At 36.8% G+C, this 116804-nt stretch overlaps 1 protein-coding gene across 3 annotated transcripts; it reads left to right on the forward strand.

Moving 5' to 3' along the window:
- The first annotated feature begins 29450 nt into the window (after positions 1-29450).
- Acvr1c (activin A receptor type 1C) lies at positions 29451-116574 on the forward strand. Of its 3 annotated transcripts, none has more exons than XM_070022883.1 (9): positions 29451-29614; positions 73878-74108; positions 97233-97472; positions 102918-103148; positions 105764-105931; positions 107898-108054; positions 109803-109927; positions 113014-113144; positions 114232-116574. In XM_070022883.1, exons 1-9 carry the CDS (start codon positions 29542-29544, stop codon positions 114355-114357), a joined length of 1482 nt encoding a protein of 493 aa, XP_069878984.1. In that variant the 5' UTR covers positions 29451-29541; the 3' UTR covers positions 114358-116574. The 3 variants fall into 3 exon arrangements, with proteins under 3 accessions (XP_069878984.1, XP_069878995.1, XP_069879001.1); XM_070022894.1 differs by having other exon boundaries at positions 97311-97472; XM_070022900.1 differs by lacking the exons at positions 29451-29614; positions 73878-74108 and adding an exon at positions 74708-74924 and having other exon boundaries at positions 97311-97472.
- The last annotated feature ends 230 nt before the right edge of the window (positions 116575-116804 follow it).

Raw genomic sequence — 116804 nt, forward strand, 5'->3', positions numbered from 1 at the left:
TTGGGGAAAAAATAGGAAGTACAAAAGAATAATGGAAAGGTTTCATTTTGATGAATTGTAACTTACTTGTTCTATGTGCTAGTCTCAAGTATTTGTTACTCATCTGAATGAGTAGCCCACTCATTCAAAAGTTAACATTTTCAGACCAAATAACTAAGAAACATTCCTGTCTAGGCCATGTCTCTGAGGATTAGCTCTTAAAAGCTCTCTTTTTTATGGTCTGAGATCTGTTAAGACCTTAGGGCAATTTTAACGTTAGTCTATGTTTTGTAAAATGAGAGACTAAGGTTCATGGAAACGAACTGACTTTCTCTTGGCACTCAGCCAGTATTTGACAGAGCTCTGACTAGAACTCTTGTTTTCTGGCTTTTAGCCTAGTCATCTAATAGGCTACTTTGTTCCTTGTTTTTTCAGGAATATACTTTTCATGAGAGAGACTATCTACTTCATGACTGTCTACTTCATAGTGGAAAACAGTTGAGAAATTAGAGATTTTCTTTTTCCCTCTCTTAGGAGTGGGGCTGTAGCCTAAAATTGGAACATAAAAACTGGAATATTTTTATATTAATTGCAACCTGAGAAATCCTGTCAGGTCAGCAATTTTTTTTAGGTGGCATAAGGAAATCACCTATCACTTACTTTCTAGGAAAGACATTTTATACTCCAGCATCCTGAAACTTGAAGAAATACTTTATAATATTCTTTTGCCTATTTTCTTAGTATCATTCATAAATGAGTTTCTTTGCATTATATTGCAAATACATAACTTGTATTCCTAATATACAATATAATATAATGAAGTTAAATATCAACATCCATGGACCACAGCTGACTAATGCTTGACTTTTCTTCATTGGTCCTGGGAAGATTCCATTTCTATCTGTGACTAGATTCTTAGCCATATGTAAGGTAAGTCAGTGACTCCTTTTGAAAATTAAAAATTCAGTTATTGGTTAGTATGTGTCCATTACAACTTTTACCTGTGTACACAAGAATATATATGGAAGCATATGTTTGATGGGTTTTCTGACCATTAAAATAATTTGCATCTTTGGGGAAAATTCTGGAGGGAGGTCTTCTAGTATTTTAGAGTGATCAGTGATAATTCAATTGTGAAACTGTAGAATTTTGTCCTGCCTATAAACTCTGAACTAGAGACTATAGTGTGAATAAGTTATGAATTAGTTATAATTTCTCTCTATGGTGAGGAATGTAGATTATGAAGTACCCAAAGGACTTCATTAGGAGATGGTTTCACTTATAAGCAAACTATCAATCTACCTATTTTGCTCTTGAGCAAGATTCACACTTATGGGTAAAATATTCCCTTGTGTTCAGGCAGATGCCTTGAGAAAGTTTCATTAATACCTATTTCGAGCAACTATTTATGATTCATGAGCTAAGCAGGATTATTTTCCTATGTCTTACCCGACCATCTGTAAACTGGCCTGACAGAGGGCTTCCAAAGAATTAATACATAGGAAAAAATTGGAGTTAGAATTCTGTTTTCTTAAGTTGAAATCCCTGTTGTTTAAACCCAATCAAGTGCCTTTTATTTTAAGCTTTTGATCAAATATTCATTTTTATTGAGGTCTAAATGTTGCCTGTAGGTTAATTTCCACATATAAATTTTAACATATGGTAAAAAGTAAATATTTCTCAGTTACTTCATGCAATTCCTAATGTTTGAATATATTGACTATTTTAAGTTCAAAATATGCATCTCTTGGAAACTAAGACAAAGTAATAAAGTGATGTTATATAACTACCAGGTCACTACCTTCTCAATGAAGCCCTCAGTGACTTCTATTATCAGCAATGTGTTTTCACTCATGATTGTATAAAAACTGGAAGAACACAGAAGTGAATACAAATGATGACTTCACTCTACTGCATTGAATAGAGTAATACTACTTCTCAGGTATCCATAGTGTATACAATCCAAGGAATGCTACAACAACCATACCTACTATAGGCAGCACCTTTTGATTTATAAACGCCAGAATCAAATGATACATATTGTATGGTAACCTGTGTGTGTGTGTGTGTGTGTGTGTGTGTGTGTGTGTGTGTGTGTGTGTGTGTGTGTGTGTGTGTGTGTGTACTAGGGCTTTAAATCAGGATTTTACACTCTTGCTTGACTTTATTTTTTTTTTTATCATGGCTGATGTTCTACCACTGACTCTACCTCCAGTTCAACATTTTGCTGATTAATTGGAGGTAAAGTCTTAAGGACTTTCCTGCCCAGGCTGGCTTAAAAACTTGACCTTCCTGGTCCCAATCTCTGGAGTAGCTAGGACCACAGGCATAAGCCACTAGCTCCTTTATAGCCAGTATTTTTAAAAAATTTTTTCTTCTCTCTATTTTTTATTGTAAAAATACTGTACAGAGGGGTTACAGTTACATGAGTAAGGTAATGAGTACATTTCCTATGGAGCATTGTTACCTCCACCTTTCCCCTACCATCCCTTTCCTCCTCATCTCCCCAACTCCTCCCTCCCCCCACCCCCGAAATTGTAAAGTTCCTTTTCAACATAGTGTTTTGTACATCTCATTGTTACAATAGGTCAACCTGTATCCTTATTTAAGAATTTTGTTATATATATAGGTCAAAAGCTATGTACATATGACCATATAAGATGATGTTAAGTGAAATGAACACCAAGACAGGGACACAGGTGTTTTTTCTTTCTTTCTTTCTTTCTTTCTTTCTTTCTTTCTTTCTTTCTTTCTTTCTTTCTTTCTTCCTTCCTTCCTTCCTTCCTTCCTTCCTTCCTTCCTTCCTTCCTTCCTTCCTTTCTTTCTTTCTTTCTTTCTTTCTTTCTTTCTTTCTTTCTTTCTTTCTTTCTTTCTTTCTTTCTTCTTTCCTTTCTTTCTTTCTTTCTTTCTTTCTTTCTTTCTTTCTTTCTTTCTTTCTTTCTTTCTTTCTTTCTTTCTTTCTTTCTTTCTTTCTTTCTTTCTTTCTTTCTTTCTTTCTTGCTACTGTTTTTAACATATTTATAATTCACGATGTGATTCTTTTGTTTCTTTTGTATGTTCTTCCCCCATGGCATAACCCCCCATTTTCACTGTATCTGATTCCAGTGTCGTGCATCTTTTATATACATTTTTATAATTTGGGGAGGGGAAGGGAAATAACAAAAAGCCTCTATTTTTCCCCAGTTCTGGGGGCTTAAACTCAGGACCTGGTACTATCCCTGAGCTGCTGCTGCTGCTGCTTCTTCATCCTGCCTGGGTTGGCTTTGAACTGAGATCCTCAGATCTTAGTCTCCTGAGTAGCTAGGATTACAAGCGTGAGCCACCAGCACCCGGCAGTTTCCTTCTTTTAAGAAGAAACTTTCCAGAGATTTTTGTGTGTGAACAGAAATATTCCTTCTTACATGTTGCTATAATACCTCCATTCCTTTGACCCTTGCTCTTTAATATAATAATTAACCAGTCCATTTAAGCTGTCTGTTTCTTTCTCCTGAGTATATTCATTCATTTGTAAATAATGTGACATTATTTTTCAGTGCTGGGTGTTAAAATCAAAGTTTTGTGCATGCTAAATAAGTGCTCTACCACAATTTGTGCTATCAGTCTATAATGTAATTTATTTAACCTATTAAATATTACATGTTCTTTATTGTTTCTGAACTTTTCTGGGTCCCCTTGACTTTTTGAGAATCTTGAAGACTTCTATTCATCTAATCATACGATTCAAATCAACACCAGCAGGCTTGAATGGTAACTGATAGAGAAAATAAAAGAGTATATTATCCTGGGGAAGTAGGCAAAACATCCTAGGAATTTATAACATCTAAAAGTTTTAACAGAAAGCCTCTATGGATTATATTATTTACAATTTCATAATCTTCGTGTCAGAAAGGGACAGATGAAAAACATAGCTAGAATACTCAAGGTACATAGTGATAAAGGAAGTGGGAAAAATGAAATAAGTCTGAGGGGAAGAATCAGAAGGTGAGAGAGAATGATGGAAGAGTTGACTCTGAACAGCAAGGGTGGGACATGCAGGTGGATATATCAAATTTTAGTCCCCTTGTTAGTCTCTTGTCCAGAAAAATTAAATTAAGTTAAAATATGAAGTTAAAAGATAATTGTCAACTGGCCAAAAATTTTTATATCATAATACATAAAATGATAACAACTTACCTATATCTTTAATTTTCATAAAAATTAAAGATGAAAGAATAACTTGATAGAAATGAAGAGTTGTGAATAGGTAGCAAAATGTAAAAAAAAGTTCAACTAAAATTTAGAATAGACATATGTTTGGGGCCATTAGAGAGGGAAACAGTGTATACTTATAACAGCCGTGAGAATGGAAATTCAAGTGTTCATACATTGCAGGTTGCATGCAATTTGGAAGTACCTAAAAAAAACTGCGTAATACATACAGTCTGAACCAGCAAATGCCAGAGGTATATATCTTTTTTACATACTGGCAGGTGTGTACTGAGATATAATTTTTTAATCAATTTAAGAAATTTATTTTACTCAGTAAGGTTTTAAAAGAAATGTAACCTAATATTGGTCCATGAGAATAATAAATATTCAAATCTGAGTTTATATTATATGAGAATTAGATTCTTCCATACGAAGAATGTTCTAAGTGAAGAAATAAGATTGTGCCCATTCATAAAGAGTTAAGAAATACAACTGAATATTTTTTAAATCTTACCACTCATTCTAAGCAAACTACTCCAACTCTCTATGTAAAATATCAGTCAAAATTAGTTTGTTTAAATGTGCATGCAAATGCTTATGTCAGAAACAGAGAGAGGCAGAGAGAGAGAGAAAGACAGAGAGATACAGAGAACTGGACATTGCCACCAGAGGACAATAAACATCATTGAGAAGACAATCCAGTGCCAAGGGCATGAGACCAACACATATGTCAATCACACATGGGTGAAAGAAGTATATTTCATGATATTTAAGCTCAGGTATATGATAAAGGGCATTAATTGCAGCATTATTAAAGGGAGGAGAATGCAGTTAGACATTAAATGTATATCCTACAAAATTAAAAGTGATGGAAGGGCTGAATATGTTGAAAAGAGGTGACATTGATCAAGGTGTATTGTATTCCCAAACTGCTTTGTTGAATAGCAATCCCTTTGTACAATGACTTAAAGACAATAAGATATTTATAAAATACTGAAAAACATTAAAAAATTAAACAGTAGAAACAATATCAGTATACATCAGTGGAGAAATGGCTGATATGGCAAATTCTGACATCAGAGTTTTCTTAAACATATTGCAATGCAAAAAAGCAAGTGTCAAATTCCTTAGTGTGTTTCTATAAATGATGAGAGATCCTCTATCCAAAAGTATGTATCATTTATATGTTTATATATACATGTGTATGATAATATGTGTACACCACATACTTTTTAGAAAAGAGCTTCCTTACATGTTGCTGATAGGTGCAGGAAATCTGTGGGTAAAGGGAGAAGGCAATGGGGTGGGAGTGAAAGCTAGCATGGAAGATTTTCTCTTAGATTCTCTGTAGTTCTTTGCTGTTGAACAAGTTTGTAACCAGAATGCATTCATGTGTACTTCTTCAACTTTTTAAACCCCACAGTAATATAGCTATCTTTATATCATAGTCCTTGCTGGGAAGCATAAGGAGAGTGTTTACTCCTAAAATCTTGCCTAAGATCATTTGTTTTTGAGAGCACAGTTTAAGAGCCTAATTATGAGACTAAAAATACTCAGGGCATGTAATGATATTGTCCATCACCACTACACATAAGACTTGCCCTTGCACTGCACATGTTTTAAGATGATGCCTAACTCCTCATTAGAGTGGGAGAACTGAGTTATAACTGGGTTATAATGAGCTGATTTTGCTGACAAAGTGTACTTAAGCCCGTCATACTAAATTCTGCACTGCAACAACTACTGTTACATTCTGGGATGGACTTTCTCTACTGAAATCCTACTGAACTTTTGCTTTTTAATATGTAAAGAAAATAGTTGCAGAAGGCTGGCTTCCTGGTATCACTAATTGTGAAACTGACTTTAGATTGTTTGGCAAAGCTCGTGTATAGAGGAATTGTCAATTTATTTTCCTGAAAGTTCATGAGAAAGAGATTGATAACCTAATACCACTAAGTATTTCCCCATGCAGAATGGCCTTTTTGGTCTACCATCGGTGTTTCTGTTTTTAACAACTATCTGTTCAAGCAAAGCAACACTAAAACCACCTTGTCAATACTAGTGTAATGTGTCTCCTGTAGCATAGAGGTACTTAGAGGGCCAAGAGACATCAAGGAACTAAGAAGACAGGGACAAAGGATCCTGTCTATTCTGGTGGATCCACTATCTATTCTACATGTCATATTCAGGATCCTCTCTTATATATCTAGTGAAGAATGCTGGGCACATTGCAACTAACAAGACAAAAACAAGAGTGTAATGAGTGATAGAAAAGCACTAACAATGCATGCTCCTTAATATCTCAAAATTAGTTCAAAGAACAGGCTCCGGTGCTAGGATGATGGGTGTCATCTCACACCAAGGACAGCTTTGCCAAGCATCAGAGATTCATGCTTATGAACTACTTGGAGGTTAGCAGTAGTGTGAATGAGCTAATGATAGCTATTAACTTAGTTGTAATGAAGAAGATGCATTTTATTAAAGACTATGCTACTAGGTGTTCACAAATGAAATATAGTTTGGAAAGTTTCATTATTTCATAATTATTATTTCTAACTGGTAACAGATAATAAAGAAGTTTTGGTTAAATAAGTAGGAAACGAAGTCTGGTTTTTATCAAACCTGTGAATGTCAATCAGGTAGCGTTAGAAATTCCAAAGGGCTTTTGGCAGATTAACAATATCAGTGTGGAATATTATTATTATCTAGAATATTATCTAGAATATTTCCAATTTGAACAATAAAAAGCTTAGGGAAAGTTTGAGGTGCTACAGAGCCTAGAGTTACATAAAATCACCATGCCTTCCAGGAGCACACTCATTTTCTTACATGGGATGAGAGATATAGTCAAGTAAGCAGAAAGTTTGATGCTTAAAAAGTGGAGCAAAGCAACTTTTGCTTGCTTTTATCTAGTGGTTTTTAACCTTCTGGGCTTAAGGGCCTCATTGAGAATCTGCACAATGCTTCCCAGAGGGTATATTTGCATATTCAAATGATGTTTTGAATATTAATAACCTATACACTAATGTTCTTGTTCCTATTAGAAAAACTAAAGGAGCATAACTAATAGTTAACAATAGACATCATTAATTGAGTTTTTCCAGTTTTCCAGTTTTCACTGAGATCTACTGATTTCAGAATTTCAAGGGCTCAAAAGTACATAATTTTCAAGTTTATTCATTGTTCCTGATGAAAGTAATTGGATCCTTATTGACTGATCAGAGAAGCAAGGACTTTAATATCAGTTTAACTTGAGTTGACCCTACCAAATAAGCAGTAACAAATCATTTCAACATCCTAAGCCTTAGTTTACATCATCTGTGAAGTTGGAGGGCTAAATAGCCTTCATAAGAGAATGATAAAAACAAAAGGAGATAACATATGACACATAACTACAACACATATGCTCCAAACATGTAGTATGCATTTTAAATATGTATCCTTAATTATAGGCACTCATAGAAACTGACTAGTTAGTGGCAAAAAATATTATCCAACTACGAAATAATTACTTTAATTAAGAAACTTGTGCCTGTCAATGTATATGTACTTCCATGTGAAAGTCTTGCAAATTTGTAAGGGAAGTTTCAATAGTATTGTATAAAATAAGTAAACAAGTTTAAAAATGTACAAGTGAGGGGGCTGGGAAGGTGGCTCAGTGGTAGTGTTTGCCTTGCATGCCTGAGGCCCTGGGTTCGAGTCCTTAGCACCACATAAGCAAAAAGAAAAAAACTGGAAGTGGCACTGTGGCTCAAGTGGTAGAGCACTAGCCTTGAGCTGAAGAGCTGAGGGACAGTGCCCAGGCCCAGAGTTCAGGCCCCATGACCGGACCCCCCCCCCCAAAAATATATATATAGATATACAAGTGAGGGAGGGAATGAGATGGAAAGAGGGAACAGTTTACACTAAACAAAAGGAAAGAAATGTACATATCACCTGATGTGGAAGAAATAGTTGTATTGTCAAAGCTCATAGAATTCACAAACTTTATAGACCAGGAGATTGATAATTTGCCTCATGAATGTTCAAATGTGTTTGTGACTTTGACTAAGTATCAATATCTCACAATACTGTGAAATTTGTGAAATTTATGTAATCACAACAAAAATTATAAAAAATATACAAATGATGTTTGAACAATTGGAAAAAAGTAGTTTTGTTTTGTATAAAAAATTTTGACTTCATGCAACATGTTTCAGTGCTTTATTTCCTTAACCTTCCTTTTATCGGAAAAATATCCTTCAATAAATGTCATATTTTAAAAGTACTTTGCATATGAAAAACAGAAATTTGACCCCCAGATAAAGAGCAAATAGCAATGGCATGAGCTGAAAATGGGTTTTATGTCAGTCATACGATGCACAAATATATCTCCAAGGGAAAGCGTACTGACCCATAGATCTACAAGTCTCCTCTTCACTCTAACCCTAATTTTGCAAGAATTTGGCAAGGCTCCCATTTCCTATTGCTTTTAAGTTTTCTTGTCAATAAACTAAACTTCTCATTGTGGGGAAAGAGATTCTATGAAGAGTCTAAAGTGCTTCTGAAGTGGGAAAAGGTTTTTAAAAAAGTGTTCAATTCAGGAACAAACAAAGGATTAAAATAGAAAGGAATATCTGAATATGGTGTAGTCAACACTAGGGAAAAGTAAAGCTTTGAAGATTTTTGAAGATTTACTTTGACTAGTTGTTTGGTTGACAAAAAGAATATCAGTGTTGCAAATGTCAGCTTTTAGACAAATGTGGGAAGTTAGAGTTAGGAAAAAGAGATAATAGTAAATATATAGTAGGAAGTAAAAACTCAGAGAACTGAGAAGGAGAGCAGCCCAAAGTAGGGGAATGGTGGGAATTTGAGCATATTTTTGTCATTTCTAGTGTCAGCACATCTTTGAGGCAACCAAGGACCTGTGGAGTGAGTCAGTAGCTAGCATTAAAGTTAACAATGAGCTGCCCAGAAATGTAATCAGGGACTTTTAAATAACCCATTAGGTCACTTTTTTTTCAGAAACAACAGAGAAAATAAATATGTGTTCTGAGTTCTGAAGAGTGAGGAACAGTGGTTATGATTTGGTACTTTCTTAAAGTACAGTGCCAACTTATGTTTGCCCCATCCAATGGTTCTTTTTTTTTTTTTTTTTTTGGAAGTCTGCCTATTGCTTTTGCACTATCCCTTTCCTCCCTTCCCTCCCCACTCCAGCTCCCCACCCCCAAAGTTGTAAGGTTCATTTTCAACATAGTGTCTTGTGAGTCTCATTTTTACAATGTGTCCTTGTTTCAGCATTTTGTTATTCCCCTTCTCCCCAAATTAGAGAAATGTATATACAAGATGCAAGGTACCAAAATCAAATACAGTGACAAGAGAGATATACCATAGGAGGAAGAACATACAAAAGAAACAAAAAAATCACATAGTAAATTAAAAACAACAAAGAAAAACCTCTTGTGTCCATATCTTGGAGTACAATTCTCTTAGTATCATCTTATATGGTTGTATGTACATAGCTTTTTGACCTTTTCTGTTCATCTGCTAAGATTATCCTAGATATATACTATTTATTGTAAATAAAGGAAGTCACGGGACCTATTATTTCTTTGGGTCTGGCTTACTTCACTTTTATTTTTAGTCAGAGAAGTGATTTCTTTAAAGGAATAGCTTGCATTTACATATAAACGCAGTGCTTTGTGGATTTGCTTTCTCCTTTCTAAAGTGCTTGGTAAAGCCCAAAGAAACATAGGTCCATGGTTTCCCTTATTTGCAATATCTAGTATATGTATGAGTCAAGCAGAAAAGATCAGATAAGATGATGTTAGGAAAATGAACCCTAAGATATGTATTCAAATGTTTTTTTTCTTTCATGCATTTGTTTCTAATGCATTTATAAGATTATTTCTTTGTTGCTTTGTATGTCCCTCCCCCACATTATAATCCCTGCTTTCACTGTATTTGATGTTGGTATAATTTGTGGAGGGGAAGGGGAAAAACAAGTCGTTTAAATAAGGATACAGGTGGACCGTTGCAACAATGAGAAGTACAAGTCGTTATGTCGAAAACTTTACAACTTTAGTGGGGCGGGGGAGGAGGATTGGGTGGGGGGCAGGGGTAGGATGGGAAGGGATGGGAAGGGGAAACAAAGGAGGAGGCTACAATGCTTGATAAGAAATGTACTCATTATCTTGCCCATCTAATTGTAACCCCTCTGTACAGTATTTTCACAATTAAAAATAAATAAAAATTTAAAAAAATAAAGTGCTTGGTCAGATAAGAAAATGCAAACAACCACATAACTATGTTTCAGTTAATTGTGATAATAAATAATAGTATTAATTATCATGATGTTTTAAACATGATAATAAATATTAATATTAATAAATATAATAATAATTATCATGTTTAAAATGTCATAATAAGTCCTTTATTTACATTCACATGTTCATTCTTAACTTCTATCCTAGGACATTAACACTTACATTGATCCCATTTTTATAGACAAGAAAACTGAGGCTTTGTGAAGTTAAATATGTTGTTTATGGTTCCAGAGCTAACAATTTCTGGCAGGGCCAGAAATCAAACAGGTCGGTTTGATGCCAGAAGTTATCTCTAAATTTGAATAGACACAAAATTTCACATTTCAACCTGGAATCAAAAAGATTTGTGAATCATCTGCATTTACACGGCTGCTACAATGTGTGTGTGTGTGTGTGTGTGTGTGTGTGTGTGTGTGTGTGTGTGTGTGTGTGAATGCCAAAGCACATGTGTAGGCACAATGTTTGATTTTTACGGATCAATAGCTTTGATCAGATTCCCTTGGAAGTTTTCTTGTATGACAGTAAACAGCTTCTCCATGTTTAGCTCTGGATTGTGTTAAGCTGTCACAGAGCTACATCCTTGGGTCACAGTGACCATCTTCCTTCTACTTCACTCACTCACAGAGTTGCTGTTATTAAGTTAGTTTTTGGAATTCAGTTTAGAGATTGAATTAAGGAACGCCATTAGAAATACTTTTACAAAGTCTACAGTGTTGGTTTTACTGTACTTTCTAATCTTGCAAACTTGTAAAGAAGGTTCTAAAAAATGAATTACTTTTGGATCTAGACAGCATTTTTCTTGTGTATGTGTAATAAAAACAGTAATGGTTTTCCTTTATTGGAAAGCCAAAATGTGAGAGTTAAATCCAACTTTAGTACCTTTGTAGGAATCTGTGCCCTGCATTTTCATATCTTCACTTCCTCTCAGCCACAGAACACCTACTCACTCTCCTATATTCCTTTGTTTTCATACATATTAGCATATCGTATTACAAGTAAGACATTATATTGTAAGAAATCTCAAATTCTTTGTGAAACAAAAAAGAATATAAATTAAAATTTTAGTTTATTTTCCATTTTGACTCTACTACCCCATGCTTGAAAAGGGGCACAGCCTTGAAATCTTGTAAAACTTGTTCTTTTTATATCTTGATTTTCAAACATATACGTGAGTGGTCCTCAGTTGTGGCAGAGTAAAATAATACAAAAAAATTTAGTGGCGAACACTTTTAGTTATCCTCTTATTATTTCCTCCTCATAAATACTTATTTTAAGCAAAAAAAGCATTTCTTTCAACCATCTTGGCTGCTTCTTCTGGCCACTAGGACAATTATCCAATGTTTTCTCCAAGCCAAATCTGATCTTTGAAGTCCTAGACCTATGTATATCACTACCAACACCTCAGCTCTCCTTGTGTGTCCAACAGAAATTGCAATCTGTAGGTCCAAAGTACAATTAACACAGATCCAACTTAACTTCTCAGCTTCCTCAGTGAATGACATCTTTGTCCATCCATTGTAGACATCAGAATGCTGGGAAATATCTTATTCACTCCACTCCCTTCCCATCTCCACTTCCATCAATACAATTCTTTTTCCCATCTCCCTCGCCAAAATGGATCCCTGCCAGTATCCTTTTTACTCAAATGGCTGCATAATCAGCCCTGCCAGTGTCCCAGATTTCACTCCTGTCTAGACACAGCCCATTCTCCACACTGCAAGCTACAGTGACACTAGCATTTCTGTCTAATTATAACATTGCCTTGCTTGAAATTCTTCAATGACTTCCCATTTAACAACAGGACCCGAATTCTTAATGTAGTTAAAAAAAATAAGGTACCTAGATGATCTAAATTCTACTTTGGATTTTTCTTCATACTTTCTATACCTTATCTCATGGGCTTTAGTCACATTCCTGTATTTTCCTCTTGTAATGAATCTTATAATTCTGTTATTTGTGTAATAGTTTAAGATCTTTCTCTTTGGTTTGGCATAAAATCCATGAGCAGTGAATGGGCACCTTTCTTTCACAAAGTTGCCAGACACTGGGAATATTGATCTCAACAATTTCACATAATGAAATACATAGTAGGTATTGAATGAATTAATTAGTGATAAGCCACATGAACAGGTTAAAAACTCCCACTCTAAATCATTATATAATTTTTACCTTGTAGAAAATATTGAAAGTTAATTTTGCTTTCTATGCCTTTATTTTGATAAAATTCTAGATATTAAAATTTAGTTAAAAATTAGGAAAGACTGGGCAGTTAAATTTATTGAATTCTACAGTGCACAAAATATTTAAATAACTTAAGTGATATGCATTCTCTTGTAATCCTTACAATTTCTCAGTGAGAATTCATGGGAAAGGAAGAGAAACCAAGAGTAACATGACCAAAGCAATATAGTTACTGCATAGCAGAGATAGCAACTCAATGGCTGTGGAAAAATACATCTTTTCTTTTATAACAAAGGCCAATATTTATCTTCTTGTATGTCATAAAGCTACATTGACATCATCCATGTGGATTTAACAAATATTTCTGGAAAATTATGTCAATTTATTCAAATTTTGTTACCCAAAGAGGATGTTGGGATTTAGATCTGTTTACTCCACCATAAGAAACTATCCTCACCACACAGTAATGTCTCTGTTTATGGAATGAGTGTAGAAAGACAGGCATTAGCAGCAGGGTTTGATATACTGTCAAGATGAATTAATGTCCCTGAAAACTTATAATCCAGCTAAGACATTGGGGCTTGGTGCAATAGTCTTAATCAAAATGAGATAGGAGGGGCTGGGAAGGTGGCTCAGTGGTGGAGTTCTTGCCTTACATGCATGAGGCCCTGGGTTCGATTCCTCAGCACCACATAAGAAGAAAACGCCGGAAGTGGGGCTAACGCTCAAGTGGTAGAGTGCTAGCCTTCAGTTGAAGAGCTGAGGGACAGCACCCAGACCCAGCTTTGATGCCCCACGACCGACCAAAAAAAATGAGATAGGAAATAGCTTTTCATCTGCTTCTGTGCTATGAACTATTTGGTACGTGAATCACTAAGATTTATGAAATCCTATAAAGAACTCGTATTTCCCATTCCTTTGTTCTTAAAGATGTATGAACTAGTTGGCTATTTCTGTCCTATAGCATGACATGTTTAAGGACTTCAATGAAGCAGGTGACAATTAGGTTTACATTTCTGATTCTACCTTAATTTCTGGGCTTGGCCTGTTAAGAAACAGCTTGCTGCAACAGCATAATGAAACAATTCTTTTCAGGAGAAACTCATTTTGGAGCTTTTGATGACAAATTTCATTGTCATTATAAAGAGATAAATCTGGTACTATAGTATGTCAGGGGTTTCTGTGGGAGTTTGGGGGGTATAAACGTGTGCCTTTTCTGGTGTTTTAGGTGGGAAAGGGTCGCAATCTCACTGGAGAGTCACAAAATTCTGGAATTATCACATGGTTAAGGGGGAGATTCTTTGAGGAGAATGAACATATAGAAGATGGGCTTAGAAAAGCAGAGAGGCTGCCCACTGTTCTCCCAAGTCAGCCTTGTCCTGGTGGAAAAGAGGTCTCTGCAACAAGGGCCAAAGAAAAATGAGCCTGGACTAAAAAGCAAGACTCTAAAAGAACACAAGACAAAACATGAGGAAATGATGTTTTATGACCTCTATTGCCTGGCTGTATGTCCCTAGCTTGTTTTGTTTTCCTCGTTGTTATCTGTGAGATTGAAGTGTTGTTTGTTGCAATGTTCCCTTCCTGAACCAACTCTAGTACTGAGAACTGAGGAAACAGTTGTGTTCCACATTTGAGCTGTGTAACTAGAGGCGAACATTTTCTTCTGCTTCTGGTCCCCCATGTCCCCACTCTCTGGGCCCGTGTATTTGTAGGAAACTTAATCATAGAGATTTATCACCACTTCAAAACAATATTCTGTCCATTAAAACTTTGGAAGATACTAGATTTGATTAAGGTAGATTCTGGTCTCTATTTACAAATGTTTTAGAGAAGTTTTTTATTTTTTGAAATGATATATCAATTGTCTTTACAGCCTTCAGATTTCCCCTAATAAGATATGCAGTTTTCTGAAATTCTCAGAACATATTTGTTTAAATACTCACTGACTTCTGAGTTTAGGGACAATTTGATTTCCATGGAAGAGATAACTGTTTTGATGGCAATTATCATTTGTAATCTTTTTCTCTGTTTTTTTTTTTAACAAGGTGTTTTGAAAAATGTAGAGAATCAAATTCTTACCAACTCTCCCAGCTAAAAAAGGTGGTGAGAAAGGGGAGAAAAAAAGCAGAAGACTACATTCAATACATTCAATCCTGCTATATAGAGTCGACTCAGAAACAAGTAGTTGTACACATTCACTTATCATGGGCTATCATTGCATATATATCCTAAGTTCAAAAAGGTATATATTAATGGCATTTGGAAACTGAGACCTTTAGCAAGTGATTGGGTTATAGGACTCTGCTCTTGAAAATGGAATGGCCTATTCAGGGACTAATGAATGAAGAGTTACCAAGGGAGTGACTTTGTTATAAAAATGAGTTCTTGCTGTAAGGTTCCTTTCTGTCCACATCCCCTCCAGCATCTGTTGTTGTTAGAGTTCTTGATTTTTGCTGTTCTAACTGGAGTGAGGTGATATCTCAATGTTGTTTTGATTTGCATTTCTTTTATGGCTAGGGATGTTGAACATTTCTTCATGTGTCTATTGGCCATCCTTCTTTCCTCTTCAGAGAAGTTTCTCTTTAAGTCTTTCGCCCACTTATTTATTGGGCAGTTGTTTCTTTGAGGATTTGTTGTTGGGTGGTTTAATTTTTTGAGTTCCAAGTATATTTTAGATATGAGACCCTTGTCCGTTGTATGGCTAGTAAAGATCTTCTCCCAATTGGTGGGCTTTCTATTGATCTTGCTAGCTATGTCATTTGCCCTGCAGAAGCTCTGCAACCTTATGCAATCCCATTTGTCCAACCTTTCTTTGATTTGTTGTGTTTCCGGGTCTCTATTCAGAAAATTTCGGCCTGAGCCAAGGAGACCTAGGTATGGAGGTTCCTCAAAAGACTTCATATAGATCTCCCCTATGATCCAGCAATCGCACTTTTGGGCATTTACCCAAATGTATACAAACAAGACCACACTAAAGCTACCAGCACAACTATGTTTATTGCAGCATTATTTACCATAGCTAAGATATGGAACCAACCCAGAAGCCCCTCAGTAGATGAATGGATCAAGAAAATGTGGTATATATACACAATGGAATTCTATGCCTCCATCAGAAAGAATGACATTTCCCCATTTGTTAGGAAATGGAAAGGCTTGGAAAAAATTATATTAAGTGAAGTAAGCCAGGCCCAAAGAAACATAGGTCCCATGGTTTCCCTTATTTGCAATATCTAGTATAGGTATGAGTCAAGCGGAAAAGGTCAGATAATGTGATGTTAGGAAAACGAACCCTTAAATATGTATTTTAATGTTTTCGTTTCTTTCATGCATGTGTTTCTAACGCATTTATAAGATTATTTCTTTGTTGCTTTGTATATCCCTCCCCCACAGTGTAACCCCCGCTTTCACTTTATTTGATGTCAGTATAACATGTGGAGGAGATGGGGACAAACAAGTCGTTTAAGGATTCAGGTGGACCTGTTGCAACAAGGAGAATTACAAAATGTCATGTCAAAGCAAGCTTTACAATGTTGGTGTGGGGGGGAGGTGGGTATGATTGGGTGGGGGGAGGGGGGAGGCTGGGAAGGGAGGTGAAGGGTAAACAAAGGAGGAGGCTGCAATGCTTGGTAAGAAATGTATGCATTATCCTGCCAATGTAATTGTAACCCCTCTGTACAGTATGTTCTCAAATAAAATAAAATAAAATTTAAATTTAAAAAAAAAGAAAAAAAATGAGTTCTTGCTGGACATTAGCTCTGCTGTCTATCATTTTTAATATATATTTTTCTTGTAAAAATATTGTATAGAAGGGTTACAGTTACATGAGTAAGGTAATGAGTGCATTTTCTATTGATCATTGTTACCCCTTCCATTGTTTTCCCCTACCATCCCTTTCCACACCTCCCCAACTCCCCCTTTGCACCCCCCACCAAGTTGTAAAGTTAGTTTTCAACATAGTGTGTTGTACATCTCATTGCTACAATGGGTCAACTTGTATCCTTATTTCACCATTTTGTTATTTCCCTTCCCCTCCACAAATTAGAAAAATGTATATACAAGATGCAGGGCACTGGAATCAAATACACTGAAAACAGGAGTTATATCATGGGTGAAGAACATACAAAAGAAACAAAAACAATCACATAATACATTATAAGTACCAGAGCAGTAAAGATAAAAACCTCTTGTGTCCCTATCTTGGGGTTGATTTCACTTCTCATCATCTTATATGGTCATATGTACGTAGCTTTTGACCTTTACTGCTTGTCCTAGACGTATACTAGTTATTGAAAATAAGGGAAACCATGGGACCTGTTTTTTTGGGCCTGGCTTAGTTCACTTAATATAATTTTTCCAAGTCTTTTCATTTCCTAACAAACGGGGCAGTGACATTCTTTCTTATAGAGGCATAAAATTCCAGTGTGTGTGTGTGTGTGTGTGTGTGTGTGTGTGTGTGTGTGTGTGTGTGTGTGTGTGTGTGTGTGTGTGTGTGTGTGTGTGTGTATAACATTTTATTATCCATTCATCTACTGTGGGGCATCTGGGTTGGTTCCATATCTTAGCTATGGTAAATAATGTTGCAATAAACATAGTTGTGCTGGTAGCTTTAGTCTTGTTTGTGATCATTTGGGCAAATGCCCAAAAGTGGGATTGCTGTGTCATAGGGGAGCTCTATGTAGAGTCTTTTGAAGAACCTCCATACCACTTTCCAAAGTGGTTGAACAAGTTTACGTTCCCATCAACAATGCAGTAGGGTTCCCTTCTGGCCACATCCCTTCCAGCATCTGTTGTTATTAGAGTTCTTGATTATAGCCATTCTAACTGGGGTGAGGTGGTATCTCAATGTTGTTTTGATTTGCATTTCTTTTTTGGCTAGGGAGGTTGAGCATTTCTTCATGTGTCTATTGGCCATCCTTCTTTCCTCTTCAGAGAAGTTTCTCTTTAAGTCTTTAGCCCACTTATTTATTGGGCAGTTGTTTCTTTGAGGATTTGTTGTTGGGGGATTTAATTTTTGAGTTCCAGGTATATTTTAGATATGAGACCCTTGTCCGTTGTACGGCTAGTGAAGATCTTCTCCCAAACTGTGGGCATTCTTTTGATCTTTGCCATGCAGAAGCTCTGCAATTTCATGCAATCCTATTTGTCCAAACTTTCTTTGATTTGGTGTGTTACTGGGTCTCTATTAAGAAAATTTCAGGCTATGCTAAGGAAACCTAGGGTTTCTCCTATTCCATTCTGTAATGTTTTCAGAATATCTGCTTTGACTCTGAGGTCTTTGATACATTTAGAGTTGATTCTGGTGCAGGGTGATATATAAGGATCTAGCTTTAGTTTTCTACAAGCAGTTAACTAGTTTTGCCAGCACCATTTACTGAAGAGGCTGTCTTTCTTCCATTCTATTTTTTTTAGCTCCCTTATCAAAGATTAGATGGCTATACGTCTGTAGGTTCATTTCTGGGTTTTCAATTCTATTCCATAGGTCCTGAGGTCTGTTCTTTTGCCAGTACCAAGCTGTTTTGATTACTATGGCTTTATTGTAGAGTTTGAAATTTGGTATTGATATTCCTCCAGCACCGTTTATTCTGTTAATGATTGTTTTGCTATTCAGGGTCTTTTATTGTTCCATATGAATTTTTGGATTGCCTCTCCTATTTCCTTGAAGAATGAGGTTGTTATATTGATAGGTATTGCATTGAATTTGTAGATAGCTTGGGAAGTATTGCCATTTTCACGATGTTGAGCCTTCCAATCCAGGAGCATGGGAGGTTTTTGCCACTTTCTAAGTTCTGTTTTGATATCCTTTTTCAGGTTTTTAATGTTTTCATCACAGAGGTCCTTCACTTCTTTGGTTAAGTTAATTCCTAGGTATTTTATTTTTTGTGGGGCTATTATGAATGGAGTTGCTTTCCTGATTTCAGCCATGCTTTTCTCATTTTTGGCATACAGAAAAGGCATTGATTTTTTAGGGTAAATTTTATACCCTGCTACTTAACCAAAGTTTCGAATCAGCTCCAATAATTTGGGAGTGGAGTAGGTGAGACTTTTTTAAATACAAGATCATGTAATCTTCAAAGGAGAGTTTTACTTCATCGTTCCCTATATGGATCCCTTTATGTTTGTATCTTGTCTTATTGCTGTAGCTAGGTATTCTAATAATAGATTGAAGAGAAGTAGAGAGAGTGGACATCCTTGTCTCATTCCTGATTTAAGAGGAAATGGCTTTAGTTTTTGACCATTAAGTGACTGCTGGCTGTAGGTTTGTCATATTCAGCCTTTATTGTATTGAGGAATGTTCCCTGGATTCCTAGTTTTTCCAGAACCTTCATCATAAGGGGTGTTGGATCATATCAAATGCTTTTTTTTGCATCTACTGAGATAACCATGTGGTTCTTATCCTTGCTCTTGTTGATGTGATGAATTATATTAATTGATTTGAGAATATTGAACCAGCTTTGCATCCCTGAAATGAATCCTGTTTGATCATGCTATATGATTTTTTGGATGAATTGTTGAAGTCAATTGGCCAAAATTTTGTTGAGAAGTTTTGCATCAATGTTCATGAAAGAAATGGGTCTATATTCCTCTTTCTTTTATGAGTCCCTGCCTGGTTTGGGGATGAGGGTTTTGATGGCTTCATAGAATGAGTCCGGTAGTGAACTTTCTCTTTCAATTTCATTGAAGAGTTCAAGGAGCATTGGTATGAGCTCTGCTTTGAAGGCCTTGTAAAATTCAGCTGTAAACCCATCTGGTTCTGGGCTTTTCTTAGATGGGAAGTCTCTTATTGCTGTTTCTATTCCATTGCTTGATATCAGCCTGTTAAGATGGTTTAACTCATCTTGGTTTAGTTTCAGCATGTTGATATTTGCTAGGTAAAGGTCTGTAGAGTCTTTTGAGGAACCTCCATATTGCTTTCCAAAGTGGTTGAACAAGTTTACACTCCCACAAACAATGCAGTATGGTTCCCTTCTGTCCACATCATCTCCAGCATCTGTTGTTATTAGATTTTCTTGATTATAGCCATTCTAACTGGGGTGAGGTGGAATCTCAATGTTGTTTTGATTTGCATTTCTTTTATGGCTAGAGAAGTTGAGCATTTCTTTATGCTATTGACCATTCTTATTTCCTCTTCAGAGAAGTCTCTCTTTAAATATTTAGCCCATTTATTAATGGGACAGTTTTTTTTTTAGGATTTGTTGTTGGGGGATTTAATTTTTTGAGTTCTAAGTATATTTTAGATATAACACCCTTGTTTGTTCTTTGGCTAGTGAAGATCTCCCGATCTGTGGGCTTTTTACTGATCTTGCTAGCTATACCCTTTGCCATGCAGAAGCTCTGCAGCTGCATGCAATCCCATTTGTCCAACTTTTCTTTGATTTGCTGTGTTTCTAGGTCTTTATTAAGAAAATTTCAGCCTGTGCCAAGGAGCCCTAGAGATTCTTCAATTCCTTCCTGTAATGTTTTCAGGGTGTCTGCTTTGACTTCGAGGTCTTTGATCCATTTGAAATGGATTCTGGTACAGGGTAATATAAAAGGATCTAGCTTTAGTTTTCTACAGGTGTTTAACCAGTTTTGCCAGCACCATGTACTAAAGAGGCTGTCCTTCTTCCATTCTATTTTTTTAGCTTCCTTATCGAAGATTAGGTGGGTATAAGTCTGTGGGTTCATTTCAGGGTCCTCAGTTTTATTCCATTGGTCCTGAGGTCATTTTTTGTGCTAGTACCAAGCTGTTTTGATTACTATGGCTTTGTAGTAGAGTTTGAAATTTGGTATTGATATTTCTCCAGCACTGTTCTTTGTGCTAAGGATGTTTTTGCTATTTGGGGTCTTTTATTGTTCCAAATGAATTTTTGAGTTGCTTTTTCTATTTCATTGAAGAATAAGGTTGGGATATTGATGGGTGTTGCATTGAATTTGTAGATAGCTTTTTGTTTTCTACCATTTGATGATGCAGGTGTTCTTACTCTGCTCTTGGTTTCCCAGACCCCAGAACTTTGAGCTAAATAAGCTTCTGTTTTCATATCATCTCAACTGTGATATGCAGTGACAGCCACAGAAAATGGTCAAAGATACCATGGAACCAAAAGGAAAACAACTATCTAGTGCTATTAAAGGACTTTTATAACAACACAAACAGGCACTTGAATTTTTATTGTTCAAATGTTCTTTTTCACCTAAGTTATCAAGTTATTTTATATTTGCCTATTTTACTCACCCCAGAGACTTAAGAAATATAAAATATTGGGCTGGGAAGGTGGCTCAGTGGTAGAGCGCTTGCCTTGCATGCTCGAGGCCCTGGGTTCGATTCCTCAGCACCACGTAAGCAAAAAGAAAAAATCCAAAAGTGGTGCTGTGACTCAAGTGGTAGAGCACTAGCCTTGAGCTGAAGAGCTGAGGGATAACGCCCAGGCCCAGAGTTCAGGCCCCATGACCGGACCAAAAAAAAAAAAAAAAGGAAAGAAATATAAAATATGGTAAAAATCATGGTTCAATTGGCTCATAAAAAGTCTCAAACTTCTATTTCTAATTGTAACTTGGAAAGGTTAAATAATTTGCTTCAATTCTAGAAAAATGAGATGAAAAGCTTGAGTCTCTGGATTCTATTTATTCCTTCGGGATGCCCAGAACCTTTGTCAGGAAGATTTTTTTTTCTATAGATCCCTACCTTTCTTGGAGGATCCCTAAAAAAGCTTGAAATTCAGTGTCGAGAACCCCTTTGAGTTATACTGGAGGATAAAGAAAGCCAAATCTACTGAGTCTGCTGTCTAAGGTTTAGCAATGTGTACACAAACAGGAAAAATTACTAGTTATCATGCTGCCGTTATTTAGCTGAATCATTTATTCAACACATATAGCACTGGTGTGTAGTGAAGTAAAGATGTAAAGGTGATAAAGAGCTAAAGATATAAAGAGGTAAAGATGAAAATATAGTTGGAAAAGCAGGTATGGGGCTCTATAGATGAGGGTCCTAAGTGTCATTTATTAATTCATTCAATAAATTATTAATATAATATATTGTTAATATAAAATACCTGATGTGGAGCAATTCATAAAGTGTTTAATTTATCTCACTATTTGGAGGATACAGTCAAGATCAGACAATTCCATTGATTCAGATTAATAATGATTAGTCCATTAATTCAGCCTGAAGAGGGCCTAGTGGTGATGGTACCAAAATGTCCTGAGTGCATTAGAAGTAGTGATCAATGGTAAGAAGGCATATCAGGCTAGTGCTCTCTCTCTCCTTCCTTCTCTCCCTCCTCCCTCCCTCTCTCTCCCTCCCTCTTTCCCTCCCTCCCTCCCTTCTCCCCCCTCTCTTTTTCTCCCCCATAGAAAGAAATGTCTCATCTCCCACCATGAACTAGCTCAGAGTTCCATGAGAACTAATCTCTTCTGGAGGTGGTGTCTGAAGTGATATATTACCTCACACTTCATCCTATCCCTTAAGGGTTCCACCAACTCATAAAATTGCCAAGCTTCTAACAAGTAAAATTTTGGAGGGGAGAGGGTAAAGTTTATCTTTGAGCCATAGCTTGTGGTGCCGAGCTGATTTCATATGCCAAGAACAGAACAGTAAAGAAGATAGAATTCCTCACCTGGGATGCTATAGGCTAAAGTCCTGGAGAGGTGGAGAACGGTAGTTGTAATATGCTGATATGTGACATAAAATCAGTATTGTGGTAGCAATCTGGAAATAGCACCTAACTTAAAATGTTAAAATGCTATTATGAAAGTTGAAATGGGGGAAATTTTTACTGATAGTGACCCCTTATGCTAAGAAATGAAAAGGAATAGAATTTAGTTATAAAAAAGAGGATGTGGTAGGAAGTCTCTTCTGTATAGAAAATTAAGGTTAATATATTACAAAAATAAAAATATATGTGACAGTTTGAAGGGAAGGCCAAAGAAGTGAATGAGGTTAGATGGCTAAGCAGTAGTTGGAACTTTAAGGGCCATTAAGCTAAAGAGTGTGGAATATAGCCTGAAGGTAATGCTAAGTCATGGAAGGTTTTTAAATTGGTGTGTCATGGCTTACAGGTCATAAATATCATCATGATGATCTGACAGAAAGTTATCAATGCTTGTTACATGTCAGACACTCCTTGGTACTTCCTTGCTTGTGGCATTTAATACTAACAGCAACGGGTGGAGGTAGTGGAGATTAGAAACTTAAATAATAAATAATACCAGTATATAAATCATGCCAGGTAACTTTAGGTGATGTGTCACATTTATGCTATGAAAAATACCTCTTTGGCTGATGGAGTGTAATGTGTGTTACTGCAAAGGGCTGAAGAAAAGGAGACCAGTTAGGAATTGTTTATGATCCTTCAGGTAGGAAAAGGTCATGATCTGAATGAATATTACTGAAAGAAATGAAAAACAAAGTTTTTTTAAAATAAGTTAGAATTTGTAGAAACTACTGGTTACTTATGTGAAAGACGAGGAAGCAGGAAGACGTAAAGAGAAAGGTAATGTACCTAGTTTGAGCAATGACAATTACTGAGCTAAAAGCGGAGGAACAGGTTGGAGAGAAATGTTCTTTTTTATTATTTTTAAAAATTATCTGCAAATAATAGTACTAGAAGGGTTTCAAAAAAATTTAACATGTCTATGTGTACAATTCGTCTTGATCAGATGTTCTGTTTTAGATATGGTGCTTGCTTTGGGCTACATTTAGGTTATTTGTGTAGAGCTCATATTAGGATATACAGCTTTGGAGTTTGGTAGCAAGATGAAGGTTAGAGACAGGGATTGGGGGACACTCTAACAAAGACTAGAAACAAACGTTGCAATTATGGGAAAGGGAAAGCATCTGAAGTTTGGCAAAGGTGCCCCTGGATGTGTTCAGGATCTTTTGGGGGTCCACAAAGTGGAAGCTACTTCTACTAGTCATACTTGTATTATTTTCCATTCTCTTCTCATTCTCACATGAGTGTATACTGAAGCTTTTCAGGGGCTTAAAGACATGTAAGGATGTCCTTGCTTTGAAAACCAATGAGCTATGCCCTTGCATATTCCTTTGTCTTAAGTATTTCTCAATTTTTATTTCCAGTGTCGTAAATATTAATAAAGCTTTTCAGGGTCCTCAAAAAACCTGACTGTGAAGAGGTCATGATAACAAGAAGTTTGAGACCCAGTGTGCTAGAATTTAATCGATTCCATAGGCAATGTAGTCCTGAGACTGCTAATGAAAAGTCATTCTGATAATGACCTTGAGGGTACATTAAAATCGGGATAACACAAAGTTATAAGGATAATTTAGTCAGTCATTATGAGAACTCAGGTATGAAATTACTAGGGCTTTTGACTGGAAACAACTGGAATGACAATAGAAAACCACAAAAGAAACATAAATGTGACTTGGGTATTGACTGAATGTGTTACTGTTGAAGAATTGAAATGAGTTACAGATCACTGGCCTTGGAGCTATGGGATTGGAAGGAAGGTCTTTCTGTTTCTACGTTTCAAGCACTGGAAAGAAGTGATTTGTGGTATGAAATAAGGATTCATTAGATAAACATTATCCAGTTGAAATATAATGACAACTGCAAATATCGAATTTTTGTTCCTTGTAGTAGGAAAACAGTAAAATTAATTTTTAATAATGTGTTTTATTTCAATACACAATGAAAATTATTAGTGAGATGCTTTAAAATCCTCTTTTTTGATGTTAGGTCTTTGAAATTGGGTGGACATTTTACATACGTGGTATACATCAAATCAGACTCGTTCCATTTCAAGTGCTCAGTGGCCACTAGTGGCTTTGGCTACTACATCCAGACAGCTTTGCACTACTGTTTACTTGAATCAAACCCTCAGAGCCCTGGTGGTGTTTCTATGTGCCCTTTTGGAGCTTTTTTCCTCAGAAAGTGATGGATTTGAACTGAGTCATCTTCCTCTCCCACTTACTTGTGACCTTGCTTGTGTATGGTATCATTATGGGTCCATTCTAAGGCAACAGTCTAAATGGCAGTAGCTTGTGTATCTGGAATTGAGTTTCTGCCTAGCCTTTTTTAGGGCCTGTACTAAATGTACCCAATCAGTGCATCACTGATACGTTGGTCAGAGGAAGGGATAGCTGTTTGGATTTTGTGGAAAGACCACATTCAAAATATTAAAGGCTGTGAAAATCAGTAGGGGTGTATCCATGTTAGAAGGTGGGAAGACAGAAGCTATAAGGGCAGAAAACAGACAAAGCGTTTGAGCTAAGAAAACATTTTTTTAAATTTTAATATATTTTTAATTGTAAAAATACTGCACAGAGGGTTTACAGTTACATAAGCAAGGTAATGAGTACATTTCTTATTAAGCATTGTTGCCTCCTCCTTTGTTTTTCCCCTACCATACCTTCCCTCCCACCTCCTCAACTACATTCCACCCCCCCCCTCCTCAAAGTTCATTTTTCAACTTAGTGTCTTGTACATCTCATTGTTACAATGGGTCAACCTGTATCAAAAGCTATGTACACATGACCAGATAAGATGATGTTAAGTAAAACGAACTTAGGGATACAAGTGGTTTTTTTCTTTCTTGCTATTGTTTCTAACGTATTTATAAGGTACCATGTGATTTTTTTGTTTCTTTGTATGTTCCTCCCCCATGGTATAACCCCGGTATAACCCCTGTTTTCACTGTATTTGATGTCGGTGCCCTGCATCTTGAATATACACTTCTTTAATTTGGGGAGGGGAAGGGAAAAGAAAACATTTTTAAGCAAAATATTTATTAGGAAATTTGCAAGTATGAGTAAGTAGGAGAAATAAGAGGTTTATTATGATGGCACTTAAGGGAAAATGTCAGGGATGCAAATACTTAAGAAACTTTGATAACCCCTCATTGTCTATGTCCCCCAAAAGGGTTTGTTATTGTGAAACTTGAGCCATGAGATAGGCTCATTGTGGGTGCTGGTTGCAAAATCTCACTGTCAGCTAATTAGAAAAGAAGTGAAACCAATTTTCCCATTGGCAAGATTTGTGGGATTAAAGCATGAGATGAATGGGAATGATGGTGCCATGAATTTCCATAGGGCGATGGAAGTTTGAGGAAGGAAAACTGCAGAAAATGAGAAAAGAAGAGACGTTGACAGAGCATTGCAAACTACTGTAGGGGCCTCCTCTCCATGGTTTCACTCATGTTCCAAGACAAGTTGAAACATTTAGATGCAAAACAATGAAGTTTCTGGAAAGGATAATAATAAAAGAAACTTTAAGAAACAAAAGTCTAAACAACTGGGTGCTGATGTCTCATGCCTGTCATCCTAGCTACTCAGGAGGCTGAGATCTGAGGACCACAATTGGAAACTAAGCTGGATAAGAAAGTCCGTGGAACGCTTATCTTCAATTAAACACCAGAAAGCTGGAAGTGGAGCATCTGGCTTCCACTGCTCTGGCCCTGAGTTCAAACCCTAGTTCACATACAAAAAAATGCTTAAAACTAAACCCAATAAGTAGTCTTTTTTGAAGTTTAGATACACACACAAGACACACACACACATATGTCTGCTTTATTAATCAGTGATATTCTGCAAATATTTCATCTCCTTACAGTTCAGAGTTCTTATATTTGCCTCTCTTGCTTATACAAGATTTACTCACACAAAGTCTGTTTTGCTGAAGGGTTATGAACCCTTCGCTTACGTCGTTGTTTTCTTCTGGGTATAAGAATACAGAAATCATGATGTCATGTTGCTATGGCAATAGATACATACAACTAGATGGTTAAGAGAAGGGGAATGTTAAATCTTTAGAAACATATTTGCATGTAAATTTCTTCCTGATGAAATGGAAAAATCTTGCAGATTTTTTGATTGTGTACAAAAATATGAAAGACGTGCTATATTACATCTTGAATGATATTAAATAACAGGAGGAGCTTAGTACATTACAAGGAGTGTTTTCTTTTCTTTCCTTTTTACAAGAGTATTTTCTTAACAAAAGTTTATTTTTAAAAGCTGTTGGAGTAAGAGTGGATTAATATTGGAAAGATGTCCATATGTCTGTAAAAAATATAATTAAGATCCTTTTCTTGTTTTCTATGAAGATGATATTAGGTTGTACCATATTATAAGTATTCATAATTACAAGATTTATAATTTACCAGATTTGGGAATTCAGTATACCGAAAGTAGTTAACACTAAAACATTCACAGGACTAACTTTGGAAGATGCACAAAAGGATGAAGAATATGACATTAAAAGATCTATTCAAAATTACTCATAAATAGATAACTTAATGTTGATATATATATACCTCTGTATTGTGTCCCAGAACTTTGCACTAAGAATTCAGAATATCCTAACATCTTCATTGGCTGAAGTAATTGTTCTTCATTGGTGACTAGCAAGACAAGACAGCTACTCCTTTCTTAACAAAATTAAAATAATTGTCAAGAAAAAAATCATCTTTGCTATCTAATAGGAATTTTTTAGAACAGTAGTGTCAAATTACTTATGTGAGGGACATATGTAATTTGAAATTTTCTAGTAGTACATAATGTACTATAGCATATATATATTATACCATTAGATATATAACATTTTAAAATATTGAACTTATATATTTAATATATATTAGTATATATTTAATATGCATTATGTATTTATAAGATGTTATATACAAATATAATATGTATTTAATTTTAGAGCTATGATATATTAATATACATATTAATAAACATACATAACATATAGTATAATATATTACAGTACAGCCAAAGACAATTTTCCATCACTACAACAAATACAACAGCACCTTCTTTTAAAATCTCTGTGGAAGGACCTGCTAGAAGTAGTTACAATTAACTTTCATCTATATATAGATATGCATAAGTAGGAGTATATTTTAAAGATAAAAAGAGTAGTAGTAGACTACATAATTGTACATGTTATACTTTTATGTGGCTGGTAGTGTATATGGCTGGTAGCTAGCATCGTATCAAAAGTGCTATAATATTGTGATATGATATTATTAGCTAATAGGATTTTTCAGTTCCGTTATAATCTTCAGGGACCACTGCCATGAGGTCCATCATTGACTGAAATGCTGTTATGATAAATGCAAGTGAATGAAATTTAACCCAATCTGTCAATTATATCATTTTGACTTGTAATGATGTATTTCACATTCTCATTTTTGTACTGAGTCTTTGAACTCTAGCATGTAATTTACACTTGCAGCATGTGTTGCCAAATTGGTGTCGACACATTTGCAAGTGTGTACTGTCCACATGTGGCTAGTGGATACCATAATGACAATGCACCACTAGACTAAGTGGAGATCACAGAGTTTGTTCAGAATATTGTGGTTATTCAACACTAGATTTCCTGGGATAATAATCTTGCTTTCTTGGAAAATAAGAGCTTCCTTACCTGCAAGAGATATTGCTTTCTATATTCAGGACAAAATAAACACGGGAGTGGCAGATACATGCCCTTAGTTTAATGCCTATGATTTTAATAGTACTCTCACATACTGTACCTTTTTGATTTGGTCATAGTTCTGAGAAATTAGAATGAAGTTCTATTTTGCAGAAAAAGACTCAGACGTGCACTGTTTGCTCAAGTCCTAAGTCTCATGATCCAATTGCAGATTATAATCTAGGATATAGTTACCAAGAGCAAGCCAAGAGAGCCAAAGTATAATATGGCCTGGCCCTTTCCTGACTTGTTCAAAAAGGCTCCGGGAATGTTTTGATTCATTCGAGGTATTGGAGGGAGATTTTTGCTTCAAAGGCTTATGACCATCTTGCTAGAGCAGTTTGTCTGTGTGTGTGTGTGTTGCTTAGGTGACAATTCCAATTATGGTTAGGCATCATGGGTGAATGGAGTTTAGTTTAATTTCTATTCATTGGGGATGATGTCCTTATGTTAGAGTCATAGTCTAGGCAGGATTTGACAGTCAATCTCTAGTAATATGAACAGTACTCCAACAAGTGTCGATGACTTTAACAGTTCTTCCCCTCCGTTCAAGCATGCCTATGATCCCTTCCCCCTTCTCTCCATTTTTCAACTGCTGCGATAGTAGCTGTGGAGCTATTTCCCGTCCTTTATCCCCTTTACACTTTGCAGATAGTCACATCACCTGGTGGTTCGACTTTGTTTAGAGGGGATGGTAAAGCAAACCATTCAGGGATGAAGTTTGTTAAGGCAAAGGCGAAGGTGGCAAAAAGGTCTTGGGACACTTGGTCGTTCCCAGAGATGGACAGAGAGGGCGCGCGTTCGCAGAAGTAGGAAGGGCCAGAATGTTGAGGTGGGACCGCCCGCCCTACAGGAATACCACAGGACACAATCAGAACTAGGAGCACTTGAGGGGCTAATGTCCAGTGAGCTAGAAGGATGGGTCATTCGCTGGAAGCTATAGGGTAGATTGCCAGCAGGCCGCTGCTGCCGTTTTAAGTTTCCCGAAAGTCTCCTGTCGCGCTTCTAGTCTTGGGGGCTCCGTGCCACGCCCCCTGTCACTTCTTTCCGTCTTCACGCCCCCCCCTTTCCCTCCCCGCTCTGGGCCCTGTCACAGCCCCGCCATCGGGCCGCCTCGGCCCGCCTGCCCCGCCGCCCGAGGCTGGGTGGCTGGCAGCGGGCGTAGGGGTGGAGGCGCGGCAGGGGCGGGCTCTGTCCCCCTTCCACCCCTCCCAGCCTGCTGCCGGGGCCAGTGGCAGGAGCGCAGCGCACCGCCCGCCGCGGGGGGCGTGGGATGGGGGCCTCAGGAGTGCGGAGTGCCCGGAGCGCCCGCGCCGCCTAGAGCCGAGGGCACACTTGGAGAGGGTGTCGGGTCTGCGCTCTCCTCCGGCGCCCCGGGAACTTCCAGGCGGGTCTGCACTGCCCTGGCTGCCCCGCTGCTGCTGCGCTCGGGGGGGGGCCTCGCCAAGCCCCGGCGCGGCTGCCTGGTGGCCATGAACCCGGCACTCCGCTCCGCGCTACGCCACGCTTTCCTGCTGTTTGCCTTGGCCGCCAAGCTCTCGGCAGGTAGAGTGGGTGTTTCTCCACCTGCGCTCTGGAGGGTGGGAGTTGGCGATTGTCTGCGGGTGAGCCCAGGGGAGGACGGGGCGGGGGAGGGGGGACGGGAAGAGGGCGAGGGAAAGAAGGTGCTCCGAAGACACTGACCGTCCGCGAGGCGGAGGGGGGCCGCGCCAGTTGGGTTGAAGGGGCGCGGGACAGCGCGCAGCGCGGCGTGGGCACCTGACGTCTGGCAGCTGTAGGGCTAGACAGGTGTGTTGGGGACGCAAACACCGGGAGGAAGGGGGAAAGAGACAGGATCCGTGGGGATATGGATGGCAGGGCGGAGGTGGGTGAGTAATTTAGGGCAGTTTTGACGCAGAGGGAGAATTTGTAGGTGCGTGCTTGGCTGGCAACGGGGCGGCTCCGCGAGTTCACCTTGCAGAGACTTGGAGAACTTCCGGTGCACTTTGGGTCGTCCTGTGCTAAGCCCCCAAGACCTGCTCAAGGAGGAGGCATGGTGGGGGGGGGGGGGAAGTGGCGAGTTAGTATGAGTTTTAGAAGGTTCAGGTGATCTCAGAGGCCTATTGATGGTGTCAACCTAGCCACGCACGAATGGAAAGCTTAAATTTGCGTGTTTTGCCACGCACATTGCTTTCGAGGTACGATCTTTACTCTGAGTTTCAGGAAAAGTAATCCTGGCAAGTGCTCCAGAGTTTATAACAGGTCTGTGCCTTGATAAGCTAAATAGACCCCTCAACCCAAGCTAGAATACACAAGTTCTTTACAATGTTTACTAGAAATTGAGGCCAATGTGCCTTTGGCAAAATCATATTCGGCTCTGAGTAAAGACCTGTAGCTCTGAAACTGTTTTCATTACATGGCTCTGGATTTCATAAACCAGGAACAGCCTCCTAGCTCACTCGTTCCTTAAACATTTCAAGCAGACGTCGAAGACATTTGCTCATAAAACCTGGTGTTTTTCCATAGAGCTGTACTTTGTCCGAAGCTGATTTTGATGCATTTTTATTTTCCCAGATGACAATCTGTTTGACATTAATAGGCGTACTCAGGGTGGGTAGTTTTCCTCCCTGGTGACATGTGCAGGAGACTGTTTTGAATAGTATGATTGCTGGCATGTACAGATATCTGTGTTTCAGATGGCCTCTGAGAGTCACTAAGTAAATATTCAAGGGAAAATTGATCACTGAAAAGGATTAGTGAATAAAATCTGATGATTAAAGCATTGCTATTGTTTTTTTAAGAAAAGCAATTATCCGGAGATTGTAAAAAAAAAAAGATGTGGGAAAGTGACATATGTGCATTTAGCATGAGAGAATTCATCAATAGAAAGAAAACCAACTGTGGCAAAGTCTTTATAACAAATGGTGAAGATCCCACCAACTTTATATAGTGAAAGTGCTCCTGTCCAAATGACAACCCCCGGAATGCAGTCTTCCAGACTGCCTTCTATGTATTGACTGTGGAACCCTATTTATTTGGGGGAGCTGAAGACATTGTTGAAAACAGGCTTGAAAGGTATATTTTTCTTTGTGACAGAATCTTTAGAAACTTCTAGAGGCCCTGAGCATACCAACATAATAAAACACATACCATTATGTTCATTATGTTCATGACACTAAAATGTGAAAATAAGAGAAACACACACACACACACACACACACACACACACACACTTTTCAAATTTGGAGTCTAAGAAAAATGCATGATATGGAAACAGTGTGTCAACACAGCAGATAAGTAGTTATTACAGTTAAACTTGTACAATGAACTTTTCTGTTATTAATTATTCTCAAATTTCCTTAGGATATTTGGACCCTCTGGGTGCCCCACATAAATAATGTCTATTACCAGCTAAATTATTTGTTCTCAATTTTTTAGTGGCTTTTAAATTTTATTTTATTGTAAAGATGCTGTACAGAAGGGTTACAGTTACATGAGTAAGGTAATCAATGCATGTTTTTCAAATTTTGTACAATTTTTTTGTTAACTAGTAAAGGTATTCAAGGTAGCCTTACTCTCCATCTTTTGTTTTCTCTTGTGCTTATCTGTCTAAGTCAGGTTAGCTGACCTGGCTATTTTTGTAAATCGTATCATTAAACATTGGTCACTTATGAATACGTACTTGCCATTGTTGGAGTGGTATATGTGAAATTAATGCTGTCATGATGACAGTCAGTGAACTGCATGACAGAAAGCATGGCCTCCCATTTGGCTCTCAAGTAAGTAAGTACAAGGGCCAGGACCTTCAAGGAGTGAACAATGATGCTAAGTCAATCAATCAATGCTTTTATGTTTGGTTGCTCTCCTTCAGCCTCTCTCACCTTCCAGGTATTATACATTAACCATGGAGCAGAGATCATTGCTCCTAGATGAGATTCTCAGAGAGTAACAGCTGGTGGAAACTTGGAAAGGTTATTTATTGGTCTGAAATGGCTTCTTGCTCTGAGTGGCTCTAATATCTAGGTTTTGGATTTCTTGAAGAAAACCTGGAATTTTCTACTCTGAAATTGTGCTTTGAATATTATATGGATTTACATATTGTGAATTCTTTTATAATTTCATGGTACTCCTTTGTCAGGTCAGGAAAGATTTATTGAGTCTAGAGAGTGATATGCTTTTACTCTAAAAGTGGAAATAGAGGGGTTTCCTTTGATAAAGAGTGGGAGCAAGGGTTTTTAGCAACAATTAGCAGTTCTCAAGAAGAGTTTCAGATGCTCTTCAATTGGAAGTGAAAGTACAAGACTGGGGCTAACTGGAAGAGATATTGTCACTTTTGTCCTTCTATAAACACAGTCAGTTATTGGTTGATTGGTAGAAATGGGCCATGATCCTCTATGTCTACAATGAAGAGACTCTTTTAGCACTGGAGTAACTGTGTTGACACTCCTGGGGCCTTATTCATTGACTGTACTGCCCAAGCCCACGATTCAGCTGAAAATCTACAGGCACATATAATGGAGAGTTCTTCTGAATCAACAAACTCATAGAGAAAAATTTACAAGTGTGGGTTGGGAGAGAAAGTGAGTAACTACATATGACATTAAAGTTTTGATCTTAGCAATGGATGAATGAACCCTTAACTAGAGTAACACAGACTGAAGGAGGTGATGTTCTGGGAGACGAAAGGGCTGGTAGAAAATAGAACTCAGTTGGGCATTGAGTTAAATCAGATGAGTTGAAAATGCCCATAAGTCACAAATGAAGTTCTCAAAAAAGCAATTGATTTTATGGGTCTGGTGTTCATAGGCAATGTCTAGGCTGAAGGTTAAGGAAAGGAACAACAACAACAAAATGGAACCAAGAACATTTACAGATGATTTTGAAAGATGCAACAAATCACCACTCAGATTTAGCAAGTAAAGCACAGAATGTTTATTTACATTGAATTACAGATAAATAGTGATCTTTTTTAGTGTGTGTCCCAAATATGACAAGGAAGGGACACAGACACAGACAGACAGACAGACAGACAGACAGACAGACAGACACACACACACACACACACACACACACACACACACACACACACACACACACACACTCACACCTGCTGGTTAATTTAATTTAATTCCATGAGTTATAACGCTATTTGGCTACCCAATGTGAAGAAAACACTATGGTGTAATGAACTTTTCCTGATGCAGTACACATTCATGGCTTTCATTGAAGAAAAGAGAGCAGGCCTATTTTTCACCTCATATCTATCAGAACTTCTGCTCTAGCTCTGCTGCTGTTGCCACATGTGATTTATTCCCAGCTTTTTTTTTGGGGGGGAGTCCAGTCGTGGGGCCTGAACTCTGGGCCTGGGCTCTGTCCCTCAGCTCTTCAGCTCAAGGGTAGTGCTCTACCACTTGAGCTACAGCGCCACTTCCGGCTTTTTGCTTATGTGGTGCTGAGGAATCGAACCCAGGGCCTCATGCATGCAAGGCAAGCACTCTACCACTGAGCCACCTTCCCAGCCCTATTCCCAGCTTTTTGAACAGGAAACCTCACTGTGTCAGAGGCTACTTAGTTGTTCTCAACACAACATGAAAGTTATCTAGGGCTATGAAGGGCGCAATAACTTTTTCTGTATCCTGGAAGCCGTTGTTATATGAAATCTAGTGTTTTCCCCCTTAAATTGGTGAAGTGATTTTTATTTACAGATACATGTTGAGAGTATTTTCCTTTTGAATAAAATTTCACATGTTCCCCTTTTAGGGGAAATACTTTCAGGTAATAAGGACCCCCTTTTATTTTTCTCAGTAGTACTTTCAGGTAAGCAGAGAGGAAAATGAGTAGTCATGGTTGGGTGGCTATTCGTTCCTACAAGATCTTTTTAACTAGGGATACAGGTGGACCCATTGCAACAATGAGATGTACAAGTCGTTATGTGGAAAAACGAAATTTACAACTTTGGTGTGTATGAGGGAGGGAGGATCGGGGTGGGGGGGAGGTAGGGGGAGTATGGGAAGGGATGGGAAGGGGAAACAAAGAGGAGGCAACAATGCTTGATAAGAAATGAACTCATGGGGCTGGGAAGGTGGCTCAGTGGTAGAGCGCTTGCCTTGCATGCATGAGGCCCTGGGTTCGATTCCTCAGCACCACATAAGCAAAAAGAAAAAAGCCGGAAGTGGTGCTGTGACTCAAGTGAGCTGAAGAGCTGAGGGACAGGGTCCAGGCCTAGAGTTCAGGCCCCATGACCGGACCCCCCCCCAAAAAAAGAAAGAAATGAACCCGTTATCTTGTCCATGTAATTGTAAGTCCTCTGTATGGTATTTTCACAATAAAAAATAAATAAGTAAAAATAAAAGATCTGCTAATCGGACACAATTTCTTGCTTTGGAGCATGATATCAAGAAAGTGATTGCAAGTCTCTTGGGAAAGGGGCTGACATGCACAAATATCTGCCAAAGGCTATGCAGTCCCTGCCCTAGTTTAGTCTTCTTGAATTTGCTGCCACCAGCTACTTAGTATCATATTCATTTTGAGGCTTCAAGGGGAAAGTGTGATATAAATGGACATCGGTAACCATAGATCTTTATAAAGCTCTAAGAGATTTGTTCACAGGTACCTATGTAGTAAGTTGTAACAGATAATCAAATGACAGAACTAATTTTCAAGTTTTCAAAATTAAGCAGGAGAGTCAATATTTCTAAGCACAACGAGTGTGCAATGCTCTTTATTATTTTTTATTTTTTACGTACTTAATTTCTTTTACATCTGAAATTTTATTCTGGGTTTTCCATTACTTTGGTTTTCTCTAACTTAAAAACTTCAGTCAGTAGAGAATATTTCAAGGTTTATCCTTACATTGTTTATGAAGTTGGGGGGGTATATATTTAAGGAATTGAGATATGTTTATAATGATACATAATGGAACTTTACCACAGGGACTTGAACATACCTAAATATTGTCTTGGCTCAGTCATGATTAAGAGATATCTAGAGGGCTGGGAAAATGGCTCAGTGGTAGAGTGCTTGCTTTGCATGCATGAGGCCCTGGGTTCGATTTCACCACATAAGCAGAAAAAGCTAGAAGTGACACTGTGGCTCAAATGGCAGAGCACTAGCCTTGAGCTGAAGCGCTCAGGGACAGCGCCCAGGCCCAGAGTTTATTCCCCATGACTAGCAGAGAGAGAGAGGTGGGGGGGGAAGGTAGAAAGAGAGAGAGAGAGAGAGAGAGAGAGAGAGAGAGAGAGAGAGAGAGAGAGAGAGAGAGAGAGAGAGAGAGAGAGAGATCTAGAAAAAGGAGGTGAAGCAAGGCAAAGTGATTTCTTGTTAATTGGTATTTTGCTCCTCAATTACATAGCAGGATTCCAATACACTTCACTCCCCTAAACCCTTAGCAGCAGCAAAGTAGCCACAGATAAATCAAAGAGTAGTTCTGATAAGTCAAAATTCTGATTCTGTTCCATTGAAAAACCATTACATGTCTGACAGAATGGAGCCAGAGAGACAGCAGAACATGGAACCTTTCCCCTCTATATCCTACATTAGTATACCTCTCATGGAAATCTCTGGCAAGATTCCAGGCAGTAATTTTATGGGTGTCTGCTAAGTGTGTGAAACACAGAGAAGGTGTGGAAAGACGTGGCTAGATCTTCTCTGAGGAAGATCTTGCCATCCCATATGTTATGGAAAAGAGGTAGAAGATAAGGCCCAAATCATGAACTCTGTACCTTTCTCCTTTGAAAGTTGGATTTCTGATTTGTGGGCCTAGGTCACTAACATCTGCACAATACAAATCACTACTCTCACACCTAGGGATCCAAGAAAAACTCAAGGTGAAAGGCAGTGAATGTGAATGTGAAGCAGACAAGGAAGATTCCATAAAAGCCCACACTGCTTCTTTCTATCATTCTCTTCTTCAGTTCACCTGCTCTGATTGGCCAGCTACACTATAAAGGTTCTACACTACCCTCATTCCTCATTTTTTTATCCTCTATAATAGCTTCCTTTTTCTGTTGTTTTCTTCTGTCTTTTGGAGAGTAGGCATGTGAAGATATTGTTTCTTTAGAGCTGTTTTAAATTAATCCCCTCAAGAATTCAGGGTGAATCATTCAGTATGACTCAAAAGCTTGCTTATTATTTTTTTAAACAATTTAAATTTGCAGTGTCTTAAATATCCCAAATTAGATCAATCCGCTTTTTTATTAAACTTTTCACATCAAGAAAATCATTAGGATGCTCAAATTTTTGAAAGTGAAGCACCATTTTCCCCTTCAATCTGTTTTGTCATCTTTAACTCAAGGTAAGGTACAAGGGTTGTATGTTGGTTAAATGTCATATAATTATTTTGTGCAACTCCATGATTGACTAAAATAAAGGCTACATAGACAAAAAAAACACCCCTAGGATTAGAAAACATCCAATATATCAGGACTGGAACAATTATTATTTTAATGTAAAATGTTAAGTTTCATAAACACTTGCATGTCCTAGAGCTGTTAACACAGAGTGTTAATCTAGATTAACACAGTCTTTAAGAAAGCAGCTTGTTTTAAAACAGAGCCAGAATATATTAAAGAGTATTAACTCATCACATCTCACAATTTTATCAGATGACATTTTCCTGGCCTGCTCCCTTAGAAATGTAAGGGTTTTTTCTCTTTTCTTTTTTACCATCTCCCTTATCACTCTCCATGAGTAAATATTCTACTCTGTGAACATTTGCCTGCTTTGATAGTCATAGTGTGATTGAGCTCTCACTTAAATTCCACTTACAATCTGTAGTGTGTATTTCCAGAAAGTAGACAATACACTTATCTTGAGAGACTGAAAGAATAGTTACATAATTGGAAGATTTCTTAGGATAATAATGTGTAATTGAATGGAACTCTTCAAAAAAATCTTTTTTTCCCCCTGTAGCTGATCTCTAGCTATATTATATGAATAGGCATTACCTTTTGTAGAGTGTAGAAAGTTGGCTTAAATAGACAACTGGACCCTTTAAAAGGTTTGCAATTTGTGCCAGTTCAAGATAAAGATGCTCTTAACATGAATCCTTCTACCACAATATGTGTGTATTATTGCCACTACTACAGAGTTTTTCATAGCATTCCCTTACTTTTGTTTTTTAATTTATAGGGTGTGTAAGGTTGTCCTTTTTTAGTGCTAACATCAGAAATTTGAATGTATTCTCTTTTACTTATGGGTCATTGATCAGTCCAAATTTTCTTAAAGGGTCAGATAGTATATTTCATATTTGAGGAGCAGAGAGTATCTTTTACATTTAAGTAATTCCTACTTTGTCTTATAAACATAGTTAGATAATACAGAAGCAATAGGTGCTGCAAAATTCAAATAAAATTTTAGTTACAAATGGTCCAGCCATATGCTATAATTTGCTGACCACTTTCTAAATCAATGAACACATTCATTCTTTTCTAAAATATAAAAATTCAAAGTTTTAATTTCCCCACAGGCAGTGGGGAACTAATGGGATATTTAGATGTTTGTTATTTAGCTTCTAAATATTTTAGGAATTTCAAACTTCTTGTTATTGAATTCTAATTTTAATCCATTATTAGTATAATAAATTTGTATAATTTCTGTTCTTTCCAATTATTTATTCTTATTTGTTTTATAGTTCAGCATATGTCTAGATTGAAAGTATGTTTGAAAATAATGTATATTATGGTTTTGATAGGTACAGTGTTCCATTTTTTAAAACTTGTTATTGTAAAGTTGAAATATAGAGGGGTTACAGTTACACTAACCAGGTAATCAGTACAATTCTTTTTGAAGCATGTCTCCTGTTCTCTTGCTCCAATTTTTTCCTCCTGTCCCCACCCACAAGATATACAGTTCATTTCCCACATAGTGTCTAGGGAGTACCACTGTGATATTTGTTCGCAGTTTGTCCCATCTTTTCTGTGCCCCCCCTTTATCCTCCCAAATACAAATAAACAAACAAACAAGGAATCTGTGTTGATTCCATATCTTGGCTATGATAAACAATGCTACAATGTACATGGGTGTGCTGGTAGCTTTAGTGTGGTATTGTTTGTGTTCTATTGGATAAATGTCCAGAAGTGTGTTGCTGGGTCATAGGGGAGCTCTATTGGAGTCTTTTGAGAAACCTCCATACTGCTTTCCAAAGTGATTGAACAAGTTTACATTCCCATCAACAATGCAGTAGGGTTCCTTTCTGGCCACATCCTCTCCAACATCTCTTGTTATTAGAGTTCTTGATTATAGCCATTCTAAGTGGAGTGAGGTAGAATCTCAATGTTGTTTTGATTTACATTTCTTTTGTGGCTAGAGAGGTTGAGCATTTCTTCAAATGTCTATTGGCCATTCTTATTTCCTCTTCAGAGAAGTTTCTCTTTAAGTCTTTAGCTCACTTCTTTATTGGGCAGTTGTTTCTTTGAAGATTTGTTGTTGGGAGATTTAATTTTTTGAGTGCCAGGTATATTTTAGATATGAAACCCTTATCCATTGTATGGCTAGTGAAGGTCTTCTCCCAAACTGTGGGCTATCTGTTGATCTTGCTAGCTATGTCCTTTGCCATGCAGAAGCTCTGCAATTTCATGCAATCCCATTTTTCCAACCTTTCTTTGATTTGTTGTGTTTCTGGGTCTCTATTAAGAAAAGTTCAGCCTGTACCAAAGAGACCTAAAGTTTCTCTCATTCCTTCCTGTAATGTTTTCAGACTCCAAGGTCTTTGATCCATTTGAAGTTGATTCTGGTGCAGGGTGATATATAAGGATCTAGCTTTAGTTTACTACAGGTGATTAGCAAATTTTGCCAGCAGCATTTACTGAAGAGGCTGTCTTTCTTCCATTCTATTTTTTTAGCTCCCTTATTGAAGATTAGGTGGCTATAGGTCTGTGGGTTCATTTTTGGGTTTTCAGTTCTATTCCATTGGTCCTGAGGTCTGTTCTTATGCCAGTACCAAGCTGTTTTGATTACTATGACTTTGTAGTAGTTTGAAATTTTGTATTCCTCCAGCACTATTCTTTCTGTTAAGGAATCGTTTTTGTTATTCAGGGTCTTTTATTGTTCCATATGAAGTTTTGGATTGCTTCTTCTATTTCATTGAAAAATGAGGTTGGAATATTGATAGGTGTCTCATTGAAATTGTAGATAGCCTTGGGAAGTATTGCCATTTTCACGATGTTGATCCTTCAAATCCAGGAGCATGGGAGGTTTTTCACTTCCTTAGTTCTGTTTTGATTTCCTTTTTCAGGTTTTTAAAGTTTTCGTCATAGAGGTACTTCACTTCTTTAGTTAATTACTAGGTATTTTATTTTTTGTGGGGTTATTACGAATGGAGTTGCTTTCCTGATTTCAGCCACGCTTTTCTCATTGTTGAGATACAGAAGAGCCATTGATTTTTGAGAGTTAATTTTATACCCTGCTACTTTGCCAAAGTTTTGAATTAGCTTGAGTAATTTGGGAGTGGAGTCCATGGGATTCTTTAAATACAAGATCATATCGTCTGCAAAGGAGAGTTTTACTTCATCTTTCCCTATGTGGATCCCCTTTATGTTTGTATCTTGTCTTATTGCTATAACTAGGCATTCTAATACTAAATTGAAGAGAAGTGCAGAGAGTAGACATCCTTTCTCGTTCCTGAATTTAGAAGAAATAGCTTTAGTTTTTTTTGCCATTAAGTATAATGCTGGCTGTAGGTTTGTCATACACAGCCTTTATTGTATTAAGGAATGTTCCATGCATTCTTAATTTTTCCAGAGCCTTCATCATAGAGGGGTGTTGGATCTTGTCAAATGCTTTTTCTGCATCTATTGAGATAATCATGTGGTTCTTATCCTTGCTCTTGTTGATGTGATGAATTATATTAATTAATTTTGCATATATTGAACCAGCTTTGCATCCCTGAAATGAATCCTGTTTGATTGTAGTGTATGATTTTTTGGATGAATTGTTGAAGTCAGTTGGCCAAAATTTTGTTGAGAAGTTTTGTATCGATGTTCATCAAAGAAATGGATCTATAGTTCTTTTTCTTTGATGAGTCCCTGCCTGGTTTTGGGATGAGGGTTTCGATAGCTTCATAGAAAGAGTTCGGCAGTGAACTTTCTCTTTCAATTTCATTGAAGAGTTGGAGGACTATTGAGTTGGAGGAGTTCTGCTTTGAAGGCTTGGTAGAATTCCACTGTAAATCCATCTGGTCCTGGGCTTTTCTTAGATGGGAGGTCTCTTATTGCTGTTTGTATTTCGATATTTGATATGGGTCTATTAATTTGGTTTAACTCATCTTGGTTTAGTTTCAGCATTTTCTAGGAAATCGTCCATTTCCTCCAGGTTCTCAAACTTATTAGCATAAAGGTTTGAGAAGTATTCCCTTATAATGTTCTGTGATGATGTTTCCATTCTCATCTCTGAGTTTTTTTTTTTTTTTAGTTTGTTTATTTGTGTATGTTCTCTTCTTTTTCTGAGAAGATTTACTGTAAGGGTCTGTCAATTTTTGTTAATTTATTTGAAGAACCAACTCCTTGTTTTGTTGATTCTTTGAAGAACCAACTCTTTGTTTTGTGGATTCTTTCTATGTTTTTTTTTTAATTCTAATTCATTTAATTCTGATTTAATGTTAATTATTTGTTTCCATCAACTGGATTGGGGTTTAGCTTGCTGCTATTTTTCAAGGAGGTTCAGATGTCTCATTAAATTGTTGGTTTCAGATATCTCTAATTTGTTGATGTAGGAACTCAGAGCAATAAACTTGCCTCTGAGTACTGCCTTTGCTGTGTCCCAAAGGAGCTGTTAATTTGTGTGTTCATTTTTGTTGAATATCATGAACATTTGAATTTCCTCTCTAATCTCTTCCATGACCAACTGGTGATTCAACAGTGTGCTGTTCAGCCTCCATGTGATACCGGACTTTCTTTGGTGGCTTTGGTGTTGAGTTCTAATTTTATTCCCTTGTGGTCTGAGAGAATGCAGGGCATAATTTCAACGTTTCTGAATTTGGACAAGTTTGCTTTGTGACTTAAAATGTGGTCTATTTTAGAAAATATTCCATGTGCTGCTGAGAAGAATGTGTATTCTGATGCTGCTGGGTGAAATATTCGGTAGATGTCTATTAAATCTAGTTGTTCTATGCAATTGTTTAGATCTGCAGTATCTCTGTTGAGTTTTTGCCAGGTTAATCTATCTAGTGGGGATAATGGTGCATTAAAGTCCCCAACAATTAATGTGTTTGGATCTATGTGAGATTTGAGGCAAAGTAATGTTTCTTGGATAAATTTGGGTGTGCCGTTGTTTGCTGAATAGATATTTAGGATTGTAATATCCTCCTGAAGGGGAGATCCCTTAATTAGCATGTAGCTACCTTCTTTATCTCTTCTCACTAATTTTAATTTGAAGTCTATTTTATCTGATATTAGGATTGCAACTCCTGCTTGTATATGGGGGCTGTTTGTTTGGTGAATTTTATTCCAGCGTTTCACTTTCAGAATGGTTGTTCCTATGGGCAAGGTGTGTCTCTTGAAGGCAGTAGATAGAAGGATCTTGCTTTTTAATCCAACTAGACAGTCTGTCGCTTAATTGGAGGGTTTAGTCCATTATTGTTGAAAGTTAGGACTGAGAGATGTTTGGTAGTTCCTGCCATGTTATCTAACTTCTTGGGGGCTGTGGAAACTGGGTTCTTCCTATGGTTCTTAGATTCTTCATTTGGGTGTGGTTTCTTGTCTTTTATTGTGGTCTTGTTGGTTTTCTATGTGTAGGACATCTTTAAGTATCTTTTGTAGGGCTGGTTTGGTGGAGATATATTGTTTCAGTTTTTCTTTGCTATGGAAGGTTTTTATTCGACCTTCAGTTATGAAGGAGAGTTTAGCTGGGTACAGTATTCTTGATTGATAGTTGTTGGTCTTTAGGGCATGGTATACATCTTCTTGCTTTAATTGTCTCTGCTGAGAAATCTGAGGTGACTTTAATTGGTTTCCCTTTATAGGTGATTGATCTTTTCTCCTTGACAGCTTTAAGGATCCTTTCTTTGGTCTGATTTGATCCTGTGTGGATTATAATGTGATGGTGTGATGTCCTGTTCTGGTCTTGTCTATTTGGGGTTCTAAAAACTTCTTGTATCTGAATAGGCCTATCTTTTTGCATGTTTGGGAAGTTCTCTGCTAGCATCCTGTTAAATAAATTTCCTAGACCATTACCTTCTGTCTCTATGTGCTCCTCTATACCCATTATCCTCAGATTAAGCCTTCTGATGGTGTGTGCTAAATGTTGAATAGATCTATCATATTTCTTGGATTTGTCTTGGATAATTGTCTGTTCTTTCTCTATAACATCTAGGCTGTCTTCAATCCCTGATATTTGATCTTCTGCATGGTCTAACCTGCTGTCAAAACTTTCTACTTTGTTTTTTATTTCCTTTCCTTCTAATTAGTCAGCTTCGATGGCTTCAAATTCTTTATTGGAGCTTTGTTATAGATCTTGTATGGACTTCTTTACTTCCTTAATTTGGTGATCAGTGTTTATTCTCCAATCCCTTAGTTGATTGGTTATAGTTTCATTGGACTCCCTTTTCTTCTGATGGGCTTCATTCAGCATTCTCTTTGTGGTCTCCCTGGATTCCTTCAGCTGTCTGTTAATGGATTCCATGAATGCCTCTATTGATCTTTGTCTATTCTCATCCTGCTCATGCAATTCCTGTAGTCTTTTAAAGAATCTCCATACCACTTTCCAGAGCAGTTGAACAAGTTTACATTCCCACCAACAGTGTAATACAGTTCCCTTTTGACCACATCCTGGCCAGCATTTGTTATCACTCGTTTTCTTGAAAATGGCTGTTCTAACTGGGGTGAGGTAGAATCCCCATGCTGTTTTCATTTGCATTTCTTTAATGGCCAGCGATGTTGACATTTCTTCATGTGTCTATTGGCCATTCCTCTTCCTCTGAGAAATCCCTAAGTCTTTAACCAATTTATTCATTGGGTTGTTGAGTTTTGAGGGTTTATTTTTGAGAGTTTAACTTTTTGAGCTCTAAGTATATTTTAGATATGAGGTCCTTGTCTGATGCATAACTAGTTAAGATCTGTCATTCTGTGGGATTTAATTTAACTTGTTAGCTATGTCCTTTGCCATGCAGAAGCTCTTCACTTTGATGCAATTCACTTTATCCAGTCTTTCTTTGATTTGTTGTGATTCTGAATCTTTACTTAGGAAGTTTCATCCTGTGCTTAGAAGACCTAGTGTTTCCCTTATCCATTCCAGTAATGTTTTCATGATATCTGGTCTTATTTTGAGCTCTTTGATCCATTTAGAATTGATTCTGGTACAGGGTGATTTATATGAGTATCTATCTTAAGTTCTCTATATCTGGATAGCCAATTTTGCCGTTTCTGTTTGTTGAAAGGGCTGTCTTTCTTCCAACCTGTGTTTTGGGCCCCCTTATCAAATATTAGGTGTCTGGCTTTATCTCTGTGGGTTAATTTCTGGGTCTTCTAATTCTGTTCTATTGGTCTTCAGGTTTGTTCTTATTCAAGTACCCAGCTTTTTGGTTTTTTTTTAACTATACCTCTGTAACAAAGTTCAAAGTTGGTATTGACAGTCCTCTGGCACCTCTTCTATTCATATTCCATATGAATATTTGGATTGATTTCTCTATTTGTTTGAAGAAAGTTGTTGGGATTTTGATGGGTATTGAATTGAATTTGTATATTGCTCTGAGCAGTATTTCCATTTGTTCAATATTCTTCCTATCAGGAGCATGGGGGGGGGGGCGTTCCATTTCTTTAAATCTGCCTCAATTTCTTTTTTTCAGAATTTTAACGTTTTCAGTTAATTCCTAGGGTTTTTTTTTTAATGCTATTACAAATGGAGTTGCTTTCCTGATTTCTACTCTTCTCATATTTGGCATACAGGGAAGCTAAAGTACAGTGTTCTATAAAAATCAAATCAGCTGGGCACTAGAGGCTCACGTCTGTAATCTTAGCTACTCAGGAGGCTGATATCTGAGGTTTGAGGTTAAAGCCAGCCCAGGAAGGAAAGGCTGTGAAACTCATCTCCAATAAAACCACCAGGAAACCGGAAGTGGTTCTGTGGCTCAAGTGGTAGAGCACTAACCTTGAGCTGAAAAGCTGAGGGACAGCACTCAGGCCCAGACTTCAAGCCCCATGACCTACTCCCCCTCCTTCCACACACAAAATCACTTAGAGAAGTAGGCACCGAAGGGTCACACCTGTAATTCTAGATATTCGGAGGTTGAGATCTGAGTATGAACATTTGAAGCCAGCTCAGACAGGAAAGTTCACAAAACTCTTATGTCCAATTAACCACCCAAAAGCCAGAACTGGAGCTGTAGTTCAAGTGGTAGAACAATATCCTTGAGTAAAAAAACTCAAGGCACTGAGTTTAAGCCCCCGTATTGTCACCCACTCCCCAAATCAGTTAGATCAAGTGCATTGACTATGTTATTTAAATTGTTTATATCTCTTCCAATTTTCTGTTTTTTTTTAATCAATTACTGAAGAAGAGTTGATATCTTCAATTTTACTTGTCAGTTTGTTTACTTACATTTTTGCTTTACAATTTTGCTTTACAATTTTGCTTTATGGATTTGAGAATTTTTTTTTTTTTTTGGTCGGTCATGGGGCTTGAACTCTGGGCTTGGACGCTGGCCCTCAGCTCTTCAGCTCAAGGCGAGCGCTCTACCACTTGAGCTACAGCGCCACTTCGGGATTTGAGAATTTTCTTATTGGAGGCATATACATAGTTTTTGTTTTTTTTCGATCAGTATTTGCCGTCAGGAAATGTACCGTTTTATCCATTGTATTAAATAATTATGACATCTCTCTTTTTTACTGGTAAAAATATTTTTTAACCAGTAAAAATATTATTTGCTGCTGGGAACTGGTGGCTCACAACTGTAATCCTAGCTACTCAGTAGACTGAGATCTGAGGATCATGGTTCAAAGCCAGCCTAGGCAGGGAAGTCCGTGGCTCAAAGTGGTAGAGTGCTAGCCTTGAGCTAAAAAGCTCAATGACAGCACCCAGGCCCTGAGTGCAAGCCCTATGACCACTACCACCACCACCAACAACAACTATACACACACACACACACATATAAACAGAGTATGTTGTATATTATATATAAATATATATACACACACATATTATTTGCCTTTATCTTTACTCTGTCAATATAAATGTATTAATCCTAGTTTTCTCATGCTTCATATTTTTATATTTACTTTGAAGCATATTAAAATAGCTATTCCACTTTTTTTGGTATAAATGTTAACATTTTATTGATTTTTTTCCCAACCTCTTAGTTTTAACTTCATGTATATATTTGTGTTAAAAAATTGTTTTTGGTACCCTGAATCTTGTATATACATTTATCTAATTTGAGGAAGGGAAGGGGAATAACAAAATGCTGAATGAGACTCACACGACACTATGTTGGAAATGAACTTTACAACTTCAGGGTATGGGGGCGGGAGTGGGAGAGGTCCGGGAGGAAAGGGACAGTAGGAGAAAAACAAAGGAGGGGGTAACAATGCTCAGTGAGAGATGTATTCATTACCTTACTGATGTAACTGTAACCTCTCTGTACAGCATCTTTATAATAAAATTTTAAAAATTGTTTTTGGAGAGAGTATATGGTTTTGTTCTGCTTTCTCACTGTCTAATATGCTGTTTTTTTATTGTGAAAATACTGTACAGAGGGGTTACAATTACATGGGCAAGATAATGAGTACATTTCTTATCAAGCATTTTAGCGTCCTCCTTTGTTTCCCTTTTCCATCCCTTCCCATCCTACCCCTGCCCCCCCAATACTCCTCCCTCCCCTCCTCCAAAGTTGTAAAGTTCGTTTTCGACATAACGACTTGTACATCTCATTGTTGCAGTGGGTCAACCTGTATCCCTACTTAAATGATTTGTTTTTTCCCTTCCCCTCCACAAATTATACCAACATCAAATACAGTGAAAGCAGGGGTTATACCGTGGGGGAAGGACATACAAAGCAACAAAGAAATAATCTTACAAATGTGTTAGAAACAATGGCATGAAAGAAAAAAAAACATTTGAATGCATATCTTAGGGTTTACTTACCTAACATCACCTTACCTGACCTTTTCTGCTTGACACTGAGTCTAATATTCTTAACCTTTAACTAGTATCTTTAAACCATACATTTATTTTATTTAAGAACATGGTTATATTTGAATCTGTCTTCTTGTTTCTTTTATAGGTTATAGTTCAAAAACCACCTTAAACTTTCAGTTACTTCTTTTTATACTTTGTGCAATTAATCTGACCCATTTTTACTTTAACTATTTTAGAAACCTTGAAATACATTGCTCTTAATTTGGCTTCAACAATTTGATTATATTAATTTTTTTTCAAAATGAACATAATATTTTTCATTTACTCACCTAATGTATTCACTCTAATTCATTTTTGTTTCTAGAAAGTTTTAATTTTACTTTTGCTTTTCTCCATAGTTTACTTTTAACTTTGTAACATCTATTAGAATTGAAAGAACTTTTTGGTTACCACTATATATCTACTAGTACAATTTATTTACATTTCCCTTATCAAATATGCATCCATTTATCCCTCTGTCCTTTTAAATATATTAATTATTTAGTTATTTTTTTAAAATTATCATTAAGTAGTGTACAAAGAAAGTACCATTTAACAAAGCAATTTATGAATACAATGTATATTGACCAGTGCCACTCCCTTCAGCATTCTCATCTCCCTTCAACCCACCCTTAATACATATTTTTTAGTAAATTTCTTTTCTTTTCTTTTTGTTCTCTCTTTCTTTCTTTCTTTCTCTCTCTCTCTCTCTTTTTTTTTTTTTTGGTTGGTCGTGGGGCTTGAACTCTGGGCCTGGGCACTGTCCCTCAACTCTTCAGTTCAAGGCAAGCACTCTACCGCTTGAGCCACAGTGCCACTTTGGTTTTCTAGTGGTTTATTGGAGATAGAGTCTCACAGACTTTCCTGCCAGGGCTGGCTTTGAACCGTGACCCTCAGATCTCAGCCTCTTGAGTAGCCTCTTTCTCTCTCTTTCTTTCATTTCTTTGTCTCTTTCTTTGTCTCTTTCTTTCTTTCTCCCTTTCTCTCTCCCTTTCTCTTTCTTTTTCTCTTTCTCTCTCTTTCTTTCTCTTTCATTTCTTTCTTTGTCTCTTTCTCTCTCCCTTTCTCTCTTGTTCTCTCTTTCTCTTTCTGCCTGCCTGCCTGCCTGCCTGCCTTCCTTCCTTCCTTCCTTCCTTCCTTCCTTCCTTCCTTCCTTCCTTCCTTCCTTCCTTCCTTCCTTCCTTCCTTCTTTCTCTCTTTCTTCCTGGCTTGCTTGCTTGCTTCCTTGCTTGTTAGCCATGAGGCTTGAACTCAGGGCCTGCTTACTGTCCCTGAGCCTTTTTTGCTCAAGGCTAATGCTCTACCACTTTAGCCATACCTCCACTTCTGGCTTTTTTCTTAGTTTATTGGACATAAGAGTCTCACAGACTTTCTTTCCCAGGCTAGCTTTGAACCATGACCCACAGATTTCAGCCTCTGCAGTAGAGGGGATTATAGGTGTGAGCCACTGGCACCTGGCTACTTTTAATAAAGTTCTAAGTAAATTACAGATCACAATATACATACTAAATATATCAGCAAGTCTATTATTCAGAGTTCAATATTTGCTAACATTTTTCTCTGTTGATCAAATACTTATATATAACATTTAAAAGTCTTGCCTGTTTATTCATGAGATTTTGAGAAATGCACGCTTCTAAATTTTGCCTCATGTTAAAGATTAACATCATCATGATGAGCTCCCTCCTGTCTCTTCCCATTATTTTTCAGTTTTGACTATTTGTGTGTACAGTTTTGTAAATGTCAATTTGGTGAAGTTTGAGCATTGTGCTACTCAGATTGTATTTTACTAAGGGGTCATGTTAAAATCTCCAACTTTTCTTGTGGATGTGTCTGTATTTTTCCTTATATATTTTGAAATTCTTTTAAATAGAGGCATACACATTCATAGTTGTAATGTGCTCTTTACACAATGGACATTTTATTATTATGTCATTTTAATCTAAATTATGGTCATTAACATGTATTTTCTTAAGGTCTAACATTACTAAAGTTCTATTAACTTTGTAATACTTAATGTTTTTTGTGATTTTTTTTATTGTGAAAAAACTGTACAGAGGGGTTACAATTACATAGGCAAGATAATGAGTACATTTCTTTTTTTATTATTGTGAAAATACTGTACAGGGGGTTACAATTACATGGGCAAGTTAGTGAGTACATTTCTTATCAAGCATTGTAGACTCCTTCTTTGTTTACCCTTCCCATCCCTTCCAAGCCTCCCCCTGCCCCCTCACCCAATTCTCCCCCAACCCCCACCAAAGTTGTAAAGTTCGTTTTTGACATGACAACTTGTACTTCTCATTGTTGCAACGGGTCCACCTGTATCCTTATTTAAACGACCTGTTTTTCCCCTTCCCCTCCACAAATTATACCGACATCAAATACAGTGAAAGCAGGGGTTGTACTGTGGGGGAAGGACATACAAAGCAACAAAGAAATAATCTTATAAATGCTTTAGAAACAAATGCATGAAAGAAAAAACCATTTAAATACATATCTCAGGGTTGATTTTCCTAACATCACCTTATCTGACCTTTTCTGCTTGACTCATACATATACTAACTATTGCAAATAAGGGAAACCATGGGACCTATGTTTCTTTGGGCTTGGCTTACTTCACTTAATATAATTTTTTCCAAGTCTTTCCATTTCCTAACAAATGGGGCAATGTCATTCTTTCTGATGGAGGCATAGAATTCCATTGTGTATATATACCACATTTTCTTGATCCATTCATCATCTATTGAGGGGCATCTGGGTTGGTTCCATATCTTACCTATAGTAAATAATGCTGCAATAAACATAGTCGTGCTGGTAGTTTTAGTGTGGCCTTGTTTGTAAACATGTGGGTAAATACCCAAAAGTGGGATTGCTGGCTCATAGGGGAGCTCTATGTGAAGTCTTTTCAGGAACCTCCATACTGCTTTCCAAAGTGGTTGAACAAGTTTACACTCCACCAACAATGCAGTAAGGTTCCCTTCTGTCCACATCCCCTCCAGCATCTGTTGCTATTAGAGTTCTTGATTTTAGCCATTCTAACAGGAGTGAGGTGGTATCTCAATGTTGTTTTGATTTGCATTTCTTTTATGGCTAGGGAGGTTGAGCATTTCTTCATGTGTCTATTGGCCATCCTTCTTTCCTATTCAGAGAAGTTTCTCTTTAAGTCTTCAGCCCACTTATTTATTGGGTAGTTGTTTCTTTGAAGATTTGTTTTTGGGGGATTTAATTTTTTGAGTTCCAATTATATTTTAGATATGAAATCCTTGTCTGTTGTATGGCTAGTGAAGATCTTCTCCCAATCTGTGGGCTTTCTATTGACCTTGCTAGCTATGTCCTTTGCCATGCAGAAGCTCTGCAATTTCATGCAATCCCATTTGTCCAACCTTTCTTTGATTTGTTGTGTTTCTGGGTCTCTATTAAGAAAATTTCGGCCTGCACCAAGGAGACCTAGGATTTCTCCCCTTCCATCCTAATACTTAATGTTTTAATCTATGTTTTCTCCATCTTTTTATTTACAACCTGTGAATTTTTATTAGAATTATATCTTTTGTACATAGCATATAGTTGACTCATTGTTTTTGTCATTTAGTAGTATATCTGTATTTGCCTTTAATCACTATAATTTGCTGAATTTTATTCAGTCTAATAATTGACATGTTTTTAAACCTATCTTGTTTGTCTGTCTTATTTTTGCTCAGTTTCTTTTTTGTCTTTCCTTTGGCTAGTCATTTCTTACTTTCTTAATTTCTTTCTTATATTTCTTTCTTAATCTACTATTTAGTTTTTTTTAATGGTTGTTTTCAGCCTAGCTCTATTTTTTCTTAATGTTTATTTTGGGTCAATATTGTGCTATTTCATGCCTTATTCTTTACATTGAACATCTTCATCTTTAAATGTAAAAACCTTTGATAGTATAATTCATTTATAAGCTGCTTATTTATATCAGACAAAAATGATAAGACACACAAATAAGAAAGTGACTGTCACTTTTAAGAGACTAGATACTTACCTGATTTAAATATGATTAATGTTATGAATATTATAGCTACTAACAAAATACATGATGGTGGAATAGATGGACAATATGCATGAACAGATGTCATATCTCAGACAAAAAATACAAAGCATAAGAAATGGAGAAATAGAAATACTAAATCTGAAAAATATGAAAAAATACCTCTGATGTGTTTACCAGTAGATTTGACAAACAAAGATGCATGAATTTGAAGAATGATCAGTAGAAATATCTTAGCATAGTGATTGTGTGATACTATCACACAATCACTATGCTAAAACAAGAGATGTCAGGACATAATAGAGAAAGCACAAATAGAAGTAAAACAGAACATTCAAGATATGTGGAACAATATCAAGTGGTATATTTGTGTAAATGGAATTTGATATGGAAAAGAATGGGAGGAAAGAAATATTTGAGGAAATACTGGTTAATAATTTTCCAGTTGTAATAATAGTCTTCAAATGATCAGAGGAACAATATAATAGAATTACAGTATATTATAGTCAGAAATCATCCAAAACAGAAAACAATGAAATGATAGCTTTAAAAAGCAGCAATTAAAACTCTGTCAACCAAATGTTCTTTTTTTTTTTTTTTTTTTTTGGATCCGGTCATGGGGCCTGAACTCTGGGCCTGGGTGCTGTCCCTCAGCTCTTCAGCTCAAGGTTAGCGCTCTACCACTTGAGCCACAGCGCCACTTCCAGCTTTTTTCTTTTGTGCTTATGTGGTGCTGAGGAATCGAACCCAGGGCCTCATGCATGCAAGGCAAGCACTCTACCACTGAGCCACCTTCCCAGCCCTCAACCAAATGTTCTATACCACATGTATTAGTCTTTTCAAATGAAGGAAAATAACAAATTTTTAGATTATTAACAAGTAGACTTAGACTGAATGAAAATTTCAAGGTACTTTTTCTTTTTTGGTCAGTCGTGGGGCTTGAACTCTGGGGCTGGGTGCTGTCCCTGTGCTCTTCAGCTCAAGGTGAGGACTGTACCATTTGAGCCACAGCACCATGTACGGTTTGCTGGTGGTTAATTGGAGATAAGAGTCTCACTGAAATTCCTGCCTGGGCTGTCTTTGAACTACAATCCTCAGCCTCCTGAGTAGCTAGGATTACATGCATGAGCCACTTGTGCCAGGCTCAAGGAACTTCGAAAGACAAAATAAATAGAAGGGCTGGGAAGGCGGCTGAGTGGTTCGATTCCTCAGCACCACATAAGCAGAAAAAGCCAGAAGTGGCATTCTGGCCTAAGTGGTAGAGATCCAGCCTTGAGTTGAAGAGCTGAGGGACAGCACCCAGGCCTCAGTTCAGGCCCCATGACTGACCCAAAATAAATAAATAAATAAATAAACAAATAAGTAAGTAAGTAAATAAATAAATAAATACAATATCAGATAGATCCTTGAATCTACCTAGGGAAATAAAGATATTTGGAAATGGCTAACATTAAGATAAAATACATGTTTTCTTTAGCTTTAATTATTGTCAAAGGCCATTGATTCTCTATCATAAAAATAATAGAAAAGTTAGGTGAATTTACAACATAAATACAGTTAAAACTCTGAAGCCTTAAGCACTAAGGATGGGAAGGTGGAGATTGGAGCATACAAATTTAGGTTTTTTGTATCACATGTGAAATACTATAATGTTATCTGAAGGCATGTTGAGTATACTGTCATTCATTGAAGAAGTGTATTTTATTCACCAGTACAACCTAACATATTTCAAAAGGGATCCGACCAGTAATGTACATAAATAGAATAAAAATTATTGATGACAAAATGGCAAAAGCACCTAAAACTCCTGGAAAAGATAGAAAAAAGCTACAAATGTCCAGCCACACTAACAACTATTAAATATAAATAGTTTAAATGTGACAATTGAATAATCAAGATTGTCAGATTGGGTTAAAACAAAAACTCAAATATATATTGTCTGTAAGAACTCCACTTTCAGTATAAGAAATTTATTATCTGTATAAGTGTATGAAATATTTATTTATTTATTTTGTATTGTAAAGGTGATCTACAGAGGGGTTACAGTTACATAAGTAAGGTAATAAGTACATTTCTTGTCAAATGTGTTACCTCTTTCCTCATTTTTCTCCCTCCCCCCATAACCCTCCCCCCAGTTTACAGAATATTTCCAACATATCGTCTTGTGAATATTACTGTTGCATTGTTTTCCCTCCACCTTATTCTTTGTTGAAATATTGTTTTAGACAAACAATTATAAAAAAAAGTTGGAGCTGGACACAATTAGCTCACTCCTGTAATCCTACTTACAAAGGAAGTTGAGATTTGAGGATCTCAGTTTGAAGCCAGACCAGACAGAAAAGTCCGTGAGATTCTTATCTCCAATAAACTATTCAGAAAATGCCAGCTCAAGCAGTAGAGCCTTAGCCTTGAGTAAAGAACTTAGGGACAGAGCACATGCCCTAAGTTCAAGCCTCAGGACTGGCAAAAAAAAAAAGTTGGAGTAAGTTTGTTAGGAACTAACAAGTTAGACTTCACAAAATATGATATTACAAGGGGTACATCCAGAGTAATGAAGGGGTCACTTCATCAAGAAGATACTGATCTGAAGTATGGATGTACATAGCTATAGGATCCTCAAAATACATGAAACAAAAATACCAGAACCAATAGAGGAAACACAAAAATCTATAATTATATTGCATATAAGTATAATCATATCAAGTGTTCGAGAAATCTTAACAATATGGACATCAGCCGGGTGCTGGTAGCTCTCGCCTGTAATCCTAGCTACTCAGGAGGCTGAGATCTGAGGATCATGGTTCAAAGCCAGCCCAGGCAGCAAAGTCTGTGAGACTCTGATCTCCAATAAGCCATTAGAAAACTGGAAGTGGCACTGTGGCTCAAGAGGTAGAGCACTCGCCTTGAGCTGAAGAGCACAGGGACAGTGGCCAGGCCCAGAGTTCAAGCCCCACAACTGACAAAAAACAAAAACAAAAACAAAAAAACAAGATGGACATTAATGCAAATAATTACCATCAATATGATATTCCAAACAACAGTAACATGCACAATTATAGCATTATTTTAATGTGCAAGTGGAAGGTTAACAGATAGACCATATTGAGCCCTAGAGAAAGCAAACACATTTAAAAGAATTTGAAGTATACAGAGATGTGCTTTGAATAGAGTGGAAATAAGCTAGAAATCAACACTAGTAGTTTAACTGAAAAATCCTTAGTGAGAAGGAAACTTCTAAATACTTGTAAGTTAAAAAAGAAGCAAAAATTTCAGAAAAACAGTTGCGTTCAAGGCCTTGTGACTGCTACCAAAGCACTCTCCTTCCCAAGCTGTGCCTCCAGCTTCTATTGCTTTATGTTTGGGACAGCCTCAGACCAGGATCTTCCTAACAATTCCTCCCACGTAGCTCGTTTATAAGTTTTCCACACATCTGGTTTATTCTTTGAAATACGAACTCAGTAACTTTTTTTTTTGATCTGGGCTGGCCTCAGTCTTGATACTTATATCTCTACCTGCCAAATGGCTGCTGTAACAGGCATGAGTAAATGTACCTGACCTCAGAATCAAATGAAAGCAGTATGTAGAATGGAGTTTGTGTAACCATCAAATAAACTCAAAGCATGCAAAAGAAGGAAAAAATAAAGGCAAGAGAAGATATCAATGAAGTTGAGAATAGAAAGTATTTTTTAATAAGGAAACTAGTGGGGTATAATGGTACATATCTATAATCATAACCTTTAGAGGATTGAAATAGTATGATGATGAGCTTAGAACCAACCTGGAATACAGGGTGAGGTCCTATTTTATGGAAAAAAAAATCAAGAAATCTAAGAGCTGTTTCATACCTTAAAAAGTTAAGTTGATAAATTTGTAGCTAGAGATACCTAAGCAAAAGCGGAAATATGGAAATTTCCAGCCAAAAATTACATAAGAACCATCACCACATGTGCTATAGATACAAAGATTAAAAATGAGAGAATTTTTAAAAATATTTAATTCCCACATAAATATGTGAGACAGAAAATTTCCCTTAAAGATAAATGATCAAATGCTACTCAAGAAGTAACATATCAAGTGAATAGTCTTATAGAAAATACATTTATTACATACTACAAAAACTTCAAATAAAAAGACTTTAATCAAGTATTGCTTTACTGGGAAATTCAATTAAAAATAGGGGGTAGATGGCTATAGCTCTGTAGCTCATTTCTGGGTTTTCAATTCTATTCCATTGATCCTGAGGTCTGTTCATGTGCCAGTACCAAGCTGTTTTGATTACTATGGCTTTATAGTAGAGTTTGAAATTTGGTATTAATATTTCTCCAGCAGTGTTCTTTCTGTTGAGGATCGTTTTTGCTATTCGGGGTCTTTTATTGTTCCATATGAATTTTTGGATTGCCTCTTCTATTTCCTTGAAGAATGAGGTTGGAATTTTGATAGGTATCACATTGAATTTGTAGATAGCCTTGGGAAGTATTGCCATTTTCACAATGTTGATCTTTCCAATCCAGGAGCATGGGAGTTTTTGCCACTTTATGAGTTCTGTTTTGATTTCCTTTTTAAGTTTTTAAACTTTTCATTGTAGAGGTCCTTCACTTCTTTGGTTAAGTTAATTCCTAGGTATTTTATTTTTTGTGGGGCTATTACGAATGGAGTTGCTTTCCTAATTTCAGCCACACTTTTCACATTGTTGTCATACAGAAAAGCCATTGATTTTTGAGAGTTAATTTTATACCCTGCTACTTTGCCAAAGTTTTGAATCAGCTTGAGTAATTTGGGAGTGGAGTTTATGGGATTCTTTAAATACAAGATCATGTCATCTGCAAAGAGTGAGCGTTTTACTTCTTCTTTCCCTATTTGGATCCCCTAGAATGGAAGACAGACAGCCTCTTCAGTAAATGGTGCTGGCAAAATTTTTTAACTACTTGTAGAAAACTAAAGCTAGATCCTTATATATCACTCTGCACCAGAATCAACTCCAAATGGATCAAAGACCTCAGCGTCAAAGCAGACACTCTGAAAACATTACAGGATGGAATAGGAGAAACCCTAGGTCTCCTTGGCGCAGGCTGAAATTTTCTTAATAGAGACCCAGAAACACAACAAATCAAAGAAAGGTTGGACAAATGGGATTGCATGAAATTGCAGAGCTTCTGCATGGCAAAGGACATAGCTAGCAAGATCAATAGAAGGCCCACGAATTGGAAGAAGAGCTTCACTAACCATATAATGGACAAGAGTCTCATATCTAAAATATAATTGGAACTCAAAAAATTAAATCCCCCAACAACAAATCTTCAAAGAAACAACTACCCAATAAATAAGTGGGCTGAAGACTTAAAGAGAAACTTCTCTGAATAGGAAAGAAGGATGGCCAATAGACACATGAAGAAATGCTCAACCTCCCTAGCCATAAAAGAAATGCAAATCAAAACAACATTGAGATACCACCTCACTCCTGTTAGAATGGCTAAAATCAAGAACTCTAATAGCAACAGATGCTGGAGGGGATGTGGACAGAAGGGAACCTTACTGCATTGTTGGTGGAGTGTAAACTTGTTCAACCACTTTGGAAAGCAGTATGGAGGTTCCTGAAAAGACTTCACATAGAGCTCCCCTATGAGCCAGCAATCCCACTTTTGGGTATTTACCCACATGTTTACAAACAAGGCCACACTAAAACTACCAGCACGACTATGTTTATTGCAGCATTATTTACTATAGGTAAGATATGGAACCAACCCAGATGCCCCTTAGTAGATGATGAATGGATCAAGAAAATGTGATATATATACACAATGGAATTCTATGCCTCCATCAGAAAGAATGACATTGCCTCATTTGTTAGGAAATGGAAAGGCTTGGAAAAAATTATATTAAGTGAAGTAAGCCAGGCCCAAAGAAACATAGGTCCCATGGTTTCCCTTATTTGCAATATCTTGTATATGTCTGAGTCAAGCAGAAAAGGTCAGGTAAAGTGATGTTAGGGAAATGAACCCTAAGATATGTACTCAAATTTTTTTTTTTCTTTCATGGGATTGTTTCTAACACATTTATAAGATTATTTTTTTGTTGCTATGTATTTCCCTCCCCCATGGTATAACCCTTGCTTTCACTGTATTTGATGTCGGTATAATTTGTGGAGGGGAAGGGGAAAAACAAATCATTTAAATAAGGATACAGGTGGACCCATTGCAACAATGATATGTACAAGTCGTTATGTCGAAAACGAACTTTACAACTTTGGTGCTGGGGGTGGGTGGGAGAGGGAGGTGGGGAGAATTGGGTGAGGGGGCGGGGGGAGGATGGGATGGGATGAGAAGGGGAAACAAAGGAGGAGGCTACAATGCTTAATAAGAAATGTACTCATTATCTTGCCCATGTAATTGTAACCCTTCTGTACAGTATTTTCACAATAAAAAAATATATAGGGGGTAGACATATGTCTGTTCCACACAAACTTTGGCAGAAAGATCTTTCTGTTTGTGTTAAAGACCAATATTATCCAGGAACCAAAATTAAGTAAACATACCATAATAAAAGGAAACAGTAGACTAATATCTTTCATAAAAATTCGAAGTTTTTTAGCAAGATATTATGCAATTAGAACATCAACATAAAAATAATTCATCATCAGTAGTTTACCCTGGAAATTCAAGACTGTCTCAACATTCAAAAGTCTTATATTTAAATTCACCATTGCAATAGGCCAAAGAAGAAAAACTACATGACAATATCAATAAATATATAAAAATACATAAGATCAGATCACATTCAGCTACAAAACACAGTTGAAAGAATTCAAAGATCTAAATAAAGAAGTTATTATACTTGTGGAACTGAAAGTTCAATTAGTTTTGCATGTTTGAGATAGAGTCTCACTAGCTCAGGCTGACTTTGAACTCACTGTGTAGTCCAGATTAACTTTCAACTCTTTGTTTTCCTACCTCAATCTTAATAGTGAGAATACAGGCATACACCATCATTTGTGTTGGTACTTTGTTAATTAGTTCCCAAATGACTTCAAAGCTTAATGTACTTATAAAGTCTTAAATAAATTCCCAACAGAAATTTTTGCTGAATTTGACAAAATGATTCTAAAACTTATATAGAAAGGCAAAGGATTTAGGATCATTATATTCTGAAAAAAAAGAAGAAGGAAGGCAGTATATTCACAGTGATTCTATTTCAAGACCTTTAATTTTAAAGTAATGGTTGAGGATGCAGTTCAGTGATAGAGCATTTGCCTTATATGCACAAGGAACAAATAAACTAAACCCAAATAAGCAAAAAGCTACTGTAAATAAAACATTTTGGTGTTGGCCAAAGGAAAGGTACACTGGTTAGTGGACTAGAAGAGAAGCCTGACAAAGAACCACAAATACATATCAATTGCATTTTCATATATATATATATTATATGTTATATATAATATATTATATATATATAATTTAATGGAGAATGGTTAGCTTTGCAACAAAGAATTGTGGAAAATTGGATATTATTAAGCAATCAAAATGAAATAAAACAAATTCTTCAAAGAAGACATTGCTTGCCTGTAATTGTTAACTCAGGATAGATAATGGACCACAAAATAAAATCTAAAAGTACAAATAAAAACAAAAACAAATCTCCAAAGGCAATCTTTTGTTTTTAAAGGAGGCATTATTTCTTGAATGAAAGCTCACCATTCACTACTTTGTCAAATGGCACCTCCTTTGTGCAACTACTTAAAGATAATTAAAAAATAACAATAAATTAGACTTCATCAAAATTAAAGTTTTATTCTCTGAATGATACTGTTCAGAGAAGGAAGGAGCCATCACAGAACTATGCGTCTGATAAGCCACGTACATATAAAATGTATAGAGATCTCTCCGAACTCAAAGAAATTAAGACCTGAATAAGAATTTACAAAGGATAAAAGTAACTGGAACTCTCATGCATGTCTGGTGAGAATATAAAACAGTTTGGCAATCTGATCTAAGGCTGAACACACACCTTCTATACAACATATTAATTCTACTTTTAGATACTTGGCAAAGAGAAATGAAACTTATTTCACATAAATATTTGCATACTAATATATATTATTGTTGTGTAAAAACTTGGGAAAAAACAAGAGTCCTTTAATTGACTAATGGATGGATAGTTGCATGTTCATTCAAAAAACAACTGAGGTAGGAAGTAGGAAGTAGGAGGTATGAGGTAGGAAGTAGGAAGTATGAATTTAATGTAAACCAAATGAAATAAAGCTGGACTTTAAGCCTGCATTTATTTGACTTTCTGGAAAGGTAAAATTGTAGAAACAGAAAATACCAGTGCTTGCCTGCAGCCGGGGCGGAGAGGAGTTGCATGAAATTTTGTCAATAGATTGGTCTAGCCTGATGATCTTTCTATAACATTGCTATAACATTTCTTCTCAACATTTAGTTGCCTTGAGAGAGGGACACGGCAACTTTCCCTAAGTAGAGAAGATTGTCAAGGGATCATTGGAGGGAGTCTGTGGGAAGGAACGATTGAACAGTGGTAGGCAAACCCTATGCAAGTCGACAGTAAAAATTGTTCAACCACTTTGGAAAGCAATATGGAGGTTCCTCAAAAGACTCCACATGACCCAGCAATCCTGCTTTTGGGCACTTATCCGAAGGATCACAAACAAGGCCATACTAAAGCTACCAGCACAGCTATGTTTATTGCAGCATTAGTCGCCAGAGCTAAGATACGGAACCAACCCAGATTCCCCTCAGTAGATGAATGGATCAAGAAAATGTTATCTATCTATCTATCTATCTATCTATCTATCTATCTATCTATCTATCTATCTATCTATCTATCTGTCTGTCTGTCTGTCTGTCTGTCTGTCTGTCTGTCTGTCTGTCTGTCTGTCTGTCTGTCTGTCTGTCTATCATGGAATTCTATGCCTCCATCAAAAAGAATGACACTGCCTCATTTGTTAGGATATGGAAAGACTTGGAAAAAATTATATTAAGTGAAGTAAGCCAGGCCCAAAGAAATATAGGTCCCATCGTTTCCCTTATTCTTCAATAACTAGTATTTGTCTAGACAAAAAGTCAAAAGCTATGTACATATGACCATATAAGATGATGGGAAGTGAAAACCCCCAACTAGGGACACAAGAGGTTTTTATCTTTGTTGCTGTTGTTTTTAATGTACTTAAAATGTAATATGTGATTTTTTTTGTTTGTTTTGTATGTTCTTCCCCCATGGTATAACCTCAGTTTTTACTATATTTGATTCTAGTTCCCTGCATCTTGTATATACATTTTTCTAATTTCGGGAGGGGAAGGGAAATAACAAAATGCTGAAATAAGGATACAGGTTGACTCATTGTTTAACAATGAGATGTACAACACACTTTGTTGAAAACAAACTTTACAACTTGGGAAGGGGGAGGGAGGAGTTTGAAGGTGGAAAGGAAAGGAGGGTAGGGAAAAAACAAAGGAGGAGGTAACAATGCTTGATAGGAAATGTACTCATTACCTTACTCATGTAATTGTAACCCCTCTGTACAATATCTTTACAATAAAAAAATTAAAAAGTGGGCAGTAAAAGGGATGTTTCAAATGTAAATTTGATCTCAATAAACTTGACTCTCCTCTCCCAATTGAAGTGTATGTTAACTTTAAAATCTTATATAAGTAAGAAAATTTGCAGATATTGTTCCAAATTGGTTAATCAAGGAAAGTTGTATATATTCATTTTTCTTATCCCAAGATAATATCCCAAAAAATGACAACAAAAATAAGTAAATGTGAGTGCCTTTGGGAAAGGAGACTGGGAAAATAGTGATCATGAGAGAGATGCTTTATATTTTAATTTCTCCTATCTTAATCCTATACTATTTTGTATGATATACACATTTATGAGAATGATTAAACAAAATATTAAAAATTATAAATAATTGATTTGCCTTTTTAGAAAACATTTTCAGTAAGGAATTTTTACACATGTTAAAAGATTTCTGTGTGTACCATCTTCATTTTGTAATACTGCATGAAACAAAAATAAAATCAGAGTATGTAGGTTATGTTTAATTTGTTAGTATGGCATAGTTCCCTTAGCAAAGAAAATTGCAACTCAGGGACATTACCTATATACATCGATAAAGCTCATTGTAAATGCAACATTGCTCACCGGCTCATTTGAAGGTGAAAGCATTTGCCTCAACTTGAAAGGCCATTTGTCACCTACCAGGGAGCACTTATGAGCTATTTAGGTTCCTTTGCTGTAGCATTAAGCTTGCTATGAATGATTTTGCTTGTGTCTGCAGTCTCTCCACTGGCTCATTAATGCCCTTAACAAACCTCATTTTGCTGAGTCAGACTAGAGGGGCTCCTTGTTTGGTGTAGGACCATCACATAGTGGGTAGTCAGCAATTTTATACCTATCTTCTACAGACAGGGCAACTTATTAGGTCTGTTCTCACCCACTTCCAAGGTAATTCAAAGATGCAAGGGACTATACAGATCAGGTAGGCAAAGCCAGTGGTTAATTTAATCAGATAAGTTTCTGTATACAATGGGAGTTACTTGTGATAGTCATAGATCTGGATTTTAAAGGACAGTCTCACTTTTCAATACATGTCTATTTGCAGACTACTAACTCCAGCTTTGGCCCTTGAACACAGGGCTGGCATGACTGGGAGACAGTCCTGTGGGGGTTCTAGACTTGCCACCAGTTAGCTCAGAGGACTTCACAAAATGGTGGGCTGAAGATATTCCCATGAATCTGGGTTCACTTCCTGTGAATTAAAGGCTTTGACATAACAAGAAATGACTAACAAACTAATGTTCACACCTTATTATACCATTTATATATATATATATTCATTGCAGGAAATAACAATAGTGCTCAAAATATAAAAACCATCTCAAGCTGTGAATTTCAGGACTATTCTTTTGATGCATTTCATTCTAGTCTTAAAAAAATATACATATATACACTGAAATTATATTATGTGTTTTATTACTATACTTTTCATTTAACACTTATAGTGAGCAATATCCACTCAATTAAATGCTACTAAAGAGTGAGATTATACAACAATATAGAGACAAATTTATTTAAATATTATGATATTGAGATGCCTAACCATTTTCCATTTTTTTACTTTGGTAAATAATAAGTAGAATAGGAATTTTAAACTAATTGTGTGTGTGTGTGTGTGTAATGATAGGAGAAGAGGCATACTGGTAAAAAGATAAATATTTTTAGGAATCTTGAGACAAATATTTCAGATTGCTTTTCTAAAAGATTGTGCTTACTAATTGACACTCAACTGTGTGTTAGGATGAAATTTGATTGACCATTGGGAGAATTTTCCCAATTTCTGAGTGTTGTAATTTTAAAGTAGTTTCTAATTTGTCAAATGATTATTGTGAATTTATATTTTTTCCCTTTGAAATATTAGTGAGAGTAAACCTTTTTATATTTATTGGTAGTTTTTCTTTCTGAGGTTTTGTTTGCTTCTTTGTTATAGTTGTTCATTTTGTTTTACTTTTACTTATCACAATAGATGCAGCAAAACACTGGACAGGCTACCTCAGACTCTTTCCTTTTATTCTGGCTAATGCTTTGACACCTCTCAGAGCTTCAGTTACTTTTTTATATTTCTCACTTCGATTTTGACATATATTTGTATAGCTGTAAAAGAGGCAACTACTCTGTATAATAATGTTTTGATAGAAAAGAACCAGTAGAGTTGACGTAACTTGTCTTTGAAAGGAGCTACAATAATCCCTAGAAGTCAGGAATTATAGTTTTCAAAGTATTTTTTTAATGATGGATTTGAGAAATTTATCATTCACTCATCATTTGCTCCTTGGAAGAGAGAGACAGGTGATTCTTCCCTCTTCTTTTGCAAAAACAAATTACTCATATTATCTAGACTAAGTCTTTGATCCATAGGGTCAATGCTAGACAAAGGCACAGTTATTATCAGTCTTATCACACATGTAGATGTGTGTGCACATGTACACACATACAGGCACGCGTGCACACACACTTTTCCAAATCACTTGTCATCTTTCTAACACTTCATTTGCCACTCTATTTTTAGATAGATAAGTTTCTTACTTTGGATAGCCCCCTTTTATTTCTAGATTGAGAATAGTCTATTCTTTACTAGATCTGATCATATAAACGTGTGATGGTGAATTGTGATGAAAACTTCTGACAAGTGAGCTCCTGTGAACTCTCGAGGACTTTAACTTTACAATTTACTTTGCTACTAAGCTTGAGACAATTTTTCCTATGTGTCCTATTATCCCTATGGTTTGGATATTTTATTATGTATGACTTACTTTTTTTTAACTTGTTTTAAAGAAGATACAACTTCTTTGTTTCTTGCAAAGTTACTTTTTTTTTGCAATTAACTGTCAGTGTTTGATGCCATCTTTCCTAAACAGTTTGAATTCATCATGAACAATATTCTTCTTCTACCACCAAACTCTCTATGATATTCTTCCATTTTGTGTCTTTTCTGGACTTCAGTGGAGATTAGAAAACACAACAATGTAGTTCTATGACTTAAAAGACCTCCAAACATTATGAGCTCTGATTATTAGCTTCAGGCTGTATTAAAGTTAGTTGTCTGGAACATTTCTTCCTGAACTGTGCTTCAGGATAACAGTGTCCTGTCTCTCTGGCTAGTCAATCACTCACACAGCTCTTATTTCATAGCTCTTATTTCCCCTGATACCTTCATCTGTTAGGGTTGTAGAACTTGGATTTGAACTAGAGATTGTCTAATTGAATTATTTCTGGGGCAGATCAGTTGAAGGCCATGCGCCAAGAACAAAGGTTAGAACCAAAGATCTCATAATCTTTTGCCCTTAAATGTCCTGGATAAGTCAGGATTCCAGCAATGCTTTTCTTTTATTAACCTAATTTTAATTCTCCATGCAAAAGAAGTAGCAGTTGTTTCTTATAAAAAGATACTGCTGCTGAATATTGTATCCTTCAGAAGTTGGTTACAGTGACTAATTGTTCTCTGGAAACAATGTTAAAATTGTATCATTAATGAAATCAGATATGATAACATATAGACTGTTCAGATACACTGTTAAGATAGGTGCTCCAGGGTTGATGTTGGCTTTGAATATCTGAATTTCGGGCAATTGACCATATGCATAGAACAAGGTCATTGATCCAGGAAGGCCCAGCAACTTCCCCTGACCAAGGAAGTTCCTGATATCCAGTCAGGCACTACTAGCTTTCTTTGTAGCTTAGGTAGATGGTCATTATTATTCATCATTATTAGTGCCATAATCAATTGCTACTTCAATTTGAGATAACATTTTTATATAGAGTGTGCCATTGAATGTGAACCAAACACTTCTTAGGATACTGAAGCTGCATTTTCTGACACATTAAACCTAAGACTTACCATTTATACTAGAGAAGTATATACTTCAAAAGAGAAATAAAAGCTGAGCACCGATGGTTCATGCCTGTAATCCTAACTGCTGAGAAGGCTGAGATCTGGCAATTCAAAGCCAACCTAGGCAGGAAACTCTATGAGACTCTTATCTCCAATTAACCACCAGAAAACCAGAGTGGTGCTGTGGTTCAAGTGGTAGAGCACTTGCCTTGCCGAAGGCCCAGAGTTTAAGCCATACAACTGACAAAAGAGAGAGAGAGAGAGAGAGAGAGAAGTGAAATGTTAAAATACAATTTTTAATAACATTTGCCTTAAAAAGATAGTCTTGATTTTGGAAAAATCAGTTCTTAATTCAAAGTCCCATTGGTATTACAATAATTGCTCTTTGTTTCTCTTTCTTCTTCTTTCTCCCCCCCCTTCCCACTGCTTCTTTTTTTCTCTCTCTTCCTTCTTTTGTTCTTTCCTCTCTCCCTCTATTATTTCCTGTCTTCCTTCTTTTCCTCCTTCCTTCTTCCCCTCCTTTCTCTCTTCTCCCTTCTTTTCCTTTGAACTCTTCTATTTATAAATCCATATTATTTTAAATTAATAAATCATTATAATCTTTCATGGGATGCAATGTAATGCTTTAATATATGTATATAGTGTAGATTGATTAAAGCAAATTAAATAATCATTTTTATGGTACTGGGGATTGAACTTAGGGCCTCACACTTGTTAGGAACATGTGTTACTGACTGAGCTATGCCTCCAACCCACTCTTAACATTGGTTATTTTTGAGATAGGTCTCTCTTCATGCCCAGGCCAATCTAGGCCGTGATGTTTCTATGTGTGTTTTCTCTGTCCCTGAGGATGACAAACATGTATGTACCAGTGTAACTCAGATATTACACATGCACATAGCTGGAATAAGAAGTATGAGCCACTCAGCCCCACCATTGGTTGAGATGAAGCTTCCTGTGACCTTTTATGCCTTCAACCAGGAACTCCTTTTCTCTGTGTCCTCAGGCGCTGAGATTTGAAGTATGAACCAGTGCCATCAGGTATCATTTTATGTGAGCAAAACTTTAACAGGTATATATGGAATCTAAATGAATACATAAACTACAGCAAGTATTAAATTTTAAATATTCATATAAATTTGCAAAGACTTCATTAGCAATATTTGCATAGCTGGATTTTTTTTATACTATCAAGAAATCTCACTTTCTTAAATATCTATCCAGCAAGGAAGGCAAGGAAGCTTTCAAAGCATCTTTTCTAGGAGCACACAGGGATCTGCAAGAACAGTAGAGGGTGTCTGGGGGGGGAGGGGCCGGGTGGAGTTCTTTTCCAATTGGAAAAGCATATTCAAGTCATGGCTGTATTGATTTAATAGGCTTCTAGATGAGGCATTTGATTTTTAAATTTCAGATAACAGAAAGCTAAAGGTATGAGACGATTATTTTCTTTGAGGAGACATGGAAATGCCTGCTTCCTGCCTCTGCTGCCACTGGATGCACCTAAATGCACCTGGAATCCTTCAGAGGAGCCATAAAGTCACTCCAGCCAAAGCTAGGTTTGAATTCGAGCATTATTGGAAGGTCTGGAACTCAACCAGGAAGCGGAAGCCTGGATCTGTGGTTGGGCCGTGAGCCCCAGCCTTAAAGTACAAAGATGATGGAATGGTCTGACCACTGTGCATAGTCCACGGCCTCGCAGGGCTGGGGCGGGGATGATGAGGTGCTTGTGGGGGTGGGCAGCGGGCTGGGTGCTGGGATTGGAGTTCCAGCTGGAAGGTAGGTGTGACAGACGCTGTTGGCAAAGTGGGGGCAGGTTAGTCCCATACAGCAGCAGGAGCTGTATTCAGCCTCCCTACAGGAGATATTTCCACACTGCCTAGTAGGCAAGGATTGCCATGGATTCTCCATGTACTAGGTGCCGGTTGCTGTGTGTAGGGATTGCTGAGAGCGAGCTCTGGACTGGCTGGCCATGGTAACCCAGAATTTGCTGGATGGGGAGAACAAATGTTTACAACAGGACGCCTCTCATAGAAGCCTGGGGCCCTGCCCTTGCCCTGGCTGGACGAAGCTGTGCTCTGCAGAGTGTCCGGAAGTCCCGTGTTTTCCCATACTCCTTTAACATCCTTTAACCTACTGGACAAAGTCCCGCAAACCTGTTTTTCCTCTCTTCCTTTTCTTTCTTAACTCAGGGGTGAGAATATGGTTGAGTAAAATACTCTGAATAATAAATTTAAAACATTTTTTAAAGCATCTAAGGACTTAGGTAAAGTATTTCTTTCGTAATCTGTAAAGAGATTTGTGTTTTACTCTTAATATGAATAATCTAAATCCCATTTTCATGCAAATTGAAGATATAGTTACCAGAGCTAATGATAAACCAGGGGGAAAGAGCATCAAATATTTAGAAAATATCTGGACGGAGGATTTGCTAGGCTTTAAAGAAAAGTAAGAATTTGCATAGTACAAGATTGAAAGAGTTGATTTTTATAGTATTAGTAGGATTTTAGTTAGCATCTCACTATGTGGATTTATATGTTAAAATTCCATAGAGAAAAATTTGGAGAGACTATTCATAGTAATAATTTAGGGGATATATGTGAATAAGAGCAATTTATTTTCTTTTGCTTCATGTTGTGTTTTACTTGACTTTTATTTTGACAAGTGGAAATATCTTAAAAAAAATCAAAACCAATTAGAGCACTTGCCTAGCATTTGAAAAGTTGTGATTCCATCTCCAACACTGAGACAACAAACAAACTGAAGATAATATACTCAGAGGAAGCAGAATAATATAAAAGCTTTACCAAGAGTTCTTTCATACTGAGAAGAAACCTTAATATTAACCACAAAATAACTTCAACAAGGCTGGGATGGTGGCTAAGTGGAGAGTGCTTGCCTTTCATGCATGAGGCCCTGGGTTCGATTCCTCAGCACCGCATAAGCAGAAAAAACTGGAAGTGGCACTGTGGCTCAAGTGGTAGAGCACTTGGCTTGAGCTGAAATGTTGAGGGATAGCGCCCAGGCCATGACTGACAATAATAATAATAATAATAATAATAATAATAATAATAATAATAATAATAATAATAACAATAACAATAATAATAATAATAACTTTGACCCAAAATAAATTAACCCAGAAGGAAAGCAAAAGAAATAGTTGAGGAAAAAAGTTGAATTCCTTTAGTATGGAAGTAAAAATTAATATAAGATACAATATCTAGCCCAGCACCAGTCGTTCATGCCTGTAATCCTAGCTACTCAGGAGGCTGATATTTGAGGACTGCGGCTCAAAGCCAGCCCAGGCAGGAAAGTCTGTGAAACTCTTATCTCCAATAAACCACCAGAAAACCAGAAGTGGTACTGTACTTAAATGGTAGAGCGCTAGCCTTGAGCTGAAGAGCTGAGGCATAGCACCCAAGCCCAGAGTTCAAGCCCCATGACCGACAAAAAAAGAAAAAGATAAATCTGCCTATTATATTATTAAGGTTTTATTGAGCCTACCTAATGCTAACAAATGTACTATAAAACCAGTGCTTTAATATAAAACCAATGGAAATCTTAATTGATGCAAGTTCTCTGGGAAGCTATCTGACAATAGCTAAGAGGAATGTGTTAGGTACTTCTAATTCTGGGACTCTAACTTTGGAAATGAAATTTAGACAAAAAATATCCAATATGATGTTATTTAATTGCAAAATAAATACCTAAATATAAGGAAATTCTATATGCTGTCAATTTCCCATAATGGTAGACATATGTACATTATTAGATGGTCAGAAAGAAGGCATTTAAAGCCCAGAATACAACACTGAAAGAATATTTCAAAAAACACTGTGCTTACAATTGTGTTTAAGAGTTTAATTTTACTGTAATAAATAGAAAAAAACATGATGATAAGAATAATTGTGGGGTTGTGGACTTCTTTGTAATTTTCAATTTAAAAATATCTTTATGGGATTTTTACCCTACTGTTGGACTTTGTTCTAGGCATTGGGAATATGATCTCTTCTACACAGAAAAGGATAAAAGAATGCAGAGGGAAGGGATTGAGATGTGGATGAGGGGAGAGCAGATAATAGGGGGAAAGGCATAGGTTTAAAGTATTTTTGATGAAAAAAACCTGAAAAGACAGCTAGTGTATGTAGTGGATCAGTGGGGGAGAATAATGATTATTGAGTTTTTCATTAAATTCCTACAATTTCTTTAAAGAAAGGAAAATAGCAGGAAGTTCTTGCCTTCACAAAGTTTATACTGTTATGGGGCTAATAAAATAAATGAGCTAATTACCAACTGTGTCAAGATAGCTCAAGAGAAGGCAGGAAAGATTTCTCTGAAGTGGTGACATTTGCTCCAAGACCTGGAGGATTTTCAAAGAAGAGAAAAGAGCAGTGGCAAAGTGAACAAGAGGAGAGGCAAAGATAGGAAAAATTATTATGATGGAACTATGAAGAGAAAACCTGCGGTCTGAAGGTCAAGATAAAGAGATGAAATTCAAAAAGCAACATGCGCTGAGCCTCTAGCCTATTAGGTTGTAATAACAGTGGTGAAGTTGCTTTAAGTATGATTGGGACCTATAAAGCTTTACTATTCTTCTAAATGGAAGATAATAGCTTTCAAAAACCCAAGCTGAAGGACCGGTTTTCTGAGAAAATATTTAGACTGTTTATGTAAGAAAATGACCTATTTTATTAAGTGAAAGCTCTATGTATAAAGAGTGGCCAAGGGATTGTGTCTATGACTAGACATGCCCTTTGCTTTGATATGATGCTTTCAGATGGGAAGCCTCAAACAACGTCCTTTTCTTTCTTATGTTACCACAAGGCCTGAATGTGGTCATGGCCCTTGGATAGTCCATGTCCTCCCTAAGGGAACAAGGATTTAGATTTCTCTTCCCTGTACAGTTATCACATATACTCACCCCGTCACGTGTTGCCCGCTGATGCCTGACATCCTAAGGTAGGAAGAAGTTTGTCATCCCCTGACCTAAGAGTTCTTTTCTTGCATTTTCATCTGTTCTAGGGGATAGTCAAAGAGACAGATCATTTTGTCATACCTCATTGATTAGTTTGCACTCTTTTATGCTTGACTTTTATTTGCAGCATACTCTATTAGCTAATATTATTAATAGTAATTTTTTAAAAGGCCTTTTTTGGGAATTTTTCAGTTAATAACTATGATGATAAGCAAAATGTCCAAATGGTTATTTTACTCTGTTACATAGTTTTAAAAATTGCGCTAAAACCATTATGATATTGTGCCATCATATTCTCCATTCTGTACTTAGTAAAATATGGAGGCTATGTATAAATCCCAGTCAGTTTTCAGCTCTATTTTTGTTATCCACTTGTGTTACTTGCGAACACTTTTATTTCTACATAATAGACTGTGGGGTAATCAATCAAATTGCTATAGTATGCAACCCCTTTGGACCACTTTTGGTTTTGCATGTTGACTCTGTGACTGTGTATATACTATGATTAAAGGATTAGGCAACAGTCTCTGGATGTTTAACATAATTCACAGGAATGATGGGTGTTTTCAGGCTCTCATCATTTTTCCTCCTGTTTCCCTCCAAATTGTATGATGTTGGAAAGAACATTAGATTTTCATATGATAAATAAATATTGAACAAGATAAATATTCTTTATATTAACTGGAGAAGTTTTGCTGGAGTATAAACTAGAAGGATTTTCTCTTCACCTGTGTGTGAATTTGAGAGTTCAAACCTGTCCTGTGGACACTCATATTTCCAAATCTGCTCCTTTCTTCTTAGCTAATACAGATAAAGTAATACATAAGCTACTTATACTGAAAATCTTACTCTTGGAGAGAGGAAGTTCTAAGTGGTTAAAATTAATCCACAGGGCGCTGGGAAGGTGGCTCAGAGGTAGAGTGCTTGCCTTTCATGCATGAGGCCCTGGGTTCAATTCCTCAGCACCACATAAGCAGAACAAAAAGCTGGAAGTGGCTCTGTGGCTCAAGGGGTAGAGTGCTAGCCTTGAGCTGAAGAGCTGAGGGACAGTGCCCAGGCCCAGAGTTCAGGCCCCACGACCGGACCCCCCCCCCAAAAAAAAAAATTAATCCACAGTGCATTGTATTCTTCCTAAATTGAACTGGAAGTTAGGACTTTTCTCTATGTCTATCCAGGCAGGGTGGTTCCATTTCTTCTCAGCTATAAAGAGGCAGTCAAAAAATTCAATGGATATCCTACAAAATTAAGAAAAGCTAGGGAAGGTGTGGGTAGGAGAAGGACAAGTGAAAATGTTGAAAGGGGTGACATTGATTAAGATGCATTATATTCATAAACTGCTTTGTTGAATGACAACTCCTTTATAAAAGTACTTAAAGATAATAAAATAAAATAAATATAGTTTTTAAAAGAGGAAGCCTTCTGAAAAAGGAGCATAACTCCCATTTGGCACAAAAGGACAATTTCCCTTTGTGCTGAGTGTATTCTCATAATATTGGATGTATTGTCCATATTTCACTAACATTTTTTTCTTCATTCCTCTTTTCTTTACAATTAAGAGAAACAAAGCCAAGCATGGTGTCATGTGTCTGTAGTCTCAGTATATGGGAAGCTGAGATAGGACAATCACCTGAGTGAGCCCAGCAGTTAGACAATAGGCTCGGCAACATAGCCTCCATCTCCAAAGGACTAAAAGGGAAAAAAAAGAAAATAAAAGCAGAAAATTTGAAATAGAGTATATGTCAACAAAAAAGTGTTATTTCGGGATAGAGTACATTTTAGATACTCAATCTAGATCAATTATCTAAATAAATTGACTATGGTTTATTTCAAACAAAACCAAAAAATAAACAACAAAAAGTCCAGAAGATAAAAAAGAAAGGCAAGGGCTGGGAAGGTGGCCCAGTGGTAGAGTGCTTGCCTTGCATGCATGAGGCCCTGGGTTCGATTCCTCAGCACCACATAAGCAAAAAAAAAAAAAAAGCCGGAAGTGGCACTGTGGCTCAAGTGGTAGAGCGCTAGTCTTGAGCTGAAGAGCTGAGGGACAGCGCCCAGGCCCAGAGTTCGGGCCCCACAACCGGACCCCAAAAAAAAAAAAAAAAAGAAAGGCAAGTGTTTGTTTTAAATTGTGTGGCTTTTGACATGACATTTTGTACTTCTCATTGTTGCAACAGGTCCACCTGAATCCTTAAACGACTTGTTTGTCCCCATCTCCTCCACATGTTATACTGACATCAAATATAGTGAAAAGGTGTGGGGGGGGAGGGGGGTATGATTGGGTAGGGGGGAGGGGGGAGGCTGGGAAGGGAGGTGAAGGGTAAACAAAGGAGGAGGCTGCAATGCTTGGTAAGAAATGTATGCATTATCCTGCCCATGTAATTGTAACCCCTCTGTACAGTATGTTCTCAAATAAAATAAAATAAAATTATTAAAAAAAATTGTGTGGCTTTCCTTCAGATTCACTAGTGCTAGTGGTCCTGGCTTCTTTCCTGCTCATATTCCAAAAAAATGACAAGCTCGAATGGCTCCCTTTGTTCATTCAAAAGCCTGTAAGTGATGGAAAGGTTATATATGCAGTGTCAGACCTGTCACACTCTTTATAAATTAAAATAAAGCCATTCATGTTTGATAGCCTGGTCTAAAATTAGAGATGTTGATTGAAAATATCTGTATATCTAACATCTGGAAAAGAGGAAGGAGTGTGAGTAAGGCATTTACATGAAGGTTGGTTAATGGATACTGTAGCATTAAGTCTAAAAATATAGGAAAAAGGTAATAGGAAATCAACTTAATGAACATAGTATCCAGTCAAAAATAACTACTATTTGCTAAGAAAGTATTTGACTTTTAAAATGCAAATAAAGTTTTTTTCTCTCTCTCTCTTTTATACTTCTGTACACCAGGGTGTGCTAGTCCTTTCATGTAAATATGGATGAAACTTTATTTCCTGGTTGATTAGGAATGTGCACATCCTTTGGTGGATGTGGGTGACAGATGTCTTGTGGATAACAGATGTCTTGGCTTTTATAGACTAATTGGCAAAAAGGGAGAGATGGGGAGCTAATTAAAGGAGTGGGAGGAGACACAAGAAAAGTATAGTCTTCCTTGTGGGGAAGGATCTAATAGACCTCCTTATTGTGGGTAATTGCCTCATTCTTCATCCTCATTTACAACTCTTTCTATATGACTCAAGTATATTGTAATGAGAAGAGTAAGATAAAGACTCAGAAGGCAGAATAACCAGATTTATGCTGTCATGGAATAGTCTCGTATAATTGACTCAATTAAACATCAAGTTTTGAAAACCAAGTAGGAAAGTGTAAGTCTAATCATTAATAGCAACTTACATTTTAATTGGCAGCACTAAGGTTCTATGTTGAGGGTGGCTGCTATAAATACACTTTAATTATATGCCAAATGTTACTTTCTAGTGGACTGGTGAGAAATGAAAAATGTGAGACTGAATATGTCATATGCTACTCACTCATGGTAGTCAAGGTAATATCAACTGGCCTGGAATAAATGGGCATATTTGGCAGATGTTTAGACCCATTATCATTAACAAATCCTCAATTTTGTCAGTGTTTTCCATCATGCAAGATGTAAATTCAGCTGTCATTTTTTTGTACTATCACCTAAGTCTGCATTATTTTTGTTGGTACCTTTGATTTAAAACTGAAGGAAATATTTGTAACTTGTTAAATATACATTCAAATGATTCCTTGATAAGAAATATTATGTCATCATCTTTTGAAGGATACAGTAGTGCTTAGAAGAAAGAGAATGAGAGTAGGTCGCTGGAAGCTTATTTAATATAGAATGTAGATAAGCTGAAAAGTGAGATCATTTGTTTTAGGTAAAAAGAATATGATATTGCTTTTTATCTGGCCATCTGTAGGTAATGCTTGTTCAAAAATAATTTTTTAAAAGTTACTAAGACAATACAGAACAAAATCTGAATTGTCAATTATTAATTATCTGCTAATTTTTTTGTTACAATATTAGAGAATTACACTTTATTTTCAGTTTTTAGGAACTAGTGTGGTGGGTAAATGCTTTTTGGAAAATTGGCAGCTTTAGTGAGATAAAAAAGATATTGCTGATGTAGTCTAGAGACTGTTACATTAAGCTGATTAGTTGATATTTTTGAGCCTCATTTCATATCTACAAAATGGAAATAGTGACAATTGAGTCCCACAATTACAATGGGATTTTTATATGTCATGATGAATACACATGAAATGAACACATATTTAATTATTGAGTTCATTATGGTATTTTATGAGTATAAAATTAGCTGTAATTTGAGTGATTAGCCAATCATTTATTAGTAATGGTTCCATGATGAAACTTTGGACGCTCAGATAATTATAGGGACATTTATAATTCGACATAGGTTTATGAATAATATGAAACATTATTTAGAATTGTACTATATAGTAATAACATATTTCTAAAATATGAATAAATTACAAGCTCTAGATTCTTCATACTGACAGGCGTTTCACATAGAAATACTGCACCATTTTGTGTGTGAAGTAGTGAGGATTATTGGGGGTGGGATGTGGTAGGCAGGAATGTTGAGATATGAGCCAGACAACTAATTAATTTAACAGAACCGAAACTTCACAAGTTTTACTTTTGTAGGTGCATTCAGTTCTGTTATTGATGTGGGTTGCTTTATGGAAAAGTTGTGTGAAGTGGAGAACATAACATCAAGGTCCTGATCTATGTTTGAGTGACTGTCATTCTGGGATAAATTCCTTAGTGAAAGGGGCAGTGTCATAGCTCATTAATATCTTCAACATTACCACACCAATAATAATTATGTTAAAATGTCTGAATCTTTAAATATTAAGAGTGCCAACTATTTTTAAAGCTATACATTTCTACAGATAGTGTTTAGCATGCTCCTCTAAGTCAAAAGGAAAATGGGTGAGTGAGCAGGGCACACTGATGTTGCTCAGTTGCACAGCTGCTGTTACCACAGTTGAATGTTCTGCAAATGATGCTAGACAGCATCTCTTGGTGGTTGAGATGATGCTGTTTCCTAGCATTTCCCAGGAGCTATTGATTTAGGAGTAAATTAATTGAGCTCATGAAGGATCTAGAGTACAATATAGAGGAAAACATTAAAAATCACAAAGATAGTAGCAATGTCAAATGATTGTTGAGTAGCCTCTTTAATGAAACTTTAATTGTTTGTTTAAACCCTTAAGATTTAAACCTTAAGGTTTCCCTTAAGGTTGAATTTATGTTTTCAACTATGTTGGAAACATTGAATGATACCTTTTCCATTCTAAAAAGCATTTTGCCTTATTCTTTCCAGGATTGAAGTGTGTGTGCCTTTTGTGTGACTCCTCAAACTTCACCTGCCAAACAGAAGGAGCATGTTGGGCCTCAGTCATGCTAACCAATGGGAAGGAGCAGGTGATCAAATCTTGTGTGTCGCTCCCAGAGTTAAATGCACAAGTCTTCTGTCATAGTTCCAACAATGTTACCAAAACTGAATGCTGCTTCACAGATTTTTGCAACAACATAACACTACACCTTCCAACAGGTAAAGAGTTTATCTTTATTCATTCCTAATGTAGTGTTATTCTTGCAAAACTATAAACATGGTAGAAATTAAACTGTATTACATTTCTTTAAATAAGAAAATCTGTTTTATAGTTTTTCTCTCCTTTTTCTTTTAAGGCTGGTAAAACTCTGTAGATTATCGCTGAGCTTGATTTTTCTTTCTTTTTACATTGCACTCAGTGTCAAAACATTGACAATAGCATGACAATTTGAGAGAAATTTGTCCACATGAATAGTATTTTTTGATGTGATTAATAAACCTAAAGTAAAATGTGTTTTGTGGATTTTTAAATTTGTTTTTATTATTTTTAAATAGTTGTACAAAGGAGTTTTCCATTTAATGAAGCAGTTTATGAATACAGTGTGCATCTTGATCAGTGTTACCCCTTTCAACATTACCCATCCTGCCTCTAACTACCCTTCTCATACTTTTCTTAATTTGGGGGGATATGTTCTCACACTTTTCTTAATTTTGTAGGATATGCATTGGATTCTTTTTTGGGGGGTCAGTCTTGGGGCTTAGACTCAAACCTGGGCACTGTCCCTGAGCCCTTTGCTCAAAGCTAGTGTTCTACCACTTTAAGCCATAGTGCCACTTCCAGTGTTCTGGTGGTTACTAGGAGATAAGAGTCTCAAGAAATGGACTCATTACCTTACGTATGTACCTGCAACCCCTCTGTACAATACCTTGACAATGAAATTAATTTTTTAAAAAAGAGTCTCGTGGACTTTCCTACATGGGATGACCTTGAACTACAGTTCTTGGATCTCAGCCCCTGAGAAGCTAGGATTACAGGTATGAACCACTGGTGCCTGACTACATTGGATTCTTGACTGTATTGTTTCTTGCTTCTCTTCATTTGTTTACCCCGCTCCACTTGACCCCTTTGTTCCTCTTGCAAGTATTCATTTCCTGGTGTTTACTGGTGGGATTTGATTTTGCTTTTCTAAGTAATTACTCTATTTAGATTAGCCTCGAATCTGCCATATTTGTCACCACTTGCATACTACCAAAGTATGTACTTACAGATTTATAGGCTAATTCTAGCTCACAAATGAGGGAACTCATTCAACTTTTGTCTCTGTGGGTCTGACTTATGATGTATGCAAAAAACAAATTTAAAGAACAAGAAAAAAGAAATAAATGAACAAAAATCAAATGTATAGTGATTTAAAAAAATATATCATCAGTACCCCTGGAATGAACTGAGAATATTGAGGTGATAGAAATGCAATGTTGGCCTCCTGTTCGTAAGTGTGCACCAAATGTACCCAATTTTCTTGATATGGTGTCTTGCATACTTACTTTCTAGGCCTCAAAACTCCAATCCTCCTGATTTCAGTCTCCTGCTTATATCAGCAAGGCATAATTTAACATCCTGATCTTTACAGGATATTTTTGGAAGATAATTTTTTTATTTTGCTTTCTTGTGGTGCTTGAGGCAAACCTAAGGACTTTCACCTGCTGAGCAAGCATTCTACTACTTAGCTACATCTCCATGACTTGGAACAGTGTCTATAAAATATTGGGTTAGTTATCTTATAAGTATAAAAGTTTTTAGATATTTTGATAACAATCCACTACTAGATATATTTGTTTTGATTATTTCTCCTTTACTCTGCATTGACATTTTGAAGCTATTTTCATAGAGAGTAAACATTTGATAGACTGATTTGTTATTATTGTTATTATTATTATTATTATCTGTTTCTAGTCCTTTACCCAAAGTTTATACATATTTTCTTTAAGAAGTTTTAACATTTCAGATTGTATATCTAGGTCTATGTTCAGTTTTAATAAAAGAACTCAGCAAATATCAGTGAGGTAAAGGTGAAACTTCACTTTGACATTTTTTATGGAAAATAAAGTGACTTTGTGTGTGTGAGAGGGTGGGGGAGAGAGAATGTATCTGGTCTCCTTAGTTATTTAGTTGTTTTGTATGACTTAGGTCACTATTGAACTGTTCTGATTATTACATCTTAATAGTAATTATTGAAGATAGGTTGTGTGACACTCCAACATTGTTTTAAAACTGATTTAGTCATTATTATATTTAGTCATTATTTATACTTTACTTTAAATTTTGTAAGTACTTTGAATGTTTCTACAAAACACATGTTGGGATTTTGATTAGATTAGTTGAATCTATAATTTGGAGAAAATGGGCATGTTAACAGTGTTGATCCATGAGCATATTATGCTTCACACTTATTTAGTCCTTCAGTTACTCTTTGTGCTGTTCTAGAGTTATTAGAGAGCAGGCTATATACGTATTTCATAGAAGCTTTCCTGCTTGTGGATGCTGCTTTATATAGTATATTAACTTCTAAATATTAACTTCTACTATATAAAATAAATCAATTTTGTATATTGACCTTACATCCTAAAACAGAATTTATATTGTCCTAACATATTTTTTTTTCTTTTGGTGTTTGTGTGTGCGTGTGTGCGTGTGTGTGTGTGTGTGTGTGTGTGTGTGTGTGTGTGTGTGTGTGTGTGTGTGTGTGTGCACACATGCCCCAATATGGGGTCTTGAAATCAGCTTTCTTGATCAGGGCTGGCATTGTACCATTGTACTACTTAAGCCTCACTGCCTGCCTGGCATTTTGCTGGTTAATTGGAGATGATGGCATCTCCTAGACCTTTCTGCTTGTGCTGGCTTTGAACTGAAATTCTTCAGGTCTCAGCCTTCTGTGTAACTAAGATTACAGTTGGCCTAGTTCTAGCAATTAAAAAATACTTATTTGTGTGTTTGCTTTACCATTCAACAGGGCTACAATTTAACATGTCAATTCACATATCCACTGTAGTCATCTGTCACTCTTTCCCATCTCATCTACTTCTTCCTTCCTCAGTCATATTAATTTTCCCACTACCTTTTTCATTCTAGTACTTTCTTTAAAAAGGTTTCTTTGAAATTTTTGTTTTTTTAATTTTATTTTATTTGTGAACATACTGTACAGAGGGGTTACAATTACATGGGCAAGATAATGCATACATTTCTTACCAAGCATTGCAGCCTCCTCCTTTGTTTACCCTTCACCTCCCTTCCCAGCCTCCCCCCTTCCCCCCCTACCCAATCCTTCTCCCCCTGCTCCCCCCCCGACATTGTAAAGCTCCTTTTTGACATGACAATTTGTACTTCTCATTGTTGCAACAGGTCCACCTGAATCCTTAAATGACTTGTTATACTCTCCTCCATAAGTTATACTGACATCAAATATATTGAAAGCAGGGGTTATACTGTGGGGGAGGGACATACAAAGCAACAAAGAAATAATCTTATAAATGCATTAGAAACACATGCATGAAAGAAAAAAAACATTAAAATACCTATCTAAGGATTCATTTTCCTAACATCACATTATCTGACTTTTCTGCTTGACTCATACATATACTAGATATTCAAATAAGGGAAACCATAGGATCTGTGTTTCTTTGGGCCTGGCTTACTTCACTTAATATAATTTTTTCCAAGTTTTTCCATTTCCTAACAAATGGGGCAATGTCATTCTTTCTGATGGAGGCATAGAATTCCATTGTGTATATATACCACATTTTCTTGATCCATTCATCTACTGAAGGGCATCTGGGTTGGTTCCATATCTTAGCTATGGTAAATAATGCTGCAATAAACATAGTTGTGCTGGTAGCTTTAGTGTGGTCTTGTTTGTAAACATTTGGGTAAATGCCCAAAAGTGGGATTGTCTTTTGAGGAACCTCCATGCTTCTTTCCAAAGTGGTTGAACAAGTTTACATTCCCACCAACAATGAAGTAAGGTTCCCTTCTGTCCACATCCCCTCCAGCATCTGTTGTTGTTAGAGTTCTTGATTTTTGCCATTCTAACTGGAGTGAGGTGGTATCTCAATGTTGCTTTGGTTTGCATTTCTTTTATGGCTAGGGATGTTGAGCATTTCTTCATGTGTCTATCGGCCATCCTTCTTTCTCCTTCAGAGAAGTTTCTCTTTAAGTCTTTAGCCCACTTATTTATTGGGCAGTTGTTTCTTTGAGGATTTGTTGTTGGGGGATTTAATTTTTTGAGTTCCAAATATATTTTAGATATGAGACCCTTGTCCTTCGTATGGCTAATAAAGAACTTCTCCCAATCTGTGGGCTTTCTATTGATATTGCTAGCTATGTCCTTTGCCATGCAGAAGCTCTGCAACATTATGCAATCCCATTTGTGCAACCTTTCTTTGATTTGTTGTATTTCCGGGTCTCTATTCAGAAAATTTCGGCCTGAGCCATGGAGACCTAGGGTTTCTCCTGTTCCATCCTGTAATGTTTTCAGAGTGTCTGCTTTGACTTCCAGGTCTTTGATCCATTTGGAGTTGATTCTCGTGCAGGGTGATATATAAGGATCTAGCTTTAGTTTTCTACAAGTAGTTAGCCAATTTTGCCAGTACCATTTACTGAAGAGGCTGTCTTTCTTCCATTCTATTGTTTTAGCTCCCTTATTGAAGATTAGATGGCTATAGGTCTGTAGGTTCATTTCTGGGTTTTCAATTCTATTCCATTGGTCCTGAGGTCTGTTCTTATGCCAATACCAAGCTGTTTTGATTACTATGGCTTTATAGTAGAGTTTGAAATTTGGTATTGATATTCCTCCAGCAGTGTTCTTTCCGTTGAGGAGCGTTTTTGCTATTAGGGGTCTTTTGTTGTTCCATATGAATTTTTGGATTGCCTCTTCTATTTCCTTGAAGAATGAGGTTGGAATTTTGATAGGTATTGCGTTGAATTTGTAGATAGCCTTGGGAAGTATTGCCATTTTCACGATGTTAATCTTTCCAATCCAGGAGCATAGGAGGTTTTGCCATTTTTTAAGTTCTGTGTTGATTTCCTTTTTTAAGATTTTAAACTTTTCATCATAGAGGTCCTTCACTTCTTTGGTTAAGTTAATTCCTAGGTATTTTATTTTTTGTGGGACTATTACAAATGGAGTTGCTTTCCTAATTTCAGCCACACTTTTCTCATTGTTGGCATACAGAAAAGCCATTGATTTTTGGGGGTTAATTTTATACCCTGCTACTTTGCCAAAGTTTTGAATCAGCTTGAGTAATTTGGGAGTGGAGTCCATGGGATTCTTTAAATACAAGATCATGTCATCTGCAAAGAGGGAGAGTTTTATTTCTTCTTTTCCTATTTGGATCTCCTTTATGTCTGCATCTTGTCTTATTGCTGTAGCTAGACATTCTAATACTAGATTGAAGAGAAGTGGAGAGAGTGGACATCCTTGTCTTGTTCCTGAGTTCAGAGAAAATGGCTTTAGTTTTTCAACATTAAGTATAATGCTGGCTGTAGGTTTGTCATATACAGCCTTTATTGTATTGAGGAATGTTCCATGGATTCCTAATTTTTCCAAAACCTTCATCATAAAGGGGTGTTGGATCTTGTGGAATGCTTTTTCTGCATCTATTGAGATAACCATGTGGTTCTTATTCTTGCTCCTGTTCATGTGATGAATAATATTAATTGATTTGCATATATTGAACCAGCTTTGCATTCCTGAAATGAATCCTGTTTGATCGTGGTGTATGATTTTTTGGATGAATTGTTGAAGTCGATTGGCCAAAATTTTGTTGAGAAGTTTTGCATCAATGTTCATCAAAGAAATGGGTCTATAGTTTTCTTTGATGAGTCCCTGCCTGGTTTTGGGATGAGGGTTATGATGGCTTCATAGAATGTGTTTGGTAGTGAACTTTCTCTTTCAATTTCATTGAAGAGTTGGAGAAGTATTGGTGTAAGCTCTGCTTTGAAGGCCTTGTAAAATTCCGCTGTAAAACCATCTGGTCCTGGCCTTTTCTTAGCTGGGAGGTCTCTTATTGCTGTTTCTATTTCAATGCTTGATATGGGCCTGTTAAGATGGTTTAACTCATCTTGATTTAGTTTTGGCATGTCAATATTTGCTAGGAAAAGGTCCATTTCTGTCAAGTTGTCAAACTTATTAGCATAAAGTTTTGAGAAGTATTCCTTTATAATGTTCTGAATCTTGGTTGTTTCTGTGGTGATATTTCCATTCTCATCTCTGAGTTTATTAATATGGGTGTGTTCTCTTCTTTTTCTTATAAGATTTGCTAAGGGTCTGTCAATTTTGTTGAGCTTTTCGAACAACCAACTCTTTGTTTTGTTGATTCTTTCTATAGTTTTTTTGGATTCTAATTCATTTAATTCTGATTTAATTTTAATTATTTCTTTCTGTCTACTGGATTGGGGTTTATCTTGCTGCTCTTTTTCAAGGAGGTTTAGCTGTGTCATTAAATTGTCAGTTTCAGATCTCTCCAATTTGTTGATGTAGGAGCTCAGAGCTATAAACTTGCCTCTGATTACTGCCTTTGCTGTGTCCCAGAGGAGCTGGTAATTTGTGTGTTCATTTTTGTTGAATAGCATGAACATTCGAATTTCCTTTCTAATCTCTTCCATGACCCACTCATGATTCAGTATTGTGTTGTGCAGCCTGCATGTGATACCGGACTTTCTTTGGTGGCTTTTGGTGTTGAGTTCTAATTTTATTCCCTTGTGGTTAGAGAGGATACAAGGTTTAACTTCAATGTTTCTGAACTTAGACAAGTTTGCTTTGTGGCCTAAAATGTGGTCTATTTTAGAAAATATTCCATGTGCTGCTGAGAAAAACGTGTATTCTGTTGCTGCTGGGTGAAATGTTCTGTAGATGTTGCAGCTGTTTAGATCTGTGGTCTTTCTGTTAAGTTTTTGCCGAGTTGATCTATCTAGTGGGGTGAGTGGGGTGTTAAAATTCCCAACAATTAATGTCTTTTGATCTATATGGGATTTGAGGGAAAGTAGTGTTTCTTTGATAAATTTGGGTGCTCCATTGTTTGGCGAATAGATATTTAGAATTGTAATATCCTACTGAAGGAGAGATCCTTTAATTAGTATGTAGAGACCTTCTTTATCTCTTCTCACAAATTTTAATTTGAAGTCTATTTTATCTGATATTAGGATTGCAACTCCCGCCTGTTTATGAGAGCCGTTTGCTTGGTAGATTTTGTTCCAGCCTTTAACATTGAAAATGTCTTTGTTTTTACGGGCAAGATGTGACTCCTGCAGGCAGCAGATAGAAGGGTCTTGTTTTTTAATCCAACTAGACAGTCTATGTCACTTAATTGGAGAGTTCAGTCCGTTAATGTTAAGAGATAGGACTGAGAGGTATTTGGGAGTTCCTGCCATGTTATCCACCTTCTTGGGGGCTGCGAAGACTGGGTTCTTCCTATGGTTCTTGGCTTCTCAGTTTGGGTGCGGTTTCCTGGCCTTTATTGTGGTCTTGTTGGTTTTCTATGTGTAGGACTTCTTTAAGAATCTTTTGTAGGGCTGGTTTGGTGGAGATGTATTGTTTCAATTTTTCTTTGCTATGGAAGGTTTTTATTTGGCCTTCAGTTATGAAGGAGAGTTTAGCTGGGTACAGTATTCTTGGTTGATAGTTGTTTGTTTTTAGGGCATGGCATACATCATTCCAGGCTCTTCTTGCTTTGATTGTCTCTGCTGAGAAATCTGAGGTGATTCTAATTGGTTTCCCTTTGTAGGTGATTAACCTTTTCTCCTTGACAGCTTTAAGGATCTTTTCCTTGGTCTGAGTTGATCCTGTGTGGATTATAATGTGACAGTGGGATGTCCTATTCTGGTCTGGTCTATTTGGGGTTCTAAAAGCTTCTTGTATCTGAATAGGCCTATCTTTTTGTATGTTTGGGAAGTTCTCTGCTAGGATCCTGTTAAACAAATTTCCTAGACCATTAACTTCTGTTTCTTGGTGCTCCTCTACACTCATTATCCTTAGATTAGGCTTTCTGATGATGTGTTCCAAGTTTTGGATAGATCTATCATATTTCTTGGACTTGTCTTGGATGGTTGTATGTTCTTTCTCTGTAATATCTAGGCTGTCTTCAATCCCTGAGATTCGATCTTCTGCATGGTCTAACCTGCTGTCAAGACTCTCTACTTTGTTTTTTATCTCATTTACTTCTAGTTGGTCAGCTTTGATGGCTTCAAATTCTTTGTTGAAGTTCTGTTGTAGGTCTTGTATGAATTTCTTTATTTCCTTAATTTGATGTTCAGTGTTTATGTTTATTCTTAAATCACTTAGTTGATTGGTTATGGTTTCTTTGGACTCCCATTCCTTCTGTTGGGTTCCATTCAGCATTCCCTTTGTGATCTCCCTGACTTCTTTCAGCTCTTTGTTAATGGATTCCATGAATGCCTTTAGTGATCTTTGTGTATTCTCATCCTGATCTCTCAATTCCTGTATTACTCTTTGATTAGCTTCCTCCCATTCGCGGGATTCCTGCAGTTCTCTTTGAGTGTTCTCAGCCTGCTCACGCAAGTCCTGTATCAGTTTTTGAGTAGCTTCCTCAGGCTTATGATATTCCTGTACATGCTTTCGGGTTGCCTCCTCTCTCTCCCTATCACGCTGATACAGAGTCCTTTGTATGTTTTCAAACTTTTCATTTATCATGTTTGCCAGCAGTGTTTGTAGAGCTATTTGGGAACTCTCCTCTGGATTATTCATTATCTGTTCTGTCCCCTGATTATCAAGATTGGGAATTGAATTACCTGGATTTGCCATTTTTCTTGGGTTTTTCCGGCTTACTCTGCCCATTTCAGATGAAAATAGCACCAGTTTTGTGCTAGAACACTATCTTAAGGCTACCATCAACCAAAGTATGAATTTGTACAGTCAATAGTCTACAGATACAATCTAGTTCAACAGATACATCTATTCAACATCAAACAACTATATGTTAATGGACTTCGAACCGCACAGAAGAATTTGGAAAACCAGAAATTATTAGGGTTAGGGAGAGATGTGAGTAAAAAATAGGAATAGATTGGTGTGGGGAGGCACAGGGAGAGTTAACTATGTCCTAATCTCAAAGCAGGAAATAGGTTGGGTAGGATGCAAGTAGAGAGAGAGAGAGGAAAAAGAAGAAAGGGAGAGGGAAATGAAAAGAGACCAGAAAAAATAGACAAGTAAAAATTATAAAGAAGAACAAAGGAGAGGAAAGGTGAAAAGGATAGGAAAGGGAGAATAAAAAGATCAGAAGTTCAGTAGAGCTAAACCAAAAACAAAAAGATAATTAAAAAGAAGAAAAAAAAAGAAAAAGAAGACAAGAAAAGAAAGAAAAACGCACCTTCACGTACCCCTAAAATAAAAATTATAAGAGGGGAAAAAAAGTTACTGGAAAACTATCTTTTTTCAAAAAAGGCAAAAATTAAAGATTAATAAAAGTTTTAGAAAAGAAAAAAAATTTTTTTTCTTATATATAAGGAACCAAAAAAAAAAAAAAAAAGAAAAAGAAGAAGAGGAAAGAAAAAAAAAAGTTCTATATTTTTTTGGGAGGGGTGGGAAAAATCCTGTATCTCCCTTGTGTCTGTAACCAGCCTCTTGGAGTATCTGTTCTGCTTGAGGTCCTGTGGCTTGATTGTCAGATTGTTCGAACAGGCAGAAAAATTCTCTGCTTTACCCAAGATTTTGAGATCCCCTTCCCAGGTTAGTTTAATGGGAGGGTGATCTGGTTTGAGAATCACAAAAGAGGGGAATGCAGTGATGAGGCTAGGTTCTGGGTAGAGTTGAGGCCTTTCAACAAACAGTAGCTTTTCCCTGGGGCTATTCTGTGAAAACCTCACAGAGCCCAGCCTGGAGCCATTCTCAGGGTTTCTGTTTTTCAATTGATTGTGGAGGCTGCTAGAGGGAGGTGCAGCCTCTGGCTCTGGTTACCCAGTTCGGAAAGCCACTCCTATGGCTGGCGCCCAAGCTGGGTGACTTTTCCCTGGATGGAGCTGAGTCTGGCAGGTCACTTCGCCGTTAAGTTCTTGTGATCTGCTAAAATGACTCATTTTATTCCAAGGCCTGAGCTGGAGCTCGCAGCTCCGCCGAGCTTTGTTGGTATCCAAGATGGAGATCAGAGGTGCTGGGGGGGAGAGGGGTGGCCTTCCCTCCTCTGCTCCCTGAGAAGGAGTGAGGACGTCGGGCTTCTACTCATGCTGAGTCTTGGATCCTGGGTCGTCTCTGGTCTGCAAACTGCAGGATGAAGATGTCCACTCCTTGTTGGTTCTTGCTGGTGTTGAGTAGAATCCGCTTGCCCGCCGAGTCTGGCTCCTTCGTCCCGGACTCTGTGGCTCAGTTATGGTGCCCTGCAGTCGCCACCGCCACCGCTGCCGCTGCTGCGGCAGCTGCTGGCAAGCGCTCAGATGTGTCTCTTTGTCTTGATTTCCCCTCTCTTGCCTAACCCTCTGTCCTGTGATGGCACACTTGGTGTGGTTCTCTGGCTTAGGGCTGTTCACTGGAACTCTAAAACTGCTTTCTATGCGAGAGCTTGTTCAGATTCCAGCTTCTCCTCCACCATCTTCCCGGAACTCCTCTTTGCAATTCTTGACATACACAATTATCTGTGAATACAAGCATTCTTTTAAATTATTGTAATATAATATAAACTATTATATATAAACTATTGTAATATATAAGTATATATATATATATATATATATATATATATTTGATTTCCATTCCTTGAATTTTTTCATCGCTCAGGACCTCCACTGTGATGTCTAGTAGATCCCTACTTGTCTTTATCATGGTTCTAAGAGATATGCATTCAATCTGTTACCATTACTTAGGATAGTCACTAGCATTTGTAAGTTCTTGTTATTAACTGCAGGGATTTCCTTTTGGTTTTAATTTGGTGAAAGACATTTAAAAATCTTGATTAAACATTACATTTTTGAGAATTTTTATGACTTTTTTGAGGTTATTTTTATGAGTTGAGTGTGTGTGTGTGTGTGTGTGTGTGTGTGTGTGTGTGTGTGTGTGTGTGTGTGTGTGTGTGTGTGTGATTGTGGGGCTTAAACTCAGGGCCTGGTCTCTGTCCCTGAGCTTTTTTGCTGAAGTCTACCTCACTACCACTTTGAGCCACACTGCCACTTCCAGTTTACTGGTGGTTAATTGGAGGTAAAATTCTCACAGCCTTTCCTACACTGCTGGCTTTGAACCATGACTCTCATATCTCAGCCTCCTGAGTAGCTAGGCTTACAGGTATGAGCCACCAGATCCCAGATTATTTTTTTAAATATGTTGAGATAATAAATCAATTGAATTTTAAATATTCCTTATAATAGGGAAGGTATGTTTTCTAGCCCCTGATTAGTATGTCCATAAGAATTGCTGTACAACAATTCATTCAATTCAAATTTTTTCAACTGAGAAATTGTTCCTTTTAGTGACATTACATAGGAAAGGAATGTGCGTATATGGTACCTGTGTGGTGGTGTTCTCTTTAGGAGGCAGAGCTAGGTGCTTATTAGCTTTCTGTGGAGCGGTAGCTGTTGGGGCAAAGGCTGGGAACCTCCAGGCTGGGCACTCACACAACCAGTGCCAGCAACATCACCAGGAGTCATCAGTGAATATGATTGGTGTTCCCTGTTCTGTAGATGGGATCTGTCAATTTCAAATCTCATTGTGCATGTGTGAAAGATAGAAAAGCACTCTTGACAAGTAGACAGTGTAGTTTTTTAAAATATATATATTATTGTAAAGATACAGTACAGAGGAGTTACAGTTACATGAGCAAGGTAATGAGTCCATTTCCTATTGAGCATTGTTACCCCCTCCTTTGTTTTTCCCCTATCATCCCTTTCCTCCCCACCTCCCCAACATCCCCCCCACCCCCACGCCCTCGCACTGAAGTTGTAAAGTACATAGTGTCTTATACATCTCATTGTGACAATGGGTCAACCTGTATTCTTATTTCAGCATTTTGTTATTTCCCTTCCCCTCCCCAAGTTAGAAAAATGCAGGACACCGAAATCAAATACAGTGACAACAGTGTGGCTTTTGTGCAGTGCTTGATGGTCCACATTGCTCATGGGCTCAACCATGGAAGAAAAGGTCAGGAGTTGACAAAACAAGCTGAGTAAAACCAGAGAATTTTCTTTATGCTTCTAGGTTAAGACGAAGTGAATTTTTGCCTTCTTGACTCTTTCATCTGTTACCTCAGATGGCCAGGCCATTTCTGGATTGCCAGTGTGATGGAAATGAAGTCACTTGGACTTGGCATGCTTCAGCTGGCCTCCTTCTACTTGTAACGATCGGGCACTTGTTTTCATTTCTTTGTGACACAATTTCTTCCTTTCTTCCTTTCCATTCCTTCCTTTCCTTCCTTCCCTTCCTTACCTTTCCCTTCTCTTCCCCTTCCTTCCTTCCTCCCTTCCTTCCTTCCTTCCTTCCTTCCCTCCCTCCCTTTTTCCCTCCCTCCCTCCCTCCCTCCTTCCTTCCTTCCTTCCTTCCTTCCTTTCTTTCTTTCTTTCTTTCTTTCTTTCTTTCTTTCTTTCTTTCTTTCTTTCTTTCTTTCTTTCTCTCTTTTTCTTTCTTTCTTCCTTCCTTCTTTCTTCCTTTTTCCTTTCTTTCCTTCCTTCTTTCCTTCCTTCCTTCCTTCCTTTCTCTCTCTCTCTCTCTCTCTCTCTCTCTCTCTCTCTCTCTCTCTCTCTCTCTCTCTCTCTCTCTCTCTCTCTCTCTCTTTCTCCCTCTTCCTCACTTTTCTTTTGTCAGTTGTGGAGCTTGAACTCAGGGTCTTGGTGTTGTCCCTATGTTCTTTTTTGCTCAATGGCAGCATTGTACCACTTTGAACCAGAGTGCCACTTTCCTTTTGTTGTTGTTGTTGTTGTTGTTTGGAGGTTAATTGGAGATGAGTCTCAAAGGCTTTCCTTCAAAGCTAGTATTTTCAGATTTCAACCTCTTGAGTAGCTAGGATTATAATCATAATTTCTACCTTGAATATAACTCATGCCTCCCTGCTCAGTGCCCTCACTGTTGCTGACCCAGTAACTCAGCAGCTGGGGAAGTGCTGGCACTTATTCTTGGCCTCCTAAAAATCTTTGTGAGTGTTTGGTACTACTTGGTACAGGATTCTTTGTGACACACAGAAATAAGTTCATCTTACATAGCTTCTACTTATTCTCTATACTTCAATTCTGCAAACCATGAGCACTTTGGAAATGTGTGAGATATTTTTATCTTTGCTATTTTATTAAACAAGAATACTGATTAGACCCCACTAGTAAAGTTGTTTACAGTTGAAAAACACTAATATTTCAAATGTAGAATTTTCCCCCCAAAACTAGGAAATTCATTATTTTAACTTTCTACTAAAGTAATAAATTCTTTTTTATTACAAAATTATTATTAATTTATTAGTTTACTTCACTATTCAAATTTTTTTTTTGCTAGTCCTAGGGCTTGAACTCAGCACCTGGGCACTGTCCCTGAGCTTCTTTTGCTCAAGGCTAGAACTCTACCACTTGAGCCACAGTGCCACTTCCAGCTTTTTCTGTGTATGTGGTACTGAAGAATGGAACCCAGGACCTCTTGCATGCTAGGTGAGCACTCTACCACTAAGCCACATTCCCAGCCCTTTATTTCACTATTAAACCAGTAAAAGTGTATCAGAATATCTAGTTACTGTTTTAGTTTCACATTTTTCTTTTTCTTTTTGTGGTTCTGGGGTTGCCTGGACTCTGTGCTTGCTAGGCAGGTGCTCTAGCATTTGACTCATGGTTTTTGAACAGGGTCCCAAATTTCAATGAGGACTAGCTGGAGATATTCTTATTTGCATCTTCTTTATAGCTGGGATGGAAGTTACATAACACTGCACCCAAGTTTGTTTTGGTTGAAATGGGGTTTTGCAGAGATGGAGTTTTGCAAACTTTTGGTTTGGCCTGTCTTTGAACTACAAGTAACCATGTTTTCCATTTAAATGGCTTTTTAAAATGTTCTTGCCTATTCATTCTTAAATATTAAGATTTATTAGATTGAGGCAAATTAATTCAGATCATTGTAATCACAGTTTAATCTATATTTAGATTATATTGAATCCATCAATTTGACTTTAAAAATACCTTATTTTTTCACACTGTACATGACATTAATTTTTAGGAGTTACTTTGGTAGAATAATTGTATACTTTGAGAAATATAATATTAAAAAACTTGCCCTTCTCTCAATGCTTATTAATTTAGATATCTTCAGTATCTTTTGAGAAGTGACCTGCCAAATCCAACTGATTATCATAAATAGGCAGTTTTAAATATTAAAGCAATGACAATGTCCAAATGCAGCAAATGTGGATGCTATTATTCTTTACTTTGTCTTTGGAGACTTTGTTATATTTCTTGCAGTCATAACCTCGTCAGGACTATTCACTTACAACTTTCTCTGAGATGAGAAGAGCAGTTATTTTGCTTAGAAAAAAATCATTTTTAAAATGAAATTACATACCCTTAACACTTGGAGAATATTTCCATCTCCAAAAGAAAGTACTTACTTGCAGAAGTTAGTGTGCACAAAGGGGCAAGTCAAGTAAACAAATAAATAACAGATGAAAAACTTCTATACTCAGTGGGAGAAAATTAGAATATTTGTCTGTCCAGTGAGTTCTGTCTGTGAGTCCTGTACTGATTTGGTATACGTTGGGCCATCTGTTTCTATCTTGTATGTATCTCACACTTTTCTTTTATTTATATTTATTTTCTAATCTCTAAATTCTTTTATTTATTTTTCTAATCTCTAAATCTGATACTTTTAATATCTATAGTTTCTGTGTGTTAAATTATGCCATTTTGATTCTGCATAGTCATATTTTTGCTGGCTACTGTCTGTCTCCATTTTGTGAATTTTGATTATGAGATCATGTTTTCCTGACTTTTATCGAGAAGAAACTCTGAAAGCCTACATTTGAAATTTGTTCCTCCAGAGAGGATTTGTACTAGATCTTTCCCCCCAGGTATCTGAGTACTTTGATTATTTCTTTTTGAACAAGACTTATTTCTAACCCAAAGCCTGCCTAGAAGATCCATCACAGTGGTAAGAAGATCTTAAAGAGAATTAGACCTTGAGTTGTTCCAGGGAGCATTTTTAGTTTTTCCTGAATTTGGTCACCAAGAACTAGCTAATGGCTCCAGGATAAATGGCATTTCCATTGTTCAAGACCCTGTATAGATTGTCACAATATTTTTGGCTGCTAAGCGATTCATTTATTTTTCTACCAGTTAAATTATAAAATAGATTTTTTCTTTTATATTTTATTTAGCATTTTCTTGTGTACTGTACCAAGGAGGGTTTCTGTGGACATGTAAAGTGAAAGTTGGCACAAGTGGAAATTTTAGTGTGATTTATTTTTGAAATGATACTGGCATAATTATCTATCCATCTGGAGAAAAACAGGGTTGGACCACAGTGTCATACCATATACGAAAATAAATTACAGCCTGATTAAATATCTAATTGTGACATATAAAACAATTTAAATGTCAAAGGAAAATTTAGAAGAAAGGATTTTTATGACTCTATAGTATGGAGGCTGTTCTTAAATAAGACAGGAAACTCAGCTGCTATAAAGGGATATGGCAGATATAATTGTCTACATGGAAACTAAAATAAAAATGAATGATAAAAGGGAACATAAATAAATCTAAAAGATTAAATATTGTATGAAAATCTTTAGAACATATATGACTTGAAAAGTAACTATTAGAAGATGAAGTGTGTGTGTGTGTGTGTGTGTGTGTGTGTGTGTGTGTGTGTGTGTGTGTGTGTATCTATCTGTGATGAGAGGGATGGGGAAGGAACCCAAGAGGACACTAAGTGAAAAAATGAGCAAAAGGCCCAAATACAAATTGTATTGAAGAGGAAATCAGTGTGATCAAATATTAAAATGATGTCTAACCTCACTAATAGCTGGAAAGATGGAACTTAAAATTACCACACACCATTTTTTATCCCATCCATTAGACTGGTAAAGTTAAAAAAAATGATGAATCAGTCAGGATGTTTTTAACTAAGAGTATCAGGAAATTAGATAATAATGTCTTAAATAACAAACTAATTTATTGACTAATATGACAAGAACTTTGAAAGCAGTCTGGTTCTATGGTTCATTAATACAGATTCTCAACAATGTTAGCAGACTGCTTTCAGATGTCTTGTTAGTAAGTCTGTGAACACTTTTTATTTCTTAATAACTTTCTGATAATTTTCACCTGATATTTTTTGACTCATGTGGCTCTGCCTTAATGTATGATTAGTTAGATTTTATTTTTAAGAAGCTCAAGTTTCAAGGGAGACAAAAGTCAAAAAACATGGTTTGCTCAGAATAGATAGTATAACAGAATCCCCTTTGTTCAGCTATACTATCAAAGACATCATTCCTTATTGCAAATCTAAACCATATATATATATCTTGTAACCCTAGGGAGAATATTTGTATTTACTAATCAAATGAGAAAAAAGAAAACAATAACAGAAAAAATGGATTATTTTCTTTTAAAGACACATAAACATAGCCTAACAATCATGTAGACTTTAGAACTGAGTTTCTATTGGCTGAAGACTTTCCCAATGGAAACTTTCTTTAAGTAAGCACAATTGTTTATGCTTGTAATCCCAGTTACTTGGGAGGTGGAGGTATTTTTGCCAGCTCAGGAAAAAAGTTGGTGAGACCTTCACCTCAACCAATAAAATGCTGAGTGCTGTTTCATCTCAGCAGGAAGAGAAAAAAAAAAGAATGATTGTTGTCTAGGTCCCTAGGTTATGAGTTAAAGATGATTCAGTAGAAGCACAAAGGAAAGAGGAAATGGCTCACGCAGTAGAGAACCTGCCTGGGAAGCAAAACATTTTCTCTTCTCTTCTTTTCTTTTCTTTTTCTTCTGGTGCCAGCACTGAGGCTTGAACTGAGGGCCTCAAGCTCTCACTTGGCTTTTTTGCTAAAGTCTAATGCGCTACAATTGGAGCCATGGCTCCACTTCTGGCTTTTTGCTGGTCAATTGGAGGTAAGAGTCTCATGGACTTTCCTGTCCGGGCTGGCTTTAAACCATGATCCTTGTATGTCAGCCTCCTGAGTAGCTAGAATTGCAGGAGTAAACCGCCAATGCCCATATGCAAAACTCTTTGAAGTAGAGATTGGTATCTCTGAAGTCTCAAGGGTTGGCAGAGGCTGAATAGTGACAAAATCTTCCTGTGGGACATGGGCTTTTTCCCATTCCCTTTCATTCAATATGTACAAAGCTTAGGTCCACTTTCCTAGAGGTCGTTTAGTGAATCAGTAGCTTAGTGAATTTTCTGTTTTACCATAGTTGAATTAGTGTATTTTAAATAACATTTTTACCACTCTTTTCTTCCTTAAAAACATATACTTTTTCCTAGAGAAAGGGAATGCATTATGTTGCCTGGCTTGTCACTGGCTTGCATTTCAGTTGATAACAAGTTTCTTTCAGGTGACTCAAGGTGATATTGGAGACATACCAAGAGGAATAACTGCCATATCAAACAAATGACATTAACAGCCCTCTACTGTCCACTAATATTCATCCAGCAGGTCAGAAAGCCTGATTTAGGAAAGCTGATTATTATGGGCTAATTTTGATAAGAATTGCAATTTAATTCATACTTAAACTAATTACATCCCTTCACATGGAAATAGACTATTTAATAGAAACCTTCAAGTCCCAGGCATCTCTGTTCCTGTTTGCTGCCAAAACATACAGTGACTGAAAATGTAGAAATAATTCCTGATTTTTTTTCCCTTTCAGCTCTCTCAACACACTATTATCTTTTTTGGTAATTTAAATAATTATTTCGATAAAGAAATACAGACACAACATTAAAATGTGGGTGCTTTGTTAACATTTAATGCAATTCATTTTTGCCTTGTTCTGTTCTCAATTGTATAAAGAGAAAAAGATTAATTATTTATATCAGTTATGTTAGGTGTACAATGCATACTGATTAGGTGCCATGTATATGTCTGAATTATATTTTCATTTACACCAAATGAAAGGTTTGCATTTGAACAAAGATGAACTGCCTAAACAATTAAACTCATCAAGAATCAACTATTTTAAAACATGTCATAAATTAAAAAACTGCAGACCCAGAAAGTGGTATTCTTTCCAGTGCAAGTCTTGTGATCTTCATACCTTTAAAATATCCATAGTCATATTTTCTTTTTTACTTTCTTATGGCTTCTATTTGAGACACAACTTCATTGTTGCAGTCAGAGTAAGATGTCATGTGCATATTGAGAACTCCTCACTAGACCCTTGTGGAATTATACTGCCACCACATGAACAAATCCATTTATAGCTCACTCTCTGAGGATTCCATGCACACCTGACAGGTGTGCCAAACAGCCTGTTTTTTTTTCCTTCATAAAGTGAAGGGTGCTATAATTTTTATTTTTTTGGAGAAAATGTTCTGAAATCTAAGCAAACAAAGAAGTCAAACTTGTGTTCTAAAAAATTTAAGATAGGAAGCATTTCCTGTCCCCCCAAAACAAGAATATTGATTTAAGTTATAAACATGTTATTCAAAAGGACATAATGGGAACTTCAAAGTAAAATTCATAACCAATTGAAAATTGAGGATTCTAGATTATGTAAGGCTCTGCTTTCTCAGTCATGTAAATACCATTATATATTTACTAAAAATATGTTTTGAACAGTTACCGTTGACAGGACACTGAGCTAGATGAAAATATGGTTATTACACATCCACCTTTTCCAAGAGAACAAGCTGCTTTGTGGAATATATTAGCTATGGGAGAAGTTATGGTAACATCAACTTGAGGACAGAGAAGTGTGACTTTTCCCTTGTCATCAATATTTTAAGTATTATCACTGAAAAAGGAAGCTCTCTGCAATGCCCTGGGGAAAGAGAAATATAAGACATGCCTGCAAAGTCCAAAGGACTTTCGGCAGAATTAAAGCAGAAGAGTAGAGTGTTCCTCAAATAATTACCAAAATAAGACATGCATTATTTGAAAATAAGGGTTTTGACAATAGAGATGAAAAGACTTGTGTGTGTGTGTGTGTGTGTGTGTGTGTGTGTGTGTGTGTGTGTGTGTGTGTGTGTGTGTGTGTGTGTGTGTGTAACAGTACTGGGGTTTGAACTCAGAGCTTTTTCACTCAAGACTAGCACTCTAGCACTCAAACCAGGCCTCCATTTCTGGCTTTTTACAGGTTCAATGGAGATAAGAATCTCATGGCCTTGTCTTCCTGGGCTGGCTTTAAATTTGGATTCTCAAAATTCAACCTCTTGATTAGCTAGTATTAAAGGAATGAGCCACCAGTGCTTGGCAAGCCTTAATCATTTTATTGCCTTGAAATTAAGGAATTATGGAACTTGCTGAAATTCTCCTTCCAGTATTTTATTAATTCTACCTCTCCTTCAATGGAAATTTTTATACCTCTTATGTCAATGTCAAAATATTCTTCAATCCAGTGTTCCTATTTCCTTAAGACATAAAATCATTATTCTTCTATGCAGATGTTAATAAGTCTGGCCACCATACTCTGCCAGAAAACCAGCAGCATAAGGTGAAGCTGTCCAGAAAGTATTTTTATTGGTGGAGTCCTTTGCCTAAAGCAAAATTAAGCAACTGGTCACAAGAGTAGCCATCCACAGATTCTGCAACAGATAAAAGTGGAATGGCCTTTCGATAACACATCTTCTGATCCAGGTCAAAGTTAGAAATCATTGTTAGAAGTGGCGCTGTGGCTCAAGTGGTAGAGCGCTTGCCTTGAGCTGAAGAACTGAGGGACAGTATCCAGACCCAGAGTTCAAGCCCCATGACCAACAAAAAACAAAACCAAAAAAAAAACAAAAGAAATCATTGTCATCTTACTTTTATCCGAGCCATGGTTGTTAGGATTTCTAGATTGATTAAACACTTTCTTGTTCTTGTTCACTGTAGGAGGTTTACATTACTCATAACCCTTGACATGATTATTGTCTACATGTGCAGTAGGAAGGCCATTTGCAGCTACTGACACTGGCAAACACTGGCGGTATCCCCCCAGTGACTCAATTCTTTCCAATGAGTTTTATAATACCCTTTGGGAAGAAGTAGTTGACTACAAGTAGAAGTAGCAGAGTAGGGCCTTGGCCAGATCATGGTCCTGCACCCACGGGGTGAATCGACTGCAGACTGAAAGTATTTAGAAACTACTGTGGTGATGCTGAGCGTGCAGATGTTCCCTTGTCAATATTCCTGAAAGCACGTGCCGGCTACACAGCATTTATGTTGTTTTTAGCTATTATAAGTAATTTGGAGATGAGTGGAGGTTTAGGGGAGATGGTGTTGCATGTTACATACATGTTTTGCTACTGTATGTACTTGTGAATTTTGAGTCCGGTGAATACCAAAGGCCAGCTGTGCTTCTTTACCTCACACATTCTCGATTGAATCTAACCCAGAGTTTACAGAGAGGAGACACTTGAAGGGCACAACTAGGGTAGCACTTTCTTCTCATCGACCCCATCCTCCATCATTCAATTAGCTCAGGAGTGAAATGTCTTGATTTAGACACCCCTTCCCTCCCCCCCACTTTGATATTTAAAGTATCCTCTTATGGAGTTACTTTCCAAGGAAAATGCATCTTACTATCTTCTGAGCTAGAAATGATCACATAATAAGAGTTCTGTGATCCAGAACATAGAATGTGAGCCAGGAAACTGGCTGCTCACGCCTGTAATCCTAGCCACCCTGGAAGCTACCTAAGGGTGGTGGGTTCCAATCTAGCCTGGGAAGGAAAGTCCATGGGATTCTTATCCCCAATCAACCACCAAAAAGCTAGAGTGGAGCAATGGCTCAAGTGGTAGGGTGCCAGGCTTACGTGGAAAAGCTAAGGGATAGCACCCAGGCTCTGAGTTTAAATTCCAGTACCAGCACAAATAAAGAGTACAGACTCTGCTAGAAAATTAGTATGCCTATCATTAGTATCTATTATTAAAATATATTCCTAGCTCCTAGCTCCTACCTACATTATTGTCTTTGCCTACTCTGATTCTCTGGTGGAGATTACACAACACTTTTTCTACATTTCTCTCCAACAGAGATTATGATAACCATTTGTTTTAAAGCATACTTTTACAAATGTTTGCTTTGGAAATTGTTCAGTGTTTAAGGAGTTCTTTCTGGATGGCACTGTTTTTTTATTTTCTAGTTGAATAATCCTTTTGCTTAGTAGTTCATATTAGTAAATTTGTTCATAAAGGCAGAAACATTTGCTTTGACAATAAATATATTTAAAAGCAGTCCCAAGGCCCATGCCCCACGCTTGTGCAGAGATGACTGTGTTACCAGGGTCGCTGATCTTTTGCTTCCTTATTAGTTGCTATAGTGGCCATTTGAGTTCAGCTTAGTAGAGCTTTACTAAAATGAAGACAATCACTACGCCTGTTAAGGCTAAGGTTTATATTGGTAGTTCTTAATAACAATATTAAAATAAAATTTATCCATTTAAATGTTTCCAATAGTAGAGTTTTATCTTTAAAACTATGTTTAAATAGGTGTTTTGTTTTAAGCTACAGTTAATTCAGGTTGATCCTAGTGCATTTTGTGAATGCCTTAGCAAAGCTTGAATTCCTTTGCAAATACTGTATAAAAGATTATTGTGAAATGATCAATAAAATTCTTTTATAACAGTAAACTTTGAAAGTGACCAAAACCATGGTTAATGATTTCCAATGTCATCACAGAACTCTTAGTACCTGTACAAGAGAATTCAAGGCCATGCTGTCCTGTGTATCAGTACAATTAGAATCCTAAAGCCTGTGGAGGGGGGGAAGGAAGTTGGATGGCACTGAATAATTACAATGAACAGTAGAAGAGCTTGGATTATGTTTCCAAAGCTTACCTAACAATTTAAGATATTTTCTTTATTTATAGTAGACTAATAACTTTTAGATTTGTGGTGAAATATCTATGAACACATTTGTGAGAATTTTATTCTTTTCTCTTTTACAATGAAATGATACTTGTGGTCAAATGATGTTTAGTTTTTTATTACATTTTTATTATCTTTAAGTAGTTGTGCAAAGGAATTATTATTCAGCAAAGCAGTTTATGAATACAATGCATCTTGATCATTGTTACTCCTTTCAACATTCTCACTATTCCCTCCCTTACCCACTCTTTCCCTCACTCTTCTTAATTTTGTAGGCTATTCATTGAGTTCTTGACTGCATTTATAAAGTAAAATGCAAGTATAGTTAATGCAATAAGCTTACTTGCCTTCTCAATGAAAACAAGTAAATAATGCTATTCATGAGGTCTGTTGTCATTGTCATTGGTTTAGACTCAAAGGTGCAGTTGTTATGTGATTATTTTCCTGATCTGGTCGTGTGTGTGTGTGTGTGTGTGTGTGTGTGTGTGTGTGTGTGTGTGTGTGTGTGTGTGTGTTTATGTATGTGTGTTGAGAGGGGCAGTTTCCACATAGTTCTGGGTGACAAAGAAGCAGCCCACACTCAGCCAGGCTTCCCTCTCTCCAGAGCCTGCATTATTTTCTTAATGTTTGGGAATGAAAGTCTCCTCAGTTCTGCTTCCATGTTCTATCAAATACATCTTACAGCTTATCAAACACAAAACCAATACCCCTGGTGGTAAGACCTGGAGTGAGAACTAAACTGATGCTAAGGCTGGTTTCAGTGAATGAACAACATGCCAGTTTCATGCACCAAAATAACATCTTCAGAAACCACAGAGAATGGCTCTCATAGATTTTTTTCATTTATTATCCTATTTGTTGTTGTTTGGTTGGTTTGGTTCTATGCTGGTCCTGCAGCTTGGACTCCAGTACCTGGGTGCTATCCTTGAGCTTCATTGTACTCGAGACTAGTACTCTACACCTTGAGCCATATCTCCACTTTTGACTTTTTGCTGATTGATTGGAGATAAGAGTTTCACTGAGTTTCCTGCCTAGCCTGAATTCACACCATGATCCTCAAAATTTAGCCTCCGGCCACTGGTGCTCAGCCTTTTTTTCAGAGCTTTATAAAGAAAAGTTTTCGATGGTAATGATTTCCCACAATTTTAATTCTGTCTGTCATAATTACTGATGTCATTGTTCTTAGCTGCAGCTGTGGTCCTGACTCTTTTCTTGTCTTGGCTTATGCCACAGTGTCTTTGGCAATGAACAGAAGTGAGTACAGTGCAGTGAAATTTTGGTGCTGGTACTTTCAGTCTCTGAGAGGTTGTGGATGGGTTAGTTTATGGTTGTGTTCTTTCTTTCTCTCTTCCTTTCTCTCTCTCTCTCTTTTACTGCAGCATCACCACGTGCTCCCAAACTTGGACCCACAGAGCTGACCATTGTTATTACTGTGCCCATTTGCCTCCTGTTCATAGCTGCCATGCTGACAATATGGGTGTGCCAAGATCGGCAGTGCACACACAGGAAGAAAAAGAGATCAAACGTGGAGGAAGCACTTTCTGAGTGCAACCTGGGAAATGCTGGAAAAACCCTGAAAGATCTGATCTATGATGTAACTGCCTCAGGATCTGGCTCTGGTATGTGCCCCAGTTCTACTTTTCTGTTAGAAAGTCCTTATTTTAAATGGTAAAATATTTTGACAACATACTATGAGTTCCATTATTTAAGATGCCTGGTGAGGCAAATGGTCAACACTGCTATAGAGTTTACCATTATAGAATTTGATGGAGAGAAAAGCCTGCCATGTTTTAACACTTTTTTTATTGCTCCTGGAAGCTGTGTGTTCAGATTTTATTTTCTTATTCCTTCAACAGTTATTTTATTCACTTCATTTTATTGATTTATTTATGATTTTTGCTTCTCTGCTGACCTCCTTACTTCTCCCACTGTGGTTAATAATAATCACTGCTAATCTCTTGTCACTGTTTTATGGGCACAAAAGAGTCAGGGTCATGGTAGTCAAGGCAATGAGTTCTAAGTAAATATACTAGTTATGCAATGTAGCACATTTGGAGTACTTTTGCTTTTGGTTATAAAGGGCTAAGAATCAGTAGACACACCTGGGCAGTATATGAGAGGTTACCAAGGACTTGACCTAGAATTCAGTCAACAATATGGTCTACAAAAGTAGAATACAGGGGTTAGGTAGGGCCACAATGCCTTTCTGAGCTGGCTCCAGAGCCTTGGTGCAGCAGCTCCAAGTTACAGGCTGTACTAAGGACCATATGCGTCTTTCTCATAGCACAAAGTATTTGAGGGGAAACCAGCAGGTTTCTCCATTAACAAATTCCCAAGGTGGTAGGGCATTCCCTGTTCTTACACATATAGACCCAGAAAACTTGCTAGCACATCGTTTTGTAGAAACATGAACTCTGCAGTATGCTTACCTTGTTACGACTATCTCCTCTTAGGTTCACATGAATTTAGTTTATATTATGTTAATTGAGATATTGAGGAGGTTAACAGGTAGTGTGTGCATGTTTCATTGCTCAATTAAATGGAACTCTTTAGAGGACTTAGGTAAGCTACTTCAGATGCCTTTGAATCTCTTCTTGCTTTCAAAAGATCATTAAGACCATTATGCAACACATTTTGAAAAACTCCTTGGTCAATGGTCTCTTCAAACATCAAGGCAGGCAAAGAAGATAAAGAGGCAGGTGATAGAGGGATGGTAACAATCATACTTAATAGGAAGTAACTTTGGATCCATCTGAATGAATGAACACAATAGTCCTCAAGAAAGCTAGAGAATTTGACTACTTTGGGGGCAAGATCACCTAAATGCCTACATCACCTTCACCCAAATTAGGTTTTATGTTCTCAAGGAAAGAAAGAAAATCTCAAAAGTAGCAAGGTTATAAACTAGAATAAGAGTTAAATCATTGGACAGAAAGCAGGCATTCTTTCTTCCAATGTAATGCTTATTGGAAGTCAGTACTCTTTCATGTAACCTTTTGAGAGTCACTGTCCTCTAATTTTTTGAAGACTGGCTGGGTTTAGGCACAAAGAACTTTGATCTGTGCCTAATTTCTTGAACATTTATATAATTTATTCATAAAGTTAAACTGATTAAATAACCATCTATTTAATTCCTACTAGATCATTTTGTCAAGTTCATCTAAAGATGTTTGTTAAGAATTCATACTTTAAATATATTCTTTTAAATATATTCAGGATGACCAAGGATCTTTCTTCCAAATGAAAGTAATACAAATATTTTTTTTAAAGTACATTGGATGTTTAGTTTACAAAAGTAGTCATGAGTTTGGCATAAGATAAAAAATTCGTGTTAAGGGTTTTTTTTTTTTTAATGTTTTTGTGTTTTTGTGTATTTAAATCTAAATCTAGATTTACTGACTCCTGGGCTCTTCATTTTTAGGTTATTCTAAGATCCCTTGTAGAAAAAAAGGAATAAGCATAACTAAGAACAATAATTTCTTTAGGTCCATTTCAATGAGTTTTAGACATCCCTCTCCACCCTCCAAAAACAACAGCAACAACAACTACACGGTTGTGTTGTTGGGGTTTTGTTTTTTGAGAGGCAGGGAGAGTGCTGGAGGGGTATGATTGATTAGAATACAGTGTAAATGTATGGAGATGCAACAATGAGCCCCCTATATAACTAACATAAACTAAACAAACATCAAACAGTTGCATAACTTTGGCAATGGTCCCTGGCTAAAAGCAGTTGAGGACCTTTCCATGTTCGATCATCAATCAGACTGTGGGTCTTTCCACAACAAAGTTTCTGCCACAAGAGCTCACTAGTGGGAAGAAGATGGGCAGTGTGCTTCCTCTGCCTTTCCTAATTGGCCAGTAACCTTGAATGAGAAACAGCCTTGTCAGATGTTGAGAAACAAAAACAGTGAAGTTTATCCTTGACCTGGTCAGGGACACATTTGAAAGATACAGTGCCTACAAGATAGGAAAATGGACTGATGTTTTATTGAACTGTCATTGAGAGTGAATTGTGTCTCAGGTGGCTCTTGAGAGACCAAGAAGTTTGATTCTTTCTTTTGTGGCATAACAATTGTGAAGGATCATGTTACCAGCCAAGCTGCAATATCTACAAAATCCCTGGGGGAAAAATTAAAATGAACTTACAGCAAAAGCAAAATCTAGTTATCCTCAAGTGCACTCTAGGTAGAACACACAAGAACTACACAGATTAATTTCGGTGGTTGCTTTGAAAGATACTGCGTCCACTTTCATCCTACTTGCCCAAATTAATTGCTCTAATAAGAATCTTACATGTTTTCTTGATCGCTGGTCTGTAGCTTGGGTTATGTGCCCAGTCCATTGCAGTTTGAAAGCATTGGCTTCTCTATTGTAATATCCATATGTCATTTATGGTGATTATTTTTTTGAGTGCGTGTGTGTGTGTGTGTGTGTGTGTGTGTGTGTGTGTGTGTGTGTGTGTGTGTGTGTGTGTGTGTGTGTGCATGTGCAAGATCTTGAGAGAAGGAAGAAATAGAACTTTGGCCAAGTAGCTATTAGTGTTAACTGTTAAGTGTATCCTCAGTTGAAAAACAGACTATGGGTTACAAAAATACTATTTACCATTGCTGTTGGAATCTGCGCACAATGCATGACTGTAGTTGTGTCCACTTACAGGTTAGAAAAGAGTTTGGACCAGTGTTTTAGATCTGGGTCTGCCTCCCAGTGGCAACACAGACCTGGGCAAGTCAAATGATTACTGTCAGACCCCAATTTTCTCATAATAAGGTTTCAAAAGAACTTTCTGACTGGGGAGCTTCGTGACTAATTGTTGAGGCTTATCCCAGCAAATTTCTAGTCTGTGCCTATTTAGCCACAGTGGGTGGTTCTCACGAAGATGAGAACATCTGAATAAACACTGGCTTGCTTTTTGAGAGTCAAGGCCAAAGCCCCCAGGAGCTTCAAAGTAGCTGCTGTCTCAGCCATCTGAAGATAATGACAATAACAAACATGAGTTCTAGAACAAATTTATCGTATGGCCTCCAACTACATGCTTTCTGATAGTAAGACTATAAGAGCAATACATTTTCAGTGTGGAAATTATAAAGATATAGAAATGAGAAAGAATATTCTAATTCACCCAACTTCCACCAAATGGTAATGATCATCATAGCACGTAGCATAGTCTTTCTCTTCTTCAGTCTTTCTCCAACAAATTGTGAAGAGGTACATGCAGTTATTTGTATGAATAAATAAGTTATATTATGTTTTCAATTGGCACTGTAGTAAATGTAGCTTCCCATGCCATTAAGAGTGCCACTGTAAAAGTGGCTAAGAATAACATATTAAAAGGATTATAATTTGCCCAGGCCCAGATTTCAAGCCCCTCGTCTGACCAAAAAAAAAAAAAAAAAAAAGGATTATAATTATTGGGTAATATGTCAGATACTGTGCTATGTTCTCCATGCTTATTATTTTAATATTATATTATTATGTATTATATAATATTAATATATTAATTCTTATATTGTCCCATGACACAGTCCCTATATTTTCTCTTTTCAGAGAAGGAAGCTAAAGCTTCTTTTAATTGTCGAGTGGTTAAATAATTTGTAATTGGTTACCAAGGAGTGTAGCTGAGATTTGAATCCATGTCTTTCTTATCTGTGTTATGGTATCTATACCATATTTCACAATGTTTCTGTTCTATTGTAGGATTCCTTACTGTTTCCTATAAATAATTATGTAACCAACATTGGAGATAAGTTTTCTGCATTTTATTTATTTATATTTTTGGCAGTACTGGAGTTTGAACTCAGTCTTTGGGCCTGCTAGGTAAATGCTTTATCACTTGAGTCACACCTCTAGCCCTCTTTTCCTTTAGGATATATATATATATATTTTTCTTCAGATAGGATTTTGAGCTTTGTGTCCCAAAAGGTCTTGAACTATGATCCTCTTACCTATGCCTCCTGCATAGTTGGAATAACAAATGTGATCCACCACACTTTGCTAATTTGTTGAGGTAAAAATATTGTTAACTTTTTGCCTGACTGGCCTTGAACCATAATCCCCCCAGTCTCTGCTTCTGGGAAGCTGGATACAGGAAATGAGCCAATACACCCAACCTTTGCATTTTAAATGAAAATTATTTAAATTAGAATCTTTAAATTCTAGTATGATATCACTGATTTAACGAATATGCATACCCTCAGAATAAGTTTTCTTGAATTATTTTTCTTTTTGTCGGTCGTGGGAGTGAACTCTGGGCTTGGGTGCTGTCCCTGTGCTCTTCAGCTCAAGGCGAGAACTCTACCTCTTGAGCCCCACTTCCAGTTTTCTGGTAATTTATTGGAGATAAATGTCTCATGGACTTTTCTGCCCGGGCTGGCTTTGAACCTCGATCCTCAGATCTCAGCCTCCTGAGTAGCTAGGATTATAGGCATGAGCCACCGGTGCCCGGCTTTTTCTTGAATTTTTAAATTCTGTAGAAAATATATTTTCAGTTTAGGCAATATTACGTCATTGGATTATTGTCATTGAATTCAATTCTCTCTTTGTCTCTCTCCTTTTTCTTTTTTGAACTATATCCACAATTGATGAACTCAGGGCCTCAGGCACTCTACTACTAAGCCATATCAGCCACCCAAATTTGATTCATTACTTTCAAGTTTTAATCTTGTTTTTGAAAAATTCACCAGTCTTTTGCTTTCCTAATTTTACTAGGAATCACACATTTGAGTTTAATGTGAACAAAATACTCTTTTTCACTTTGTGTCTTTAGTCACCGACCTGGCTTTGATGGCCAATTCAGGATGATCTGGAACAATGCTTGGAGCTCAGATATTTCTAAGAGAAGGCTATGTTAAAAAATTTATTTACAAATAGAAGAGAAATTTATATTCAGATTAGAGTATGCTTTTGAGCATGACTTGACATTAAAGTTTGTTATTGTGGTGCCTATTTCTTCATAATTGGTAATATTAAAGTGTTTGTTTGCTGTACAATAGAGAAGAGGTTAGCCGGCAGAGCAGATATTTTCTGAGAGTTGCTTTCAAAGACAACCCCAACTTTTCTCTGGTCAGGTCTGCCCCTCTTGGTTCAAAGAACAATTGCGAGGACGATTGTACTTCAGGAAATAGTAGGAAAAGGCAGATTTGGCGAGGTGTGGCATGGTAAGTGGTGTGGTGAAGATGTGGCTGTGAAGATATTCTCCTCCAGAGATGAGAGATCTTGGTTTCGTGAGGCAGAAATCTACCAGACGGTGATGCTGCGACATGAAAACATCCTTGGTTTCATCGCTGCTGACAACAAAGGTATTGTCAACTAAAAATATCATATGCATTCTCAAATGAGGCTAAATCTGTTTGTTTGGTTTTGGTTTTGTTTTGTTTTGGTGCTGGGGCTTGAATGTAGGGCCTGGCACTCTCCCATACCTTTTTGCTTAAAGTTAGTGCTCTACCACTTGAGACACATTTCCATATTTTTTTTGATGGTTAAGTGGACATAAAGAGTTTCATGAACTTTGTTGCTCTTGCTGTCTTCAAACTATGAACCTCAGAACTCAGGCTCCTGAGAACCAAGGGACTAGAGGCATGAGCCACTGATCCCTGGCTAATCTGTTTGTTTTTAATCAAAACTACATAAAAGTCTAATTTCTTTATTGGGCAAAGAAAATTCTTTCTTCTTCTCCTCAAATAAAGTCACATAAACATAGAATAAAGCCAGGTAAGTGACTGATAGAAAATCATAATAATGCAATGGCCAGGGTGGAAGTTTAAAAAAATATTTGATGGCTCAGGTGGAACATGAACCAACCAATCAAAACAGAAGTCTCAGCAGTAACCCCATCCCATAGGTTCCCATTTTTCAGTAGCTGGTGGGTAATGGAAAGATCTGAGGCATCTTGAAAGGCACGAGCAATGGGATGTCAGTGGAGTATTGAATAGAAGCTGTTTACCAACCAGAATGCAAACATTTCTGCATTTTACTAAGAAATACAAAACTGAAGCTAACCTTTATCAAGAATCTATTTTTCATCTGTATAACAGGCTTCTTCAGGACTCAAGTTTTCAACAAATGTTATCTTTAGATTCTGTTAGAATGATGGCAGGCAAGACAATTTCAGTGAAAGCTTCTACTAGTGCTGCTTTGAATATAATATATATTTAAAAATTTAACATTAAGAAAATCTAAACTAATTTTTAGCTAACTTGAGGGAAATGGAGCATCAGCTCTCTAGTATTTTCTAATATTTCTAAAATATTTCATAGATACCTGAGTAATCATTGGCTGCATATGAACCTGTGGATTACTTTTTTTTCAATAAAGATTTTACTTGCTAAAGTATTCAAGGAAGAGTAATTAGTGGACCCACAGTTACACCCTTATTAAAAACAATAAAGGCTACAGTGAATAATCTCTGGGTGTTAGGCATCTAATAGTGCCTGCATAAATTAGAAACGTATGGTTATTTTGATCAAATATAAATTTGTTCATAAAAGTACTCATAATGAAGAGGGGGTTAGCATTTATCATATATTTTGGCCATGATAGTGTTTTCTGATGATTTTCTAATCTCTGACTATCTAGGAGGAAATATAGTAAAGCCAAGATGAACTTAAAGAGTAAGTTTTGTCCCAAATTCTTAACAGCCTGTACTTTAAAACTACATCCAGACTTGAAGAAAGAGACATTTCTTGTTTGGCTACCAGGCAATTTCCCCCTCCTAATCTTGTCCTGTCCTACCTGATGGTTAGGCATATAATTAGCAATGCAATCAACTCCAACTTTGCTATGACTGTGATAAGTTGACTCATTTGGATGGACTAATGTAATCATGGTGTTTGTTGGATTATAAAACAACATGTGAAGCAAATCATCTGATCATCATCAGTTTTCTCTAATTTAATTGGTCTAGCTCTGTCATATCCTTACCTGTCAACCTGTTTGTCTAATATTCTTTAACCTTCCTGAATTCCCTTATCTTTTGCAACATTTATAGTTTTACTTGTTAGTCAACTGTCTGACAAAGATTGGGGGGGGGTGTTAAAAATAGCCACTACCTGACAATAAAGGAGAGAATGTAAGGTTGAGCTTTTCATTTGATCAGTTTCTTAGTGATCTTATCATTATGTTGATATTTGTGTTCCTAGGAAATCTTATGGCTAACTGGGCTTGGAAGATAAATACTTTGATAACAAAGAGCTCCTCTAACACAGCATCTGACAAGAGAGATTCTTAGCAAATGTTTATTATAGATTATGTTCACTGAATATCAGAACTGGTCAGAGTATTTTATGTATTTTATTTAGAAAACTAATGTTGGTCCTGGGTGCTCTAATACTTAGTGAAGTGTTAGACTAATTTCTCTTTTAAAAGTCATTAAATAAACATGAGTGGATTTACTGAGTTAATGAAGTAAGTTACCTTGAAAATGTCTATCATTTTGTTTGGCTCTTTATATAAGGGTTTATATAAGGGTTTCTTATTTTGAATGGAACATAAATATGGCCATTCATTGTTTGAATGTTAGCAAGTCTGTGATAGTAAAAATACCTTTGAAATTTTGTTGTATTTATCATTTCCATTGACATATTCTTTCTTAAAAGCTGAAGTAATTTACAACACAGTGCTGAAAGCCTGTCAGTTATACCACCTACCATTGATTACTATTGCTAGCAGGTACAGATTAGAGGGAATAAGAAATAGATGGTTCAGTTATTAGAATTATTGTTTTCAAATTTCTGATTTTGATGGAGGGTTCTCATATCCCAACAACAATGATTCATTGATAATTTTGTACATTACTCCCTACTAAATGAATTAACATGCCTCTGTTATCAAGACTTTTAAATACTAACATTTGTTAACAAGTTTTGAATTCTTTCTTAACATATATTAACAGTCACACATCATGTTTTCCTGTTAGATAATGGAACGTGGACTCAACTCTGGCTTGTATCTGAGTATCATGAACAAGGCTCCCTGTATGACTACTTGAACAGAAACATAGTGACTGAAGCTGGAATGGTCAGACTTGCACTTTCAATAGCTAGTGGTCTGGCTCACCTCCATATGGAGATTGTAGGGACACAAGGTATGTAGTTCCTTTCCAACCTCTTCTGCTCAAATAAGAGAATGAATATTAAGTTGTCTTAGTAGTCAAGTTGTTTTAGTACTTAATTGTACTTTAGTTCCTTAAGACAATATCAAATATAAAGGAACACAGGATAATTTATGACCATAAGGTACTTAATGAAAGTGATATAGCCACCATTCACATATTTTACATCATTTTCTATATAAGCCACAATATAATTTTATTCTCAGTAGCTTTGTCTGTGTCATCTAACCATATGCCTGCAGATCTTGTACTGGTAGCAAAAGCTCTATATTCAAGAATAAAAAGAATTTAAATTTCATCTCTTATGGGGCTGGGAAGATGGCTCAGTGGTAGAGTGCTTGCTTTGCATGAGGCCCTGGGTTTGATTCCTCAGCACCACATAAACAGAAAAAGCCAGAAGTGGCACTGTTGCTCAAGTGGTAGAGCACTAGCTTTGAGCTGAAGAGCTGAGGGACAGCACCCAGGCCCAGAATGCAAGCCCCACAACCGACCAAAAACATTTTTTTAATCTCTTATAATTAAAAGGTCAGAAAAGATGTAATCATAATAGAGTATTTGAATATCATCTAGTTAAAGGCCAAATAATATTGTTTCCTCAATTCATTGACTTAAAAGAAAGATCAACAGATGAATGGTTCTCAAGTTTGGGCTCATGAAAATTTACATGCTTACAAATTATTACAAACTCTGAAAAAGCTTTTGAGTATGTAGGCTACATTAATACTTGCCATAATAGAATTAAAATTGGGAAAGTAAACAATATTACTGTCAAAGAAATAGCAATTAACTAAATGTTAATGTAAAGAACAGTTTTTAAACATTCCATCATGTTTTGTGATACAGAAAACCTATGTGGTGAAAATAATATTTTTATTTTCTGCACATCTGTTTAATGTCTAACTTATGGACTAGATTATCATATCTGTTTTTAATTAAATCTTTGTGTTTTAGTTGAAATGAAGAAAAGACAGGATCTCACAAATAATATAGTTAGAAAATATTCTCAAGAATGTCCATAGAGCCTTAGTTCACATTTGGGAACCGCTGATCTAGGGTAGTAAAACCTTGAATTTAGTTAGAATATATTTGCTATGACCTGTGTGGGGGTGGGTGGGAGGGGGGGGCACATGTGTGCACATGCAGATGCTGGCCCTGAATTTAACTCAGGAGCAGGCACTCTCCCTGAGATTTTTTTCCCTCAAGGCTAGCACTCTACTACTTGAGCTGTGCATCCACTTTCAGCCTTTTTGGTGCTTAATTGGAAATAAGAGTTTCATAGACTTTCCTGCCTGAGCTGGCTTCAAACCATGATCCTCAGATCTCAGCCCTCTGAGTAGCTAGTATTACAGGTGGAAGCCACTGGCACCCAGCTTTTGCTGTGATCTTATGAACACATAGTAATGCTAATTCTTTCTGCATTTCCTCAAAAATGTATTGGTGCCTACCAAATGTCATGCAGTGTTTTAAACATTGGAGGCACAATGACAAGACATAATTCAGTGTAGAAAAACAGATGTATAGACATGCTTCAGAATAAGTAACACAATCTAGATAGTAATGAGAGCTCTTAAGAAAGCAAATGGGAGGGTAAATCTAGTGGTGTCCAACTGTAATCTCAGCGACTCAAGAAGAAGAAATAAGAAGATCATAGTCTGATGTTAGCCTAGACAAAGTTAGGGAGACCTAATCTCAAAGACACACTAAAAGCTGAAATGTAACGCCCTGAGTTAAATCCCTAGAACCACCACGTTAAAATCAAATCAATCAATCAATCACCAATAAATGGGGTGTCCTGACGAAGGGCTTGAAGTGGAGGCTAGTATGTAAGGGAAGGACTGTTTGAGAACGTGATAGTTGAGCTAAGTATTTAAAATGATTTCTATTAGAACCATTGTCTTCAGTAAGAAAGTGGTAAATATGTTTTCCTTATACTTTGTAGGGAAACCTGCCATTGCTCATCGAGATATAAAGTCAAAAAATATCTTAGTGAAAAAGTGTGAAACATGTGCCATAGCCGACCTCGGGTTGGCTGTAAAGCACGATTCAGTACTGAACACGATCGACATACCTCAGAACCCAAGAGTGGGAACCAAGAGGTAAGCTGGCTCACTGTGGGAAAAGGAATGCCCATGGTGTATAGAGGGCTCAGGTCTCAAATGGAGACATACTTGACCCAAGAAAACAGCAGGTTTTACTGAGTCACTGAGAAGTCAGTGGATCCAATAAGTTTAAAGTGGGAGAGATGACATTTTAAGACCATATGGATAAGTCAGTTGGATGCAGAGTCCAGTGCTGGGAACTGGGAAGAGGGAATATATGTTATTTTTAGAGTGTCACTTTCTCTAGGTGCATTTTCCTACCAATAAGAAAAATCCTTCAGCAATGTATAGCTTCTCCAAAGCCTTTATCCATCATAGGTAAACTGAATATGAGGTGTGGCTCTGCGTGGTCACATTCTAAACAACAGGTGTAGCATTGGTATATTGAGAGGTTAGGGACCCTCTATAATAAATATATTTGTGTGCTATTATGTCTCCTTCATATTTAAATACATGACCTAGCAATTTATGCATTATCTATTATTATTATCTATTATTTATGCATTAAACTTCCTGAGGTGGTATGTAGTAAGATAATGTGGGTTTGGACACAGTTGCCATCTACAGGAACCAAATGTACAAAACATAAGGACAAGCATTATATAAATGGCATATACAGCACACAAGACAGGACAGGCTCATGGTCATGGTATTTTTGGTATGTTTCTCCTTCTGGACAGCAGGTGGCCACCCAGCCAATCCACTTCCATTTCCTCTACTTAAATTTCAGTCTCCAGGCTGCTTTGACATATTTCCAGAGATCTTGACCTTGAGCTCAAAACATTTACCTCCAGTTGTTAAAAGCCATGGAGAGAAGCTAGTATAGCTGGCTTCTAAGGTGTATTTGGAATCTCAGGACAGTGCCTTTGAGTTCTTTGCTAAGGTTTCCTAGGAGACATTAATTAAATAATTAATTAACCAGAAGGGTAGCAGTTACGTAAGTCAGGCAAAGAGTACATTTCCTTTTGGTCAGTGTCACCCTTTCCCTTGCTCTATTCCAGGTTCCCCCCTCCCATCCCACCCATAAGTTGTATACTTCATTTTCAATATGGTGTCCTGTGAGTGTCATTGCTGAATTTGTTTGTCCTTTGTCCCTCCATTTCTGTGCTTTCCATTATATTCCCAAAGACATGTAGATCAACAAACAAAAAAGAAAAAAACCAGCCTTAACTTTTCCATGTGACTGACCCCACATTAGGATTGCTTTCCTTCCCTCCCTCCTTCTTTCTTTCTCTTCTTTCCTTCCTGCCTCCCTCCCCTTCCTTCCTTCCTTCCTTCCTTCCTTCCTTCTTTCCTTCCTTCCTTCCTTCCTTCCTTCCTTCCTTCCTTCCTTCCTTCCTTCCTTCCTTCCTTCCTTGCTCTCTCTTATTTTCATTCCCTCTTTCTCTCTTTCATTTTCTTTGTTTGTTTGTTTTGTTTTTGATACCACTCTCAAGGCTAGAACTCTGGATCTGGACACTGTCTCTGAGCCTCTTTTCTCAAGGCTAGTGCTTTACCATTTGAGCTATAGCTCCACTTCAGCTGCTTTGGTAGGTTAGTGGAGATAAGAATCTTACAAACTTTTCTGCTCTGGCTGGTTTCAAACCATGATCCTCAGATCTCATTTTCCTTAGATCTCATTTTCCTAGGACTGTAGATGTGAGCCATCTTAATTTATACTTTGTACCCAGGTTTATTAAGATTTTATTTTATTGGACTGCTGAAAAGTCATACACAGAATCTGTCATGTGTGTGTGTTTTTGAAGGTACATGGCTCCAGAAATGCTGGATGATACAATGAACTTGAATATTTTCGAGTCCTTCAAAAGAGCTGACATCTATTCTGTTGGTCTAGTTTACTGGGAAATAGCCCGAAGGTGTTCAGTTGGAGGTAAGATTTTGAAAATAATCCTTTTTGTCTGCTTTACCTTTCCTTGATACTCTGAATACAAATGTGACTATCTTTTTTTCCCCTAAGTACTATATCAAATCATTTTAAAACATTTAAGAGATTGCCTTTTGGTGCTATCTTTTCAGGGATAAAAGTGGATCATGCTGCTTTATATACTGGAGATTTTGTATTTTGAGTTCTGCTGAGATGGAGATGACAGTTGTCCTGGAAATTCTGATTCCTGTAATGCTGTTTTGTGAACCACTTGAAAATTATCTTAAGTCTGTGTATAGTTATTTGTAGCTTATATGTTAAAGAAGTTTCATGACTTCTCAAGACTGTAGGACTTAAGCTAGATTTTTGTTTCTTAGCCTTTGCTTGTTCATTATTTCTCCCTTTCATGTGCTGAATGTGAGGTGAGTCTGGGGGAGTAAAGCAGAGATTATGTGAGCAAAGACAAACTTGGTGCCTCTTAATAACAGAAAGAAGAAATTGAGTGTACAAAAGCCAACACACACACAGTCTGATGAAATTGGGGAAACGATTGATAAAAGTTAAATGTTGATAGAATATGATTTATAGAAGTTATACTTTTTTATTTTTAAGAGACTGGAGGAGTTGCAACTCAAGCACTTTCACTAGCAAGACAAGTGCTCTGCCTCTTGAGCCAGCCTCTAGCCCTTTTTGCTTTCTTTTTTTTTAAGACTGTCTTTGATTTTTGCATCATCCCACTGGAGACTAAGATTCTACCTCTGTCTTCCACATAGCTAGGATCACACATGTGATGCTGTTTATTAATGGAGATACAAGATCTCAGAGGCAGATCTCAAATCATGATCCTTCCTATTTCTGCCTCCATGTATAGTTTTTATTTTAGATGAGATCTTCTTAGAATGAAGCTTTAATTTAGCAACTCCTTGAATGTCAGATTTCAGGCAAGTCTCACTTTCTTTATCTTGAAGATGAAGATGATGAAGCTGGCTCCTTGGGTTTCAGTGACTTAAGGAATTTTTATGAAGCTTATATTACTACTGAGTAAACATTCAATGAAAATGTCACTGTCCTTTTTGCAATGTGTATTGATACCACTTTGTGTTTCATCAATCTTGCAGATTTCACTAACGTCTTATAAGATTAAAATACACTACAAAAACACGTCTTCTCTTTTTATTCATAAATGAATTGTAAAAATTCAAGAACATAACAGTCTTCATAGAAAGAAACCAATTGGAGTTTTGAGGAATAGGAGGTCTGAAATCTCTCATCTGGATTTAGGTTCCAGATCTGCCAGTTACTAGCTGCATATTCCTGAACACATTCACAATACTCTGCCTCAGTCTCCTCATCTGTAAAGTAGGGTGATGTGGTACCTTCATTGGCCAATGATTTGAGGGATAATTAGTTTAAAAAAATGAATGTGGCACATCATTCATTACTAACACATTCATCACTTTTATTTTATTTCATTTGTCAGTGTGGGGTTTGAACTTAGGGCCTGGGCGCTGTTCCTGAACCTCTTTGTTCTCAAGACTAACACTTTACCATTTGAGCCACAGTGTCACTTCTGGTTTTTGAGTGTTTAATTGGAGATAAGAGTCTCATGGGTACTTTTCTGCCCCGGATGGCTTTGAACCACGATCTTCCAATCCTAGCTTCCTGAGTAGCTAGGATTACAGGTGTGAGTTACTGGCTCCTGGCTTATTTTATTTTTGAAAATTATCTTTAAGTAGTTGTACAAAGGCAGTGCCATACAGCAAAGCAGTTTATGAATACAATGCATCTTGATCAGTGTTGCTCCCTTCAATATTCTCACTCATCCTTCAGCCCACACCTACCCTAGCTTTTCTTAACTTTTTGTAAAAGTTACACATTGACATTTGTCTAAATTTTCTTTTTGTTTTTTCTCTCTACATATTTTAACATGAGGACATAGTTAATGAGAACAATTTTATATGGAATTTCTTGGAATTCAAGTTCTATTCTATTCACTAAAGCCTCTTTTGTCTTTGGATTGGAGATTTTATAAACATTAACCCTTACATTTTCAACTGTTTACATGTCCAGAATATTCGAAAATGTCAACAAGAGAAAGCGAATGTTTACAAGGTTGCCTAACAACTTCCAGAAAGAAGCTATTGTTTTTTGCAATTTTATTTGCTGGAGTTATATACTTCATTCACAGATGAATGTAGCTAAGCTGGAGAAAGTAGGTACTCTTAGTCACACAATGATTTATATAAATAAAAATTCACAAAAGTTTCACTGGAGATAATCTTTAGTTTTGGTTTTCTAATGGTACTGGGGTTTGAGCTCACAGCCTCACACGTGCTAGACAGGTAATGCTTGAGCCAACCTCCAGCCCTTAAGTTTATTGGAGATAAGAGTCTTATGGACTTTCCTGCTTGGACTGGCTTTGAACTGAGATTCTCAGATCTTAGCCTGCTAAGTAGCTAGTAGTAAAGAAATGAGCTGTTCTAGTTTTTGTTTTGTTTTGCTTTATTGAAAGAGTCTCACCTTTGGCACAGGCCTGCTCTGCTTCCATACAACTGGGGTAATAGGCATAAATCTCCAGATTTTTCTTGAAAAAGTATCTTCAGAATTTTTTTGTTCAAGCTGGTATGGACCCTCAACACTCTCAATGTTAGTCTCCTACATAGCTGGGACGGTAAGTACAAACTACCACACCCAGCTGTGGGCTAAAAAGGAGTCTTACAAATTTTTTGGCCCAAGTTGGCCTCAAATCACAAACCCAACCTCCCAAGGAGCTAGAATTACACATAGGAGCCACCAAAAGCTTGGATAAAAAAACACTAATATAATTATAAAAATTATACATTGTATTATATATAATAAATATATGTTCTCATATTTCAATTATATAAAGTTTTATAACTTTACAAAATAACTTCAATGAGTGCTTTTAAATGGAATCCTTGGTTTTATAGTGATACATTATTTTAATGAACTTGGGCTTTCCAGTTTTCTAGGGTAGCACTTGTGCCTAGAAGACCAAATCTGTATTAGTTTGAAGTAGGCATCCTTATTGGTTATTTTGCAGGAAAACTGATTCTACAAATCTCTTGTAGGAATTATTGAGGAATATCAGTTGCCTTATTATGACATGGTGCCTTCAGACCCCTCGATTGAGGAAATGAGGAAGGTTGTTTGTGACCAGAAGTTGCGACCCAGTATCCCAAACCAGTGGCAAAGCTGTGAAGTAAGGTTTTTATGTTATTGTGTCATTCAGAACAAAATGCTGGAAATCAAATACAAGATATGTTCTTAAGAATTTTTTTTCTAATATATCCCCCCACCCTTATTATATTATTTTAGGTGAATATCATTGTTGTATATTTATTATAATTCTCTTCTATCTCTTTTTTTTTGTGCTGGTTCTGGAGATTGAACTCAGGGTCTTGGCACTGTCCATGAGCATTATTTTTGCACAAGGCCACTTGAGCCACAACTACACTTCTGATGTTTTGGTGCTTAATTGGAGATAAGAATCTCTCAGATGTTCCTATCTGGGCTAGCTTTGATTTATGATCCTCAGATCACACCTTCCTGATTAGTTAGTTATGACTACAAGTGAAAGCCACTAGCACCTGGCTTACAATTTTTTGTTGCATTTTGTTTACTTTTTTTTTGTCTTGTTTTTTGAGATAGAACCTTACTCTAGCCCAGACTGCTCTCAAACTCCTAATTCAGTCTCCTGAATGTTGGCATTATGAAAGTACCAAACTCTAAACCTCTAAAAGTTAGCCATCCTACTACATTCCCAGGAATCAATAAATGGAATGTTCAATTACATTGCTAATATTTGTATCTTGATAAGCATTTTGTTGTTGTTGCTGTTTGTGTTGGTTGGTTGTAGGGCTTGAACTCTGGGACTTGGGCGCTGTCCCTGAGCTCTTCAGCTCAAGGCAAGCAGTCTACCACTTGAGCCACAGCACCACTTCCAGTTTTCTGGTGGTTAATTGGAAAGTCTCATGGACTTTCCTGTCTGGGCTGGTTCGAACTGTGATCCTCAGATCTCAGCCTCCTGAGTAGCTAGGATTAGAGTCATGAGCCACTGGTGTCTGGACTTGATAAGCATTTTTAAAGGAGCTTGGTCCCAATGTTATTTTCATGTTTAGAGCTCACTGTGGGGTTTTTTTGTGTTGTTGTTTGTTTGTTCATTTGCTTCTTTATTGTTGTTTTTAGCTTTTCAAAGTTTGACAAAAATTTCTGGGCCCGTGGTTTTGCTTCTTTTCTATTGTGTTTCATGAAAAGTAGCTAAAACATTTTATGTTTTTCTTATAAAGGCACTCCGGGTCATGGGAAGAATAATGCGTGAGTGCTGGTATGCCAGTGGGGCAGCCCGCCTGACGGCCCTTCGAATTAAGAAGACCATTTCTCAACTTTGTGTCAAGGACGATTGCAAAGCCTAATTATAATAACCATGTCCCAAGGAAATCTCTCACAGCTTTCTTTCTTGCTTCTCTGCTTTATTTGTGAATGTTTTTTGCTTTTTTGTTTTGCTTGGTTTGTTTTGGTTCTACCTCAAAGATAATTCAGAACAGTGTTTAAGTGCCCAAAGGCAGCATGAAAAGATGACTTCAAGTTATGCATGGACAGACATTAATTTTACCCAATCTCCATGTTGTCTTTGATTTTACTTTAAAAGGTGGCTTGTCAACTCATCTTTTTATTTAATAAGAAAGAATAAAAGTACGAAGAATGAAAGTATAAAATAAGCTATATAAAATAATAAAAGTCATGAAAGGCTTCATTTTTTTACTTGAACCAAGAGCATATGAATGGAGACAAATGTAGAGTTTTTCTGATGTGAAAACATATTCATTAGAAATGTGAATTATAGAATGTATAGCTAAACAGAGTTTAAATCATGCAATCTATGCTTTCCCATGTTTAAATTAATAGGATTCTGAAAAAATAATCATTGCTCTGATGGAATATATAAAACAGGTTTAGGTGTACAGACTCCTGCTTGTTAGTACACTCCTCTTTGTTCTCATCCTCTTCAAAATGGACTGCTAAAGCATTCCTTAAAGAAATAGTTTGAAAGCTATGTAAGTCATTACTTACTTTAGTTTATACGCCTGACATCTGGAAACACTGATAAGTGTTCCATTGTCATACAACTAATGGCAGAGCTGGCAATTGGTTTAAATCTTGTGGCAATTGACATTGGAGTGCTAGCTGGCTTTCTACTTTCCTTCAAATTCTTATAGTACTTTTCTCCCCATGTAGAAAATACTTCAAATTATGACCTTTGTAGTTTAGTTATACAGGAAGTATACGGACTAATTTTTCAGAATCACAATGGCCCTGCAGGAAATCTCATAACCAGATCTATCAACATTTTCCTCATAGAAATGACTTAGTCACCCCATTTAGTAATGAGCATTAATGTTTCTGGAACACTTCCAAAGATGAATCAAACATGAATATCCATTGTCTGAAGATACAACAGATGATTTTTTTAAAAAATAAAAAGCAATTCTGAACTCCCTATTATTTCTGAACACACAAGGACCAAAAAAAGGAGGAAGTAAATATTTTGAGAATAACTAAGAAAATTCTTCAAAGACTGTAACAATCAATCCCTACAAAGAATATCAGTACTACCTATTTAGGAGAAACAGGTGAGTGCAGCCAAAATGGTGAATGTTGAATGTTGAATTTCTTTTCAATCTGTACTACTGCTTTAGTGAAGGAGATTTAACACATCTTTTATTCTTCCCAAACTCTGTTCCTTAGAGCATTCTTTTGTTGAGATGATCTAAGAACAAAGGTGTTCTTTCATAATGTCTTAAAGAGTGGAAAGGCACATTAGCATATCACGTGCTTTTGAAGAATCTAGCAGTAAAGATAAGTTACTTGATTTTTTAAGACTGGATTTCTCAAGATTATTTGATCATCATGGAAGTCTTTTGCTAAAAGCTAGGGAAAACTTAACTATCCCTTCTTTAAGCAATGACAAAACGCTGCTTGGGTAGCAGTATTGAAAAAGGATATATACAATTTAGGATTTTACTTCATTTCACTGTGGAAATATGTTACTGAACACATCTCCATTTGATTGACTTGAGATAAGAAAGGCAGAAAATTGACAGCTGTGGGGTTTGCATATACTTTCATTCTCATTCATTTATTCATCCATTTATTAAATAAAAATGGAGCACCCCATGTCTTGCTTGCCACAATATTGGGTACAAGTGGGAATAAAAAGATAGATAGGTCCTGCCCTCAGGGATTTTAAAGTCTAATTTGGGAATGGGAACAGAGATGCAAGCATGTGGAGGAAGAAAGTAAATTGACAGATAAAATACAAAGTGGGATGTCTTGCATTGAACGTGACAGTGGGTTTCTAGAATACGTCTGAAAATCACTTTCAATTTGCAACACATTTAGCAAGTACCTTTATTTAGATATTACAGTCTAAATATATCATCACTTTGTAAAAGTGCCTATGTGAATCTTAAAAAGAACTCATGTGAAAGGGTAATATTACTCATGTTTGTTACCTTATTTTTCATAGATTGCTTCTTCAAGAAGGAAGATGAAATTATTTATTTATGATGGTTGTACTCTAGTCTTAAATAACAAAGAATAATATTTCCTGTTTTATTTGTGTGAGGTGAATGTACTTAGTGAGTTTTTAAAGTTAGTATTTGAACATCTCTATTTTCTTTATTATGTTATATAATTTATTTGAGGATGTCAAAATTATTTTGTATTTTATTGATTCAGCCTTCATGCTGGAGAAATTTGTATGTCAATATTCTGAAATATTTTCTTGCTTTGTGTTAACTATAATTCCTACATGACTCATCTTATATTTCAATTATAAAAAAAGAAAGGAATACAACAA

Source organism: Dipodomys merriami, unplaced genomic scaffold (genome assembly GCF_024711535.1).
Source record: "Dipodomys merriami isolate MVZ:Mamm:240054 unplaced genomic scaffold, mDipMer1.0.p SCAF_1, whole genome shotgun sequence".
In the NCBI taxonomy this organism is placed as follows: Eukaryota; Metazoa; Chordata; class Mammalia; order Rodentia; family Heteromyidae; genus Dipodomys; species Dipodomys merriami.

What these genes read in the sequence shown, in the direction of transcription:
- Acvr1c (XM_070022883.1), top strand. Translation starts at nt 29,542, where the DNA reads ATGAACCCGGCACTCCGCTCCGCGCTACGCCACGCTTTCCTGCTGTTT. An exon ending in AACACTACACCTTCCAACAG is followed by an intron (nt 74,109 to 97,232) that starts GTAAAGAGTTTA and finishes CTTTTACTGCAG; the next exon opens with CATCACCACGTGCTCCCAAA. An exon ending in ACCAGTGGCAAAGCTGTGAA is followed by an intron (nt 113,145 to 114,231) that starts GTAAGGTTTTTA and finishes TTTCTTATAAAG; the next exon opens with GCACTCCGGGTCATGGGAAG.